The 144,179-nt window shown below is 43.0% G+C and overlaps 3 protein-coding genes across 4 annotated transcripts; 2 read left to right on the plus strand and 1 right to left on the minus strand.

Moving 5' to 3' along the window:
* The first annotated feature begins 8,078 nt into the window (after positions 1–8,078).
* Positions 8,079–73,641, plus strand: Map3k1 (mitogen-activated protein kinase kinase kinase 1). Its single transcript, XM_041663549.1, has 20 exons — positions 8,079–8,577; positions 44,380–44,530; positions 48,559–48,759; positions 51,906–52,106; positions 52,844–52,960; positions 53,332–53,480; positions 56,193–56,314; positions 56,880–56,961; positions 57,186–57,369; positions 59,313–59,564; positions 60,956–61,077; positions 61,965–62,056; positions 62,240–62,429; positions 62,694–63,945; positions 64,476–64,628; positions 65,377–65,539; positions 67,086–67,217; positions 68,561–68,703; positions 69,383–69,514; positions 71,129–73,641. Exons 1-20 carry the CDS (start codon positions 8,111–8,113, stop codon positions 71,276–71,278), a joined length of 4,455 nt encoding a protein of 1,484 aa, XP_041519483.1. The 5' UTR covers positions 8,079–8,110; the 3' UTR covers positions 71,279–73,641.
* A 23,759-nt stretch (positions 73,642–97,400) lies between these two features.
* LOC121455804 (60S ribosomal protein L35) lies at positions 97,401–97,853 on the plus strand. Its single transcript, XM_041663492.1, has one exon. It carries the CDS (start codon positions 97,428–97,430, stop codon positions 97,797–97,799), a length of 372 nt encoding a protein of 123 aa, XP_041519426.1. The 5' UTR covers positions 97,401–97,427; the 3' UTR covers positions 97,800–97,853.
* A 6,535-nt stretch (positions 97,854–104,388) lies between these two features.
* Positions 104,389–132,290, minus strand: Mier3 (MIER family member 3). 2 transcript variants are annotated; one of them, XM_041663420.1, is made up of 13 exons: positions 131,991–132,290; positions 130,528–130,552; positions 127,482–127,627; positions 121,957–122,091; positions 120,545–120,665; positions 119,653–119,738; positions 118,970–119,042; positions 116,728–116,879; positions 114,240–114,321; positions 112,215–112,309; positions 108,643–108,770; positions 108,411–108,553; positions 104,389–108,317 (listed from the first exon to the last, which is right to left on the minus strand). In XM_041663420.1, exons 3-13 carry the CDS (start codon positions 127,578–127,580, stop codon positions 107,866–107,868), a joined length of 1,566 nt encoding a protein of 521 aa, XP_041519354.1. In that variant the 5' UTR covers positions 127,581–127,627; positions 130,528–130,552; positions 131,991–132,290; the 3' UTR covers positions 104,389–107,865. The 2 variants fall into 2 exon arrangements, with proteins under 2 accessions (XP_041519354.1, XP_041519353.1); XM_041663419.1 differs by having other exon boundaries at positions 131,974–132,087.
* Between the last annotated feature and the right edge of the window lie 11,889 nt (positions 132,291–144,179).

The raw sequence follows: 144,179 nt of genomic DNA on the forward strand, positions 1-144,179 counted from the left end.
GTTCGGTCAGAGTTTTGTGTTTCAAAAAGGAGGTTTGATTCAACTTTGAATTTCGGTTAAAAACAAAACAAAACATAAAGTGTAGTATCCTGTTCCCCATTCGAAAGGGTTTTTGGTAAAGAGCCTCTTGATATAACTTTTACTTGAGACGTTTAAGGAGCCACTAGGGAATCATATCTAGACCAAGACAAGGCCTTTGAAAGGTCTTATGAATGTGCTTATGTCTATTAAGGAAACAATAGCTACCAACTTCAGAAAGGACATCAAAGCAGCTCTGAGGATAAAAGAATGTGAAAACAGACTGTCCAAGTTCAAATCTTCCGTCTTCTAGTTGCTAACTGAATATCCTTGGCTGAGTTATTAACCTTCTCTGTGTTTCACCTACGTCTGTCAAATGGATGTGATTGCAATACCTACGTTATGGGGCTATTATGTAGATTAAATGTTAATAATATGATGTGCTTACCACTGCTCTGGCAGTAAGTACTCAATAAATATTTATAATTATCTTTAGTAGTATTTATCACTTGCTCTCTAGAAACTTTTAGAATTTTCTTCCTCTATTATTTGAAATGTGTTTGTGTTATAGAGACATTTTTCCTCCCTAGGTTTCTATTCCATATGCTTACTACCTTTCGTCTTTATGAACCACAGAACCGCCTTCCGCCCAAGCCACTTTTCAAGGCTCTACTTCCTGTGGTAACTCCCCTCGTCCTCACTGAGGGGCAGGGGCTATGAGCTCCTGGCCCCAGAGGCGTCTCTCCCATCTTTATTGTGCAGAATGAATTTCACGGATATGGGTGGCATTCTCCCCCTGCCTCCTCCACCAACAGTCCCAGCGACTCCAGAAGCACAGTTTTAAGGCCTGAGTTCACCCCCCTTTATCTTCCTTAAGCTTGCCCAGGGACTCATTGGCAAAACTTTCCGCTCCTCCTCTGCCCTTCATCTGTCCTCGCCACCAGTTATCCCCAAAAGAGACCATTAGGAGGGCTGGGGAGATTGCCTGTTAAGCAAGTAGGAAGGCCTGAGTTTGATCCCAAGCACCCAAGTACAAGTCAGGCATGGCTGTAACTCCAGCACCGGGAGTGCGGGGGTGGGGGTGGAGGCAGGAGATCCTGGAGCTCACTGACCAGCTAGGCTAGTCGATCAATAACCACGAGGTGCAGTGACCCTGACTCCATGAATAAGACGGAAAGCAGTAGAGGAAGACAACTAATATCCACTTCTGGCCTATTGCACACACCTGCACACATGCTCACAGACACACGCCCACGTGTCCCGCAGATACAGGCCCCCGCGTCCACAGATGCACGCCCATGTATTCACAGAAACACGCACCTACGTGTCCACAGACGCACGCCCTCGTGTCCACAGACGCACGCCCCTGCGTGTCCACAGATGCACGCCCCTGCTTGTCCACAGATGCATAACCACATGTTCACAGAAGCATGTGCCTGCGTGTTCACAGATGCACGCCCGCGTGTCCAGATGTTCGCCCACGTGTCCACAGACACACGCCCGCGTGTCCATAGATGCGTGTCCATGTGTCCACAGACGCACGCCCTCGTGTCCACAGACGCACGCCCCACGTGTCCACAGACGCACTCTCGCGTGTCCACAGACACACGCCCGCGTGTCCATAGATGCGTGTCCATGTGTCCACAGACACACGCCCTCGTGTCCACAGACACACGCCCGCGTGTCCACAGATGCACGCCCGCGTGTCCATAGATGCGTGTCCATGTGTCCACAGACACACGCCCTCGTGTCCACAGACACACGCCCGCGTGTCCACAGATGCACGCCCAAGTGTCCACAGACTCACGCCCCACGTGTCCACAGATACATGCCCGCCCCCCACATGGATGTGAGACACACACAGAAAAGACAATTAGATTATATATAAACAAATCCTGACTTGTTTCTAAACTGAATTCACAAATTTGCAAATGAAGCAATATTACAAGGAAATTTCATATTTGTCTGGGGCTGGAGGTGGGGGCAGAGTTGAAAGGCATATCCTAAGAACTTTTAGACAGTGTTCTGTAACCACTGAAATCAGCTCCTATTTACTGAGTGAGTATCTGCTAGCTAGAAACCAGGGGAGGTAAGCGGCAGTGGAGAAGAGGAAAGGCCTCCCAGTTATGGCCAATAGCAGCTGGAAATGTGGACCTGTATGCAGTGGCCCTAAAACAAGGAGATTTTGTAAGTTGCCCCAGGCAACAAGCACCATCTCATTTTCCCTCCTCCTAGAAGAGTGCCCAGTCCCTAGCAGGTGCCCAGCAGTGCCTTCCTCAGACCCCAGGGGAACTCTCTACACTTGACCTGCTCTACAGGGTGCTGTGTGTGGTAAATTTGGAAAAGCAAATTTATTAAAGGCCACCTGGTCACTTGGTGATGTCACACGGTGGTGGTCAGCATAACCCAGCACCCTAAGCATATTCCCCCATAAACCCCAGGGAAATGTCCCTTCACATGCTTGCCTATGGCATGAAGAAACCAAGGCTCGCAGATGCTCTGCTGCCGATGCTGAAGAACATCAGCTGTAATCTATCAGGTGGGGGGGGGCACTGGTTGCAGTGTTTAGTAGGAAAATAAATGAATAAGGTATTAACTTGCCAAATCCATCTCTTAAAATAGCAAAAAAAAAAAAAATCCAACCCAAAAAAACAAAAACAAAAAACTGGTGGATTCTGCAATAACAGTATGGGACATCCTAGTCACTTGAGGATCTGAACTCTTGCTTCTCTGTAGCCCATTCAGTGAGTTCCCCAAACTAGTCACACATCAGCAATATTCACATCTGTACAGAAATGCTAAAGAATAGAGTTGGAGAGATGGCAGGGGGATGAGGGCGTGGGGGTTTCCTGCAGAAGATTTGGGCTCAATTCCCTGTACCTGCCACAAGGCTGCTTACAACCACCTATAACTCCAGTTCTCAGAGATCTACTGCCCTCTTCTGGTTTCCACAAGCATTGCACACATGTGGTGCATATACACACGTACAATCAAAACGCCCATACACATAAAATACAAATATATCTTTTAAAAGATGTTAAAGATAATTTTATAATATATATACATATATACACGTATATTTGCACAACTAGAACAAAACATGAAGTTTGTTGCTATTCTATACATTGTTAACTATGTGACTATGAATTGGTGGAATTGCAGTTATATTCTAATAAAATATTTAATAGCATTCAATTTTCAAGAAGTTTTAGTACCAGCTCATTTAAATAATTATTATTCGAATTGTTACTATGCATGAACTTCGTATTTTAAACTTATTTTTGCCTTTTAAAAATAATATAATAAAGTTAATTTAAATTAAAATTTAAAATAAGACTAATACTTCATTGAATTGTTTTAATGGATTTAACATAAGTTATGTGAAATGTAATTAGAATTTTTAAAAATAAAAGCTTCAGCATCATTACATAAAACTGGGCAGGGTGGCATGCCCGTGTAATGCCTCTAAGCACTAGGGAGGCAGAAAGAGGATTGCCACAAGTTTGAGAATATCCTGGCCTATATAGTAGTGAGTTAGAGATCAGCTATGGCTCTATAGCCTCAGAAAGCTAAACGATTTTCATCTTAAAAGTCCTAAACTTATGTATGACTCTACTCCTCTATCCGCCCTGTCAATGGAAAACCCAGGCATATGCCGCTAAATACAATCATCTCTGGTGCTTTGTCACGCCAAAGTAGTTTGCATGTAATTGGTTCGCATAATCTCACAGGGAGGGCCACTGTTAGGAGGTGTGAACTTCTTAGAGTAGGTGTGGTTTTCTTGGAGGAAGTGTGTCACTGTAGGGCGGGGCTTTGAGGTCTCATACATGCTCAAGATACTGCCTAGTGTTACCACACCACTTCCTGTTGCCTGCAAGATGTAGGACTCTCAGCAGTTCCTCCAGCCCTCCATCTGCCTGCATGCTGCCATGCTCCCTGCCATGATGATCGTGGATTAAGCCTCTGAAACTGTGAGCCACCTCAATTAAGTGTTTCCTTTATAAAAGTTGCCGTGCTCATAGTGTCTCTTCATAGCCATAGAAATGAGACACCAGTCATATCAAACCTAAAGTTGCACACACAGTTCAATTTTGTATTTATAAAAAATATTCTGTCCGGGCAGGAGCCTCAAGAATAATGCATTTACTGTTGATTCATACATTACCTCTGAAGGATGCTGGTATGCATAGATACTTGCAAAGTAAATTCTTCTAAATGGGAATCCTCTCTTCCCCATATTTTATGACAATCATCACAATTGATTTGACAGACGTTTTTCATGCCTTGCCCACATTCGTCCTTTGAAGCACTTATTAGTTCAACTTTCACCGGCAGTTTTGATTTTTCCCTTCATACTCATATTTTACCACTCTAATAATCAATTGAATAACATCTCATCAAATTTCACAAGAGCGGTTGTAATAGGCTTAGTCAGGTTCGACAACCTCACTGGGTTCTCACGGGCCCTGTATCTCACCTACTGTGAGCAGAAGTGTGCAAGGACACTTCCAGCACGGGGCATGAGTCTTTACTGCGCTATCATCTCCCTCAGCGTGCTGCGTGGCACACCACCACACCAGGGGCAGCTAGCGTGTGCACTATCGTGTGGACACTGGTTAGGAGATGTGTCCATAGATGACTTAAATCATCTGGAATCACATGGGTAGGCAATAGTGTCTGGGAAATAGAAGCACGAAGAAAACAAGATCCAGCTTCTCTTCTCTAGCAAGTATCCCAAATAAATACTTTTAGCATGACAAAATGCCAGCTTCCATCTTATTCTCAAGGTTGCATTCTTTTTTTTTTTAAATAAAATCTTATTTTAATTTGTGTCCGTGCGCACATGCGCGTGTGTATGTTGTGTGCACTGGTGCTCAAGAAAGCTAGAGAGGGTGTCCGATCTCCCAGAGCTGGAGTGATAGCGGTTGTGAACTGGGTGCTGGGAACCAAGCTCAGGGCTTCTGGGAGAACAGCAAGCACCTTATTTAGCAGGAGCCATCTTTCCGGCTGCTCATTTTTACTCTACACTATCTTCACATACGGAGCTCTGATGTGAGAGTGTTTACATACCCATGGGTCTGAAAACATGCCAGTCAGCTTGACAGCTACCCACCAATAAAAACATTTGTGGATGAAAACGTTTTATTCTGTTAAAACAATCAATGCTGCCCCCTGAGAGGTATAAAAAGTCTTGCTTGTGCAAAAGAGGTGCTGAGTAAATACAAGCGGAACTAGTCTGTGAGTACACGCAGCTTTTCATTTTCATGCCCTGATATTTACGCGCAATGAGGAAATGCCCCGTGCTTATCCTCCAGATGAACTTGGCGTGGCAACTCGAGAGTGACTTGGGCCATTCCCGGCAGCACTCTGTGGGAGCGGTGACCTGGAAAGTTTGGTGTAAAAGTTATTGAAACTGTCAGTGTACAGGAAATCACTGCGAAGTTTAAGTCCAAGTGAGACTGGAAATCGAGAGGTTGGAAACCATAGCTGGGAGAAAAGAGAGGGAAAGGGAATCAAATTAATGCAATGGAAGGCCTGCAGCAGCCTGCCATCCAACATGCTTCTGTTCAGGAACACATGAAAGGGTCCAAACAGCTCCAAAGACCAGGGTAGAGGTGGGGATAGTCTGTGTGTGTGGCGGTGGGGGGTGGGGGGGGGGACACACACTTGATCACGCTTAAGACTCATACAGTTGGGTAGGAACCTAGCCACTTAACTGCTTTCAAAGAAGACTTTTAAATTGACATATAGTAGGGGTAATACTTCCTTAGTCAATCTGGTCTCTTCACTATTTATCTCTGAAGGAAATCTGTGAGTCCCTTCGTAGATGCGTATGGCAGCCAGATAATGTCCATGAAAGACCAAAGGAAATGGGATTCAAAACACCAGGAACAGTGGAGAAAACAGCACTTCAATTTCTTCATTGAGCTACGTGGTATGTGGAGGTCAGAGAACTGTAATTAATCCATCGGGCTTCATTTGATGCCCCTTATTTTCGCACAGCTCAAGCACATTGTACAAATAAAGAGGTAGGGGCCGAAGAGATGGCTCATCAGTTAAGAGAATGGGCTGCTCTTCCAGAGGACCTGGGTTCAGTTCCCAGCATCCACAGGGCAGCTCACAACTGTCTGTAACTCCAGTTCCAGGGCACCTGACACCCTCAGACATACATACATGCAGGCAAAACACCAATGCACATGAAATAAAATAAATAAGTTATTTTTTAAAAAAATTCAGAGGTAAAAGTGACCTTTTCCTGTTGTTTTACTTTGCTACTCGGGGCAAATTTTCAAAACTGGTCCAAAGATGGATTAAAGGTGTGCGCCACCACAGCCTGGCCTCTTGTGGCTTAGCTCTGCACTCTGATCTTCAGGCAAACTTTATTTGTTATAACATAAACAAAATATCACTACACAAAGGCTAAAGGCCTGCACTGACTTTTCTCACTTACAGGTACCTAACTATGAATGTGCCAATTTAAAGTTTATTTTAGATCTCAGTAGAAACCGGGAAAGCTAATCCTTTTCAATGTAGGATTTGGTGGGTGTGGCCATCTAGGAAGACCTGGGAAATAACTACTGCTTGGTTTGGATGTTATGCTTGTCTACCATTAAAAGAGCATATAATTATAGCCTCAATGTAGACCTGGATCTTGAACAGACTAATATAAACTTTCAAAACTTGTACCTTTTAATGTAACCACTGAAAACTACAGTATACCAGATGTTATAGTACTGTCCAAAACATTGAGCATAAGCCAAAGTCAGGACCCTTTAAAAAGCCCTTTTGTGTCACCTTGCTCTGCAGCTAGCCTCACGCACTCAAGCGGGTGGGGAGACTTCATATTTTAGAGAAGTTAAAGAATTATTTTAGAGATAGCTCAGGCTTTTGTCTAAAGGCAGGAGAGCTCTCTCCTTTCTCTGCGAGAGAAACCCTTCTTACCCCTCCCCCACGCCTCATATCTTAATGCTTCACAAAATAAATCTAGAGACGTGAGTTCTGAGAGATTGCCTCTTCCAGACAAAGTAGAGAAAAACAAGGGGAGGAGAGAGAGAAAGAGAGATAGCAGCTCTACCCCGTAGAAAAGTAGTCGGAAAAAAAAATCACTATCACGTACACACTGTTTTTTGTTTGTTTTTTATCCCCAGCACCTTCTCTGGAAAGACTCTCGGGCAGTGAAAAGGCGAAGGACACCGCTTAGGAGCGGCGGGGGGTGGGGGACCCGGGAACCCGGTCTGTCACCTGACTGCCAGGAAGACGGACGTGCAGCGGGGAGCATCGAGGGTGGCGGGGGGGGGGGGGGGGGTGTGACACGACACGCTGGTGGAAGATGGCAAGATCCAGCGCTTCCTGGCACAGAGCTGGCTCCTTCCCCAGACGTGCTCTCCCGCTTTCGGTTGGAGCCTGCCTTTCCAAGACTGGGGAGTAACCCCGGGCAGAGAACCGGGTTGGTCCCTCTGCGTAGCCGGTGGGAGGGGGAAGGGTGTCCCAAACCAGCGGTTTCGGCTGTGCACAAGGTAGCACAGGAAACCTTAAGTTGTGTTATTTGTGGCACGAGGGCGGGACAAGAGGTCTGCTTTGCTAACAGAAGACTTTTCGCGTCCCTCCGGTTGAACGACGGCCTTTAGTCTGCGGCAGGCGACAGTCCTGGGCGCCACCTGCGCGTCGGGCGCGGGCCGGACCGGTGCGAGCGGGCGGGACCACCCGCTCGCTACGAAGCGCGAGCAGTGACCAACTGTGAGTCCTCCCGCTCGCGTCCGCTGCCAGCGCCACCGACTCAATCCCCATTGAAGGCCAGCACAAGGGTGGAAGAGCTCCCGCCGAGCCGCGACCCAGCCCCACACTACCTGGCCGCCGCGGGCTCGCGGCACACAGCGCCCGGCGCGGCCTCCGTGCAGCCCCTCCGCCCTCCCACCTGCGCCGCGCGCCCGCCCGCTCCGCGCTCCCGGGCCAGGCGGCGCGGCCTGCTCGCGCCCGCGCGTTCGGCCCCAGCGCGCGCCCGCCCGCCCGCCGGCCGTTCCGCCCGCCCCCCGCGCTCTCCCCGCCCCCTCCCTCCCCCGCAGGCACGAGCGAATGTAGCCCGCGAGAGAAAATGGCGGCGGCGGCGGGCGATCGCGCCTCGTCGTCGGGATTCCCGGGCGCCGCGGCGGCGAGCCCCGAGGCGGGCAGCAGCGGCGGAGCTCTCCAGGGAAGCGGCGCGTCCACGGCGGGCGCGGGGCTGCTGCGGGAGACGGGCAGCGTGGGCCGCGAGCGCGCGGACTGGCGGCGGCGGCAGCTGCGCAAAGTGCGGAGTGTGGAGCTGGACCAGCTGCCCGAGCCGCCGCTCTTCCTCACCGCCTCGCCGCCCTGCCCATCCACTTCCCCGTCGCCGGAGCCCGCGGACGCAGCGGCGGTGGCGGCGGCCGGAGCGAGCGCCTTCCAGCCCGCGGCGGGACCGCCGCCCCCCGGAGCGGCGAGTCGCTGCGCCGGCGCCCACCCTGCCGAGCTGGCTGCCGCGCGGGACAGCGGCGCCCGGAGCCCCGCGGGGACCGAGCCTCCCGCTGCAGCGGCCCCCTCCGGGTGAGCGGCGGGCCGGGGCGGGCGGGCAATGAATGAAGCGAGCACGGAGCGCGGCTTCCGGGGTTCCGCTCGTGGGGGCCTGCGTCCCCGAGCCCTGAAGGTCGGGCGGCGCCCGGGACGGGACGGGAACGTGCGGGAGAGTTTGTTATTGTTTGCGGACATGTGACAGGCGTGCGAACCGCGGAGATGCGGGGCTCCCGGGGCCGGACCGAGGGTCGTGCCGAGCCCCCACGGCGCGCGGGCAGTTTGGGACGCGGAGCGCGAAGGTGACGGCGGTGGGTCCGCGCGCGGTGACAGGAAAGAGCCCCTCAGCCCCCACGGGGACGCGCGCCCGCGGCCAGGTACCGGGCCGGGCTTGGGCGGCAGCGCCCGCGGGCGGCGGCCGGGGGATTCCGGGGACCGCGGGAGAACGCCTGTCAAATGGACGCGGTCGGTCGCTCCGGGCTGGCGGGGCGGCCGGGTCTGCGGGGTCTCGTGGCTCCCCTCACTGCGTGTCCTTGGGGATTCCTCCTGCACCTCTGAGGCTACAGCGCCTGGTGCTGGGAGTTTGAATCCGCCTTTGAAGTTCGCATTTGGCGGAGTGCTGCAGGATTCAGGACCGGATGTGTCAGCCATTCAGTTTCAAGGCGGTGGGGACTGCGCCCCGCAGCTCCGCTGCGTGGCGGGGACAGGGACCGTGCGGGGCTGCGGGCTTCGCTCGCAGGGGTCTTCCGGTGCACCAGAAGTAGGACGTGCGTAAGATAGTTTACACCAACGGCCTTTTGGCCTCGCCCTTTTTTGGCTACTGGAAATTTTTCTGTTAAGGGAAATTCTTTGAAGTATATGAAACTTCAAAAATTCTGATTCAGCTGTACGGAGGCAGAATCTTGACGAATGTGTGAAGTTGCTAGATAGGTTTTTGTGATAGTCGCCCGGTGGCCCCGTAGGATTTCTTGACATTTGCCATGAGTGGAGAGTGTTTGTGTGTCGAATCTGACAGTAGGAATCCTTGGTTTCGGTTACTTATCAAAGTAATTTGACCCTTTTTTTGTGCCCTGGATTGTTTAAAATCACGATCAGTTTATTACTCGGAGGTGGTTTCCCTCCCCAACCCCCGCCCCCACTGGTAAAAAGTGTGCTGAGCCCTGCCTGTTAAACACTTTGGCAGTGTGGGGAAGAAGGTAGGTAGTGGCCCTACTGCAGCTCTCCGTGTGCACTCTACACGTTTCTCACAGCAGATACTTTCCTTTAGGATTTCCTGTTCCTGTGAGGATTAGAAAACCAGAATAAATCTTAGGTGGCAACTGTTACTATAGATCATCTGGAGGTGAAAGAAGAAGAAAAAGCTAACTCCAACTTGGAGGAATTAATTTTCTCTGGTCTTATGAAACCTTTTTTTTTTCTATGTGATAATACAGTTTGCCACACTTAAGCATTGTAGTCAGTATAATGACCTGAGTGAAATATAAGAAGAGCTACGAAAATGTCTGTAGAGCTTTAGTGTTGCCTCTGGACACGAATCAAGACAAGGTGAAGGCAGGTAGAACTGACTTGACTGAGTAATCTGGGATTAATTTTCGCATTTTCTTTTTTCTCTCTCTCTTTGAGGAGTGGCTTGTAATTAATTGTACAGGCAGCCTTCAAAGTAAGAACTGTTAGCTAGGATGCTGGTGGTACATCTCACATGTCATATGGGAAAAGCTTCATTTGCAGTAATATTGATTCTCTATCCTTTCTAGATAATAGTGACCCCTGCCCCCGTGTTGTAATACTAGGTTGAAATTCATTTCGTTTGCTGGTATAAAGCTTACATCACAAAGAAGAGGTATTCACAATTATTGCCATGTGTTTGTATTTCCTGTTGCAATGCTTTATTGTTTTATCACTTAAAGTCTTGGGGAAATGATTGTAAAGCAATCAGATCAAATCCCAGCTGAACAGTGTTCCCCTTTTCAGGAAGGTCATGCACATGTGTTAAAGAGGAAAATTTAGTACTAATATCTCGTGGATTTATTTTCAGTGGTAGTGAAGGACTGACAACCCTTTCTTTGTGTCTAAAGACCTATTGCGTCATTTTGCTGTTTTTTTAAAAACCAGTTTCCAAATTTGAGTCTAAAAATTCAAAGTGTAGAAAATACACATTTGTAAAAGATAACTTATGGGAAATTTATTAAAATCAAAGATTGTCTGCCCCCTCTCCTTCAGAGAAGTAACTGAAATCAGTGAAAGTTTGTGCCTGTAAGTGGCGCCCAAGGGCTGGGGATTTTTTCCTTATACTAGGGAATGAGGGGCTTCTCCTTCCTATTTACTGCCTTTGAAGAAAAATTACAGCGTTACTCTCCATTGAACAGGCTGTTGTGAGTTTGGCAGATATAATTACTCCATCCTATTTTTGTAGCTTCTACCAAACTATCAATTTGCCACCCTGTGAAAGAGCAAGGTATGCTGTGCTTGTTAATGTTAGCGTTGCTTAGAACTAAAGCTATTTCATAAGCCGCCTGGTCCTCATAGGCCTCAGTTTCACTTCCTTTAGAAGCTGTTGCTAAAAATAGAACTGACCCATTGCTAGAAGGGAGGTATAAGAACACTAATAATAAACCTAAAAATAAGTCTCTTCAAACTTTGAGTGGATGATTGTCTAAAATCGTAGAGGCGGCCCCAGAAGTTAGCCTCGCATAAATTCCTTGGGTTTTGTACTCAGGAATTCTCTCCAGGTTTTGTTTCAAACCAGTGAAGGAAATTACTGTATTTTTAAAAGATTAACCTTATTAAGTAGGATTCTGGAAGAGAAATATCAGAGCGAGAGTGGTTGCCAGCTTTTGTTTTCTCTTCATATCTGATCTTGGCAAGGGTGACTGGTTAACCAGCATTCCTTACTATATGGTTTCCAATACACTATAATGACTCCATTTTGTTAGCTAGGACTCACTTCTGTAGCTCTTCAAGCATGATGTGTTGCATGTTTTGGAAATGGTCACTGAACTGTGGCCCCAAAGAGTTCAAAATGTGCAGAGAAAGGGATGTTCTGTTGCTCTCAACAAGAGTAAAAACACCAGCTGCAGTTTGCCTAGGCTGAGTCTGCTGCTCTGGTCTCCACCCTGATAGCCAGTTCCAAAGGAAGAAGGGTATGACGAGGGACAGGTAGGGGGACTGGGTTATCCGGAGGAAAAGCGAGGGGCGTTCCCCAGTGCCGAATTAGTACTGCCTTTGCATTCTGTGCTCCAGGTGCTTGCTTGGGCTGAGGGGTAGGTAATGTGTATGGAAGAAATTGGGAAAAGACAGCATGGGGAAAGCCTTAGTCCACGGAGGATGCTCCAGAGCCCCGTGTCATGGAGTGCTTTGTTTGTGTCACGTGCCATGTGTATCCTTTAGACTGCTTGTCTTCCTAAGTCCTGGCCTTTCTGTCCTTTTAGTTCAAAGTTAGAGTTGCTTAAGAATGTGAAAGAACCTTGTGTTCGAGCTCAGACGTAGAGTGTGTCCTAGCGTGATGACCAAGGCCCGGGGTTTGATTGCTGGCATGTGCAATATTAAAAATAACAAAGTCGTCTTTAAGAAACGATTTGAGAACATTATTAATCATGAAAGAAGTGAGGGCCAGAGTTAAAATAAATGACTCACCGCAAGTGGGAAGGTAGTCTGGTACTCTGCAGATTGCTGAATGTAAGGATTTTCCCTGTGGCTTAAAACCATTTGTAGATAGACAGGCATGCTTTAATGCAGTCACCTTTCTCGCCTTCTGTGTGGCAGCAGGTCATGCAGGCCACTACAGCCCTCTCAGGCATGAGGATTGCTGTTTGGGGAGGTAAAAAATTAATTGGAGATATAAAAACCCCGTGATCACTCAGCTAGCAGACGAGATAGGATTCAACCCAAGTCACCCTGCCTCTATTGCCCAATTCCTCTCATTAGTTTCTGCTGTTTCCATTTTTGTTTTCAAGTTAATTATTAAATTAATTGATGAACTTTAAAAAGGGAGTTGTTGAGTAGGAGTCATGAGAGGACTGGCATGGACTCTTCCCCTGCTTGTACAGCTATGACACATTTCTGTAACCCAGCCTTGCCTAGGACAAGTATTTTACAAGTCAGTGCTATTTATGCCTCACCCAACACTTCGGAAAAGAGAATAAATGATTAGTGTTGAATGTTTCCTAGATTCGTGAAGCATTAAATCGTAAGTGAAAGGAGACAAAGAAGCTGGATAGTGTTAGGTTTCATTCATTCAGTGTTGATGAACTTTGCAAGACAGTGGTCTGGTTGACAGGAAGGTTGCCAGTGCAGAGCCTGTGTTTCAGCTTGTGGATGGATGGTAGAGCGGCATGTTTCTTCATACTCCGTTCAGTGCGGAGAGACAGAGACAGACTAAAACCAGCACACTGGACCTCACCCACACCATTAGGTGAATATAGCCACACCTTCCTAACTCCCTGAGGCCAGTTAGTAGCTGCCCAGCCTTGCAAGTCAGTAGCTAGGAAAGGTGGGTTTGCTGGACTTGCTCCTTTCTTCCGGTTTCCTTCTCTCAGGAGAGCAGCGGTGCTGTAGGTTTGGGTGCAGCACTGGTAAATAGTCGCAGACTTGGTTCACACTCTGTGCCTGCTCTGATGGATGTCGACAAAGCTGCAAGTTCAGGCATGATCTTTTTTTTCCTGTTCAAAGAGAAAATTAAAATGAGCGTATGGGAGCAGGAAATTCAATATCTGCCAACACTGGTTTTTAAAACTCAGTCCTTATTATTAGTAAAAGCAGCTCTGGTTAGAAAACAATGCAGGGAACCGCAGAACGTGCTATAGGGCATAAGATGACCACCACCGCCTTGTCTTCCCTGCTGTCCGGTAGTGCACCCCACTTGATTCGGGTATGTTTGTGTGGAAGGCAGTTCTGTACTGCCAGTGTTTGGGTCGTTGGCTTGATACCTTGATGTTACAGACTGAGATGTTACGGAAGCTAAGCAGAAATTTTAAGTCCTAGCTAGGTACACATATAAATTCTTACTGTGGCCATTGGACCTCTTGAAGACTCAAGAGAAAGTCTCTGGAGCCACATGGGGCAGTATGCACTGTGCTGTAGTTAGTGAAAAAAATATGTTTGTCACATGTATGCCTGTCTTGTCTGTCCGGGGCATGTGTGGAGTAGGAGGGGGGGGGTAGATACTAGATGGCAGGTGGGAGCTTGGCTTCCTGGATGGCTCAAGTACCATTAACTGATATGTTATCGAATCATCTTAAGCAGGTCGTGCAGCATTCTGAACCCTAAATATCCTAGCAGGACCATGTTCTTTATCCCTTTTCCCAGAATCAGTTTCTAATGTGTTGTACCTTGCTGGTGTAGAGCAGCAGTTTGCTGGTATATAGTGAGCAGTCATCGAAAATGCCACAAATAGAATGTCAAAGCTGGGGCTATTAGCTTATTTCAATAACTTAAGTGTAAGTATAAAATAATTTAGCAGTTCTTCCTTGGAGACTTTAGGCTTAAGTCCCCAGGGTGACCTGAGCCTTCTCTCTTCTGTTTCCTTACACTGACCATTCAGAAGTCTGGAGTTTGTTTTCCTGGCCATGACCGCTCACTGCGTGCAGACTTAGGACGCAGGAATCCTCCTTGGCACCGGCCTCCCTCTCGCCTGGCAGTTTGACCCGTTGCCTCCTCCCTAGTTGAGGCATCCACCATCTCTCATAGACTGCAGATCAGACTCTTGGGCACCGTTTCCCACTCTTGCCCTGTAGTCCGCTTTCCACGACACACCTGAGTGACCATTTAAATGTAAACCTAGCCTTCGCATCCTCCCTCCAGAAAAACAATTCTGTTAAGTCCGGAACCTTTCAAACCCTTTTCATTGGAATAAAGAACAAATGAATTCCCTCAGGAGTCCCTGCCTGGCTGGTTCACTGCCTCTCAGACCCATCCTGGCTCACCCTAGTCCCTAGGCCCCCTCATTCATTTCCTTACACTCCACATACTGCCTCCTGCTGGGGGCTTGTGCTTTTCATGTTCCCTGTGTCTTCACTCTTCTCTCAGTTCTTGAGGTGGCTTCATTGTTGAAATCTTAGTCCATTGTCCCTTTCTTAGGAAAGCTTTTCACTTGCTCTGTCTGGCTTTTGTGTCTGTAGTGTCACGATTGATATTGTTGAGATTTTAAATTTGACTCCTTTGTTGAATGACTGCTAGCCCTAGAAGTCCATGTGACCTGAGTGGGCAGGACTGTGGCTGGGTAGGAATGGAGAAACCAGCAAAATGCTGGGTGCATACTAAACACTTGGCAGAACGTGAGTGAGAGCGCGCCGTGGCGTGTTCAAACAAGTGGATCCTCTGTTCCTCCCTCTGGTCAGGTGGAGTTTATGGCCTAGCCCAGAGGGGCTCAGCAGCAAAAGCATACAGGCTTACAGGCTCTTGGTAAACTGACTGGGAAGTTCCTGGACTTTAGCAGTGCCTGGAGCCTCTGTTAAGTAGGTTGGCTCAGTGTGGTCTAAAGTAGCTGTGCTACCTGGTCACGCTCAGGTAGAAGGAATTTGCTCAGTGCCTAAGATTCTTCTGTACTTACTGGGAGTTGAGGATGCACACGAAGGAATAAGTTCACCCATTTAGGTGTTGTGCCTTAATAGAACTATTTATTCTTTTACCAACTTCTCAGGGCATTGTTCAAACTTAAGATATACTTTCAGGATTTTTGTCTTTAAAAACTGTCTTCTAAGATTTATAATCTTGGTAAGTCACTTTGGGATGAGTAGAAGTTCCCATTCACATTAAAGAAAAGATTTGCTAGGCAAGCACTGTATGAGATTTCAGGCGCCGTGGAGCTGTGTAACAGGAACCAGACAGGCGGTAACTGAACCCAGCAGTCCTTACCTAGAACACGATTTAGTACTGGAGAAGGCCCTGGCAGCCACGGGGGGCGGGGGGGGGGGAAGGTGAATTTGTGAAGGCCTTTGATTTTACAAGAGTCTTGGGGCATTTGTTACTAGACTTAACAGTTATTTGGGGTGTTACAGTCTTGATGTTCCTGCCTCACAGTATTTAAAGGAGCACAGTGTGAGCATTGCAAGAAACAGGCAGGTTCCTTTATAGCAGAGGGATTGGCAGGGCCACCTGGTGTTGGTACAGTTGGCTCCACCTGGATAGACAGCATTGTTTGTTAAACCATAGCACCATTCAGCAGCGTGGTGTGGAGCATCAGCTCTTCCGACCTGTAACATGAGTGGAACCTAGGTATAAAATCATGTCCATTATAAATAAGAAGTATGGCTTCTTATCTAAAGTTGTCATCTTCCGGTCATCTCAGAGCTTGTAGCATGTATTAAGGAAATTTTCCCAGCTATTTATAGAAAGCGTTTTAATGCTTCAGATGGTAAGCCTCTTGGTTGTCTGGAGCTGCAGCTCTGTAGCCTAGATGGTGAGTAAATGAAGTGTACTTTAGAGTTGCATAAAAGTGGATGCTGCTCCTTAGAAACACCTGTGCATTCCCTGTATGGGAAAACCTCTGTGTTTTTTGGTCTGTGTCATTTTAAACCTTGCAATTACTCTGAAATAATAATAAGCATTAAGCTGCCACCAGTATATCCCGACCTTTTCCCTAGATGTCCAAGGGTCAGCATTCAGCTGCAGCTTCCCTACCTTGACCAAATTATGTAAATTACTGAAGGATTTGGGTTAATGTTAGAGCTACTTGCAAAATATTAATTGTGTATGTGTTCTGTGATAGTATAATATTCAGTTTCTACTCTTTTCCTTCCTAAAAGTATTTTAATTGGCTATTTCTGTTACTGGTCTGCAAGATTTCTATTGGTGATTTTTTATTGGACCTTAGTTTTTAGAAAGATGTGACAGGTTGGGGAGGTGGCTTAGTCGTAAACTATGCTTAGTAGGCTCAGAGGCTGTGCAGAAAAAAGTAAACAGATGGACAGACAGAAAAAGATGTGCTAATCGGTGTGTATATTCTCGTGTTATTTTTTTAGCAATTGAACCCAGAGTCTCCTACATGCTAACCAAGGGCTCTCCCACTGAGCCAGATTCTTGAAACGGGTTTTGTGTCTTATTTTGGGGTGATGGGCATTAACATAGGGTCTTATATAGTTCAGGTTAGCTTTAAACTCACAATGTAGCCTATCTGCCTTGAAATTGCTAAATCCCTCTGCTTCTGCTTTCCAAGTTCTAGGACATGTGCTTACCACACCTGGCTTAGTTTTTGTGTCTTAATCTAGTTTATTCTGAATTTTAGAAATAATGTTTTGGCTTTTTGGTTTTTTGTTTGTTTTTTTAGTATACGGCACCTCCCAGCTGTTTATATTACAGGGAGGATTCAATGGCATTTTCATCTTTCCAGATCTTGGTAATAGCCACAATTGAAAGAAGTAAGCTTTATCAATAAAATGATAAGACAGTCCTTTTGGAAGCAACAGAAGGATATACTTGTTAGCAGTTTTGGTAGCAAATGGGGTCTTCTTACTATACTGTGTAGCACTGTAGAAATTTCTCCTTGGCAGCACTGTGCTAACTTTAATAAGCATGGCTGTTTACTGAGGACTGCATAAAAGTCTCAAATAATGTCAGTAACTAGACAGTTTATTATCTTTAGACATTTATATTGTTTTGAGTTGTTCTATTAAGCTGTAGTGACTTAATATATTTAATATATAAATTAAATATACTTACAAATAAGTATATATTTAAATACTTGTGCCCTTAGGTTCATAAAATGGGTATACTAGCATAAATTACTGGTCAAAGGTAATGTGTATTTAAAAATGCAGTGATGTAGCTGCACTACCCTGTAAAGCATTGTGCCAGTTCACATTCACAGGAGGGACAGTGCATTTTTCCAGCCTTGTCAATCTGTAGATTACCACAGCCGCGTTCATCTCCCGTCCTTGTCAACCTGCGCGTGGAAGCAGGTGGCCCACTTTAGTCTGTGTCTTAGCTTCTAGTGTGAGTATCCATCTGGTAAATCGTTTCATTTCACACATGGAAGGAAATTATTCTTCTTACTGATTTCTAAGGACATTTTGAATATTAGTAATATCACCCCTGACATTTACTGCAGTTTTCTTGGTTTGTACTATGACTACAAGTTGACTGTAGTATTTTCACACTCAGAATCGTTATAGTTTTGTTTTCATATGTCAGTGCTCTCCTCCAGGGTGTCTGGAGTGGGTCAGTGTGGGGTAGGAGTTCTACGTTCCTAAATCACCAGTTGTCACAACGTCTTGTGAAAGATAAGGTGAAAGCCAGCCGTTGCCCAGAAACGGGCATTCTGCTGACTCATCCTGATGGTATTTGGTGTCTAAACGTCTTGGCTTTGGTGATGGCACTCTGCATCCAGCTGTCACCTGGGTAGCTCCCCCCCCCCCCCCCTCATGGGATGATAGTGCCCAGAAGCTGCAAGTCCTCTGTCAGTCCTGACCTTTGTTCTCCCAGCCCTCCATCCTCAAACAGGGTTGCCTTCCTGGGGGAAATGCTGCCGCCATCTCCCTAATTGCTCCTCTCCCATCAACCTCCTCCTCCTCAGTTGGCCTCCCTCTTTCCATCAGGGATGGCTGTCAACCCAGGGGCGCCCCACCACACTGTCCTCCGTCCTTAAAGACATGGGGATGCCTTGTAGATGCTCTGGCACTCAAGGTCCCTCCCATGGTCACCCTTTACTGCAGATGTTCTTTCCCACTGTGTGGAGGATTCCTGTCTGAAATGTTCATTCTGTTTCCGCAGCGAGGTATTTTGTGTGGGTTTTTTTATTCTTTTTGAAATAAAGAATTATTGGTATTCTACTAAAAATAAATGTCTATTTGTGGAAGTCAGTACTGTGCTGTAAAAACTGCTGAACTCTTTGATTTACAGCTTCTCTATATTTTAGAAAAGCACTGTTTTTAAAGCTTTGTAGTTTTCTCTTTATCACCGTATATGTGATCATGGCTTTCTGCACAACAGTATTTACAAAGAGGTGTCTGAAGCGCACATTGTTGTAAAATGAATCAAATGTTCTAACTGATCGGTGTTAAAATTTCAGACTTGCAGTGGCAGGGGAAAAATGTTGGTACCAAGCCGAGACTGCCCTTGAGACTAATCCAAGGCCATCACGGGTCAGACAAATACGCTCAAATGCTCCAAGCAGAGAGCTTGGCTGGGCATGAACACGTCTGTGGCAGGTTTGTGTCAGCTGTCAGGCCTCCACAGCCCCTCTCCAAGGACCTGGAGTGGTGTTCTTAGAGAAGTGGAAGAGTGGAGTAGTGGGTGTGCCGGGTGAATGGACTGTGTGCCTTCTGTCAGCACTCCTACGACGACGGGACACCACACCTTGGCTGTACCTGCTGGGAGCTAGATGTCAGGGTGCTGGGAGAAGCTGGGAAGTATGTGCAGGGTCCTGCAGTCCTGTAGTGTTCCGAAGACTGGGACACTTGCTTTCCTGGACCGAATGTGTGGAAAGTAGAGAGGCCCACAAATCAGTGGTCATCTATAATTAGAAACATGTCAGGTATAGTTCAGGCAGCCCTGCCTGAGTGGAATAGGGTACAGATGGGGCTCAGAGACCAAGCTGAGGACAAGGTCCCTGGCCCTGGCCAGCTGGAGAACTGGACCGAATTCTCTGCCTTATTTTTTGCTCCACTGACTGATCCTTAGGTCTCAGTGCTTAGAACAAAATAAAAAGCCTTTGTAGTTGGACAGGTAACCACAGTGCACCAGGAAGTGGGTCAGCAGGCTTAGAGGAGGAGTGGCGTGGCCAGCTGGGAGCCAGACCTGTCAGCTACCTGTTGCTGGCAGCTCCTGAGAGTGAATGCCGCCCCTTCACAATTCTCAGTCCAGAGTGAGGCTCCTGGTGTCCACTAGTGACCTTGAAGGCTTGCCCCACCTTTGCTCACTCCCTCAAGGTTACCCTTTAGCTACTCTTGTTTTAGCAAAGGCTGTTTGTGTACATAGTGATCATCTCGTTAGAAATTCATTTTCCCTTACTATTTTGAAAGATTTTTTCCAGAAAAATGGAAAACCGTAGCTTTTAGTCTCTGTGATGCAGAGTAAAATAGCTGACAGACCAGGCTTTTGAGGCTGAGGCCCGAAACCAGTACACTGTGAGTGGAGTACAGTCCCAAGACAGACCCAGGGAGGAGTGTCAGAGAGCCACGGGTTTGCAGACTGGTGGCCAGCTCAGGTGCAGCTCCTCCTCTGAACCTCCTGACCCACGTCATGGTACACTGTGGTTACTGTTGCCTATCAGTGTTCTGTAGGGTGAAGTGAAGTGTTTGGTTTACACATCCCCTACTTTTCCTTTTAAGTTCTTGTTCCTTTTTTAAATTTAATTTTGAAAGTTACTTTTTTGTGGCTAAACTTATTGAAACAGTTTTTTTTTTTGTGAATTTATAAACTCTTGCTATTTCAAACCTATATACCACCCATAAAGAGATGCTTAAATGAATATAAGGAAAAACAGTGGAAGGCTAAGCATGGTTCTCCACAGACTGAAGCAGGAGGATGTTCCAGGCTAGCCTGAGGGACATATCTTAAATTAACCCATTTCTGTTAATGTGTGTATGTGGCTTGCTGGTAAGGGTCTGGTGTCTGTCTCCTTCATGAACTACATGGCATCTCCCTGACTCCACCTACTTTCTCTCTATATCCCTTTTCAGATTTCCCGCTTGGCTTTACTCTGCTCAACCATTGGCCAAAACAGCTGCTTTACTAAGCAGTGGTGATAAAACACACAGCATACAGAGGGGAATCCCACATCAGTGCCAGATCCAGTCTACACACACACACACACACACACACACACACACACCCAGGAGGAGGCAGTGAAGCCACAGGAAAAAAATATCATATATGAAATAACATTAAGTAATGAGGAAATGCTTTTAAAGGAAGCTTGTAATTGGTGAGGAGAATATTTTTTTGCAGAGCAGAGAAAGTAGAACATATTTAGCAGGTAGTACCTGGTTAGGAAGCAGACCTGACAGTAGCTATAAATCTACTTTCTGGTAACTTCTGCTACTTTTTAGCTCAGAGTTAATTCTATAAAGGGATGTTGGCCAGGGATAGCCTCTGATGAGCAAAGCCACCCTTCAGTTTCTTGTCTTTAAAAAGGCTGGTTCATGAACACACATGATGGCATTTTTTTTTTTTTACTTAAAACTTGGTGACAGTTTCTAATTGTGAAAGTTGCTAATGATGTCTTGATTCTTTTCACATAATTTGGGCAGGAGCAGAAGTTTCTGGAAACAACTAAACTGTGACTCCTTTTATATTTCTTCTGCATCTAATAATTTTGTTTTCAAACTCTAGAAAATGATTGTACTGAACTAGGTCTGGAGTAAGACTGTTGGACTGGTCTAGACCTCCTGATGACCCCAGCTTGAGGGAGTTCACACAGACCTGGCCCGTGGCAGTTTTCACACACCACATTCGCTGGGCCTTCAGCAGTAATTATTCTTTGTCTTGGCTTGGTGAAGAATCCTCAACCCTTCCTGCTTCCAAAAAGTCTACCCCATTCCAGCAGTTGCCTGGTCCTGCAGTCAGATATCTAGGTATGTGTTTGGGGTCTTACAGTATGTTCCCAGCCTGTCATGCCCAGACAAAGCAGTGTGAAGGGTGGAGCAGTTGTTAGGAACCCTGAACCCTGAAAGCATTCGGAAGCCCTTGTGACAGACTGTGCTAGCTGTCTGTGAGCTGTCACTAGGAAATAAGGCAACTGGAAATAAAGCGCTGTCGTCTGCACAGTGCGCACTGAGCCCATCCTGCAGTCTGCAAAACGGAGAGTGGGCCTTCTCTTCACTGCAAGAGGGCATGCTAGGGGAGCCTTGACCGCAGTGCCAAAGACATGGGGGGCAAAGCCTCCCTCTGGGGTGCAGATCCACAGAGACACTTTGGGCATCAGAAAGGAAAGGTTTATGCTCAGAACGTGTTGCTTTCTCTTCTGTCCCCTTTCTGGGCCAAGTTTTGTTGATAAGGTACAAAGTCATTAGTGTCTGGAGTCAGCTAATCTCAGAATCCAGCAGTTGTACAGTGGAATGCTGTGTCTGTGTTGATGGGTCCCCAAAGGACTGAATGTCACAAATCTTAATAAATACCGGTAAGTTAGCAGAAACCTCTTTTCTAGGACTGGAGTTGTAGTTCAGTTGGTCGTGTTAGCTGGGTGTACCTGAAACCCTGGTTTGATCCCTAGTACCACATGAATCTGGGAGTAGGGGAACGTGCCTTTGACCTCAGTGCTTAGGAGGTGGAGACCTGAGGATCAGAAGTTCAGGGCCAACCTAGGGTGCCTGGAACCCCCTAGAACTGGTTTGGGGGGGTTGTCAAACCACCCTTTCACGGGGGTTGCATACCAGATATTTACATTGCTACCAATAACAGCTGCAAAATTACAGTTATGAAATAGCAACAAAGCTAATTTCATGGTTGGGTTCACCACAGCATGAGGAACTGTATAAAAGGGTCACACACAGCATTGAGAACCACTGCTCAAGAAAGGGGGCTGAGGGCCACCCTTTATTAGGAAGCTGCTCTTTGGCAAGTTGATCATTCCCTTGTGTCCCTCTCCCCTTGAGACGCCACCCACTGCCCTCGGCATCCTTATGGTGGTCTTCAGTGCTGCCATTTCACCGCCTGCCTCCACGCTACTCTCCGATGTGCTACCACAGGGTCTTTCCCCATTTTTCTCAGTGTGTTTCCCGTTGTAATCAAGCACTGTGTGATTTAGCATTTGTTATGCCGTGTAACTGGGTTTTTGTTTTGTCTTTTAATGCTTAGGATTACCTATACTAAACTCTGTCCTTGTACTTTGGGTTCCATCTGCTCCAGCTGTTTCTTTTTGTGTGTATTTAGAGCACATGAGCTAATTTTATAATGACCAGAATTTTTTTTTTCAAGTTGCAAAAATCAGCCCAAAGACAAAAGAATTGTGCTGTTGGCTGCTGATTTTTTAATGCTAATTTAGGATTGATACTTTTAATGCATTGATAATGACAATATTTGCATGGCTTTAAAAGGATTTCAGTTTGGGAATCTGCTTTAAATGTTGATTCATTCTTTTCCCGCATTCTTAGGCAGCCACATTAGTTGGAGTCTTTTTATATATAATGTTCTTTCCTTAAATAGTTAAAATTGTCTTGGAAATCTCATCACTGGCTATTCTAACTTAGCCTTCCATGGATCTTGCTGTTTATTTGGTTCACTGTGAACTTGGAGGTCAGAGCCTGTAGTCATTGCAGAATCTGGTAGCTCTCCACACAGGCTTCTGTTACCTAGGACTCCTAACTAGGGTAGGAGCTGGGGACTGGTCTTGTTGTCTCTCTAGCCCCTGTGGCTTTCACTGTCTCCAGCAACAGTAGCCTTCATTCTAGAGTCTTTCTTTTTTGGTTTTTGTTTGTTTGCCAATTCTAAACCTGTCCCTTTTTAATTGGTTTTTATTGAGCTCTACATTTTTTCTTTTTTCTCTGCTCCCCTCCCTTCCTCGCCCCTCCTGTTCTACCTCTCCCAATGTCCCCATGCTCCCAATTTACTCAGGAGATCTTGTCTTTTTCTACTTCCCATGTAGATTAGATCCATGAATGTCTCTCTTAGGGTCCTCATTGTGATCTAGGTTCTCTGGGATTGTGAATTGTGGGCTGGTTTTCTTTGCTTTATGTCTAAAAGCCCCTTATGAGTAAGTACATATGATGGTTGTCTTTCTGGGTCTGGGTTACCTCACTCTTTCTTAAAATCTGGCAACTGAGGTTGTGTAGATGCCACCACTGGTCTTGGGTAGCAGAGGCCTAGGCTGTGTTGCTGCACCTGAAACCTCCCAGCACCGAGGATTCAGATACCCTGTAACTGTCCTCATAAACAAGCCTTGCTCAGAAGGGCATTGAGCAGCTCTGGCAGCAGTATGCATGCAGCCCTGGGTAAAGAAGCAGGAATGTACATGCAGCCGTGGGCACGGACGCAGGAGTGTTGCGTGCGGCTGCGGGTACGGAAGCAGCCATTTACACTCCTTTGTAGGCTGGAACAGGAAGGTAGGATCAGTCCTGAGTCACTGAACTTCAAAACCTTCTTTCTAGGTAATTAGACCTTGAGAGAGGAGAGGAGGAATGATTCCAGAAGGTCTTGGGCCTCCTAATCTGGTTTCTGCAGTGACAACAAAAGAGAGACTCAGTCTCCAGTAAGAAGAAAGATGAGGATCAACACAAGAGGCTGTCCTCTGACTTCCCCATATTCTGACGGCACAAATGCTCCCACACCGACACACTTGCTACCCATTCACCATTCTTGTGAAACCAAACACAGATTTAGGTTTAAATGCATTCCCTGTGACAAGAGACTCGACTCCAAATGTGGTTAATTTCCTTATTAGACACACGTTGTTTTTTGGATTTTGTTTTGTTTTGCCAGCAGAATGAGAGATGTGTGGGTGTACACATTCATTAAAGTAATTGTTAGCACCTGTGCAGCACTTTACCTTGCTCTGAGAGCTTGCCCAAACTTTGGCTCTCATGGGGGAATAATTTTTGTTTCACAGATGGGAATAATTTGGGAGGTTGGGTGGGAAAGGAAAGAGTGACAGTTCCAGACCTGGACCATGATGCTGCCTGTAGCCCAGTGAACTGTGCACACTCCGGAGCCTCCTCTGCTTCCTCGGACATTTGGGAAGTCACTTCATGAGCGAGCTCTGCTGTAGCATTAGGTTCCTTATTAATGGGTCTGGAGATTGCTGGGAGAAAGCTAGTTTTACCTTCCAGCAGTGAGCATTTTAAACTCATTTTAGACCAGTATTTTTTTTTTCTTTTGGTATGTTTTGATTGTTGGTCGAGCCTCTTAACTAGTTTGACTAAAGACCAGCATCCAGTGTCAAGTTCTACCTAAATAGAGTTCGAATCATTTGTTCTCCTGTTGCTACTTCTTCCACTAGTGAAGTAAGTTAACGATCGCCTGCCTACCAAGTGTGGGGCTTTATTTTGTGTTCAGTGGACATCTTTGATAATTAAAAGAACTTAGTGGCTCTGTTCCATTTGCTGTTCCAACAAAGGAGAGGCTTTTGAATCTAACTACAGAGAGGGCCCTTAACTGTGTCTCTTACATTGCCGAGTCTTGTTTTCTTCGGTACTGATAATGTGTTTGCCACCCCGTAAATCTCATATATTGGCACTTTAACTTGGTACATGACTGGCACAGTTTGCCATGTGGGTGCCGCAATGACAGAAACTAAGCCGTCCCCAAGTCAAAGCTGGTGTTTGGGAGGTCCCTACAGTGTGATGTTCGGTTCTCTAGCCACTTTCTGATTCCTGGGAGCTAGTCTCACAACGAGCTCTTGAAGAAAATCCCCTGGGAGGTGATGTCTTCTGGGGATCCTGGGTCTGAGGACACCCGGAGACAAAGAACTTGTGTAAAGGTCATCTCCTGTCTCACTGCACTCATAGTAATTCCCCCGAATGTTACCTTTCCTAAGAACATGATTGACAAAAATACTGATTTTTTTTTTTTTGAGAAGTCAGTGGACGGTCCCTACTGACAAATGTAGCACCTTAGTGGTAGCTCCAGGTTCGTGTCCATATCTCTGAGAAGACAACAGGGAATGTTACATCTGGTTGTTTCCTAAGGCCAGTATTTCCTGAAAGAGGGGGACCTTACTGAGGAACTGGGACATTGCCAAGTGAGGAACACAGGAGAGGCAAGAAAGAGAGCTTTCTCAAAGAGCAGATGGTTAGACAGATGAGGGCCACAGAGACAGAGAGGGTGGTGGAGAGGTAGCTGCTGTACTTTAGTGTGGTACGTAAGGCAGGTGGAAGCACAGGCTAGCTCTAGGCAAGCCTGGGGAGGAGGGAGGCTGGAGAGACGAGTGTGAACCAGGTCGCTTGCAAAGACTAAGCATTTGGGGGCTGTTAGGTAGGTTTCTGTCTTAAGACAGGAAGAGACAGATTTTCACAGGTTTTTGGAGCAAAGAGTTTTTTTGGTTGTTAAGTAGTGAGTGTGTTTCTCGAGGAAGTTTAGGGGGGTCATAGGAAGCCAGTGTGCTGAAGTTTGCCATGGTAATGAAATGAAGTACATGCATAGGAGTTTCCTTGTTGTTATAGTTCGTAATGTAACAAAACCCTGGCTCAGCAGACTCATGAAGAATTGGCTATGCCAAACACTAGGACTAAAACAGCAACAAAACACAAGTCCCTGCCCTCACAACATTGCATCCTTATGGAAATGGTCCTGACTGTGCCCAGACCCATTAGCGTGATCTGGTCACATTTTTTCCTTTGGACTTTTATTAAAATGTTGTAAGTGCATTCTTTAATCCTTCAGTCCATTGTTCTGCCATCCAGATTGTCCTTTTAGATTATCTTGTACAGTCTGTACACAGTCCAGCTTGCTCAGCATGTCTGTGACTGGTAACAGTCAAGCTTTGCTATCTTAGAAGCAGAGGTGTGGCAGCATCTAGTGGGCAGTGCAAGGATTCAGAATCACGAGAAGATACAAAGTTTCAGAGTGATTGTTTAGAAAAACAATTTGAGACTTATAGAAGTACTGTCTATAGCTCACTCTCTTGCACATGGAGAGCTTTGTCAGATGGACAGTGTAATAACACAACTAATAAGATATAAATATTTAACTTGTTTTGTTTTGAGACACAGTCCTGCTAAATGCCCCAACAGCATCCTCCTGCTGGGATCACAAGACTGCCCAACCTAGTTCATTCCTACTTCTGTTTTGATTTCTTTTGTAGTGTTTGCTAGGCAAGTGTTGCTCCAGAGTGTAGTCTGTCTTACAGGATGTACTTGGAATAATGAACAAAATTGAGTTTTGTGGCTTGCTTCAATACATTTCAGTTGTATAGTTTGGTCACATACGTTTGGTTTTCAGGACAGGGTTTCTCTGTTAAACCCCTAGCTGTCCCAAGAACTTGCACTGTAGACCAGGCTATCCTCAAACTCACAGAGATCCGCCTGCCTTCTGAGTACTGGGATTAAAGGTACCTGTACATCTTGCAAATCTTGGGATAAACTTGAAAACTGTAGAAATAAAAGCACCACTGTTACAATAAAAGAAACTGGCATCTGTCCACGGAATAGTAGAGAGGACCAGGAAAAAGCTGCAGGCGCAGCCATCTGAGTTTCTTTCTTTCTTTAAGAGAAGTGTTGGCTTTTTTTCAGAATGATGTTGGGGAAAGTGTGTATCTACACGCAGAAGAATGGAACTAGATCCCTGTCTTCCATCCTGTGCAAAATCAGTCCAGAGTAAATCAGAGACCTGTGCATGGGACTTAGTTACTTTAAGATAGAAGCACAGACAAGGACTTTCTGAAAAAGTCTTCAGTGGCTCAAGACATAACAGCACGAGTTAAAAAGCTGCTGCCACTGCTGATTTACCAGCTGCTCATCTGATGGAATGAATACTCAGAATATATAAAATATCCCAGTTGATAATTGAACAAATGAATAGGCAGTTCTCAGAGGAAGTACAACATTTGACCAACAAATGAAAACAAGAAATGTTCACAATTCCTGACCAGTAGAGAAATGCAGATTAAAACTATATTGAGCCAATGGTAGTGTATGGGCGTGACCCAGCACTGGGGAGATTTTAGGTGGGAGGATTAGGAGGCTGAGGCCATCACTTACATAGTGAGTTCAAGACCAGCCTCAGCTACATAAGACGCTGTCTTAAAAACTCAAAAGGAAAAACTGCAATAAGATCCCTGTTGTCTGGAAAACGGGCAGCTGCTGATGAGGATGGTGGCAGCCCTCCTACCCTGCTGGTAGGAGTGTTAGCTGACTTAGCAACTATGGCGGTCAGTTTGGAAGGTCCTTAGAAAAACACAAGTAGAATTCCCATGTCATCTCGCTATCCTCGTGGGTAGCTGCCTAAAGAATCCTAAGTCTGAATACCTGCAGTGATACCTGCACACTGCAAGGTGTAGGACCAGCCCAGTTGTCCCTCAGCAGGCGAATAGATATAGTTAAAATGTGGTGTGAGTATACACCAGGCAGTTTTATTCGGACAAAAAGACAAAACCGTGCTGTTTGCAGGAAAATAGGCAGAACTGCAAATTATTATGTTAAACAAAATGAGCTAGACTCAGACAACTATGGCACATTTTCCCTAATATCTATATATCTATATACATAATACAATTTTATATATATAAGAACTATATGCTAAGAAGGGGCTAGTGAGATGAGGTATCAAGAGGGTAATGGTGGATGATCAAAGTATATTACACACATGTATGAAAATATCATACTGAAACTCAGCATTCATACAGTTACACACATGCGAAAAACACAGTTCAACATCTTGCTTGGTTCTTCCACTTGAGATTCCGATGCCTGTCTTCCCCTAGATCCCTTGTTCTGGCGCCCCCACCCCCAACCTCCACACACGTCCCACTCTCTGACTAGCGCAGTTCCCTTTTGCCTCCCAGGTTGCCTACCTTATAAGGCACAGCTCAGTGCTTTCACCTCCTCCCTCCTGGGCACAAAACCTTGAGATTTTCCTCAAGGCTTTGGTTTCTCACTAACCTCGGGGAAAACCAAATTAACTAAATGACATGGGCAGGTTTCAAGCAATGGGAAAGTTCTTCTCATGGAGGATGAATGATCTAAACTGACAGCAGCTTCTTTACTGACCATGACTGGGTCTTCTCCCTGCGGTGAACCCTGTCTTGTTAAACCAGGGCTAGCGTCTGAGCTCCCCTCTTCACGCAGTGCCCTCAGAGCAGTACAGATGCCTACACAGAGGCTTAGAGGAGCTCCTTTGCCATGGGGATCTCTTGGTTTGGAGGCTGCTGTTGAAAGGGCATTGCTTGCCTCCAGGTACCAGCCAGCACTGCGTGGAGACCCAGGTAGACACAGCCAGCTTGTATTTATCTCATCCTTCCCTGTGCCAACCTTCCTGCCAAGACAGGATAATAAAGTCGAGGCCCACTTCTGCCCTCAGGGATCTCGTTCACAGTCTGGTGCTAGGGACAGGAGAATGGTGCTGTGTGCTGGCTGGGGCCGGAGACAGGGCTGTGACCAGAAGGGAGCTGAGGGTGGCATCTGGGGCGGTTATCCTACGGCCTGTGAAATGTGACACTGTAGACTGTTAAAGAGACCGGGCCAGGGTTGGAGGGACTGGAGAGGTGGCTCATCAGTTCAGAGCGCTTGTTGCTCTTGCAGAGTTCCCAGGTTTGATTCGCTCCAGTCCCAGGTACTATGACTCTGACACCCTCTTCTGACCTCCTCAGGTGCTTAGTGCACTTACAGTGCACAGATGAACATGCAGCAAACACTGTTAGATAAAATGAGTAATTCTAGTAAAAGAGTTTTAAAAAAAATTAATTTTTAAAAGAGACCAGTGGACAGACCTAGGAAGAACAAAGCAAATTGTGGGGTTTTCTTATGTTCTTCCTTCCATGGTGCTAGGTAACCTCGGGTTTTATCCACTGTCAAGTGGTTTCCACATTTCAGTCTGAAAGTTTCGAGACTTATTATAACTTTAGTTGACCATCAGCCTAAATGATAGTTAATGGAGGTAGCTGTTCTTCAGAAGAGGACTGGTTTGATGTGCTTAGGAAAGAGTCTCTCTGCTTGTTTGGTGGGAACAATAGTTTCTGTCTCATCCCCCTCAGTATCTGCCTGTGTGTAAAACTAGGAAGTGGTTACGAGGGGAGATCTTGAAGCATGTAGCCAGACCCTGCCAGTGTGAAGTCGAAGCAATTTGTTCTTAGGGCTTCAGGATTCCCCTGAAGTGAGGAAGACATTATTTAGGAAGAGCGTGACTTCAGCTATATTTGTGGCAGAATATCAGCATGGACAGGGATTTGTGGGCAAGTACTTTTGCTATTAATAGTTGCCCAAATTACATTTTTAAGGAAAGAGTGCCCCCTACTGAGTACAGTGCTGTTTTTCTTAAACCCTTTCCCCTCCGTGATATATTTTTCTGGTCACCACAGTTGACTCTAGTTAGTTCATCTTGCAACAGAGGGACTACAGCAGCTGGGATCCTCCAAGGACCACCCAAATGGCACTTGGCAAATTTCAGAGCTTTGCCATCATTGTAATGCACTAACGGGGTCAGTGTTTTTCTTTGTTGTCTCCTGATGGGCACATCGGCAGCCAGAAGAGGCCTGTTGTAAAAAGTGAGTAGGGGAGAGTGAGGAACATATGGCCTAGATGGGGATCTATTAGGAGGCTGCATTCAGGGGGAGGAGCCACCGTTGCCACTGAGGTCCATCCCAGCCTACAGGTCACAAATCCACAGATCCCCCGGGGGGGTTGTTGATCATTAGTCCTTTAGCACTTGTGTGTCCTCTCGTGAGAAGTTGGGCACATGGACGCTAGCAAGCATCCAGTGTCAGAGCTCAGGCTTGTTATTTCACCATCTTGTAGTCGTCGTTCTTAGTCTGTTGGTAACACTTTTGGTGGCTTGGCTTAATCGATTACTAGGCATTTATCTTAGCTTTTTTTACTTTGCAGGACTATACAAGCATAAGGTGACTTTCCGGGGATGTGCAAACTACATGCTGAATGGATTTGTACTTGAGAGTGTGTCCATTTACGTTGTATAATTCATGAGGTGGTGTATTAAGATCATAGCTGGTATATGATCTTAATACACGGATAGGACTGAGAGATGGTCAGCAGCAGCTTCTGCAGAGGACCTGCTTAACAGCCCCCGGCCATCTGCAACTCCAGTTCTGGCCTTCACGGGCAGTGAACATGTGGTACACAGACAAGCGTGCAATACAAACACTCATACACACAAATCAGTATTTTAAAACACCACAGCTATAAGGCATTAGTGCTTAATATAAAATGTTTCTGTGTCTAAGTCCAATCTGTCATTTTTGTATCCAAAGAACCAAATGATATTATCCCCAAGAGTGGTGTGGGAAGTCCTTCTGATCGTATGGCTTTTATTGGTTAATGAATAAAGAATCTGCCTTGGCCTGTGATAGGGTAGACTAGAGCTAGGTGGGGAAAACAACTGAATGCTGGGAGAAAGAAGGCGGAATCAGGAGAAGCCACGTAGCTCCGCCAGAGACAGATGCCGGACAGAACCTTGCTGGTAAGCCACAGCCACGTGGTGATACACAGATCAATAGGTTAAATTAAGATAAAAGAGCTAGCCAATAAGAAGCTAGAGCTAATAGGCCACATAGTGATTTAATTAATACAGTTTCTGTGTGGCTGTTTCGGGACTGAGCAGGTGACAACAAACAAGTGGCCTCCTACAACATAAGAGTTTACTTTTGTTGTTTTTTGTGTTTAAGATGTATCTTGAAGAGGCGGATGCCTGAATAATGAATATTAACTGGCTGAATAGCAAATAGTCCTGAGAAAATGGTTTTAATAATATAAAATACTTGGTTATGACAATACTTAGGCCCAACACAACAGTCTTCATGTTCTTCTAGTCACCTGTTACCTTCTGAACATGACAGGAGGGTGGCGGCGGGACGGGTAATGGTTCTGTTTTGCAGCTTCATGTTTTTCAGACAATAAATATTGTGTAAAGAAATAAGAAGCAGCACAACTTAGGAAGAAGAGGCTAGGAAGACCTGGCTTTAGAGCTCCCTAGTTCTCAGTTAAGCAGAAATTTCCTAGACTACTTAATCTTTCTGACAATGTGGGCAGGCCTGGAGCCACTGAATACGGACACCTGGAGCAGCACCTGGGACTGAGGAGGTCTCCCCTGGATAGTGTGAACAATAGTAGCAGCAGTCATAGCTACAGTATCTCTGTTATCTCCATTTTACACAAGAGATTAGCAGGGAGATATGGAGTTAGCTTCCTCCTGAGTACTGTACACACAAATCCGTGCTCTTTATACAGTAGGTATTATTAGCCCCACTTTACAGTGAGGAAGTTTAGGCACAGATGTATTGACTTAAACCTCAATTGCAGAGCTAGGAAGAGCTGACCCTTGGATTGACCCCAGGCAGCCTGGCTCCAGAGCTCACATCCCTGGTCACTGAGCTGACGTCTGACCTAGTCAGCGCCATCCTAGGAACGTGATTTGTAAGATGTCATCTCTGTTGATGACGAAGCCTCCTGATTTTGGCGCATATATGAATGATGTGTATAAATTTTCTCACTGAGTCCAGCTTGCTAAGTGGTATCGCTTTGATGGGAGCTCCCTCGATTTTTCTGGATTTGGTGGCTATTGTCCCATTGGTGCCTCTAATAGCAACCTCACAGGTACTGCACCCATAAGGCATCCTTGTGTCCTCAGTGTGATTTGGTGAGAGGCTGTGGTCTGTTCTCTATGCCTCTTCTGGAGATCATTCCTTCCCCAGCTGTCACCGTCACCTCCTCCATCTGTGTTGGCCTCGCAGCCTCTTCAGGGCCTCATGTTGAATGTCCTCTGACATGATGCACATAGGTCAGTCACTGCCATTCGCTCGACTCTGTGCGGAAGACGGACACGTGCTGTGTTTTGCCAGAATCCGAGGGTCTGCTACAGTGAAAAGAGAACACTCTTGAGGCCCCTTTTAAAATCCTCGTGTTGGGGCTTGCTTGTGGCAGTAGAGAGGTCTAGAGAAAATGGTGGGTCTTAATGTTTTTGGACTTACTCCAGAACTAACTCCTTGGCTGGTGTACCTTACAAACTCAGGCTGTGCCAGGAATTGAATGGGTCAAGCTGTGGCATCTAAGGACCACTTCTTTGATGGAGGGTAGGGAGAGGTGGTATTCAGATGAGACTGTTGGCGCATGCCAAGTAGCCTTTCCCACCCTAGTATAGCTCTTGCCTTGAAGATGGGCTGAATTTTGTGACCACTCAATCCCTACATTAACATGTAAGACATTTAGTATCGGGTTCTCTGGATTTTGCTTCTTAGGAATACTGGCTCTTGGAACAGGGGGTCTCTAAGCAAACTCCAGAGCAGTCTTCTTGCAGTGTGTTCATGGAGCAGCACCTTCCTATTGGATATGTTCTGCTAAAAAGAATTTCCACACTGCGTCCCTTCTTGCCTGCCATGAACTTGGGTTTTCATGAGAGGCTCTGAGATACCCTGCACTGAATAAGTTCAAGTCTCTGTTTCCACTAGTATTTCTCTATTTCCTGTTCTGCACACATGTGTGCTATTTGGAATTTTAAAGCATTATTTCTTCAAAAGGTGCAGCTTCTCTGTAGTTTGTGCACTGTTGGGTATCATTCATCCTTCGCTAGTTCTGCCAATCCTGCTGTTGCTAATTCTCCAGACACCACCAGCTCAGTAGCTCTTTCTGCATCTTCCATAGATAAAGTAACATAGATTGATCCCTGTAGTAACGAGCGACGGGGCTGCGTCCCCAGCTCCCTGGCTGCCTGGCTAGCTTATGCCCTGAAATAATTACACGGACACTGTATTCTTTTAAACACTGCTTGGCCCATTTCTATCTAGCATCTTCTCGGCTAACTCTCGCACCTGGACTAGCCCATTTCCAATCAGGTGTGTAGCACCTTAAGGTGCGCTTACCGGGAAGATTCTAGCCTAGTTCATCCTGGATCAGAGCTTCATCGCATGTGTCTGCCTGGGAGCCGGGAGCAAGGCGTCTCTGTCTGAGGCATCTTACCTCACTTCCTCTTCCTCCCAGCATTCTGTTCTGTTTACTCCACCCACCTATGTTCTAAGCTATGAGCCCAAGCAGTTTGTTTATTACTTAACCAATAAAATCAACAGATTGATATATGACACTCCCACATCAGCATTATGACACTGCAGCATTATGGTACTTCTAGTATTTTCTGGGACGGCAGACCTGGTGGTTTGTACCATTTTGCATTTATTTTTATCCTTCTGCCTAACCCAGTGCTTACATGGGTAGGTGTGCCATTCCTTGAGTAGAGTGGTTTGCTAGCATTAGGAGCATAAAGAGGAAAGCCTTGTCAGGAAAGTATCCTTCTAATTCTGAGGATCCTAGCTAACGCGTCTTCCTATCAGCCAGAAGGAAGGACTGTAGTCCTGGCTCTCCCTCAGGGTTGCAAAGAAGTCCTCTGAGCAGAGGCTGTAAGACCGCATTGCATTCTGCGTCAGTGGGAACTCCTCTAAATTTCAGAACATTTATGTTTTTAACCACTTTTCCTAAAACAGGAGAGAGGAATCTGTAATAACAGATTGCGTCCCTCAGAACTAGCCTTGTTTAGTGAATCTCTTAGAAAGATGCTCATACGTGTGGAGAAGGTCCCAAAGAAAAATCCACACCTCCACACCACACACTTGGGATCTTCTGGATGTAAAGCAGAACAATGAAGGAGCAGTCACCAACCATCTCTGGTGATTGCTGCCTCATGTCACGTGCTCTGGGCAGTGCTCCTGGATGGAGCACTGGCAGGAGGTAGCGGGCTGCCTTGCTGAGCACTGCTCCACACAATGGTGGAGATCCAGTCTGCTTCTCTGATGAAGTGGGGGATCTCATTAGGCTTATGCACCACCATCTGGTAGACTTTCCCAACCCTGGATGTGTCGACACAAAGGGACGGAGTTCTTGAGAGGAAATAGACAGACACTTAGCCACACACTGTAAACGAGCATCCTACAGCATCCCATTCTCCCCCCCGAAGGTTTCTAAAGGCCCTAAATCAAGTATCAAGAACTCAGCCAGGAAAAATATAAACACTGGGATTTTTAGCAGTGAATATCAAAAGACTACAAGCTGTCTTGGGTGTTGGTTAGAAAGGAACAAGGGAAATGGGTCTGTGTTGATCATAAGCTCTCTTAGAAAACATGGCCACTCAGGAAATTATTCGCATTAAATCCAACAGCTTTTCCAAATTACTGAAGAGAATCATTTAGAAGTACCATTACAAAGATGACTCCTTTGATGTGTGAGAAAAGATTTAACTTATTTTTACGTAGTAAGTGTCCCAAGGACAGCCAGTAACTTTAGAGTCCCTCTGTCCATCATCGTGAGATACATTGCTTTCCTGTCTTCTGCAGTTCTCCTGCATTTCACACGATGACAAATTATGAAAAGCACTACTCATATTTCTGCCCAGTTCTCTCATTTTCCACTGTCTACATAAATATTGCAAACTGAAAGTTTACTTCCTAGCTCCTGATGGGCAGCAGGCTGCCCTGAACTTGAAGACAGACGGCTGACCGGTTTCACTTCAGTCTGGCTTGTTTCCTTTGGTGGCCACATGCACGAACCCTTACCCTGACAGCACAGGGCCCTCGCCCACTTGTTCCTCACAACTGCTCTTATTAAAAACCTCGTCTCACATTGCCTGTTGTCTAGGCTACTTGCTCCCTGACCAACTCACTTCATTGGTGACCTGCTTTGTCCTACCTCTGCATTTCTTCAAGCTTCTTTTCAGTTTCAATAATGATGGGGTGTTCCTGTCTCTCCCCCTCCCGCCCACTGCTAGTGTTTGTTTGACTTAATTTATGTGGTGTTTGATATTTGTTCAACTTGTCAGTGCACATAATTGTCCCCGTAACTTGACAAAGGACACATGATGTATTTTCATTCTTACAAATGTATTGTCATATTCATCCAGTACTATTCAGAAAAATTCTTTTCCATATGTAGGTATAGCATTTCAGTGGCGTCGCCAGTTTCATGAATTAGCTCTATACTGCATTTGAGTAACTTGAATTTGGTGGGTTTGACTAGACTCTTCAGCTACATATCTGGGATACTTGGGGTGCCGAGGAAACACCGCAACCCAGCTTTTGCAGTATCCTGCTGTTTCTTTCTTGGCCTACTAAGCAAAGAGATGATTTGGAAAATGCTTGTGTTCCATCGTTTTCTGCCTTTATCTGGTTTAAGCCATGGGAATAGAGCCCGTGGGTTTGGTGATGATTGTCCGGAACCGTGTCCTCCTGAAAGTCTAGCCTTGTTGCTTTTCTGTAAGTGTGTCAGTCGCTTTGGGGGCTACACATCTGTCTGTTCGTTTTGCAAGATTTGCTTTTGCTTCAAGACAGCTTTGTTTTTGTTTTGTTTTTTTTTTGTTTTGTTTTGTTTTTCGAGACATGGTTTCTCTGTAGCTTTGGAGCCTGTCCTGGAACTAGCTCTTGTAGACTAGGCTGGCCATGAACTCACAGAGATCCTCCTGCTTCTGCCTCCAGAGTGCTAGGATTAACCGCACAACCAGTTTTTTGAGTCATATTTGAATATTCATGTGAATATTTGTGATCAAGAATGATAACTTTTAGTCATAAAATACTCTTGAGCAGAGTACAACAGTGTGGTTTATTTTTTTAAAAAACTTAATGTAATAAACTTTTCATTCTAAATTATGTACACTTGTAGTATTCTGTATAACTGATTTTAAAGTTTATATTGGCGTCGGAATTGAATTACTGCTAATAATTTACCTAGCGATGCCTTAGAGTTTTCTCAGCATGCTCATACATTTCAAAGGCAGCAGGACACATAGCATAGCAGACCTGTGTAATTGAAATGCGGTTTCTTTTGGTTCATTGACTTGTCTTCTAGGTAGATTTTGGGCCAGCAAGATGACTCAGTGGGAGAAGGGTTTGCTAACCAGCCTGTCAGCCCCCGTTCGGTGCCTGGACCCCACAGTTGTTCTCCGATCTCTGCATATGTGAGCGTAGGCACACACGGCAAATACGTGTCAAAAAGAGTTTAGCAAGACTTGGCATGCAGTTAGCTTCATAGACTGAGTCATAGGTGACTGACAGGGATAGAGGGAGGGGGAGCCATAGAGAACTGTTCACTTTGAAAACTGGCGTGAGGGAAATGGATCAGCACGGGAAAGCCAGCCCACCTGAGCTCAGTTCCTGGCGTTCACATAAAAGGCAGATAAGGTTGTCTGACTCTAATCCCAGCAGTCGTGTAGCAAGATGGGAGGTGGGGGCAGGAGAATCAGCTAGAAGCAAGCTGTAGGTCAGTAGCCTGGAGTACAGGAAAGTACAGAAGCTAGAAAGACCTACCTTAAAACAAGGTGAAAGAACGGATTCCTGAAAAGTTGACAGATAGCTTCCATGTGCGTATCAGGGCACTCACATGCTGGCGCTGATACACACTGGCACTTAACACGTACACATGTACACACAGTAAATTTGAAAAGTAGTTTATGCCTAGTAGCTCTCTGACATTTTATAAATCCTGTTATTAAGTGTTCATGGTGGCTTTTCAAACTCATCTAGAGCAGTAATTTAGAAGTAGGGAGAACTTTTGGAACTATCTAGTTCTCTTTGAAATTGTTTACATGTCCCCACAGGCACTAATCTGTGGTAGGAGGCCCAGGTTGTGAGTGCTAGGTCCATCCCACAAACTATTTCATAGGTCTGTGTTGGTTAGAAGTGATAGTCATGGTCTCTGCTGCTATACGGTTGGTTTACTCACAGAGGACAGGAAAAACCTTCCAAGTGCCATGTCCTGGGTCAGTTATGAGCCCGTGTTTGCAGCATGTCTATGCATTGTTCGGTTAATGTTACACATAACCTTGCATTTCTGTAACATGTTTTACATTGCAAATGTCCTGTAACCACTGTTAAGATTACTTTTCATTTTAAAATCCCACTGGATGATATTTTAATAGAAACTAGTTTGTGAATCCAAGTAAATGAATTCATAGCATGTATATGATTAATTAGAATACATTATAAATGTAAATCAATTAAAATGGCATGGTGGAGCCAGCTGTGGTGGGACACGCCTGTAATCCCAGTACTGCAGACACTAAGATGGGAAGAGAAGTTTGAGACGAGCGTGGTCAGCATAGCAAAACCCTACCTCAAAACAAAAAACAGGAACAGCTGGAATGGCTCAGCTCAGCTGGTGAGTCCCCTTCCACCCAAGCCTGACAACCTGAGGAAACAGGTTGACTCCTACAAATTGTCCTCTGACCTCCACAAGTGTGACGTGTCTATGTGTGTGAAGTCACATACATGCAAAGTGGAAAAAATGTAATCAAAATGTGTAGTCACAGGGCATTATATGTTGTTAATGGTCCCACATTACAGTGTAGTCAATGAGAACATGAACTTTTTGAAGGTGAGTTTATATACGAAAGACTGAGGAAGCTTTCACATGTTAATAGAAACAACCCTGTCCCCAATGGTTACCAGTGTAGAAACTTGTTAGCCCATCGTCAGTCACACATTAAGAAACAGCAGTCGTGGCTGGGCAGTGGTTTGATGGCGAGGCTCTTGCCGTGCAAGCCCCAAAGACTAAGTAAAGCCACGCTAGTGCAGACAAGTGAAGTAGAGTGGGAATCCTGGAAGCTCGCCCTTCAACCAGGCTGCTGTGCACAGCAGTGAGACCCCTTCCAGGTCTAGGAAGGTGAGCACCCAAACTGCCTAGGCTCCCACAAAGCCAGGACAGGCAGTAGGATAAAAAACCCATTGCCATTGTTCTTGGACTTCCCACAGGGCAGGGAACCCTGATTGCTCTTTGGGCTGACAAGGGAGGGGGACTTGATTGGGGGAGGGGGAGGGAAATGGGAGGCGGTGGCGGGGAAGAGACAGAAATCTTTAATAAATAAATTAATTAATTAATTAAAAAAAGAGACCCCTTGTGAAGACCAACACCCAGGGAATGCTCTGACCCCCCTCCCCCCCGACGCCCATGGAGCTACCTGCCTATGCACACTTAAACAAAACTCAGAATAGTGGGGGGGGGGTGACTCACTCCTTCAATCCAAACACTCCTGGGGGCTGAGGCACTAAGATGTAGCTTAAGCTACAGGGTGACGCTGTACCTGGGAAGAAAGGGAAAGAGGGAGTAGTCAGAGTTTTTTTTGTCATGCCAAAGAGAATGGTCATCCAACTTGGGAGAACTTAGCTTGTTTCTCTGCAAGGCAAATAAGAATTGTTTGTTTTTTCACTCTCAAGGTGCATCGTTGCTGAGTAGCCTAGAATAAAATCTCCCGTGAATTTGCTTTGCAGTGTGAACGTTTTATGTGCCATCGCTGCCTGTGCAGACTTGATAAATGTTGCATTGGGTAAAGGTGGAAGAGCTGCCCTTCCCTGTGGTTCTTCCTGCTCCGAGAGAGAAAGCCAGCTGTGGCCAGTAACAGTCCATCTAGAGAGAACACAGCTGTCCCGATGCTGAAGGACAGGATTTTGTTTTGTTTTGTTTGCCTGTCTGCACGTGATCACGTCCAGTTTAGTAGTCACGTCTCTTTCTTGGTCACCTGGGGAAGAAAAGAGACTGAAGTCACCCATCAGCATGTTTCTTGTTTGGGGTTTTGCTTTTTAACTTAACCAGGGACTGTTTCACTGCACATAGAACTTTGCCTCCCTTCACTTTTCTCGCCCGTGCAGTGAAGGGACGGTTGAGTCCAGCTCCTGAGAACTGAGCCTAGCTCAACTGGAGCAGTCAGTGCTGTGCCCCTTGGTGAGGAGTTCTCGGCCATGGGGCTCATCGTACACTAGTATTTTCTTTCCTGGCTCCGTCCTTTGTCCTTCTCTTCCCATGGTAGCAGTATGTGTATTTGGTGTATGAATTTCTGCTGGAGTGAGGGCCTACAGGTAGCTGTGGGCGCTGTATGTCTCAAATAACCCGGGTCTTTTTTTCCAAATTTTCTCTTCTGGACACCAAGAGAATCAAGAGTCTTTTCCGTACAGTTACTCGAAGTCTACACTATTACAGGAGTGTTTTTCTGAGCCAATTAACTGTGCTAACCATAGCCAGAAAGCATTTGTTTGGACATTGTAACTTCTGTTATGCACTCTAATAATGAACAGAATTAATGCATTTCTTTAATTCTGGAAGTAAAATGGTTGCCTCAAAGACTAGAGGAGGAGGGAGAGAAATTGATGAAGCCCAAGCTGGCCAGCAGTTTTGAATCTTCCTGCTTCAGCCTCCCCCCAGGTGCTGGGATTACAGAGTTGTGCCCCAAGACTTGGCTCACAAAATCAGACTAGTGCCCTTAGCAGCTGAGCCAACTCTGTAGCACACACTTAGATTCAGCCCTTTCTGTTATTATAAAGCCGGTCAGGGATTTCGCCATGTTAGTAGTGAGGATAAAATTGCCAAGCTAAAATTAACCACTTAACTTTTTTAAATGGTAGGATTCTGCATGTCATTGAGAGTCTTCTGTGTCTTCATTGTGCAGAGCTGAAGTTTTCGTCGGGCTCTTTGGGATTTTTTTCAGGGAATAGAGTATTAGACTGTTTCATTCAAGACTAGAAATACTTTGGTTTATATTGATAGATTAATTTAGGAATGATGAAAAGCCCTCTTAATAAATAACTTTGAAATCTTGGCTTAGCTGGTTAAAGAATCTGAAAATGTTTCCCTTGCTGAGACATGCATGCGGCCCCTGGAGAGTTACAGCTTGTCACTTGGGGTAGTATTAGGGAAGCACTAATTGTCTAATAGCTGCCAAGGGACCAAGTACAACCCTGGTGCCTACTTTTATTGCTTCTCCCTCACTAGTTATGTGCTCCCCGAGTTCTGTCTTCTCCCTTATTCTGTCTCTACATCTACAGTATCGATTTGCTTTATTTAGTCTAATGCCATTCTTTATGCAGTGACACTTTCCACGTACCCCACTTTCAAACTTCCAGAGAGTGAGCCAAGGTGTACAATATCATCTAGTATAGAGTGTCTTTGAACCAAGGCACATTATTGGACCAGCTCACTATGAACTACAGGAGGGGTCAGTATACAACAGAAGGAGAGGTGACGGAGGTGACATCTGGGGGGAACCCCATCATGTCACTAAAAGGTACAGTGTATCAGGCCCAGCAGACTTGGTGTTACCCATAGGAAAATGGTGAGAATGCAGATCATCCTGGAAGGTCTCCTATAGGCAGAGACTTGATAATCACACAGAAACTATAGTAAGTACAACACTGCTTGGTCAGTGACTCGGAGTATTCCTAGCTAGCTCATACATCTTAAATTAACCCATTTCTATTAGTCTGTGTATCACATGAGGCTGTGGCTTACCAGTAAGGTTCTGGTGTCTTTCTCCTTTGCCAGCTACATGGTGTCTGCCTTCTTTCTCCCTGCATTCAGTTTAATTTTCCTGCCTGCCTATATTCTGCCCTGCCATAGGCCAAAGTAGCTTCTTTATTAACCAGTGTAAGAAAACATATTCATAACATACAGAGGGAAATCCCACATTAGTCTCCCAGTGCTTTGAGGAAGGCAAAAGTTTAGACAGATCCTCAATTATATATCATATTCCAGTGGGTATGTAGCCTGCTAGAAAGGACTAACTAGCGGCCTTAGACATGTGGGAGGAAATTTTGTACTGAAGGCATGTGAGAAAAGGAACGGGTATTGCTGGCAGGAGAGAGAGAGAGGTGTTTGTGTGTGTGAGAGAGAGTGTGTGTGTGAGAGAGACAGAGAGAGCACATACATATGCCAAGACATGTGAATTATTGACATCTTAATGCTGTAAGAACAGGGCATGCCTGGCATGTAAGGTGCTCTAGGAAGGGGCTTACTTTATGGACCTGATGAGGTTAGTAAGATGATTAGACCAGACGTTAATATAAGAATAATAAATAGTATAATAATGACCTCTACAAGAAGGGAAGGGTGGGGCTTCACTTAGTGTGCAGCAACTGTATTCTGTCAGTGTAGAAAGAGCCAAGGGTTAGAAACCTAACACCAGGCTGAAATGGGCCTTTAAAGTCCTAGGTCAAACATAACATGTCTTCTGAGGAATGCTTAGGAAAACAAGGAAGGAAGCTGCGTATACCCCACCCATCCCCCCATCTGTTAGTGTTACTCTTTAGGTTTATCCAAACCTTATTCTTGTCTTTAAGTCTTTAGGGTAGTTTTTCCCAGACATGATTTGGCTTTACTAAAATCATTTAACTTGAAAAGCCTGAAATGCACGAGCACGCTTTGAGGTAATAATAGCCATGGTACCCCACGCATGCACGTACACACCTGCCATGCTTAACCAGCCGTTAGACTTCCTGGGCTTCAAGGTTTTGGTTAAAAAGGGAGTTTGTAGTCTCCAACTGTAGTGTTCCTTGGCTGGCAAACCATTGCTGTGTACACAGGCATACATACCTGGCAGAACTGGAGCCGGGTCTGTCCATGCGTGGAAGGTGTGCTTACGGTTGTAAGCCGTGGAAGTATTTGGAGAAGGCTTATTTTCCTTCCAGCAGACTGGGTTCCATTTCAGAGAAAAAGAAACCAATGAGGTATAATTTCTTCCTGGTGTGAAAATTAGAATGATCTATGTTTTGCTGGATCTGAGACCCCAGTGTTTTGTAAATTATACTATTTTATATTCTATGAAGGAAGAAAAGTTACCTATGAAAGTACAACTTCTGGTTGCATGGGGCCATTCAAATTTATGTGATAAAGTATAAAAAAAATGCACATTTTAGGATTAATTATATAAAATTATTTTGAGAAAACTGAAACACTTTGTTTATATTTGTAGATTAATTTAGGAATGATGAAAACTCTCTTAAAAATAACATCAAAGTTCCAGACTTAATCAGAAGTGCAGAGTGATAAAAATATTAATTAATATGGAAGACATTCAATGTTAGAAGCAGTGGGACATCCCTTAGGACTGCTGAAGGTGTTACGTGGCTGTTCCTTCACTCTGTGTGTGACACTCACTCTGTACTCCCTGAGCTTGGATGCAGAGAATAGATGACTACTCCAGTAGGGTGAGACCTGCTTGTTGTAGTGGTCACTCTGAAGGAGGGCTGTGGAAGGGTGAACTGACAAGGTCTCTGAGTAGTAGAGGAAACCAGAGTGAGTGGAAGTGACCTGTGTCAGTGAGAAGTCAGGAAATAGCCTGTGCAGAAGAACCCTGAGCCAGGTGTCCTGGGTGCTGGGAGGACCCGGCAGAGGGCGAGCCTGGGGGGCACGCTCTCTGTCAGCTGTGGATTTGCCAGGGGCTCAGCCAGACTGGAGCGCCCCCTGTCCCCAGCAGTCCTTACCCTGGAACAGGCCTGTGACAGACCCTTCTTAGTTGAGAAGCTTCTTGGGGCTCCTCAGTTTGTTTCCTTCCAGGTCCTTGAAGTGTTCTTTCTTCAAGTCTTAAGGGAGCTGCCTTTAGGCAGGGAGCTGGGCAGTTCAGGGGAAATACGTTCCCGCATCCTACTTTTTCCTCTCTTTACGTCCTGTCTGCCTTTCTTGCTTCCTCTCTTCCTCTGACATCATCAAGAACATACTACATCCATCATCTACATGGAAACAGCCAGATACTGCTAAGCACCTGAACCACCGTCAAAAACAGCGTTTTCATCCGTTGGAGCAGTTTTGATAGCAGGAATGTTTGCCATGTGCCCCGACTGCCCATTTGTAAGATTCGGAGTCTTCCTAAATGCAGTTAGAGCCATTTCTGACACTGTGCTTGCTGTGTGGTTCCCAGCCCTGCACAACGTAGGTATTTCACTGCAGTCAGATGGGCATTTCCTCTCTGCTCCTGTTTGTTTTGTGTTTGGTTTGCTTTGCTGAAGCTGCTGCCGCAGAGTTATGAATAACTGGAAAATTCCTAGACAAGTTCGAAGTTGACATTTTAGGGAGTTCAAGGTCATCATTCCTGACGTTTCCACAGTACTTCCTCTTCCTTCCAGGGTAGCAAACTATTATTCTCTAACTTTACTGGCTTTCAAAAAAAAAAAAACAGTTATTGAAGTTAGTCTATAGTTTTAAAACTTGGTACTTCTCTCAGAATAGAGGTACTTAGTGTTCCGTTTGAAATCTATGCGGTGTGGATGAATATGCATATGTACATCGAGATGGATATGTTTTGAAATTAGTGATCTTCCAGAGAGTGCTGCTTCACCTGTTAGACTTTGTGAAATTAGTTCCCAAAAATTAGTTCCTAGCTTAAAGATGATCTTAATTCTGGTGACGTGTCAGAATGTTTGTGGCAGGTCATTTCCACTCTAGTTATGAATACCAAGTGCATCATCATTATGTTCTTGTTCTGGGAACATGCAGACTTGAACATTCAGGCAGTGCTAAGTTATTTTAGGATATAGTTCTAGTTAAATTCAACCTTTACTTAGTTCATTATAGAAACTAAGCATACCTCCCCGGTTCTGTGTACGTTGACACGAAAATTAGAAATTCTGGAGTAAGGGTAATAAGATACAAATAAGATGTGCTTCTTGTGTATTATAATATTGGTGTGGTGGGCAGTCTGTGTTAAAGCAGTGGTTAATATTTTGGGTTAGTTTTGGTAACTGCTGGGAAGGACCTGCACTGATATTAGTAAGCGTACAACCTCTGTGTAAAACCTTTTTTTAGAGATACTATTTTTATTTATTTATTTATTAAAAATTTCTGCCTCCTCCCTGCCACGCCTCCCATTTCCCTCCCCCTCTCCCAGTCAAGTCCCCCTCCCTCATCAGCTCGAAGAGCAATCAGGGTTCCCTGACCTGTGGGAAGTCCAAGGACCACCCCCCTCCATCCAGGTCTAGTAAGGTGAGCATCCAAACTGCCTAGGCTCCCCCAAAACCAGTACGTGCAGTAGGATCAAAAACCCATTGCCATTGTTCTTGAGTTCTCAGTAGTCCTCATTGTCCGCTATGTTCAGCAAGTCCGGGTTTATCCCATGCTTTTTCAGACCCAGGCCAGAGATACTATTTTTTTAATTTATTTAACTTATTTATTTTATGTGCATTAGTGTAAAGGTGTCAGATCCCTTGGAACTGGAGTTACAGACAGTTGTGAGCTGCCATGTGGGTGCTGGAAATTGAACCTGGGTTCTCTGGAAGAGCAGCCAGTGCTTTTAACTGCTGAGCCATCTCTCCAGCCTCCTTTTAGGGATGTTATTAAAGTTGATGGTAGCAGCTGACTTTCAACAGTATCCACATTAAGCACAGTAATGATTATGTACATTGTGTTCATACTTTACCTCAATCTTCTGTGGGTTCTACCATTGTCTTTTCAAGTACCTGTAACCAGAGTGTAAAACAACCACACTGTTCACTTGTCCTTGGAAATTATCGTTGGTTCTTTTTTTTTTTTTTATCTGACTTTCTCTTTGTCCTTGTTTCTCCCTTGATTTTAGCCGAGAGATGGAGAATAAAGAAACCCTCAAAGGATTGCACAAGATGGACGATCGCCCAGAGGAGCGAATGATCAGGGAGAAACTGAAGGCCACCTGCATGCCTGCCTGGAAGCATGAGTGGTTGGAAAGGAGAAGCCGGAGAGGCCCTGTGGTGAGCTCTGAGGGCACTGCTCTGGGAGGGAGCCTAGAGGAAGTGAGAAACTCAGCAGTCGCTTCCTATTTCCTCAGCTAAACCATAATTAAAACCCTGCTCATTAGACAACTTAAACGACTGTAAGAAAGCATTTGATGGAGCGCCTGGAGCCACACTGCCCTCTAATGTCAGCGTCTGTGCCTCAGCAATTTCATAACGTACTTCCTAAAAAATCTGTTTATTTGTGATGGTAAGAAACAGTTAGATTAAGTAAACCCAGGAGTTAAAGATAAAATTTCTGGAGTTTGTCAAAAGAATAACCAGGTTAAGAAAGACAAGGATACGGTGTGCTGTGCTGTGATTTTTTTTTTTTCTGCTAAAACATTGAGAATGTATTGTGGATGCACTTCTGCATTAATACACAGGAAGAAGAGCCTGGATTCTGTTTATAGTTTTCTTTTGAAATAGAGATAGCAGTGATAAGATTTATTACACTCCAGTCAGGACCTGATAAAACTGCCCCATAATCTTCTAGCCTTCATCTTTATCCCACTGACCTCCTTTAAGTTTAAATTAATTAGCTAAATATGAAAGTAAAAATTTAAACTTCCAAACGTTATTTTATGTGTATTAGTGTCTTGCCTGCATGTTGTATGTGTATAACATACATAACCTGGTACCCACAGAGGCCAAAAGGCCTCGGATCCCCTGGGACTGTACTTGCAGATGACTGTGAGTTGCCATGCAGATGCTGGGATTCAAAACCCAGGTGCTCTAGAACAGCAGCAGCCAGCACTGCTAACCGCTGAATCATCTCTGACCCCACCACACCAAAGTGTAAACCTAGCTGTCAGTCATATTAGTCACCTTCAGGTGCTGGACAGTTATGTGTGACTGGTGGCTGCCTTTGGTGCCGCCCACGTGCTGTTGTAGGCCTTGCAGCTAACTGGCCTCTGCTTCAGTCTCTCAACAGCCCCAGGTCTTTAGACTCCTCCATTGAACTGCTCTCTCTTGTGCAGTACCACGGGAAAACTCGAAACGTCCCTGCCTGCCTTCTCTCTTTGCCACCATTATGGCCAAGTAGGCTTCTGCACCTTTCCTTCTTGTGGGGCTTCTGGAAGGGTCCTTCATCATTTTATTCATTGCAGACGATGGGGAAATCATGGGCTTAGCTTAGAGTGTTTTACTGAAACAGCTTCTTGAGGTGGCAGTTAGGAGAGGCATATTTTGGGCTGGAGAGAGCACTGGCTGCTCTTCTGGAGGACATGGTTCAATTCCCAGCACCCACATGGCAACTCACAGCTGTCTGTAACCCCTGTTCCAGGGAACCCAGTGCCCTAGTACAGACATATCTGCAGGTGAAACACCAATGTACATGAAAGTAAGTAAGTTGTAAGAATAGGGTTATGTTTCCACTCGGCTGCTGTAGAGCGCTCCTGGGTAATGAAAGCCATCCCAAAAGAGCTTGCTCCTCTGCAGCCTCTTGGAGTGGTGTCATATGGCAAAGCCAACCAAAATAATGTTATAGCATTTAATACAAAATTTTTATCACTGTCTACTTTCCAGTAAATACTTAAATACATTGCCTATATATATGTAGGACGGGGTGCAGGGGGAGAAGAAGAGATGTGCAAAATATGAAATATAACGTGATCCTTGAGCATTATTGCCTGAATTTTATTACTCACAGATTTCAAATTATCCTTAAGAAGTTTATTGTCTACTTGGGAGGTCTAATTTTGTTTATTTTTATTTTTTATTAAATTGCCTTCAAACCTCCTCAAAACAGCAAATAAAAAATAAATAGCTCCAGATGGGAAATTAAGGCTTCTACACGGCAAGTTAAATGGTGTGTAAAATAATGCAAAAGACTTAATGAGTAGGTGCCAGATGTGTGGAGTGAGCAGAAGAGCAAGAAAGAGCTAGGAAAGATGAAAACATGTAGATTGGGGGGCCAATAAAATGGCTTAGTCAAGGGCTTGCTCCAGGTCACACTGCCAGCGTTTCATCCTCAGGGCCTACACGGAAGGAGAGAACCAACACACACAAGTTATTCTCTGATGTGCGTGCATGTGCGCCCCCCTACCATATGTACAAACAAACAAATAAATGCAGCTTTTTAGGAGATTTTAGAGGCTGGAGAAATGGCTCAGCTGTTAGGAGCACACACTGTTCTTTCGATGGAACTGAGGTGGCTCCCAACAGCCACATTCGGTGACTCACAACTGTCTGTAACTCCAGCCCCAGGGAGGTCACTGCCTCTGTCATCTTCAGGCACCTGCACTCCTATGCACATATCTCCATGATTAAAAATAATAAAAAAAATTTTTTTTACTACCAAAAATGATTAAAGAATGTAGGCAGCATTGACGGAGGTTTTATGAACAGTAGGACTTTAACCAGAACTTTAAAGATGAGTGAAATTGGACTGTGCATAGGAGGAAGTGAGGGACTGCCAGGAGGAGCAAGCTTCAGCTGTCCTGAGGATTTGGTAAGAGGCCTGTATTTAAACATGGCAATAGCAGCGCAGGCTGTGTAAATTGCATGTTTCCAATTTAAGAAATTGGTCTTTAAGCTTGAAGCATCCTTGGCTTTTTCCAGCTCCTTAATCTTTTTCCCCCCTTACTACTGGGATTTGAACTGAGGGCCTCATGCATGCTGAGCTGTGTTCCTGGCCCTTCCCTGGCCTCTTGAGCTATGCCTTAAAACTATTGTAAAATAACATTTTCAAGATAGTTTAATATCACCAAACTGTATTTGACTACTTAAATTAATACCTATTATTACTGTTTTATCGCCTACATTTTTTCAAAACAAAAGAACATTTCTTTTTTTTTAATTATTGTTTTTATTGAGCTATATATTTTTCTGCTCCCCTCCCTTCCTCTTCCCTTCTACTCTCTCCCACTGTCCATATGCTCCCAATTTACTCAGGAGATCTTGTCTTTTTCAACTTCCCATGTAGATTACATCCGTGTATGTCTCTTTGAGGGTTGTCTAGGTTCTCTGGGATTGTGAATTATAGGCTGGTTTTCTTTGCTTTATGTCTAAAAGCTACGTATGAGTGAGTACATATGATGATTGTCTTTCTGGGTCTGGGTTGCACTCAATATGGTGTTTTTTAGCTCCATCCATTTGCCTACAAATTTCAAGATGTTATTATTTTTTTCTGCTGTGTGTAAATGTACCACATTTTCCTTATCCATTCTTCGGTTGAGGGACATTTAGGTTGTTTCCAGGTTCTGGCTATGATAAACAATGCCGCTATGAACATAGTTGAGCACGTGTCCTTGTGGTACGATTGAGCATCCTTTGGGTATATACCCAAAAGTGGTATTACTGGGTCTTGAGGAAGGTTGTTTCCTAATTTTCTGAGAAATTGCTCAAAGGGGCTATACCAGTTTGCACCCCCACCAGCAATGCAGGAGTGTTCCCTTTACCCCACATCCTCTCCAGCATAAGTTGTCATCAGTGTTTTTTATCTTGGCCCTTCTTACAGGTGTAAGATGGAATCTCAGAGTTGTTTTGATTTGCATTTCTCTGACAGCTAAGGATGTTGAGCATTTTCTTAAGTGTCTTTCAGCCATTTTAGATTCCTCTGTTGAGAGTTTAGGTCTGTACTCCATATTTTTATTGGATTATTTGGTTTTTTTTTGATGACCAATTTCTTGAGTTCTTTGTATATTTTGGAGATCAGCCCTCTGTCCAAAAGAACATTTCTTGAAGTGCTAATTCTGCATTTAATTCCTAATTTGTGTTAATTCTGAATATTAAATGAGCTAAAGATTACAACAAATAGCAACTAATAGTTTTTCTAAAATTTTGTACAGTAACTTGAGTATGAATGCAAAATAATGACATTTGCATAAGTAAAAATAATCTCCCAACATTAGTGAGAATGTAATACCAAATAAAATGTGACCTATTATCTGGTATAGTTGTATTAATATCGTATAGTAACACGTTTATTTCCCACTCTGTGATGTTCAGGTGTACTTCTTTGTATGTCTTTAAGTAATCGAAACATTGAACTATTTTTGTTTCAGGTGGTAAAACCAATCCCTATTAAAGGAGATGGATCTGAAATGAGTAACCTGGCAGCTGAACCTCAAGGAGAGGGCCAAGCGAGCTCTGCTTCAGCAGCCCCCAAAGGCCGACGCAGCCCATCTCCTGGCAGCTCCCCATCAGGGCGCTCAGTGAAACCGGAATCCCCAGGAGTGAGACGAAAGCGAGTCTCCCCCGTGCCTGTGAGTTAAGATCTGAACCGTTTGTTCACTTGCTCCAACACAGAGAGGGTTGCCCAGAGCAGCAGCATTAGAGTGTGGTTGATCTGAAGGCTGGTGGGGGACTCGGGAAGTGCTTTCTGGGGTCTGTCAAGCTCAAACTAGTTCTGTACTAAAGCCAGTGTGCTGTCCCTCTCAGTAGTACACTAGTGGTTGATAAAGTTGCTGATGCTTTCACCCCAGTTAACACTAGACTACGGCACTAGAATTGGAGTTTCCCCTTTATTAGCATATATTCATTGTGCAAAACATCAGTTTTGTTGGGGTATTTTCATGCCTCCTGTCCCCCTGCATTTACTCTGTCTTAGAGAATTTTTGCTCTTCCTTGCTGTAGATTGCCCATGAAAGAAATGGGTTACTTTGTTTTAAGAAGAACTTTGTCAAGGAAATTACTTTTTGAATCTGAACCCCTTTTAGTATTCTGTGATGCGTGATAAAATGGGACCCTTGGATAAGGCTCTTCTGCCATACACTATAGTATGGTCACCATCTCAAGGAAAAGCCTTTAGACAGCTGTTGGGGTTGCAAGCTGGGCCAGTCATCCTGTTTTCATGGACCAAAACTATTAATTGAAAGAATAGCCAACAAAGTATGACTGTTCAGACATGTATTTAGCATTTTTCCTAAAGTGAACTGAATGAAACTGTCTCACCAAGAAAAATAAAGTGTTTTCACCACTGATACTTGAAGTTCCAAAGCAAAAATTAAAATTTTAGAAAATGATTTCCACTATGCTTCACTGTTTCTCAGTATTGAGACTTCTAAGACTAATGATATAAAATGTTTTTTAACATTATATAATTAAGTATATCTGTGTAATTTAGTAAACCAGTATTTTCCAAATAAATAGTATATGTTGAAACAAAAACATCCATAAGGTCCATTCATGGTATAAATATGGATTTGATATGCCAGCTGGAAGAAGCCAATACTGTTCTTTCATATTTGCATCACAACTGCTTCCATGAGGCTGGAGAGGTAGCTGAGCAGTTAGGAGCGTTTGTTGCTCTTCCTGGGGCCAGGTTCCAGCCCCAGCACCCACAAGGTGGCTCACAGCTGCATGGGACTCTGGTGTTGGGGTATCTGGTGCCCTTTTGTGGTTTTGTAGGCCTTGGACATACACAGAGCACATACATGCATGTAGGTAAACACTTGCACACATAAAATAAAAGCAAATCCAAAGAAACAATCTGCTCTTTGAGCTTTGGCTCATATTTGGGGCCGTGTGATGGCTATCCTAGAAAATAGGCATAATTTTGTGGAAAGGCTCTAAAGTCCTCCTTCCTTTGGTAGCCAACACATATCACAGCAGACCAAATGCAGCGTTTTATGTTAAATAAGACATCAAAGAGATATGCAGAAGGACAGTAGAGACAGCTAGTGGTGGAATTGCACATTAAAACATTTCCGACGTGTGAAGAGTAAGAGCCGATGTCAGTGAGTACAGCTGTGGAAGCACAGAAATCTAACAAAGCGTACCTCTCTTACTAACACTGTACCTTACTAGCTTGCACATCTGAAAGTCAGGGGCAGGAGCTTGTCCCTGCTCCTCATAGCCTCTGCTCAAACCAAGCTTGCTGCTCCCTCATGCCTTGCTTCATTCGCAAAGCTCAAACAGTTGGGGCTGTTGGCATCTACCTCCTGGTGTGGCTGCTGGATTGGAGCAGAAACTGCTGGCCTGTGAACTCTTCTTAAGTCCCCATTTGCATCTTGATTTCATGAGGCCTCAAAGCAAAGAGGACCGTGAATGCATATAAGCAGAGTCACATTCTCCCATCCCCTCCCCCAAACCACCCCACTTTTACAGCACAGTAAGGACAAGCTAGACACCATTGGCCTGAAGTTGTTTCTGTACTTGGCAATCAGGCTGAGCTTTAGAAAGCCTGTTCATTACATAACCTGGGTGTGCCCATCACACACACCCCAATATAGCAACGGCTCGTTGTGGCCGGTCCAGCAGTTGCTTCACCTTCCTTTGTGTTCAACCTGTAAAGCTGCCTGGACATTGCTAAATCAACTCTCTGAAACGCCAGGTTTTGACTGCTGCCCAATTCATGGGATCTCCCTTGCTCAAGTAAACTGCTGTTTATCTACAGCTCTGTTAGTAGCAGTCTTCATTAGCCCTAGGCAGTCGCTGGCCTATTTTGCCTGTGTGTTTGCCTTTTATGGGTAGTCTTTGCGGCAGGCATCTTTGACTTGGGTCCTGTCACAGCATGCATCAGTGCTCAGTTTTCAATTGTTTGATATTTCCGTATACCACATCCTTTTTATCTGTTTACTAAATGGACTGCATCTTCCTTTGGGCTGCTGCGAATAAGACTGGTGTGAACATTCACATCAAGTTTGTGTGTAGATACGTCCTAATTTCTCTTGAGTTCATTCCCGGATGAAAAGTTTAACATTTCCAGAAACTGTTAGACTGTTTGCCACAGCAGCTTCACACCTACACACCACCAATGGGTTCTGGACTGCTTCCTGGTTTTGCGACTGGTAATTAATTCAGTCCAGGTGTTTCCACCAATCATAATTCTTGCTGGATGTTGATGACAAGACCTCAAGTTCTGGGGGAAATGAATAGCTTGGGTGAGCATGATGTTGATGTCTGTGGCCACAGACAGTTTTGCTCGGCCTCCGGTGGGGAGTTTTAAGGAGGAAGTGTCTATGCAGTGTCACCGGTGTAGCAGGGGAGGATTCCATGGCAGTGAGTCCTACTCTAGGGAGCGCTAGCCAGAGCCTTGCGTAGAATCCAGGAGAATGCATGTTTGCTTTTACTGTTAGAAATAGCATTTCCCTGTGTGTGGTGGTCACTTAATGCCTCTCATTTTGGTTTTCATAGTATTTTAGAAGACTCAAGTTTATGGCCTAGCCTGTAAAATGACCATATGGTGCCTCTCAGGCAAAGATTTATCATCACTTCTGGGAGTGACCCCGATTTTAGAAGTTCTTCCCAAGGAATGTCAGATAACAGTGTTTTGCTCTTAATTATGTTTCATACATGAAGCTTTTTTTCTGGGAAATCTGTCACATGACTTTGGGTATGACCTGTCTTAAAATATTTATTTTTTATCAAGAAGTGCAAAATTTACCTAATAAAGAACAATGTTGTAAAGTTTCAGAGTGGCAGAATCACACCGCCCCGAAGAGCCCCATCACCAGATGGCTTCTCACCGTACAGCCCGGAAGAGACAAACCGCCGTGTGAACAAAGTGATGAGGGCCAGGCTGTACCTCCTGCAGCAGATAGGACCCAACTCTTTCCTGATTGGAGGAGACAGTCCGGACAATAAGTACCGGGTATTCATTGGGCCACAGGTAGTATTCGACACTTTTATATTTTATTAGTATGTGGTACCATTTTAAGTCTGTATACTATTGAATCATTTTGTTTCTGTGTGTGTGTGTGATTAGAAGTTGAATGCTTCATGTTCTCCACACAAGTGTTAGCTCATCCCCAGATGTTAGAAGGTTTCTTTTAGCCTTCTTGTTGGTGCTTTGTTTTGTTTTGCTCTTTTTCTGTTTTTGAAACAGGGTTTCTCTGTGTAGCCCTAACTACAAGTCTGGCCTCGAACTCAGAGGTCCGTCTGCCTCTGCCTCCCGAGTACTGGGATTAAAAGGGTGTGGACCACCACCCTGTTTTGTTTTCATTTTGTAACAGGGTCTAACTATGCCATTCAGCTTGCTTCAAATTCACTTTATAACCTAGGCTTGCTCTGAATTCACAGTGAGCTCTCTGTCTGCAAATGCCAAAAATACAGGCATGTATGTAGCTGGCTCTCAGTTTTATAAAGTGAATTTAAAATGCATCTAGACTATGGATGATGTTTTTACTACGAGAATACCTTGTACAAAATAAATTTAATCAATTGAGTAAATTCATTGAAAATAGATTAATACATGGAAATACCTACATCTTTATATGTGAGAATAATGAAGGATATTCATAGAAATTGTAATAAAATAGACTTGGGTGTGCCCAAGCAGGATAGGCATAGACATTCTGATGGACCCTCACTGATTTATTAACCCATGACTTCTCTTATGGTCCCCAGAACTGCAGCTGTGGGCGTGGAACGTTTTGTATTCACCTCTTATTTGTGATGCTCCGTGTGTTTCAACTGGAACCCTCTGACCCAATGCTATGGAGAAAAACTTTAAAAAATTTTGAGGTAATTTTTTAATATACAACTCTAGTGTAAAATTGACAGTAAACTTGTATGATACGTCTTGTAATTTTTCCAAGAGTGGCGGTCAGACATGTGAAGCTACGGAAGAATTTTCTGAGGCCTTTAAAGTTGTTTGGTGATTAATTGAGTGATAAGTGGTTTGGATTTTTTGTTTGTTTGTTTCTAAACTGTAAAAAACTTAAGTAAGCACTGGTGTGCTGTAAAAAGCATTGTCCCTAGTAAACTGTGTTCTTATGTTTGAAGCTCTTAAATCAGTTTTATGCAAAATGTATGCAAATAAAGATGAGTAACTCACCTCTTCATATCATAATTATGACATCAATATCATTGACGCTGTCTTTTTCCAATGTTAGGTTGAGAGCTTGTTCCAGAAATATCACAGTAGGCGTAGCTCAAGAATCAAAGCTCCATCACGTAACACTATCCAGAAGTTTGTTTCACGCATGTCCAATTCTCATACATTGTCATCATCTAGCACGTCTACATCTAGTTCAGAAAACAGGTCAGTACTCGGCACAAAACTGAGATCGATCTAGTGGTGCTTTTTAATTTTAGGAATAATTTTTATTCGACTTAATTGCTATACAATGGTGTACTTACTGAGTCTTGACTTGTCATGTTCATGCAAAAGTAAAGGTTATTAAAGGTTGCTTGAAGAATTTTTGCTCTCCACACTGTACATTAGAAATGACAGATTAGCATAATGTCCCGTCTTGTAAGAAAGCAGGTGGCAGGAGTGAGTTAGTGAGTGGCTGCCTTGTCAGACATCACCTTAGCCAAACACCTGATAGCACTGCTTCATTCTGTTCTTTTTCTTTTCTTTTTTTATTTTTCGAGACAGGGTTCCCTGTGAAAAGTCCTGGCTGTCCTGGAACTCGCTCTGTAGCCCAGGCTGGCCTCGAACTCACAGAGACCCACCTGCCTCCCAAGTGCTGGGATTAAAGGCATGTGCTACCACTGTCCAGCCTTCATTCTGTTCTTATGAAAACCTTATCAGGTAGATTTTATCACTGTTCTACAGATCATGCAGCTAAGGCAGTGTGAGGTAGAAGGAAACATGGCAAAGTGGCTTTGCAAAATCACTTTCAGGTACAGGATTTTTATGTCATGTAACATCAATATTCAGTCATCGATGTTTCCAGAGAATCTTTCCCTGGGAGAGGAGAAGCACATTCTCATTAAGTAGACTGGTCAGCAGCAGCAGTAGTAGCGGTAGGTCTGTAGTAGGAGGTCCAGGAACTGTTACCATGGTAGCTACGTAAAATTCACAGTGCTTCACAAACTCTGCATTGCCTAGTTGCTGGGAAGATGGAAAGATAAGCTCTGAAGGATACAAAATGCAGCCTGAAATAATAAATGTGGGTGTTGCCAAGTCTCCAGTATTATATGGAGTCTGTTATCTACTCTGTTACTTAAGTTTCTGTCTATTCTGTGACATGAGCTTTTGGTGTTACTGCGGGCAGGAGAAGGGGCATCTGTGGTTTGAGAAGCACTGGCTGGCAAGTGTCATTTCATCCCACCTGTCACTTAGAACACGGAGCTGGGGGACGCAGTGCAGTGGCCACTGGGTGGATGGAGGATTTTTAGGTTTTGATTCAGTGGATTGACTTTAGAATCCTAGAGCGTTTTGAGTTATTTGTGAAACTAAAGATCTTCTGTCTTCTTAGAAATGGATAAAGCCAAGAGAGGTAATAGCTTATGTAACCAGAATTTGGGTATCTTGATTCCTGAGTAAGGTTCCTTTCCGTTACCCTTAGTCTCTTTTAAATAAATGGAAAAGAAAAAAGAAAGGTTGCTTTTTCTTTATTGAGCTTCTGAAGCCAAACTTACTTTATGCTTTGGGTTGAAGAAAGAGAACAAATGTTTAAAGCTAGATAGCTTAAATCAGAAGACAATCAAAGACACTTTCTTAGTGTGGGCCGGAATTTGAGGTTTCCAGGTGCATTGGCATATCAGCAGTGTAGACACCAACATTTATCATATTGAAATATATATAGTGTATAAGTTTTTGTTCCATGTAGTCACATATTTTTATGGAAAAACTAAAATCAATAAAAAGAAAACACTAAACACTGGGGATCTAATATTATAAAAATTTCAAATAGTATTTCCAAAGAATAAAAAATAGACACAGGGGCTGGAGAGGTTGACCAGCAGTTAGAGCATCAGCTGCTATTCCAGAGGACCCAGGTTCAGTTCCCAGCACCCCCACGGCAGCTTACAACCGTCTATAACTCCAGTTCCAGGGGATCCGACACTTTCTTCTGGCCTCTACAGGCACAAGGCATGAACGTGGCACATATATTTACATACAAGCAAAGCACTCATACACTTGCATTAAAATTCAAAATAAAAAAATTAAAGCAAATGGAAAATGCACAAAACGGCTCCAAAAACTGAAAGTGCAAAGATGATCTAGAACCTCAGTGTATAGATAAACTGCAGAGAGACTAGCAAAGATGATCTAGAACCTCAGTGTATAGATAAACTGCAGAAAGAGAGACTGCAAAGATGATCCTAGAACCTCAGTGTATAGATAAACTGCAGAAAGAGAGACTGCAAAGATGATCCTAGAACCTCAGTGTATAGATAAAATGCAGAAAGAGAGACTGCAAAGATGATCCTAGAACCTCAGTGTATAGATAAAATGCAGAAAGAGAGACTGCAAAGATGGTCCTAGAACCTCAGTGTATAGATAAAATGCAGAAAGAGAGACTGCAAAGATGATCCTAGAACCTCAGTGTATAGATAAAATGCAGAAAGAGAGACTGCAAAGATGATCCTAGAACCTCAGTGTATAGATAAAATGCAGAAAGAGAGACTAGCAAACATGCTTAGTCAACCCACTAACATTTTGAAAAATGCTTAAGAAAAAAATACACTGGTAGAGAGGAGAAAGGTAGGAAAGGGATGAATTAGAATAGAGTATAATGACATAAGTGTGGAGGTGCCGTAGTGAAATCCACTTCCTTGTACTTTTTACATCTGTATGTATATGTATGGGTTATAGTTCCTGCATTGACTTGCATTCACAGTGAGAACAGCCTGACTCACCACAGTTGTGGATCTACTTCTAAATTACTGTGTATTGGTAGGAGAGAGAAGCGCTCTGCAGTTATCAGGTGGGGCTGTCAGACAGCGCTCTCTGGTTGATAGGTGCATAGTCCAGAGGAGTACGACTTGGTGCTCAGTGTTCTGCTTCCCTCCCTCGCAGCATAAAGGACGAAGAGGAACAAATGTGTCCTATCTGCTTGTTGGGCATGCTGGATGAGGAAAGCCTGACGGTGTGTGAAGATGGCTGCCGGAACAAACTGCACCACCACTGCATGTCAATCTGTAGGTGGCTCGTCTGTGCCCATGCTCAGCCTGGCTGCATTCTAGCTCACTGTTTTGTTCATGATTGCAGCATGGCTTGTGGGGAGACTAAGGAGAGCAGAAGAAAGGCCTGCTTAAGTTCCCTGTGAAGTTTTTAGCAAATTAGGATTTAGGATCTGTGTAGATGTAAAAGTGCAGTGTATATAGGGTGATGCAGGTGGAAATGGAAGGCGTGCAAACCTAAAATTTCCCAGCCCAAAGCTGTGAGCCGGGAAGAAGGTGGGTGACGTGGGCGGGCTTTCCATAGGGTGAATCGAAAGATTAGCCACAGAACCGAGTAGGGGAGAGTAATTGGAAGGATGGTGAGCATGGTGCTATCCTGAGTGATAAAGCAGCATTTCTGTAGGTATGAGCATCGGAATAATTGGCTCTGGTGCATTGGCCAGCTTTCAGATTGATACCCTACCAGACTGTGAGACTCCCACCATAGCAAGTCTTACACTAGCTGTTATGAATACTCAGGATTTAGAAATACTTAATGTTAAGTTTTACATTTTTGTAATGTTTTTTTCTTTATATTTTTCAGGGGCAGAAGAATGTAGAAGAAATAGAGAACCTTTAATATGTCCCCTTTGTAGATCTAAGTGGAGATCCCATGACTTCTACAGGTAAGAATTTTGAATTACTGATTGGTATATATTTAACAAAAACTTGAAATGACATTCTCTAGCCTCTCATGGTAGCATACACATGTGATCCCGGCTCTTGGGAGGCTGAGGCAGGAGGATCATGAATTCAAGGCTAGCCTGAGCTACAGTGAAGCCTTGTCTCAAAGTGCCAAGTGTGACTTCTGTTAATATTTTGCAACAAGTTTTGTAATCTTTGATTTTAGCCACGAGCTGTCGAGTCCAGTGGATTCCCCTGCCTCCCTGCGAGCTGTACCGCAGCCCGTCTCCCCACAGCAGCCTGTGGCTGGGTTGCAAAGAAGGAACCAAGAAAGCAACTTTAACCTTACTCACTATGGAACCCAGCAGATCCCTCCTGCTTACAAAGAGCTGGCTGAGCCGTGGATCCAGGTGAGCAGTTCTTCTTTGTTCAGCTCTTGTGCTTGTCCTTTCCCTCGGTTGCTTCTAATTTAGGAAAATGCTTCGCTAGTGTGACTCCTGGCTCTTGGGTTAATTCCTTTGTAGTTTTCACCTACCTAGATGTGTAAAAGGCTGTTCAAGGAAGGAAAATTCTCCTCTTTGATGCTGACTTGCCCCATGTTTAACCCCCATTTCTGACAAGTGATTCTATTTGCTGCCATTTAAACCCAGTTTCTCCTTCCTGTATGCTGCTATATAACAGGCACTTGCTGAGAGTATAAATAAGGATTTAGAATGTTCTTGGGTTTGGCGTTTTGGTTGCCTTGACCTCCTCAGAACAGTTTCTCGTCTTCAGTAAACACAGATTTTGGTTGGCCAACTTAAAAATTATTTCATTGGTTGCTGGATGCTTGCTATATTTTTAAATGTAGGGTCTATAGCCATTGCTCCCAGGAGAGGTAGTGAGATGGTAATGAAGCCAGGTCATCAGCAGTTGTAAGACATTAACTCCATCATAGAATGCGCTGCCTTTCTGCTTTGTGAGCCTTGAAACACACTCTCCATGTTAACCCCCTGCTCCTTACCAAGCTGATCAAATCCACAGAGTTTATAAACACATCTTAGTTCTTCCATCTGGTTTGTGAACATTTTTCTGCAAAGGCCCTGTCTGTCTGAGGATCTCAGAGAACTCTGAGTGGATTCTGAGCTGTTAGGTGCCATTCTGGCAAGGCTCTCATTGGCTGTGTTTTGCTTATGCCTTAGGGCGTACTGTAAGGTGGATTGAAACTGAGGCAGTGCAAGAAGGTCATGTCCTATGTGTTGAAGTAACTAGCGTTTCAAGTTGAGCAACACCGTGCTTTAGTCATGTGTCTTGCTGCTGTGACCAGATACCTGAGGAAGTAATCATAGAGCAAAGAGTTTGTTGGAATTTACAGTTCAGAGCATACAGCCGGCCATGGAGGCAAGCATGGCTACAGGACAGGTCACATTGCATCTGCAGGCCAGAAGCAAAGGGAGAGGAGTAGCTCGTCAGCTCATTTCTCCTTATTCCGACCAAGGACCTCAGCTCATGAACTGGTGCTGACCACATGTAGGGCGGATCTTCCTGTCTCAACTAACCTAATTTAGAGTCAGTGCAGCCAGGGAGTGGGTGCGCAGCCCTAATCCTAGCACTTGGGAGGCAAAGGCAGGCTGGTTTACAAAGCTAGTTCCAGAACAGCCAGGGCTACACAGAGAACCTTGTCTTGGAAAAACCAAGAGAAAGAGAGAGAAAAGAGAAAGTCCTCAGTAGACATGCCAGACATTTCTAAATACCATGGAGTTGACAGTCAAGGCGCTGGGCAGGTAGTCAAGTGTTTGCAGGGTACCCTGCGTTTGATGTCCAGCCTCCTGGAGAAAGTGTTTGCAGGGTACCCTGCGTTTGATGTCCAGCCTCCTGGAGAAAGTGTTTGCAGGGTACCCTGCGTTTGATGTCCAGCCTCCTGGAGGAAGTGTTTGCAGGGTACCCTGCGTTTGATGTGCAGCCTCCTGGAGAAAGCTGGCTGTATTGGTGTGCTTGCAGTCCCAGCTCTGGGAAGGTGAGACAGGTGGACCCGTGGGGCTCAGTGACCAGTTAGGCTAGCCTAATTGGTGAGCCTACTAGAAGACTCCATCTCAGAAAAGAAAGCCAAAGTGAACAGCTTCTGGAAACACCACCCGAGGTTGACCCCTGGCCTCCACAGTGTGCAAACATGCACATACGTATACACCCATACCCCCACATAAGAATGTGTATATATTACTAAAGTTTTTAATTGTAAAAATTTGATAATCAAAAAATTATCAAGTGTAATAAAGAATCGGGAAGTGGCCGATTTTTCTTTAATTATCAGAAACCGTTCTTAATTTACCATAGGTTCATTAATTTCTCATCACATTGTGTTTGTTCATTATAGGTCTTTGGGATGGAACTCGTCGGCTGCTTATTTTCTAGAAACTGGAATGTAAGAGAGATGGCCCTCCGGCGTCTTTCTCACGATGTTAGTGGGGCCCTGTTGTTGGCAAACGGGGAGAGCACTGGAAATTCTGGAGGAGCCGCCAGCGGGTCTTCCCAGACCAGCATCTCAGGGGATGTGGTGGAGGCGTGCTGCAGCGTCTTGTCCATAGTCTGTGCCGACCCTGTCTACAAAGTGTACGTTGCTGCTTTAGTAAGTACATTATTCCATAACCATATCTTTATGAGCTTTCTTTCTTTGGTCTTTTGTAGGTATCAAATTTAAGAAACAATAAATACTTTAACTAAATTAACTTTAGAAAATCAATTTTTTATTCCATAGTTCTAAGAAATTGCAATATCCCATTTTATCTCTATATAATTTTACTCATTTTAATCTGCTCATTTCTTATTTACTTTTATCCTGTGTAGTAATAATGTCTTGCTATTCATATATTTTCTTGAATGAGTACATTATATATAACCAAACTTCTTGATGGTGATGAAGGGGAAGGGTAGAGGATCAGGAGTTAAGTTGATCTTGAGCTATCCTGGGAGTTCAGTGCTAGCCTGGGAAATAGGAGACCCTGTCTCAGGAAACAGAAATAACCAGGCAAGACAAGAGTTAGAAAGTTTCCTTTTAGTTTTGTTGTTCGTTTGTTTTGCTGCATGAAAACATTAATGAATATTTATTTTTAATAAAAATTGTTCTTGGCTTCAGTAAACATGTGAGAAAATTCAGAAGATTTTTACAGAAAATGGTCCCATATTCTCTCAGTTTCTTTCCAGTGACTGTGACAAGAAAAACTTCAGGAAGGAAGGGTTTGTTGTGGCTCACAGTTCTGGTGACAGCCCATCATGGTAGAGAGGTCACAGTGGCAGAGACTCCTGGCCACATTGCAACCTGTCAAGAGGCTGGGAAAGACAGGCATATGCACACAGTACATGGCTCACATCTTCTCACAGTTAAGATGCTAACCACAACAGTCTTCAGTCACTGCCACGTGACCCCTGGAGCTCAAATTCACACACCCTCAAGAATCCCTGCCTAAGGGTTAGTGGAGAGGGATAGGGTGTGTGTTCCACAGCCGCCTGTGGAAATAAGAAGACACTGGCAGAAACTGGTTAGCTCCATGGGGTTCAGGGGCTCAAACTCAAGACTGTCAGGTTTGGTGACAAGTGCCATTGGTCACTGAGCCATCTCACTGGTCTAATTTCTTACCTAATCTGTTTAAACTTCAGTCTCTTGTAATTTTTTTTTCCTAACACCCTCATAGTTGGGTCTAGTGAATGTTCCTTCTGAGAAGTATAAGTGACTATGAATATAAATTGGGGTCAGAGTTCAGTGACCTCAAAAACCTTTTACAACTAGAGCACCATGTTAGTTGAGCTGGAAGTAGCCAAGGACATCTGGACTTGGAGCAGATGTTAGAAACCTTGATTCCACCTCCAGCTGAAATCATGCACCAGTGCTCTGGTTAGCACCACTGGGTTATCCATTTCTGGATAATTAGAAATAATTATCAGATTATGTCATCTTGGGACATTTTATTTGATGCATTTTGAATGTAGTTAAACTAACCTTCAGGTTTCTTTCCTCCCCAGAAAACATTGAGAGCCATGCTGGTATATACACCTTGCCACAGTCTGGCAGAAAGAATCAAACTTCAGAGACTTCTCCGGCCAGTTGTAGACACCATCCTGGTCAAGTGTGCAGATGCCAATAGGTAAGGCTTCACTTTAAAATTCCTGGCCCCACCTCATACTTAGTATTTGATACACCTGTACTAGTGAATCTTCGAATATTATTATTTTGTAATATGAGATCGAAATTAAAACATAGGGCTTAGAGCTTGTAAGGACTAGGGAAAGAAACCCCAGTGGCAGGTAAAAGCTAGGCCAGCAGACTGCGTGGGGCTGCACATGTGATGTGTTAGTCTGAAACCCAGGCGACAAGAACACTGAGTGGCCTATAGAACCATAGGAGTGAACTTGCTTCAGAGAACATGTGTCACATCCCGTCTCTGCCTCTGTGGGTCCGAAAGGAGTCCTGTTCCATTAGTTATGGAATTGTGTTGTCATTATGAGCGTTTTTAACTTTGGAAGTTTCATATCTTCCCATGGTATCTTCAAAACTGACAATGAAGAGCGGTGACCCTAAAAGTGAGCGCAGGCCACGCCTCCTTTAGATTGGTGGCCAGAAAAGCTCACCTCTGTTTGATGAGCCATGGTTGGTACTGCCTGGAGTTCCTGTCTGCACATCGCAGCACGGCTTGACTGGCCACCACTCTTCCACCTCCCGTGCTTTGCTCTGCTACTGCTCTGTTAGAGTGGTCTCCCTCTGGTTTTCTGTCCCAGTCACCAGTTAGTTGTGTGGGGAGTGTGTCCTTGAGCAGGGCAGATGATGTTTTTCAGTACGAGGATGGGTTCAGATGGCAGGTGTTGAGCAGCCCACTTTCTGGAGCTCTGTAGTTGGTTGTTTATCCCAGGTAATTGCTTGAACAATTGAAAATATAGGAAATACTGCAGAGAGATCTCATAATATTTGCTCCTCATCAGTGAGTTGTTGACCCAGTGCCAGGAATTAATAAAGGTCACTTTGGTTTCTTTGTAGCCGCACGAGTCAGCTGTCCATATCGACACTGCTGGAGCTGTGCAAGGGCCAAGCAGGAGAGTTGGCAGTTGGGAGAGAAATACTGAAAGCTGGTAATGACTTCTACTTTCATATAGCACAACTTATTGTTTTCCTGGACCTAAGATTTCGCATAGGACTGTTACAAAATATTGAAGTAATTTTATAAATTGATTCATTCACTCAACTGTTTTTAAAATAGGAGTTAATTTAATTCTATGACACTGTTTCTCCATCATTTGTTTTTACTTCTGTAGGATCCATTGGTGTTGGTGGTGTTGATTATGTCTTAAGTTGTATTCTTGGAAACCAAGCTGAATCAAACAGCTGGCAAGAACTCCTAGGCCGCCTGTGTCTTATAGACAGATTGCTGTTGGAATTTCCTGCTGAATTTTATCCTCATATCGTCAGTACTGACGTCTCTCAAGCTGAGCCTGTTGAAATCAGGTAATCAATCTTTCTTGTGGAAATCAGTACCCCTCTTCCTAGTTGCTCACATATCCCTCTAGTGGTGTATACTAATACCTTAGTCCTTGATTATAAAAACTGAAGAGTAGGCTACTTTTAGTTAAACATTCACAAATTCTTTGTACCAAAATGGTTTTTGTGTACAAGGGCATGCTATGAGTTGCCTTTTAAGAAATGTATGTATTTTTTCAGTAATTTGTACTTGTCTGCTAATTGAAGGCGTTTGCTTTGTTTGTCTTTCAGGTATAAGAAGCTGCTGTCCCTCTTGACCTTCACTTTGCAGTCCATTGATAATTCCCACTCAATGGTTGGCAAACTCTCTCGAAGGATATATTTGAGTTCTGCAAGAATGGTGACTTCAGTGCCCGCTGTGTTTTCCAAGCTGGTAATGATGCTGACTGCTTCTGGTTCCACTCACTTCACCAGAATGCGCCGGCGTTTGCTGTTGATTGCAGAGGAGGTAGAGATTGCTGAGGTCATCCAGATGGGTGTGGAAGACACTTTGGATGACCAACAGGACAGCTTCTTGCAGGCAGTGGGCCCTACCAACTATCCAGAGAACGGTTCCCTTCAGCACACGGTCCATTTAGAGAAAACTGGAAAAGGATTATGTGCTACAAGACTGAGTGTCAGTTCAGAGGACATTTCTGACAGACTGGCTGGCATTTCCGTAGGACTTCCTAGTTCAACTACAACAGAACAACCAAAGCCAATGGTTCAAACAAAAGGCAGACCCCACAGTCAGTGTTTGAACTCCTCTCCTTTATCTCATTCCCAGATGTTTCCAGCAGTATCAACCCCTTGTTCATCTGCTCCATCTGTTCCAGCTGGCTCTGTAACAGATGTTTCTAAGCATAGACCTCAGGCATTTGTTCCCTGCAAAATACCTTCTGCGTCTCCTCAAACACAGCGCAAGTTTTCTCTACAATTCCAGAGGAACTGCTCTGAAAACAGAGACTCAGATAAACTCTCTCCAGTCTTTACCCAGTCAAGACCCCCACCCTCCAGTAACATACACAGGCCAAAGCCATCTCGACCCGTCCCAGGTAGCACAAGCAAACTGGGGGATGCCTCAAAAAATAGCATGACACTTGACCTGAGCAGTGCTTCCAAAGGCGATGGCAACAACAGTGGTGACGCCGTTATCCCCAGCGACGAGACAGTATTCACCCCAGTGGAGGACAAGTGCAGACTAGATGTCAACACCGAGCTCAACTCCAGTATTGAAGACCTTCTTGAAGCATCCATGCCTTCAAGTGACACAACAGTCACTTTTAAGTCTGAAGTTGCTGTCCTCTCTCCTGAAAAGGCTGAAAATGATGATACGTACAAAGATGATGTCAATCATAATCAAAAGTGCAAAGAAAAGATGGAAGCTGAAGAAGAAGAAGCTTTAGCAATTGCCATGGCAATGTCAGCATCCCAAGATGCCCTCCCCATAGTTCCTCAGCTACAGGTGGAAAATGGAGAAGATATCATCATCATCCAGCAGGATGTGAGTATAGTCTTCAGTCTCAGTTTCCTTGGGACATGTTAAGATCTAGGAGAAATGGTGCTTTTGAGATGACTGCAAGAGTTTTCCGTATATAATTAAGTGTGTAGTAATAATTTTGAGTCATTGCAATGGCAGTACTCAGCACATTTCTGAGGTACTTCTGACCGATTCTGAAATGACTATCACTTATACCTTTGATACTATTGTTAACATTGTCCATTCAGAGATCAAATTTATAGGTGGTTGGGCAATTTCAGTAGTTAACAGACTAATTTTACAAGATTATGGTCTTTTTTTTATTAAAATTTATTTATTTCTTATGTATACAACATTCTGCCTCCATGTATGCCCGCACGCCAGAGGAGGGCGCCAGATCTCATTACAGATGGTTGTGAGCCACCATGTGATTGCTGAGAATTGAACTCAGGACCTCTGGAAGAACAGCCAGTGCTCTTAACCACTGAACCATCTCTCCAGCCCAAGATCATGCTCTTTTAAAAGTAAAATGGTTGCTTTTATTTTGTATGCAGACCCCAGAGACTCTGCCAGGGCATACCAAAGCAAAACAGCCTTATAGAGAAGACACCGAATGGCTGAAAGGGCAGCAAATAGGCCTTGGAGCATTTTCTTCTTGTTACCAAGCACAAGATGTGGGGACTGGAACGTTAATGGCTGTTAAACAGGTTGGTATCGGGAGCACAGGGTTCAGATTGCAATGAAGAATGTGCAGCTAGGACAAAGGATGAGATGCTGGTGTCTTCTTGCTCTATTGTCACCTGTGTTTGCTTTGCTCTCCGAGCTTGGGGCCGTCATGCCTCCACTTCCCTAGTGTTTGGATTACAGGATTATGCCACCACACTTGACAGTTTTGAAAAGCTTCAGGCTCAAAGTAGATGTTGCAAAAAGCAGCACACACATAAATTCTGTTATTAAAAGTTGAGGCTGATCATTGTAAGATACAGTATCAGGATGGTCAGAACAATGGTTTGTCGTTCTGCCCCTCACCGTGGCCTGTGCCAGTTGATGGTGTCTCAGTCTGTCATTTGCCTTCTACATAATACATAGAATGAGCATACAAAATGCAAAAATAATGACTTTTCATTAAACTTATTGTTTATTCCTCTGTAGTTGGCTTTTCTCATTTTTACTGTTTTTCTATAGTTGCAATCTTGGCTACAGCACCCTCCCCTTTTATCATTTTCCTAATTTTTTTTAGTTTATTAAGTTATATCCTTATTGTTTAAAAGTACCTGACTTGTGTTTCCCTGTTGATTTGTTGGTTTTATGTAAACAACCCTTCATCCATGAGGGTAAATGCCATTTGTTAAACTATATTTAAAATAGTTTGGATTTGTCTGTTTTAGATCAGGTTATTTTGAAAACAAAGAACATCAAAACTTAAAACCTTGTTAACATGTTTTATTAAAACAGGTGACTTACGTCAGAAACACGTCTTCTGAGCAGGAAGAAGTGGTGGAAGCATTAAGGGAAGAGATCAGAATGATGAGCCACCTGAACCATCCGAACATCATCAGGATGCTGGGTGCCACGTGTGAAAAGAGCAACTACAACCTCTTCATCGAGTGGATGGCGGGTATGCACAGTGGAGAGCGTGAGTGAGCACACACACTCAGCTTCCCTCTACGTACTGAATGCTTCATTTAAAAATAAATACTAGTGGGTTTCTAAAAATAAATTATTCCTAATATACAAGTATACACAAAAAGTATTTATATTTTAAATATAGTAAACCTTAAAGTCTTTCCATCTTGGTGTTTTGTTTCGTTGTACTTGGGATTGAGCCCAGAGCCTTGTACAGGCTAGGCAAGTACTTTACTGCTAAGTGATAATCTCTAACCCAGCAACCTTTCTTTTAAGAGTGATTTTGTTTGTTTTATTTTGTTTCAAACCTGGATAATATAAATTCAATATTTTTCTGAATAGTCATCAGTTTAAAAAATGTCTCTAACAGTATAAAAATAAAGTTATTGAGTAGGACATGTGCCTGCAGTCAGAGCACTCAAGAGGCTGAGGCAGGAGAGTGGTCTGTTCAAGCTCAGCCCATGCTATAATAGGTGAGAATCTGTCTCAAAAAAACTAAATGAAATAAATTAATATATAATTTGAAAACCTTCCTGCAGATAAAACAGTAGTGAGGCATAAAGTTAAACCTCATCCTCTTAAACACAGACTGAATTTACTTCTGTAATATGTATAACAGTGACTTAAGATGGGACAGCTAGCTTATTTAGGCAATTATTTAAGTTCTTGTGTGATTTAAGAGTACATTTCTAGTTCATGTTGATGTGTGCTTACTAGTGTGGATGTTTGCACTAGTGTGTGCACATGTGTGCATGTGGGTATCTGATCCAAGGTGGTGGGTGTGTTTCCTCAGTCCCTCTTCACCTTTGTTTTTCGAGACAGGCAGGGTCCCTCTGAACCTGAAGCTCATCAGATGTGCTGAGCTGGCTGACCCATACTGAGGCTACAGTCACATACCACCATGCCTGGGTTTTTAGTGTTAGTTCTGGGGATTGAACTCAGGTCTCCATACATGCATGGCAGGCACTCTAACTACTGAGCTGTCTCCCCAGGGACACGCAAGAGTTCTCCAGTCCCTTACTTCCCTGTTTTTTTTTTGTTGTTGTTGTTGTTGTTGTTTTTGGGGGGGGGGGACATACAGAACCTATAGGTTGGCTCTTACAAGTATCTAGAAGTGAGGCTCATTGAGTTTTTGGCTTGTCCCATCAGAGCTTGTGCGTGGTATTTGATGCTTGACTGCCTTCTTGCTCCTCCCCTGCTCTTTACCTTCTGCTAAATAAATGGTCAGTGTTGTTTACTTAATTCTGTAATAGTTTATACACTTAGATTGAAAAAGAAAGATTCTACATTGCCGAAATAGTTCAATCTAAAATGTATAACTTTTAGTGTTTCATGAAATCTTGACCCTGGTTTCATTAGGGTTCTGTAGAAAATGTTTCCTAATTTACAGTTTTGAGGTAATATAGGAAATCAATTTTACTTCTGATACGCTAAGAGTTTAACATTTCATATGAGCTCATAGTGTAAGCTTAAGAAACTAGAGTGCAATAAACAAGTGTAGTTCTGGTCAGGTTCACACAATTCTGCTTGTCTTTCAGGAGGGTCTGTGGCTCATCTCTTGAGTAAATACGGAGCTTTCAAGGAGTCCGTAGTCATTAACTATACTGAGCAGTTACTCCGTGGCCTTTCGTATCTCCACGAGAACCAGATCATTCACAGAGATGTCAAAGGTAAGAGCCCAGTGTTTTCTCATGACAAGAAGGCAAACGTAATCTTTAACCTTGACCTGTGATAATTTCTAACACAAGTTTTTAAGTTTGGTATTAAATAATCCTCTGACTATTAGAACTAAAAGGACCCTTAAGAGTCTTTAGTCACCAGGCAGTGGTGGTGCACTCCTTTAATCCCAGTACTTGGGAGGCAGAGACAAGCAGATCTCTAAGTTCAAGAGCAACCAGGTCTACAGAGCGAGCTCTAGGACAGCCAGGGCTACACAGAGAAACCCTGTCTCAAAAAACAAAAAAAGGTCTTCAGCCCACCTTTCTCATTACGTAGGGCAGTGTGTTCAATACAAGAAACGGGGTGTGACTTGACAAGAAGTGTAGAACCAAGGTCTCTGATCCCCTGTCTTGGCATTATGTTGTATCTCCAGGAGATCCCTGTTCTTGGTTTTTCTGAGATAATTGGTACATCATAAACTTAAAAAAAGCCATAGCCGGGTGGTGGTGGCACACACCTTAAATCCCAGAATTTGGGAGGCAGAGACAGGCAGATATCTGTGAGTTCTAGGCCAGCCTGGTCTACAGAGAAAGTTCCTAGACAGCCAGTGCGGTTTACACAGAGAAATCCTTTTAAGAGGGTGTGGAGGGTGGGGGAGAAGTAAGTCAGTCAGTCCTGTCAAATCTTGCAGTTAAGACTATATTTATTAGCTGGGCGGTGGTGGCGCATGCCTTTAATCTCAGCACTTAGGAGGCAGAGGCAGGCAGATCCCCGTGAGTTTGAGGCCAACCTGGTCTACAAGAGCTAGTGCCAGGACAGGCTCCAAAGCTACATAGAGAAACCCTGTCTCGAAAAAAAAAAAAAAATTATTAAAGGCAATTTGACTTTTTTGTTAGGACTCTCTTGAGTATTGGAGTAATGTTTAGAATATTGACTTTTAAAACTATGGTTATGAAATAAGCATATAGTTTAAATTGGCGTATGTTAGTATGTATCAACACTACTTGGTTCTAAAATGTAAATTGTACCAAAATTTGAATTCTGGATAGATTTTGCCAAAAATCATCATTTTAAGGGTTTTAATCTGTTCTTTAATGGGTCTTTAAGTGTATTCCTTTATCTTTGTGGGCCTTATGACTTTGACCTTCAGAATTTTCTCTTGAGGCTTTAGGTTAGTTACCCTAAAGAGCACTAGTGTGCCTTTAGCAGAAATGGAACAAGGAAGACACAAGCAGCTTTCCCTGAGGCTGTGACTGTACCTACATTGTTTAGTTCATTAGTGGAACTTCAGGAGGCTCTCAGCAAGTCCTTACTTGATTTTAACATGCCAGGTCATCTGCTGTTTCTGTTGAAGGTGCCAATCTGCTCATTGACAGCACAGGGCAGAGGCTGAGAATTGCAGATTTTGGAGCTGCTGCCAGGTTGGCATCAAAAGGAACCGGTGCAGGGGAGTTTCAGGGACAGTTACTGGGGACAATTGCATTCATGGCACCTGAGGTAAGAAGTGGCTTTGTGTGTAATGTAACAGTCCTGTGGGACATTGTGCTAGAGTATTTCACAGTAAGATCCAGAACAAACTTACAGATTGCAAGTCCATGACCCTAGAAGTTGGTTTTTAATAGTACCCTGTAGTTTAGTACCTTCCTTTCCGCCTTTCCGTTTTTCTTAACAAGATTACAGAAGATAAATCTTCATACATTTGCTTAAAGGCTTCTTCAACACAATTAACATGAACTTAACACAAAGCAAATTTAACACAAAATTGTGGGGTTAGTTCGTAATAGTTGTTTTATAGTAAAACAAAACTACATGTGGTAGCAATATGCAAAAGTTACCTTTCCTTCCTGAAGGGAGGTAAGCCAGAGCTGGCCTTGTCTGCCGGTGTCTTAACACAGTACGCACTTGTGAATGTGGCCTCTCCTGAGCTCATAGCTCTTCTTGCTCAGTGTAGTGATGACTTGTTCCCTTGCCCCACTGTTTAGGAGGAGGGGGCTGCTTTGGAATCCTGTGATATTTATCTCTGTGCCATGTGGATATTAAGCTTGTTAATGGGATTTCAAGTAGTTCATGTAATTGCTGTTTGTACCACTATTTGCTCTGAACTCATACATAAAGAAATAGATCTCTCTTAAGTAAATCACATAGTCACATTTCCAAATTAACTGCTTTGTTTCAGGTACTAAGAGGTCAGCAGTATGGTAGGAGCTGTGATGTATGGAGTGTTGGCTGCGCTATTATAGAAATGGCTTGTGCAAAACCACCTTGGAATGCAGAAAAACACTCCAATCATCTTGCTTTGATATTTAAGGTAATTATGAGGTGACAATTTTTTTTGTACTGAAATTGGTAGAAGTCAGATTCCCATGAATTGTCCCTACTAATCATTATTTGTTTGTTTGCTGTTAGGTGTGTGAGTATTTTGCCTGCACATATGTTTGTGTAGCTCATGCGTGTCTGCAGAGGCCAGAAAAGGGAGTCAGATTCCCTGAAATTGCAGGGACAGATGGTTGCTGGTCTCTGTCTACCAATTTAAAAATGATACCTGTTTTCTTATTTTTGTGTATGGATTATGTATATAGATGTTTGTATATAAGAGTATGTGCATGCCATGCCATGTATGGAGATAAGAGGACAGCCTAGGAGTTGGCCCTTGCTCTCCCTCTCATTTGAGGAGAGATACTTTTGTTGGCCATAGTACTGCATAGTCCAGGATTCCTGGCCTATAAACTTGTAGAAGATTCTCCTGCCCCCAGTCTTACTGTAGGGGTGCTAGACTCACAGACAAGCATTCTCATATCTGGGTTCTTTTGTTGATGTTGTTTGTTTTTGATTTGTGATTTTGGTTTTGCAAGACAAGGTTGCTCCGCTTAGCCGTGGGGCCTGTCCTGGAACTCCTGAGTGCTGGGATTAAAAGGCATGCTCCACCACCTCCCAGCTAGCATATCTGGTTTTTTACATGGGTTCTGGGGATCCCAGCTCAGACCATCAAGCTTGCATGGCAAGCATTTTTCCCACTGAGCCAGTTCCCTAGTCCTACACCCCCAGTTTTGTTTTGTTTTGGAAGGAGGGCAGTGAGACAGGGTCCCTATGTAGTCCTGGCTGGTCTGATCAACCTGAGTGCTGGGATTAAAGGTGTGCCCCACCACACCTGGCTCTACTTCCAAAATCTTCAGTGCACTTTTTTGACTTAACTGTGCTCCTTATAAGAAATTTACTCCATGTTTCATAATGTTTCAAATTTAGGGCCAGGCAGTGTACTATGGCTAGAACACTTAAAACATGAATTAAATGAGGTATTCAACAGAAATATTTGGGGATTTTTTCCCTGTGAAGGAAAAACAAGAGCAGTGAGTAATTACTCTTGGGCAGGTACAAAGGGATGTCATTTTGGTTTGGTTTTTGTCTTATGGTGTGTTAAGAAGCATATGCATCCACTCAGTGTCTCTAGATAGACACTAGGGGATCACGGGTGTGTGCATCCACTCAGTGTTTCTAGATCTCAGCCTTTTTAAGGTTTTTTTTTGATTCTGTCATTTTGCATTTTTCAGTAATGATCCATGAAGTTGCTAAGGTGAGGAAAAGGGAGAGTTTTATTGTGATTATGAGTAAGTAGGTAGGTTTACATTATTTAGATTCATTCTCTACCTGTTTATAGAATTGTCAGCTCTTGTCTGGGCTTGGTGGTGCACAACTGTGCCTGAAGAAAGATCCAGCAGCCTGTGCCCACAAGAGCCTGTGCTCAAAAGAGAAATAAAAAGTTGTTTGTACTTTTTGGTACAAAGAATCAGGATTTGTCCAACACCGAGGAAGAACACCCTGTATTACCAGATAGGTGCACACTGAGAGAGGCTATGAAAATGATGCCTGTGTTCTGTGCAGAGTTATTATGGAAAGTTCAGTGCTCTGGTTTTGTCTCCTGCAGATCGCCAGTGCGACTACTGCGCCATCCATCCCATCACATCTGTCCCCAGGTCTGCGTGATGTAGCTCTGCGTTGTTTAGAACTTCAACCTCAGGACAGACCTCCATCAAGAGAGCTACTGAAGCATCCTGTCTTCCGTACGACTTGGTAGTTAATTGTTAACTATAGTGGAGACAGGATGTGCAACAATGAAAGAATAAAAAGAACTTGTGGGCAGCCACGTTGATAATCTACTGGCCATCATGCCACTGAACAGCTAGAGATGAGGCCAGTAGCGAACCCTTACCTAAGTATGTGATTGACAAATCATGATCTGTACCTAAGCTCAATATGCAAAAGTCCACAACTTGTGCAGAAACTGTAAACCGTGCCTTTCAAAGGACTGGCTCTAGGTGAACAGGAAAGCGATGGAGTTTGCATAACTAAATAACAGAAGCATAAATTTATTTTTGGAGCACTTTTTCAGCAATATTAGCAGCTGAGGGCTCAGGATCTGTTTTCATGTGTCACTTCTTCCATTTCGTCGGGTGAGCACAGCAGGAGGTTCTGCAGTTCCGTTTGGGTTTTTTGTCACTGGCTATAAAAAAAATCAGTGTCTGCCTCTTTTAGGTCAGAGTATGCTATGAGTAGCAGTAAATACATGTGTTTTTAAAAGTTATTAACTTCTTTATCACCCATAGTTGACTTTTTTTTTTTTTACTTGTGGTTGATTGTGGTTCATTGTGCATTTTACTGTTGGCCCGTTCATTTCGTTTTTGGAAAATATGGTTCTGTATTTTCATTTCACCTTCATTTGTGTTTAATATTCAGGGAAAGGTGATCTCTTCAAACCAGAAAAAAAAAAAAGATATAAGTAGGTTTGAACTAGTTTTTAAAATCTGTGCCTATTGCAAGAGTTGTGTTTTCTTCTCATAGGCGTATAATGAAATACTGGCTTCGTGAATCAGCCTGCCCTCACCATGCGGGTTAAGTACATCCTCACTTCAGAGTCAGCACAAGGCAGGGCGAGATTACCTGAAAGTTAGCTGAACTATTTCATATTATTTTGCTTGCCTACAGGAAATTCATACCATTTAAATCTTCCTCTTTGTAACAATCCATCATTCATGCCCACTGATTATAACATAACTGCTATTTTCCTTCTGCCATGTATGATGTTTTATACTAGACCTGGCTGATAAACTCATTTACTTACCTATCAATCAGTAACATTTTTAAACAAACAATAAATTTACTTTGCATTTAGAAAATGCTCAGAAAGAAAAGTTGAATTTCATTTACACACTAATTCCTGAAATTTGCACAACTATTTAATTGTCTTAACTTCGAGTTAATTCAGATGCATGGAATCCTGAAGCAAAATGGGTAGACTTTTGCATGTCTGTCTTTTAAATCAAGTACTGATTAGCTATTAAATGTAACTTTGAAATGTTAAGTTTTAACTCTTCAGAAGCCAGTGTGAAATAGAATTGGTTATTCTCAAAGACTCAGGATAAACTAAATAAGCTATATTATATGTAGTACATTTGAAATGTACTACACAAATTGGAAGCAAAATAAGTTCCAAGATAAGTTTACAGGGATATATTGCAGATCATTTTCAAAGGCAGTTTTTATGTGAATGTGCTTCTTAGTGAAATGTTACATTCCTTTGTTTTAGAAGATTGGCAATATTTGAAGAGTTAAAAATAATTCAGAAATGTGAAGTTTGGTAATGCTAAATGTGTTGTACTTGACTTCCTTTTTTATTTTCTTTTTATTTTTACTTTTTTGACTACTTAGAATTTTCACGATTCTAATAAGATTATTTCCGAGTCTCGTGTGCAAGCTTTAAAGGACACACTCTTGCCATTTTATATACTGGAAGATCATTGGTCAGATTAGCGCTGTGTCTGACAGAGGTGTAAACTGTCTAAACTGAGGAACCTCAGCTAATCAGTATTACTGTGTAGATCAACATGCCCACCACATTTCAAACTCAAACTGTCTCCAGATGTCAAGATCACTGTGTTTGAGTTTGTTTGCAGTTCCCTCAGCTTGCTGGTAATTGTGGTATTTTGTTTTCGATGCAAATGTGATGTAATATTCTTATTTTCTTTGGATCAAAGCTGGACTGAAAATTGTACTGTGTAATTATGTTTGTGTTTTTAATGTTATTTGGTACTCGAGTTGTAAATAACGTCTACTGCTGTTTATTCCGGTTTCTACTACCTCAGGTGTCCTGTAGATTTAAATTTCTTCTGCCAAAGTTCGCTCTCACAATGACATTCTATGTGCTGTGTGACTATGATTCCTAAGACTTCCAGGGCTTAAGGGCTAACTTCTATTAGCACCTTACTGTGTAAGCAAATGCTACAGAAAACCTCTGGGTTACGAAAATTTGGCTTAAATGTATCCTTTGTTATTTTAAATATATCGAGATATTTTAATTAAAATTTTTACCCCTTTGAACCAATTTTATAGTATTTGTATCTATTTTGGTGTTTTGTCTTTATAGTAAATAAAAGTTTTTGAACAAAAGTTGACTGGTATTTTGGGTTTTTTAAATAATTTTATACTAGTAGGAAAGTTGTGAAAGCACCACAAAGGATCTCTGCCTCTCATCCTGCTCTACCCCAGTGCCTGCTCACACCTCTATAGCAGAAGCTGCACAACAGGGTCGCGGGTTGCCTTTACTGTCCTGTTTTCTTAGTCTCTTTCAGTTTCGAACCACACCTTCCTCCTTCCTTGGCCTTCGCGTTTTTATGATTATATTGGCTATCAGCTTATGGAAGACCCTCAGTCTAAGTGTGGCACTTCCTTGTTGGACTGGGGATTACAGGTGGCTGGAGTACTGTGGGCAGTGCTGTGCTTTGGACATGATGGCTAGCAGGGGCCACACCGTCCATTTGTTCCTGTGCTGCTGCGATGACCTGAGCAGCACTGTGAAGCCACTGTTTCCCCTTTTCAACCAACAGACACCTTCACATTAAGTCCTCCGTGAGGGAGACTTTGAGACCACAGAAGTGGCACTTGTCAGCTAGTTTAGCTATGTGCTCTTAGCCTACATGCTTGTAATACTACCCTAATTGATGCCAAATTGTGGCTTTTCTTTTCATTTCCTCATTTCTCAACATATGTCAACTGTATTTTGCTATTAGGGAGCAATTTCTTCCATTTACTTATTGTATATTTTCATGAATTTGCTCAAATTGTCACAAATCAGTGGCAGTGACAGCATGTCAGTTTCTGAGGGTAGCATCTCTGTTCTTGGCTAGTGTGCTAGTTGGGATTCCATATAAAAGCCAGTAAAAGGAATATATATTACGAAGAGCGTTTATTAGATCGACTTACCGATACTCTCTAGGAGGCACTGGTAAACTGCTCAGTCCAGGAGGCTGAGCGCCTCAGCAATCCCATCTGACACTGAAGGCCTGAAAGATTTCTGGGGAACTACTGGTTTTCCAACTATGTAGGAAGGCTGAAGAAGCAGGTTTGATAGCGGCAGCAGTAACAGTACCAGCAAAAGGTGAAGGCAGGCAAGAAAAGGCAGCTTTTCCTGGGACCTCCTTAAATACAGGTTGCCACTAGAAGGCACTTCTCAGATCCTTCCAGGAGCATGTCTCTTAGTTGATTTCAGAGCCAGTCAAGTTACAACCAAGATTACCTTCACAACAGGCCATCATTAGTCTGTGAATACTTAATGTTTAGGTCCATCTTGTGTATTTGTCTTGTGTAGTCCTTGGAGCAGCCCACTCTTCCCAAAGAGCGTTGATTCCTTTGATGGGCAATAGCATTTAAAAATTAAATATGCGAACATCACCCAGCCCAGCCTGTCTGGGCACTGGGTCCGAATCCTCGGGGCACCCAAGCGGGCGGGAGTCTCTTTGTTTCTATGGCCTGCCTGCACCAAGCATGGTAGGCGCTTTGTTTGCGACCTGCCCACCAGCACGGAGGCCTGATCTCTCGGCACCAGGAGACCCAGTGTTGGGGTGAGTTTCTGGCCCCACTGCGCCAGCCTGGGAAGGGGAGTTCAGAGGTTCCTTGGCCCCCTATCCTTCTTGAGCTCTCTGCAGGGCCTCCACTCCCTGCATACCTCCTCTTTCTTCCTAGCCCACCCAGCTTCCATCCAGAACCCTCCCCACTTTGCCCCACCGCCCTCTTTCTGCACATAACATCACCCAGCCCAGCCTGTCTGGGCACTGGGTCCGAATCCTCGGGGCACCCAAGCGGGCGGGAGTCTCTTTGTTTCTATGGCCTGCCTGCACCAAGCAGGGTAGGCACTTTGTTTGCCACCTGCCCATCAGCACGGAGGCCTGATCTCTCGGCGCCAGGAGACCCAGCGTTGGGGAGAGACAACGTTGGGGAGAGCCAGCATTGGGTAGGCAAGGAGACCTGATCCGGTAAAGAAGATCCATAAGGGAGCATTTGGAAGAAGAGATGGGTAGACGCCAAGGCAAGAATTCGCCCAACAAGCTGAAAAGCAACATGAAGCCACCAGAAACCAGCGACCTCACAACGGGAGGACATGAACACCTTAATCAAGAAGTAGTAGAAAAGATTGACTTCATGAAAGTGATTGACGCCCTTAAACAGCATGTAAAAAACGCCCTTATAGAAATGGATGAGAAATATAACAGAAAGTTTGAAGAATTGAATAAATCAGTGAATGATACCCTAGAAAACCAAGGAAAAACAATCAAACAGATAATGGAAACGGTGCAAGACTTGAAAACTGAAATGGAGGCAAAGAAGAAAACACAAACAGAGGGCCGGCTGGACATGGAAAATTTAAGTAAACAAACAGAGTCTACAGAAACAAGCATAACCAACAGAATACAAGAGTTAGAAGAAAGAATCTCAGATTCTGAAGATACCATAGAGAAAATAAACACTCTGATCAAAGAAAACAGCAAGTCCAACAAACTCTCATCACAAAATATTCAGGAAATATGGGACACAATAAAAAGACCAAACCTAAGAATAATAGGAGTAGAAGAAGGAGAAGAAGTGCAGCTCAATGGTCCAGAAAATATATTTAATAAAATTATAGAAGTAAACTTTCCCAACCTAAAGAAAGATATACCTATGAAGGTTCAAGAAGCATACAGAACACCGAATAGGCTGGATCAAAAAAGAACATCCCCTCGCCATATAATTATCAAAACACAAAGCATACAGAATAAGGAAAGAATATTAAGAGCTGCAAAGGAAAAAGGCCAAATTACTTATAAAGGTAAACCTATCAGACTTACACCTGACTTCTCCATGGAAACCATGAAAGCCAGAAGGTCCTGGATAGATGTACTTCAGAAACTAAGAGACCATGGATGCAAGCCCAGATTACTATACCCAGCCAAGCTTTCGTTCACTATAAATGGAGAAAATAAAATTTTCCAGGATAAAAACAAATTTAAACAATACGCAGCCACAAATCCAGCCTTACAGAAAGTAATAGAAGGAAAATCACTAACCAAGGAGTCCAACAATGACCACAATAACTCAGACATCTAGAGACCCTTCACCAACACAAATCAAAGAAGGGAAACACACAAACTCTACGACTAAAAAAATGACCGGAGTTAACAACCACTGGTCATTAATATCACTTAATGTCAATGGACTCAACTCACCTATTAAAAGGCACAGGCTAAGAGATTGGATACGAAAACAGGATCCAACATTCTGCTGTTTACAAGAAACACACCTCAACCACAAAGACAGGCACCTACTCAGAGTAAAGGGCTGGGAAAAGGCTTATCAAGCAAATGGACCTAAGAAACAAGCAGGTGTGGCCATACTAATCTCTAACAAAGTTGACTTCAAATTTAATCAGAAGAGATGGAGAGGGGCATTTTATACTCATAACAGGAACAGTTCAGCAGGATGAAGTCTCAATCCTGAACATCTATGCCCCTAATATAAAAGCACCCACGTACATAAAAGAAACATTGCTAAACTCAAGGTAGCCATCAAACCGCACACACTAATAGTAGGAGACTTCAACACTCCTCTCTCACCAATGGACAGGTCAATCAGACAGAAACCTAACAGAGAAATAAGAGAATTAATGGAGGTAATGAATCAAATGGACTTAACAGACATCTATAGAACATTCCACCCAAATAGGAAAGAATATACCTTCTTCTCTGCAGCTCATGGAACCTTCTCAAAAATCGACCACATAGTCGGTAACAAAGCAAACATCCACAGTTACAAAAAAATATTAGTAACCACCTGTGTCTTATTAGATCACCATGGATTAAAGTTAGAATTCAACAACAATGCTACCCTCAGAAAGCCTACTAATTCATGGAAACTGAACAGTCAACTACTGAACCATACCTTGATTAAGGAAGAAATTAAGAAAGAAATTAAAGTCTTCCTGGAATTCAATGAAAATAAAGAAACAACATACTTAAACTTATGGGACACTATGAAAGCAGTCCTAAGAGGAAAGTTCATAGCACTAAGTGCCCACTTAAAGAAAACAGAGAAAGCTCACATTGGAGACCGAACAGCCCAACTGAAAGCTCTAGAAAAAAAAGAAGCAGACTCACCTAGGAGGAGTAGAAGACTGGAAATAATCAAACTGAGGGCTGAAATCAACAAAATAGAAACACAGAAAATACAAAGAATCAATGAAACAAAAAGCTGGTTCCTGAAGAAAATCAACAAGATTGACAAACCCCTATCCAAACTAATCAAACGGCAGAGAGAGAATTTGCAAATTAATAAGATCAGAAATGAAAAGGGGGACATGACCACAGACACAGAGGAAATTCAGAGAATCATTAGATCTTACTACAAAAGCCTATATGCCACAAAACTGGAAAATGTAAAGGAAATGGACACTTAAGTTAAACCAGGACCAGGTGAACAATCTAAATAGACCTGTTAGTCGCGAAGAATTAGAAGAGGTTATCAAAAACCTCCCTACCAAAAAAAGCCCAGGACCAGATGGTTTCAATGCGGAATTCTACCAGAACTTCCAAGAAGACCTAATACCTATATTCCTTAATGTATTTCACAATATAGAAACAGAAGAGGCATTGCCAAATTCCTTTTATGAAGCTACAGTTACTCTGATACCAAAACCACACAAAGATTCAACCAAGAAAGAAAATTATAGACCAATCTCACTCATGAACATCGATGCAAAAATCCTCAACAAAATACTGGCAAACCGAATCCAAGAACACATTAGGAAAATTATCCATTATGATCAAGTAGGCTTCATCCCAGGGATGCAGGGCTGGTTCAACATACGAAAATCTATCAATGTAATCCAGCATATAAATAAACTGAAAGAAAAAAACCATATGATCATTTCATTAGATGCTGAAAAAGCATTTGACAAAATTCAACACCCCTTTATGATAAAAGTATTGGAGAGGTTAGGGATACAAGGGTCATACCTAAATATAATAAAAGCTATATACAGCAAGCCGACAGCTAACATTAAATTAAATGGAGAGAAACTTAAAGCCATCCCACTAAACTTAGGAACACGACAAGGCTGTCCACTCTCGCCATACCTCTTCAATATAGTACTTGAAGTTCTAGCAATAGCAATAAGACAACATAAGGGGATCAAGGGGATTCGAATTGGAAAGGAAGAAGTTAAACTTTCGTTATTTGCAGATGATATGATAGTGTACATAAGCGACCCCCAAAACTCCACCAAAGAACTTTTACAGCTGATAAACACCTTTAGTAATGTGGCAGGATACAAGATCAACTCCAAAAAATCAGTTGCCCTCTTATACACAAAGGATATGGAAGCAGAGAGGGGAATCAGAGAAGCTTCACTTTTCACGATCGCCACAAACAGCATAAAATATCTTGGGGTAACTCTAACCAAGGAAGTGAAAGATCTATTTGACAAGAACTTTAAGGCATTGAAGAAAGAAACTGAGGAGTATACCAGAAAATGGAAGGACCTCCCTTGCTCTTGGATTGGGAGGATCAACATAGTAAAAATGGCAATTCTACCAAAGGCAATTTATAGATTCAATGCAATCCCCATCAGGGTCCCATCAAAATTCTTCACAGATCTTGAGAGGACAATAATCAACTTTATATGGAAAAACAAAAAACCCAGGATAGCCAAAACAATCCTATACAGTAAAGGATTGTCTGGAGGCATTACCATCCCTGACTTCAAACTCTATTACAGAGCTACAGTGATGAAAACAGTGTGGTACTGGCATAAAAACAGAGAAGTCGACCAATGGAATCGTATAGAAGACCCGAATTTTAACCCACAAACCTATGAACACCTCATTTTTGATAAAGGAGCCAAAAGTATACAATGGAAGAAAGAAAGCATCTTTAACAAATGGTGCTGGCATAACTGGATGTCAACCTGTAGAAGAATGAAAATAGACCCATATCTATCACCATGAACAAAACTCAAGTCCAAATGGATTAAAGACCTCACTATCAGTCAGAACACATTGAACCTGATAGAAGAGAAAGTGGGAAGTACCCTACAGGAGATGGGCACAGGAGATCGCTTCCTATGTATAACCCCAACAGCACAGACTTTAAGGGCAACATTGAATAAATGGGACCTACTAAAATTGAGAAGCTTCTGTAAAGCAAAGGACACTGTCACCAAGACAAAAAGGCAACCTACTGACTGGGAGAAGATCTTCACCAACCCCGCAACAGACAAAGGTCTGATCTCCAAAATATATAGAGAACTCAGGAAACTAGACTTTAAAATGCTAATTAACCCAATTAAAAAATGGGGCACTGAACTGAACAGAGAATTCTCAGCAGAGGAAGTTCAAATGGCCAAAAGACACTTAAGGTCATGCTCAACCTCCTTAGCAATCAGGGAAATGCAAATCAAAACAACTTTGAGATATCATCTTACACCTGTCAGAATGGCTAAAATAAAAAACTCCAATGATAGCCTTTGCTGGAGAGGCTGTGGAGGAAGGGGTACCCTCATCCATTGCTGGTGGGAATGCAATCTTGTGCAACCACTTTGGAAATCGGTGTTTCGGTTTCTCAGGAAATTCGGGATCAACTTACCCCTGGACCCAGCAATACCACTCCTGGGAATATACCCAAGAGATGCCCTATCATATGACAAGAGCATTTGTTCAACTATGTTCATAGCAGTATTATTTGTAATAGCCAGAACCTGGAAACAACCTAGATGCCCTTCAATGGAAGAATGGATGAAGAAAGTGTGGAATATTTACACATTAGAATACTACGCTGCGGTAAAAAACAATGACTTCTCAAATTTTGCATGCAAATGGATGGAAATAGAAAACACTATCCTGAGTGAGGTAACCCAGACCCAAAAAGATGAATATGGGATGTACTCACTCATAATTGGTTTCTAGCCATAAACAAGGGTCACGGAGTCTACAATTGGTGATCCCAAAGAAGCTAAGTAAGAAGGTGTACCAAAGGAAAAGCATATAATTGGCTATGGGAAGTAGACAAAATTGCCGGGGAGAAAATTGAGATCTTGGGGGTGGGGTGGGATGGGGGTAAGGGGAGATGGGGAGAGAAAAGGGAGAAGGGGAGAATGGGGGGAACTTGGGGAAAAAGGAGGATTGGGATAAAGGAAGGTTGGATAGGGGAGCACGGAAGCACAATTCTTAGTTAAGGGAGCCACCTTAAGGTTGGCAAGAGACTTGAACCTAGAGTGGCTCCCAGATGCCCAAGCCGAGGTCCCCAGTTAGTTCCTTGGGCAGCTGAGGATAGGGAACCTGAAATGACCCTATCCTAGAGCAATACTGACGAATATCTTGCATATCATCATAGAACCTTCATCTGGTGATAGATGGAGACAGAGACAGAGACCCACACTGGAGCACTGGACTGAGCTCCCAAGGTCCCAATGAGGAGCAGAAGGAGGGAGAACATGAGCAAAGAAGTCGGGACCACGAGGGGAGCACCCACCCACTGAGACAGTGGAGCTGATCTATTGGGAGCTCACCAAGGTCAGCTGGACTGTGACTGAAAAAGCATGGGATAAAACTGGACTCTCTGAGCATGGCGAACAATGAGGGCTGATGAGAACCCAAGGACAATGGCATGGGGTTTTGAACCTACGTAATGTGCTGGCTTTGTGGGAGCCTAGCCAGTTTGGATGTTCACCTTCCTAGAAATGGACAGAGGCGGGAGGACCTAGGACTTACCACAGGGCAGGGAACCCTGACTGCTCTTTGGGCTGGAGAGGGAGGGGGAGAGGAGTGGGGGGGGAGGGGGAGAAGGGTGGGAGGAGGGGGCGGGAAATGGGAGGCTGGGAGGAGGAGGAAATTTGTTTTTTTTTTCCTTTTCTCAATAAAAAAAAATTAAATATGCATGTACCAAACAGCACATGGTACCCCATGAATGTGTAACATCATTAGTCATATATTAAAAAATAAATGTAAGCAGGGCATGGTGGCAAACAACATTAATCCCAGCACTCCGGTGGCAGAGGCAGGCAGATCTCCTTTGAGAACAAGGCCAGCTTGCTCTTCAATGTGAGTTCCAGGACAGCCAGAGTTACTCATAGAAACCCTGTCTCAAAGAGATAAAATAAATGTAAAAACACTCAACCCCAAAGAAAGAAGGGGGAATTAAAAGTGCTCAGGAGGCAGTGGCAGATGGATCTCCGTGTGAATTCAAGGCCAGCCTGCTCTATGGATGGAGTTCCAGGACAGCCAAGGCTACATAGAGAAACCCAGTCTCAACACCAAAGAGAGAAAGAGTAAAGAATAGGTGAGACAAACGGAAAACATGAGAAAATGTCAAACCTAAATCTACTGCCCAGTAATTATGTTAAATTTGAATAAGCATCCATGTGAAAGATAGGCCAGTGGCTACTGTGTGGCCAGCCCTTCTCACAGAATTAGAATATACAGTGTGCATACGTGCAGAATGGGGTACAGTGCATAAACCTACATGCGCATAGCTACACCCTATGTACCATGGTTTTGACCAAACAGCAGATTCAGTGAAGTTTTTCTACTTCCTAAATTTATGATTCTTTTCTCCAAGAACTGTGGCTGTAACCATTCCCAATGTACTAGCTTATTCCCCACCTCTCTCCCCTATGGAAGCAGCCTCTTGATTCTCATACCTAGGTTTCGCAGAAAGAGCCTTCCTTTTGTGGACTCCTAACCCCTATGATGTCATCACTGCTCCTGGGAGCTTTGTTTCTTACTGAACTTTTTTGTCATTGTTTTGTTTTTTAAGACAGGTTCTTACTGTGAAGCTTTGATTGTCCTGGGACACACTTCTGTCTGCCTTTGCATTCTAGGTACTAGTATTAAAGACTATACCCCCACACCCAGCTTTTCATGGTCTTAAGTAATCTGTGTATGCATGCCTTTTAACTGCCGAGATGCATCAAAATTCATGAGTTACTATGTGATGTTTCTATGTGTGTAGTTTTAAGATTTAATTTTTATTTTTATACATGTATGCTTTTCACATTCAAGGTAAACATCCCAAACATTTCTCCGTGCTGAAACCATTTTAAAACTTACTATTTTTTTTTTAAAAAAAAAAGTGTGCATAGTGTCATTATCCATACTCACACTACAGTGTACACCAGACAGTCTTATTCCTTTATTTTTGGTGACACTGGTGATAAACCTAGGCCCTTCTGTATGCTAATGTTCTACCTTTGAGCTCTATCCTTAGCCCTTTTTAGCTTTGATACAGAGTATGACTAAGTTGCCCAGGTTGGCCTTGAACTTTTGAACTACCTCATACCATCTCCTGAGTAACCAGGATCTTAGACCTGTGCCAAAAGCCTAACTTCTTTGTGGTTTCTAACTATAACTTAATGCCCATTGCTCAGCCTCTCCCATCCTTTCCCCCCAGCCCCACTACTCTCCTCAGCCTCTGGTAACCACCTTTCTACTCCCAACTTCCAGGGGATCAGCTTTTATAAATTCTGTGAGAGATCATGTGGTACTTCTCTGCCTGTGCTGGTAAATTTCACTCAGCATCATGAGCTCAGTTCCCATCTGTGCTGTCCTAGATGATGGATTTCATTGTTTTGATAGTTGAAATGCACTGCACTCTATGTCTGTGCCACACTTCTAGATGTGTTCATCAGTTGGTCAACATTTAGGTTGATTGCACTTCTTGATATTGCAGATTGTGCTTCAACAAACATGTGAGTGCACATGCTTCATTTGACATTCTGATGTTGTTCATGCTTAGAGGCATCTACACACGACACACACACACACACACACACACACACACACACACACACCCAGGAGTGGGGTTGCAGAATAATACTGTGTTGGATAAACTTTTAATTTTTTTTTGTTTTTTTTTGTTCTTGTTTTTGTTTTTTTCAAGACAGGGTTTCTCTGTGGCTTTGGAGCCTGTCCTGGAACTAGCTCTGTAGACCAGGCTGGTCTCGAACTCACAGAGATCCGCCTGCCTCTGCCTCCCTAGTGCTGGGATTAAAGGCGCGCACCACCATCGCCCGGCTAAACTTTTAATTTTTGAAGCAGTTAGGTGTAAAGACAAATGAGGCAGAAGGCACAGAGATCTGTGCCCTCACATACAAGGCTTTCTGATCCTCCCTGTCTACTATAAAATGGAAGCCACCATGTTGTAAATAATAGAGAACTTACGGAAATAGCCTTGAACTGTACCTAGCACACAGTGGATATGGTTGTATATTTGTCTGAACAAGTGACCTAATGGTTACAAAGTCAAAGACCTGTGGTACTAGAAAAGCCTAGTAAAGGTTCACAGCAAACCTGAGAATTCATGCCAACTTCATGTCTAAGGGGTGTAATGTTTGTCATGTTAGAATGATAGTTCCATGCTGCCAAAGCCCTTAAATCTTCAAAAGAAAATGGTTATCTAGATTGTATGTCAAATTTCCTGATGTCTAAACGTTGAAAATAGTCAAGTATATTGGTCTATGACTATAATCCCAACACTTAGGAACTAAGATTGGAGAATCAAGAATTCAAGGCCAGTTGGCAGTGGTGGCACATACCTTTTGTCCCAGCACTTGGGAGACAGAGGCAGACAGATTTCTGTGAGTTTTTGGGCCAGTTTGGACTACATAGTGAATTTCAGGACAGCCAGGACTATGAAGAGAGATCCTGTCTCAAAAAGAAACAAGAAACAAGAATTCAAGACCAGCCTGCCTTACCACAAATTAGATAGATGTATAGCTCATCTCTGGCTTCTTCCTATCTCACCACCCGCTTTCTTGCAGACTCATAGGTGAGCAGCTTTCCTCTGGCACCACTAGGTGTTTCTGCCCCGCCACAGGCCTTAAAGCAAGAGAGCCACCACACCATGGACCTCTGAAACTGGGAGCCAAAGGAGCTCTTTCTGTGTTAAGTTGTTTAATCACAGCCATTTTGTCACAGGAAAAAAAAACTAACACAAGAACACCAAGTCTCTGAAGATGAATGACAAGGAACACACCAATGGAGCAGAAAGAAAGGAATGAGGCCGTGCTTAACTGAGAGCCATGGGAATGTGTGGGCATGAAGATGATGTACAAGATGTAGTTAGTCAAGATGCTTGCCTAGGGGGAAGAATGAGTATAACCTGTACCCTACAATGGGCATGGATGCAGTTACCATAGCTTAAAGGGTTCTTTGCATGACCTGCTGCCTGTTCAGCTCCGCCCTCCTGACACCCAGCTTATGGGTGCACTATTTTACCAGCCATTGCTGGTTCCAGCACCAGCATGATCTCTTCAAATGCTTCTACCAGGACATCCTGCCCCTCCCAGAACCTGGGCTCACTCCTACTTTCTCTTTAACATTGCTCACTTTTACAATTCATCTTTGTTAGGAGTGTTTGCTGGCATGTATATATGTGCCCACGGAAGTCAAAAGAGGGCATCAGATCCTCTAGACTGGAGATACAGACAAGTTGGAAGCTCCCATGTGGGTGCTGGGAACTGAACCCTGGTCTCCGTAGAGCAATGAAGCTCCTTAATTCTTCTAAGAAACCACGCCTACTCAGGCTAATATGATCCTCTTCCATAACATCTTAGTACCCATCAATTTCCTTTGCTCCTTCCCCATTGTATGATGCTTGAGGATTTTTGTTTGTTTTTGTTTGTTTTCTTTTCTTTCTTTCTTTTTTTTTTTTTTTTTGAGACAGAGTTCCTCTGTGTAACAGCTCTGGATGTTCTGGAATTCACTTTGTAAACCAGTCTAGTCTCAAACTTACAGAGATCTGCCTGCCTCTGCCTTCTGAGTTCTGGAATTAAAGACAAGGCATGCATCACCACTACCTGGCCTTAGTTAGGATTTCTATTGCTGTGAAGAAACACCATGACAGTAACTCTAATAAAACATTTAACTAAGGTGACAACTTACAGTTCAGAAGTTCAGTCCATTATTATCATCATGGGGGCATGCAGGCAGACATGGTGCTGGCTACATCTTGATCAGAAGGCGACAGGAAGTATCTCTGACACTGGGCAGTATCTTGAACACAGGAAACCTTAAAGTCTGCCTCCACAGTGACACACTTCTTCCAACAAGACCATACCTACTCCAACAAAGCCACACTTCCTAATAGTACTACTCCCCATGAGGGGCCAATTACATTCAAACTACCACAGACAGTATATCTTTATTTCTATGTTCTCAGGGACTAATACGGAGGCTAAAACACTCAAGTTAGTTGACCAAGCTAGCAGGTGACTGAGCTAGCAGTAGAGAGGAGGACCACTGTATTACACCAGCATCTCAGAAGAATGTGTACAGTACTATTTTGAGAAGACAGCTATTGTTTAGGACTAAGCTACCCTGGAGAGGCCAATAACAAGGAACTACTGCAAGTCAGGGAAGCTGGGGACAACTTGACACAGACTGAGGTAGACGACAGCCATAGGGAAGCGGTCATGGAGAGGAAAAGAGCTAAACTCCGACATATCAGAAAGTTTCAGGTGGCATGAGGCTCAGCTCAGGCCATGAAGGGAATGTGATTGGTGGCCTCACCTTCAATGCCTAAGCGCTGAGCCCATCACCTGAGGACAACCGCCCCATCTGATAGACCTCGGTCAACAGGTGCATCAAGCCCTGAGAATTCTGACAATCCGATGAAGTATTTCGCCCACCCACCACCCAGCCCCTTAACCCTATCACTCACACACACATACACACACACACACACACACACACACACACACACACACACAGAGAGAGAGAGGGGGGGGGGCGAGGGTGCAGAATGAGGGAGGAACCTTTATATACTTCAAAATGACAAATTTCCAAAATTAAAAACTACTTGGGAGTCTGAATAGTCTTTGGTTTGACTAGACTTTTAAAAAGAATTTACCTTCAGTTTTAAAAACAAAAAAAAAAAGACAAAAAAAAAAAAACAAACTTATCTTGCAGCCCAGTGCCTGTTATTTTCTGTTCCCTGCACCTACTGAACATTTATCTCCACAGGTGAGGAAAAATTATGGATACCGTCAAAATTAATACAGGTTCGGTTTGAAGAAGAGAAGTCACTTGGAAAAGATAAATAACAATTCATTCACAAGGATGGCAAGCATACTGAGGGTAAGGTTTACAGATCGGTTGGGGGCAGGGCTCTTTTCTTATCTCCACAGGAAAATACTCATCTTCAAAGAATTTAAGGGACCCTGAATATTTAATTACTGATGGATGGAAAATAGTTACGACCCACTAAGTATCAACAATTAAATTCTATACATACTGTAAGTATTGATTTTTTTTATATATATTTATATGTTTTATTGAACACTTCTTTATAAATGTGTAGAGCTGGTTTTGGAGTTGGACTATGGCTTAGTCCCTCTTCAATTCCAAGCCTGTTGATAAGAGATATTTCAGAGTTTCTGTCTCAGGTCAGGAGCCATGAAATGGGACAGAATAAGAATAATTTTATACTTGATAAACTTTCTTTGCCTTTCCTCATATCTGTGTCTTTCTTTATATGTCAGTATATGTCCTTGTTGTTAATGTTTAAATTTCCCATAACAAGCAACATATTTTCCTACAGTAATCTTTGAAGTTTCCAGGATGAAGATGGGGCCCCACAACATCAACTCAATCTGGTTTTTATGACGTCATGAATTTTTTTTTAAGTGCTAATATTAGACCTGTTTTTTGGTACCAACTGCAGGAGACAATTTCGAATGATGCACATTTTTGACAACACTCTGGCCGAACCTTCTCAAAACGCTCAGAGACTAGTTATAATTTTCTTAGGTCAAAGGTTAATTTGGGAATTTTACCATCATTTGCTTTCACAGGGGCCCCTAAGAAGAACGTCGCCCCCATGTCAGCTAGAAGCAATCTAAGAGGACGATGTCCCCTCTCCCAACAGAGTTTGCCCACAGGGTTAGGGACATCTTTTAGTGGTTGGTTTAGGGTTGAGGGGATGGGGAGATATTGTACGGAATTAGGGGTATATTCAAAAAAAAAGGGGGGGATTAACTGGTTTGATGGGATGATTGGCATTTGTGACTTACTGTTTTTAGAAAATTATATTGGTACTGTTTCTTGTATATTGATATATTGAATATTGAATGTGAGTGTTCCTACCTCTATTTTTGTATAAGAGTATGCTTATATTGTATGGATACATCTATCATATCACAATGTAAATTTCTACCTTTGATACTATTTATGTAATAACATTGTTTACATTTGATATGTAATGACATTGTTTACAGGTAAAGATCATTGTCTTCATATATTGCACAGTTGTTTATTCTCTTAGTTTTCAAATTAGATAGGTATTGAGAATTATATGTTTGTCATATTTATTTTTAGGTTAATCAGGTGTTTTAGATACATAGAGATTATATTTAGTATAGATAGTATAATCTTCAGCCTCTTTGAAGAGCTGTAGAAAATGGCCTTTAATCTAACCTAGAATTCTGTGCCAACGAGACACAATTACTCCTGGCAACACCACTCTATTCCCAAGAGAACGTTGAGCACCAAAGACACTCCACTGGGAGCTTGTCTTCTTGGCAGAACTGGCCTTTGGGTTAAGAAAAGCCCATACCTCAGCTACTGACTAAGATATGAAACAGGATTGTCTTATCTTGCCAAGACAGGGTAGGATAATTCTAAGAAAATTCCTTGCATTTGATAATGGTATGTCAGTTATGTTAGGCCTTAGCCAAAGTTGGTTGACTCAACATTGCAAACGAGACTTTGGGTGATTGCCCAGGTAGTCAGTTGTCTCTGTCATTTGTTGCACATTTTGGATATCTCTCATTTGTTAAGTAATATTTATTCCCTTCTCAGATCTTTGATGGAGTTGAAGATTATTTAATTGTAGTTACTCTCTACATTATTTAGACTCCTTGAGATAGAATGTCTAGCAAAACTTTTGTTCTCAATATTGTTTGTTATATTTATCATTTGTTATTATTGTTTATAGTTATATTTGGTTTAGTTCTGTCTTATTTAGACAAAAGGGGGAGATGTAGGGTTAAGCCAGCCCCTTTGGGGGTGGGTTTGCCTCGGGCGAATGCGTTTGGATAAATCAGATGCTCGGGAGGCAGCTCGTCCCTTTTCCTGCCTCCTGTGAAACGGCTGCGCGGTAACCTCGGTTCTGTAAGTTTATTTAAACATTAAAGCTGCATATATTCTTTAATATCTGCCTTGCATTTATTTACGCCGATACACACACACACACACACACAGAGAGAGAGAGAGAGGGGGGGGGCAAGGGTGCAGAATGAGGGAGGAACCTTTATATACTTCAGAATGACAAATTTCCAAAATTAAAAATTAGAAAAAATACTTGGGAGTCTGAATAGTCTTTGGTTTGACTAGACTTTTAAAAAGAATTTACCTTCAGTTTAAAAAAAAAAAACAAACAAACAAAAATAAAACTTCTCTTACAGCCCAGTGCCTGTTATTTTCTGTCCCCTGCACCTTCTAAACAGAATTGTTTGACATAAGCCATGTCCAGAAGAGGGCAGCAGAGTAAAACTTTGATTTAAAGGGCTTCTTAGTGTGTTGACTTTGCTACGAAAAATTAAATTCTGTTATTCCCTACTCAAAACTATAGCATAAATTCCAGAGATCTCCTCAGAAATCTGAAAGACACACAAAAATCATCAATAATTCCATTTTTTTTTCCAACTAGAACCTGGATTTGGTATTTATCTCCTGCCTAGAAGGACATGCCTATTCCTCCCGTTTTCAGCCATGTGCAGAGAGGAAAGACACTGCTGCCTTCCTGCCGGGGCTCCTGCTCTCAAGACCACTTCATTGCTGGCTTCCAGTCATCTGCCCATCCATCCATTTATCCAACTGTCCACGCATGATCCTGCCAGTCATGGTTCTTTGAGCTCTGCAGATATTCCTAACAAAACTTCTCCAGAAAATACTGAATTTAAGAACATATTTTATGTGGGGTGGTGTGGCACATTCCTTTAATCCCAGCACTCGGAAGGCAGAGGCAAGTAGATCTCTGAGAGTCCAAGGCCAGCCTTGTTTACAGAGCAAGTTCCAGGACTGGCTTCATAGTACTGGGAAACCATGTCTCAAAAAAACAAAAAATACATATTATAAAGAACACATGTGGGCTGCAGAGACGGCTCAGAGGGTAAGAGCACTGGCTGCTCTTCCAGAGGTCCTGAGTTCAATTCCCAGCAACCACATGGTGGCTCACAACCATCTGTAATGAGACCTGGTGCCTTCCTTGCCAGCAGTACATTGTATGCTTAACTTAAAAAAAAAAAAAAAGAACACATGTCACAAACAAGATGGGTTTGTTTCAGGAATATAAAGATGGTTCAACATACACAATATACATACAATATAGCACATAAAATAGAATCAAAGCTAAGTATCACAAGATCATCTCCATAAATGTAGAAAAAGCCTGCCACTTAAGTTCAACATCCCTTCACAATAAAAGCCCTGAAGAAACTAGGAACAAACAGAGCATATCGCAATAACATACACAACAGACCTACAGTCAATACTACTGAAAACATGTTTTCTAAACATCTCTGCTCTTACTTAATATACTGCTTGACATGTTAGCTAGAATAATAAAGCAAGAGAAAGAAATAAAAGGACTTCAAATAGGAAAGGAAGACATCAAACTATTCCTGTTGTAGATGGTATAACCCTATGCTTAAGAAACCCTAAGGATTCCACCTGAAACTCTTGACTATAACAAACAATTTTAGTAAAGTATCAGGATATGAAATCAACATAAAAATCAGCAGCTTTCTATATAGCTCTAGGAAATCTGCAAAGAAAGACACCAGTAGGGGGAAAGATCTTATTCATGACAGCTTTCGAAAAGTAAAACACCTAGTAACAAACCTAATCAAAGAGCTGAACATCATCACAACAATACTTTAAAACTGAAGAAATATGAGCTCGCTCAGTGGTTAAAAGCACTTGCTCTTCAAGAGAACAAAGGTTCAATTCCCAGCACCTACATGATGGCTCACAGCCATCTGTAACCCCAGTTCTAGGGGATCCTATGCTGTCTTCTGACCCTCAAGTGCACCAGGCATGCATATGGTGAGAATACATACATGCAGACAAAATACTCATACCCATGAAATAAAATAAGGAAACTGAAAAAGACATTAGAAGACGAAAACACTTCTGTGCTCAAGAATTAGCCAAATTTTCATTGGCAAAAGCAGTATATAGATTCTATAACATCTCTATCAGAATATTCTATCACCTTCTATCAGAATCTGAACTCTGTGATTCACAGAAGTAGAAACTAGTCCTAAAATTCACATGCAAGCACAGCTGTGTTTAAAGAGCCAAAATGATCCTAAGCAGAAAAACAAGCCCAGAGGTGTCACAACCCCTAACCTCAACTTACATTATTAGAGCCACCGTAACAAAACCAACAAGATTTCAGGAGGGAAAAAACAACCATACCAGTAAACCAATGAAACAGAATAGAGGGCCTGGGAATAAACCCGCACAGCTACAGTACCTAATTATTGACAAAAATGAACAGTTAGCCATTGCGGTCGGAATGTAAACTGGTGCAGCCAGTCACTATGGAAATTGCTATGGGGTACTCACACACACATGCACACGGACACACACACATGCACACGGACACATGCACACACACTTAAAACAGAACTACCACATGACTACTAGTTTTGTCTCTCCTGAGTATGCACCTGAAGGATTCAAAGTACACCATGGAGATATTTGCACACTCACATTTACCATGGCACTACTCATGATAGCCATGATATGAGACCTGTTCCGATGTCCATTAACAGGTAAACAGCTAAAGAAAATCTGGTATATAGCACTATGATATTCTAGCCAGCCATAAAGAAGAATGAAAGTAAGATATTTGCAGGAAAATGGATGGAACTGAAAATCATAATTTTAAGCAAAATAATCCAGATTCAGGAAGACAAATATCACATTTTCTCTTATGTGCAAAATCTATACTTAAATATATATATAATACTATATATACTTAAATATATGTGTGAATGAATCAAACTATAAGAATGATTATGAAGAGAGAGCAGGGAACAGGAGGGAGCAACATGGGAGTTAGAAATAAAGTGTACAATACGTTTTCTCTAATGTCTGGAATCTATATTTAACAATATATGCATATATATGACATGAAAGCAGAAGATGACCGTCTTCAAGGAGGAAAGACACCAGCAAGGCAGGATAGAAGAAGAGTATGATGCTGGTAGGAGGAATACAAACACAGTTTAAGATTTATATGAATGCAAATGGCACAATGAAACCCATTTCATTGTAGGAAACTGAAAAATTAATTACAAATTTAAATATATAGTAATAGAATGTTTTGAACAATTTCACACTGAAAAATCTGAAAACCTAGACTAAATGAACAGATTTCATTAAAAAAAACTTGCCAAATGTTACACAAGAAGAAATGAAGTTTTGAATAGTCTTTTCATCTGTTGCAAAACTAAACTCAGTGTCAAAGTGAACTACAAACCCAGACAGTTCTGCTGGGAAGTTCAATACAAAAACTTAAAAAGAGCCGGGCGGTGGTGGCGCTCGCCTTTAATCCCAGCACTCGGGAGGCAGAGGCAGGTGGATCTCTGTGAGTTCGAGACCAGCCTGGTCTACAGAGCTAGTTCCAGGACAGGCTCCAAAGCTACAGAGAAACCCTGTCTCGAAAAACCAAAAAAAAAAAAAAAAAAAAAACAAACAAAAAAAAACTTAAAAAGGAAAAAAATATTGGTTAACAGCAATAGCATATATAACTAGCTGTAGGGTCTTACCAAAGAGACGCTCCTAAGTTAGTAGATTTATCTCGAACTCCTAGAGATGTGTCAGTCAAGATGCCTTGAGAAGGCATGCCTATAATTCCTACAATAACAGAAGAATGCATATAAAACAAGCAGTCCACCATCTTGGTAACTATTAGGGGAAACATTTGGTCTATCATTCACTGAAAATTAAGATGAAAGTTTTCAGAAAGTCAAAAATAAATATTCCACAAATTACAACTACCAGAGAATTTAAAAACTCACTCAGAATACTATGGATCTACAGGAACGAACAAAGGTCCATCCGTGCCCCAAAATAAAACCTGCAGAAAACATGTCACCGCTGACAACCGCTGAGTCCGGATGGTGAGGACCAGACAGAAGTAGTACAAGTAGCATACTTTTAGCTTTAGCTATCACAGTTTTATTCTAAGAAGAATGTTTCCACAAGTTCCTCACTGAACTAAAAATTGATTTTAATACTAAAGCACCAGAGATGCCTGGTGGTGGTGCCGCGCACCTTTAAGCCCCTCACTTGGAAGGCAGAGGCAGGCAAAGCTCTATGAGTTCGAGCTCAGCCTGGTCTACAGAGCAAGTTCCCAGACAGCAGAGGGCTACACAAAGAAACTCTGTCTCAAAAAACAAAAAGAGCACCAGAGCAATATACTTGATATAAGTAAAGATTCTATTAATTCTTAATTACTTTTGGTTCTCTGCAAATTTGGAGATCATAAGGACATTCTCTCCATATGCCACCAGTAAGTCTGGAAAACACATCCTGGAACTGAACCACCTTCACTAAGCAGGTCAGATAAATCTGATCCATAGCATTGCTAAAAGCAGAGTCCAGGAGGAAAGCCTCTAAATTTGTCCACAGCCATCACGGCACTGGAGTAAGATAAAAGGAGATACAGGTAGTCACTCCTGCATTTTCTTCTCTGGAATAGAGCAAATCAGCTCCAAGGCCACAGGCCGGCATTCTCACTAAATCTGAAACATTTGTTTTCAATTTCAGGTTGGGGTTCATCTTCACTCTCAGGAACAGGGAAGTCAATCCTCCACCCTAAAGAAACAGCAGCAACACATCCACATTTTAATAAACACATGTTGAATTGAAGCTGGTTCAGGAATTCTGATAGGCTGTCTGTCCTCACTGGAACTGAGCCTTGTCCAAATCTCTTGTGTGGACACCTGACCTATCGATACACTGGGTACTTCCTGTGTACACTGGGTGAGTTCTAAAAGTTCTCTCAAATGTCACCTATGGAGGGGACGGCTTCTCACTGTTTGGTCGGAAAACTGGATAAAAAGACATCCAACTCAAGATTACAGACCCATATCTCTGATATAACTTCTAAACAAAATCTTACCTAAAGAATCCAATAATATAACACAGAATAATATATCGTGATCAAATTAATCCAAGGACAGAAAGCTTAATTGTCACTTGGGTGCTGGGAGTAAGAACAGGTGGGAATGGTCAGAGAAAGTTGTAAGGGGATTTTGAAAATGATGGATATGTTTGCAATCTTGATTTTGATTAATGCATGCACAAAAGACTTAGCAAATGCTTCACTTTAAGTGTGTGCGGCTTGTCATACACCAACTATATCATTAAAAGCTCCTTTAGAAAACATTCTGCCCAGTAGTTTTGCCTTTGAGTATTTAGGAGAATGAAGTGCAAACAGCGTTTTTTGTTCTTACATTTATAGATTCACATAGCGTTTCAATGACTTTAGGGGTTAAGAACACTTTTGCAGAGGGCCAGGGTTCGGTTCCCAGCAGCCACATGGTAACTCACAACCAATTATAACTCCAGTTCCAGAGGATCTGATGTCTACTGACCAACGCAGGCACCAGATAAACACACGACGCATGTGCTTCATGCAGGCAAATCACCAATACACACGTACTAACTAAATCCGTGTTTTAAAAAACCTCTTTGAATGGACTCGCTCTTAGAAGCGCCTGACGTCTACGTTGGGCAGAAACCTGTTCGGGAAGACACCAGCTGCGCCGAGGCGGTGAGAGAGGAGGGGCTGAGCCAGACTGAGGGCCACGGGAAACACAGCTGATAGGTGCTGGCCAACACAGAAACAAGACCGGGGGAGAGAGCAGGGCTCCTAGGGCGCGTTCCTAGAGGGCAGGATGCTCTGAAGCCCGGTGAGTCTTCGCGCACAACCAAGATCGGTGTACACGTGGGAGGGAAAACGCAGAGACCGAGAGCGGGCGTCGCGGGCACCTCCAGCTTGCGAGCCCCGGGCAGCTGCGGGGACCCAGAGGGCGGAGGTGCGGAAGGCGGGACCGCGCAACCCAGCTCCTCCCTTGGCGGAGCGGGCGGGGGACTTCGACCCACCTCTCCCGAGCCCTCCTCACCACCGCCCAGGCCAGCAGCCCTGCCCGGCGGCCTGCTGCGGGGTGTGCGTCCGCGATGGCGCTGCTCCGTTCCGCGGATCGTGTTTAACCTAAGCCACAACCCGCGGTGAGAGGACGGAACGGCGAGACCTCGCGACTTCCCTCAATCCTCCGTGCTGCCAAGATTGCTAGGCCCAAGGCTGCCGGCGGGGCGAGGCGGGCGGGCCGTGGAGCCTGGGGTGGGTGGAGCCTGGGGAAGCCGAGGCTGAGGCCCGCGGGATGAAGGGGCGGAGCCTGGGGTGGGTGGAGCCTGGGGAAGCCGAGAGTGAGGCCAGTGGGACCAAGGGGCGGAGTCTGAGGTGGGAAGAGCCTGAGGAAGACAAGGCTGAGGCCAGCGGGACTAAGGAGCGGAGCCTGGGGTGGGTGGAGCCTGAGGAAGCCGAGACTGAGGCCAGCGGGACTAAGGAGCGGAGCCTGGGGTGAGTGGAACCCGGGAGGGGGCAGCCAAAGTTTTGAGGAGGGCGGAGCCAGGAGGAGCCTAAGGTGGGTGGAGCTTGGAACAATCAGAGGAGTGAGATGGGCGGGACCTAAAGTGGGTGGAGCCCAAAGTAGGCGGAGCCCGAGAGTAGCAGAGAGGTTAGGTCTGCGGGTAGCTGGCCACCCGAAGGGGGCGGGGCTTGTGTTCTTTTTCCCAGCGCGCACCGCGCTGCGGGGTCTCACGCGCGCTTTTTACCTCTCCTGTCAGCGTTTGCACGCAAGTGGAAGCTTACAAAGTGGGGATGTGACCTTTTCTCAGCCCCGTCGTCGTAGTTAGGTGCTTGACCATCCTCAGAAAAGTCAGGTTTATTCTCACCGCTCCGTAGAAGGACGTTTTGTGTTGCAAATTGCTCAGATGAGGTAAGAAGGACTGATGCACAGAAACGTGCAGAAAATACTGCAGGCCAATCCGGATGGGTCGCCTCGGGCCTGTCACTGCCTGGCGTTTCAGAGCGTGCTGCTAACCTCAGTCAGTGCACGCAGTACCCACTTAGCTCCTGAAAACCGTTTTCTGAAAAACTGAGACACCCCAGCGCTTTTCCGAAACTTCATACTCCAGAGACCTGGGTTTGGGCGCATCGTTACTGTAGAATTGAGAAGAGACAGTTGCCTCCTTTTGGTTCAGAAGCAACAGTTCAAAAAAAAAAAATTTTTTTTTTTCTGGAAGTAAAAGTGGTAATAATAGTCAAAGAAGTTACCGCTCCCTGGAGACTAGGGATGCTAAGTTGACTTAAGTTTACCTTTGAAGAGAACACACCTATGAGAAAAAAACGAGTTCATGAGGATTCTTCTTATTTGAGAACATTCAAGTAGCTGTTGAATGTTTTGAGGAAAACTGAGTTATGCTTCTGACCCTTCCATTTACAGCTAGAAACACCATAAAGTTTCTTTACAGAAACACAATAAAGTATGTTAGTGCTCAACAGCATGTTGAACAGAATAGACCTTTTCATAAATACTGACTACTTGGAAAGGGCGGTTATTGTTGAGAGTTAGGTAGCTTGGAGCTTTTCCAATTGCTTTTCCTCACGTCCTTGGAGCTTTCCCAAACAACTGTTTTTTCCTAACGTCCTCTCAGGCCGTTGAGGCCAATAGCCCAGAAAGCATCAAGAGCACCGACTTGAGTCAGTTGATAGGGAGTACATGGAAACTTTCCCCATTTCTCATATCCTTCCATACATTCCAGAGAAGTCCAAAGACAAAATTGTCCCGTGTGCACATGGACTAGGAATGTTACTGAAGGTTTCCCAGGCTCTATTTTTTTTTCACATAAAGTTTTCATTGATTCTTTGAGAATTTCGTATCATGCATCCCAATCCCGCTCATTTCCCGGTCCTTCCATGTCCACCCTACACTCTTGTAGCTTCTCCCACCCCAATAAAATTTTAAAAATAAAATGAAAACATTGTGCTCCTCTGTCTTTCCCACCTCTCCATCATATATTCTTTGTCATAGTAGCCTGGGAGCTGAGGCGAGTCACAAAGTCTACTCTTTGCCCAAACAGCTTGACTTGCAAATGTTCATTGCAATGAGCTGAAACAATGGGTCTGGTTCAAAGCCTCTGACTTCTAGTACACCATCGATAGTGGACCCTCACTGAAACTTCACTATTTTGCTGTTGCCCCTAGTCATGGAGACCCTGTGGTTACGGTTCAGCAGAACCAGTCCCTTTGCCCACTCTAGCAGGTCATAGATGGGGTAGATATTGCGGTGGGCCAACTCAAAGCCCTGGATATGGGCCTGGATGGTAGCTGGTTTGGCCATTCGGGCCTCCACCGAAAGCCATGCGAGTGCTTAGGATCAGGGTCAACATCTGAGGCCACTTCGCTGCCCCAGGGCCCTGCTGCCATCGAGACCACACAATTCTGAGTGGCCCACACTGCCACCCAAGGCCATGCTAACATCAAGGCCCAAGTTGCAGCTGAGGGCCATGTGTGGGTCCATGGCTGTACTGCCGCTGGGGTCTATGTTGAGGCAAATGTCATGCCAATGCCTGGAGTCTGAACCACCTGGGGCCATGTTGATATCCAAGGGCTGTGCTGTTGCTGGGGCCATACTAATCCAAATGGCCTACACTGCCACCTGAGGCTGTGGTGACGTCTGGGCAGGCTCTGTTTTTAAATAACTGCTGGAGAGTAGTTACGGAAGTCAGCCCCACTTCTTCCTCTTTCTCTCGGAGGTGGCCTCAGCGGTGTGCAACGCAGCCATGGCCAAGATTAAGGCTCGGGACCTGCGCGGCAAGAAGAAGGAGGAGCTGCTAAAACAACTGGACGATTTGAAAGTGGAGCTATCCCAGCTTCGCGTCGCCAAGGTGACAGGCGGCGCAGCGTCCAAGCTCTCCAAGATACGAGTTGTCCGCAAATCCATCGCCCGTGTTCTCACCGTCATTAACCAGACTCAAAAGGAAAACCTCAGGAAATTCTACAAGGGCAAGAAGTACAAGCCTCTGGACCTGCGACCCAAGAAAACTAGAGCCATGCGCCGGCGGCTCACCAAGCACGAGGAGAAGCTCAAGACAAAGAAGCAGCAGCGGAAGGAGAGGCTGTACCCGCTACGCAAGTATGCGGTCAAGGCCTAATGGAAGGGCAATAAAGTGCAAGACTGGCTAAAAAAAAAAAAAAAAAAAAACTGCTGGAAACAATCGGATCTCTTGACTGCTTCCAGAGCCTGGTGAGCCAAAATCTCAACACCTACTAGGAGTTCAGAATCACAGGGTGGAGCTGCTTAAAAACAGACGCCACCAGCAAAGTTTCTTTAAACCAGAAGACGTGCTTTGTAAGACCTTGGGCTTCAGGGCTACTTGAGCAACTCACTGATTTCTGAAGGAAGAGGTGTCTTGTCACTAAAGGACTGGCAACAAGGGGAAGTTGTGGCTATGTATTCTGGGAACAGCTCAGTACTGCCAAAAAGTCCTTCTGTGCCGATCAAGTTCAACAAAATGCCTAGCCTTGTAGTCAGAGCAAAGGTATGAATCTGAAACCAAATTTCCACACCTTTTAAAATTATAATCCCATAATTAACCTTATGAATTATGTTGTGTGTTGAAAACTATATTACAATGTTTGGTGGGATAATTGTGTTTTGAGGGCCATCTTTTTGGTCATGAGACTCTCCCAATATGAATTTTCTTCTTTCCTTCTTTGCCAATAAAAGAAAAAAAGAAGCCTGAAGTTCAGATTCATCTATTCCCATTTAAGTCTACATTAGCCATTAACAAAATGCACTTTAAAAAATACTCTCCAGTGATATCAAATCATAGTTAAATAAATATGTATGTGCATATATGTGTATAAAACTGTAAAACTGAGCCTAAAGTATGCTGTTCATCTTATCATTAAGTAAGATAATTAGATAATGTCTGCTATATGGACAGTTGGCTCTGTGCTTCATCAGCTGTTAGAGACAAGCCCTGTAAAGGGAAAAGTCCCTCAAAAGCAAACTGGGAATTAACTGTGTAAAAAGACCCATACATGTTATAATATCCCATTATTTGATACAATTAATATACACTAGTGAGTTATTTTTAAAGATGGAGGGATTAAAACAGACTCTCCTATTTTAGGTTTATAGTTAAAAATGTCCTTAGCAGAATAATTAGTTTTCCATGTTGCTTTGTCTCCTCCTTTGTTGTATAGTAGGTACAGTAGATGAGAAGTATGGGTCAATCTTTTTCCAGTCCTTTGGAAATCCATTTATTTTTAGATGCTTGTATGGCATATTCATTGATGGAAATGACAAAGTAGTATCAAAAATTGTATTCAGGTAATTAATATCCATATTCAAATTCACTTGTCAATGGTAGAGCCTCATTAATTGTAACGATTATGGCGTAACCATTCATGCTTCCGGTGAAAAACCATCTTGATGGCTGCTATGTGGCAATGTAGGTGCTTGATTGGGAGACAAAACTTTTTGGAAAGAAATTGCACTTGTAGGATTCATTGTGTACTTTTTGGATTTGAATTTAATACACAGAACCCTCTCAGCTAATGCTCTTCTCGATCTCACACTGGGAGAGACCAACTTAGCCCTTTAAGAATGAGGGACGGTACAGGGTGAGCATCAGAAACTGACAACCACTGGCTGTAGGACAGTGTGCCAACAATTGCTCAGGCAGTAAGTCAGCATGGTGGGGCTTGGACAGGAGGCTACAATGGCTAATTCTTCTTCACCACATGACTGATACAAAGGCAATTGAAAAGCAGTACTCAAGCAGCTTAACTGTTTGAGAAAAGATAGTTTGGGATCATTATTATTTTAGAATTTTTTAAATGATCCCAGAGTATTTTATCAGTGTTATAGTACAGCCTAGAGGACTCTTCACCAGTCTAGTATCCCCTTTCTGCTTATAAGTCGGGGAGTCGTTCATTTATTGCCCTGACTTTCCCACAGGTAGAGCCCCAATCCTCTGGCTAGAGGAGAAGGAGGAAGCCCGACTCCCTTCTTTAACCAAATGACTGTCTGGAACCCTTAGTTTCTGGTATTTTAAAGTAAGCTATGACATCGAGCATGGTGGTGCGTGGTGATTACTCCATCACTGAGAAAGCTGAGTCAGGAGGGGAGTTCAAGGTCAGCATGGGCTAGGTAACAAGATGCTGTCTCAAACAAACAAAGGAAAACATGTATATTTACTCCATAGGTTTATGTATAATCTGAACACATGTTCTTACTACTTTAAATGTTTATTTTACTCCATAATAGTAAGTTTGAGTATATTCCAAAAGTTTAGTAAAACCGTACTTCAAGCGTCACAGTTCAGCAGTTTCTTCTCTCAGACGGCCGTGACTTTCTCTCTTCAGGTATGTGCCTCTTCCTAGACAGAGCCACTCATGTCTTTTCACTAGGAATTTGATGGGCCTGCAGTTTTCCCTGTAGACCTGAAGCAAATCTCCCAAACATTGCCTACAGCTCCCACAAACAAAGGTCAGTTTCTTAAATCAGCGTGCCCTGTCCTCTGTGTTACACTACACTTGAAAAATAAGATTTCTAAGAAAAATCTTTATAGAATTAGGGGTAGGCTTTTCTTTTTAGTAAAGCATTGATGGGTAGGGAGGGTCAGTGGCAGAGCACTTGCATAGTAGGTTCAAGACCCTGGGATTTTTGTTGTTTTTTCTTTTCATTTTGGTTTTTCAAGACAGGGTTTCTCTGTAGTCCTGGCTGTCCTGGAACTCGCTTTATAGACCAGGCTGGCCTTGAACTCAGTGATCTACTTGCTTCTGCCTCCTGAGTGATGGGATTAAAGTCATGCACTACCACCACCCAGATTGGTAAATAATTGATTCCCAGGATTGTTAAAATCATAAGGAACTTAGGTATGTTCATAGCACTATATTTCTGTACTATAGGCTTACTAAAAATGGAGACTTATTCTGCTTATTAGGAACCATTTCTCCTTGTGGGCAGTATTTGTCAGTGTCAGCCTTGAAGCCCATATCAAGAGATTCTGTTATTATTCTCCTTTCCATAAAATCTTCAGGTCATTGTTATGTGGTTGTTTTTGAAAGAGGGCCTTACTTGGTAGCCCAGGCCCGCCTTGAGATCTTCCTGTCTTTGCCTCTGGAGCTCCCCGGCTCAGAGGGCATATCCTTTACATCATTCCACTGAGCTGCTAAAGAACTTGATGGGGGGTACACCTATTAAAATACCCTTTTAAGATGAATATTTGAAACTTGGATTGTTGGGGCTGGAGAAATGGCTGAGCAGTTAAGAGTACCTGTTACTCTTGCAGAGGATCTGGTGTGGTGCCTGTCTGTAATCCTAACACTTATAAGGTGGACTTTGAAGGTTAAGGAGTTTAACGTCACCCTCAGCTGCAGAGGAGTTCAAGAAGCCAGGGCTACATGATAACACACTCAGAAAATCCCAAATACCAACAATACTAAGTTTGCTATCTTTGGATCCTGTATGTATGTGTCTGTGTGCTTAACAATGAAGCATCTGACCGTATGCTCTCCACAGGGATGTCACGAGGATTTTGAAGGTGAATATGATAACAGTGTCTTGGGTCTAGAAAAAAGGTGTTTTTAAACATCCCAGTTAATTTTAAATGTTTGTCTTTTAAAATATGATACACAGATTAATAAATGTTAAGCTGTAATGTTTAAAATGACTAAAAATCTTTTTTTTGTAATTCCAGTTTTATAAACCATAATGATATTTTCAAAGACGTGCTTGGTGGTCTAAACTTAGAGTCGCCATTTTGAAAAGGTCCTATGATAGTCCCCCCTCCCCCCCATCCCTCCTTGGGAGAAGGAGCTGTTTCCTCATGGAAACTGAGGCCTGTGCTGCCGGTTAGGAGTCTGCATCGGTAAAATCGCACTTGTTACAAATGCACCCTGGTACCCGACCACTTCTTTTTGTGTTCAGCCCACTCCACTGTGTTCTTGTTTCACTTAGGGACATCAAGCAAGGACAACAGCCTTTCTCAAACTACGACATGCTTATCAGCTAATTCGGTGAAATAAAAATTAGGCTTTTAAAAGTAGCTATTGTGTTCATTCTAAATGCTTGGTTGTTTGTTTACTAATCACATCTGTGTGGTTCACCTACAGAACAAAAGTTTTTAGACTTAACGTGTTTGTTGATGTTAATATTTATGCCTCAATTCCAAAGTAAAAGCTACTTCCTTCATAATTTCAAATTTATAATGCAATTTCAATTTTAATTGGTTTCCATAAATTTATTAACATGACTTATCATTTCAGGTTTTCTTTTATTTTACATATCTCTATAGTAGTGGATGTTTAGCCAAACATTAGCAATTCTTTAAGGTTTTACTGTGTGTGTGTATGTGTACACTTAAGCAAATTCCTTGAGGAGGTCAGAGGAGGGTGTCAGATGTTTTGGAGCTGGGCTGATTGGCAGTTGGGTGTTACCCAGTGTGCCTGACATGGTGCTAGGAACCCAACTAGTCCCCAGAAGAGCAGCCATTGCCCTTAACTTCTGAGCTGTCTCTCCAGCCCCAGTGGTTCTTACAGTACTGCTGATGTGTACAAGTGCCTATAAAAGCTTTCCTTTTTACAGAATGAAGAAAAACGAAGCTATTGTGCTGCCATGAGTAAAATCGATGTACGTGTGTGATTTCCCAACTCATCTTGGCTACCACCCCCCCCCCCCCCACACACACACACAAAGGGAGTGATTTAAAGGGAGTGGAATATTCTCTAGTGTGGGAATACTGGTAAGGGACAAGGTTGTTTGGTAGCCAGGGACACCTGTTCCTGTCTCATGTTTCTGTGGAGCCGGCTTCCTATGGCAGGGTTCCTAACCTTTCCCCGCCCACCAGAGTTCTTCAGAGAGCAAGGCTCCCGTGGCTCACCCCCTCCAGTTCTCTGTGGACGCTGTGCAGAGCCGCCAGCCCAGGTGTTGATCAAATCACTGTACTCTGAGGTGAAGTACTACCCTGCCAGCCCAGGCGCACTCAGTCCTGAAGCTGTCTGCCCCAGAGTTCTCGCGATGGTTTCTTTGGTCCGACCAGCAGACTCAAGCTTCAACTCTCACTTCACAGCTTGGGCAGGATGACATCATTTACTAAGCCCCTCCCTCCACCTTTAGGAAAACTGTTGGGTCGGATTTTGACCACTGTGACATCTCTGTTACTTCGTTTGCCTCGTTTATTGAAATTTTGGTAGCTTTCTAATTGACTTCTCGCCGGGCGATGGTGGTGCACGCCTTTAATCCCAGCACTCGGGAGGCAGAGGCAGGCGGATCTCTGTGAGTTCGAGACCAGCCTGGTCTACAGAGCTAGTTCCAGGGCAGGCTCCAAAGTCACAGAGAAACCCTGTCTCGAAAAACCTAATTGGCTTCTCTTTCTACTCTTGCCCCTTACAGAATATGGTGTTTCGAGATCGTTTCTTCATGCGTGTGACTTAGATTGTTCCTACTGGACATAGGTCACCATCCTGGACATTTCTAAGCAGGGACCGGGGTGATAAAAAGGATGGCTAGAGACTGTTTTAGTGGGAATACTATTAAAGATCAGGCTGGGGCAAGGACGCCTGTTCCTGTTTCATATTTCTGTGGAGAGGGAGTCCTGGGTGTCTTGGAACTGTTAGGTCTGTAGACTAGGCTGACTTTGAAACTTAGAGGTAGGTCTCTCTGCCTCTGCCTCTCAAGTGCTGGGATTAAAGGTGTGTACCACCACACCCAGCTGAGGATATTTTAACTTCTTGACACATCCTTACTTAAACCCTAGAGAAGGTGAGGATTCCTTCACATGGGGGGTTGTAGCTGGAACTTCCCATCTCCTCTTACTGTTTCCCAGTGCTCACTCATGCGGCACCCCACTCCACCTCTTGACTGTGCCTTAGGGTGTCTACCTACAGACCTTTCCCCTGATCACCTAAGAGCCTGTCTCCTCTCTGACGCTTGACTAGTGAAACTTTAACCCCTTCCCCCACCTGACATTTTCTCTACAGCACTTCAGACTTGAGGTACATGTTTATGTTGCAGTCCAACTAGAATGGACACAAGGAAGTCAGGAAGTCATCTGGGCCATAAAATCCCTTTCTGCTTCCACAGGCTTCTCCTCTCCGCAAGGCCTGAAACACCCACCGTGGAGCTTACATGGTACTTAGCTGTACATAGAGTACTCATGGGGCTTCTGTGCCTATGTCCACACAGGTGTCACAGGAAGGCACTGTGGTGTTTGTGGGTGGAGGGATGTAGCTCTTTAGAGGCAAACAACGAAAGCAAAAGGGTTAATTAAGGTTTTTACTCTTTTTCTTGCTTTGTGTAAACTCTGAATATCATTCAGTTTGGATATTAACACAGGAACTGGGAATGGCGGGATTTAAGCCAAGATCTTTAGCTTGAAAGGATGAAGACTTGAGAAAAGTATGACCAGAGGCAATGGGATTATGAAAATTATAAATAAGAGTAATATCACCAATACCAGCCTGTTAAGTCTTGACAGCTCATATTTCAGTTCTCTGTCTTCCCACAATACAATTTCCTAGGACTGTTTGGAACAGATATTCCGTTAACTGCTTCCTGAACTAAGTGAGAATCCTCACTTCAGGAATTTTTATAATTACTATAAATCAAAAACTAGTAGAGAGGATTTGGGAAAATGATTTTTTTTCCTCTTAAGCTGAGTGTTTACCTATCTGGTACAGCTTAAGATTGGCTTGAATTACTTGGTAAATAGTCACACGCACCAGGAAAAACAGATTTCCAGATTTTTATTTCTGGAACTGTACACCAGGTATTAAAGTACAACAAATACAAAATAATGCTCAAAAAATCAGTGTTTATGTACAAATATTAAAATCAATGCAACAATAGCAACTTCCTCTTGAACATTGGATACTAAAACTTGTTCTGATTGTCACTAATTTATCTCATACTCACAGGGTACTTATTTCAAACTGGGACAATTGGAATCACTGGTCATCTAAGAGGAATATTAATATCTACCATATTTAACAATAAAACTAATAGTTTCCCTCCTTTTAGTGAAAAAATTAGGAACTTTTTAAAAAACATAGTAATGTCAATATTTTATAAATTATTTCAATTTCCATTCGTAGACAATGTGCTCTGAAACTCTGGGCAAACAAGCTCCTTGGTGGTCAGGTTTGTTAGTTTACATTCAAAGTTGAAATAGTTACTAGACTTTGGTTAAATTAAATAGTACTACTGCTCTATTAGGTCTGATGTTCTCAAATAGTTATGACCTTCAATTTCAAAAATTAAAAAGGAAACAATTGCACAATTCTTTGACCTAATTGTACAGACTTTAGTAATTTTTAAACAGTATTCTACATCCTTCAAGTAAATTCAGCAGTTGACCATGACAAGAGGAAAACTAAACATTTGAAAAGCTAGCATGAGCAAGGAGAAGCACAACTATCAAAAGTAAAGTATTGCTATAGTCACAGCACCAGTTACACTTCTGAATGAGTCCACGTACTCCCCAGTTCCCTGGACACAAAGGATGGGTCAGCCGACACTGCAACTGCTCACCAGGAATTTTTGGTTTGTTCATATGAAAATATTGCGGCAAATGAAAAAAACAAAGAATTTATCACAGTTTGCTATAAGAATTGTGCTTAATGCGTGATAATAAAGGCATTGATTTTTCTTCATACAACTGCAAATCAGGTTTTACTTATGCTTTCAAACTCAATTCTTTTAATAAACAGTAACAAATTCTGTTAAGATGTTTAAATGGAGACAAAAAAATAAAATCCAGCCGTTGAAAGAAAATTCAATAAATAGCTATTTTACATGGATAAAGTCATAGTGGTACAATTTATGAATGTCACATCAAGCATGCACAAAAATGGTATTATACATGGCAGGAGTAGTCAGAAAATATTGAATTATATCTAAAAAGATATGAAGAATTTACACATATATACAAAAATCTTGCAAATTATTGCCTCATTTTAACAAGGAATTAAAAGTAAACGTTACCAGCTAGGTAGCACTCTCTAAGAGGCTAAAATCAGGTTAGCATTTAAAAATCTGTTAAACTAGCTGGAATTTATTTTTCTCTCATATCATTTTCTGGATTTTGGTCAAAAATCTATTTAAATAACTAAAGTGTCCATTCAACTTGCTGATAATCATAACTCTCGATAAGAAACACTGTTTCCATCTTGTATCAAGACCCCAGCAATGCATAGATAAACTGGATATATTACTGCATCAGCTAATGAGAATGGGCATCTTCACTTAAGTGCAACTGGTACTAGCATTCAGTCATCTTTGTGTAAATTATTTATACAGACCAGCCACTGTAAACCCAGAGTGAAAATTAAAGTTATAACAATGGAAGAGTATGCCCAGTATCCTCCTACATTAAAGAAAGTACACTAAAGGGAACAAAAAAATAAGGTTCAAAGTTTAGCACAACACAGCAATAAGAAGCTAACCACTTGGATAAAAATATCAGAAAGCAACATAGAGCCCAGGCTACCCATTATTTACTGTGTGCATACAGGATTTTAGATGTATAAGTTAGAGACTGATTTAAGTTATTAATTTAACTACCCTTTGTCCTCTGTGCTAAACTAAATGTTATAGTCAATGAGCTACTGCATAAACACTTCAAAGCAATCTTCATTAAAATGCTGCAAAGAAACATAATACACATCATCCAACTCCAGGGATGCCATTGCAGTTCACAGTTTGTATAATAAATACCCTCCCCTCCAGCACTAAGACCACTACATCCTATCTAGTCAGCAGCACAACCTTGAAGCGACGTACACTTGCCAACAGCAACACAGTCAAATGGTAAGGTTTTTCCAAAGCAACACAACTAGTAATAAGATCAACATTTCTAATTAAGACGGTGCAAAAAGTAATTACTTTAACTGTGCTAGAAAAGCAAAGCTTATTATATCCTAATACTGTATTGTATAGTTGATTCACCTTAAAACTTAAAGGAGCATGTCTAATAAAGCAAAAATGGTCAAAGCTTATGACAATGGCTTCTTATTCACGTCTGGAATAAAAGTAAAATGGCATTTGAGATGCATGTGAACATCTGTCACTTCTTAAAACTTAAAAGTGGTAGCGTACCATTCGATTTCAGATAGAAACTCACAGTTTTTTTCTTGCCAACTATTCAAGCTAAACAAAACAGCTTAAATGGCATTATGCATGCCATCTACAAGTCTAATATTAACATCTGAACTGCAGTGCTCCAAACTTAAGAGGTGTTCCAAGCAGAAACCAGAGTGGAACATCCTGGGCTTTCAAGACTGCTTCTGCAAGTCAACTGCCTCAGAATACACTAAATTATCAGTGACCAGTATAATTTTTAATATTGCAATCTTAACAATGGTGGACAAAACCCCATATGAACACATCTTCAAATGTCAAATTTTTAGTCAAAAAATACAATAAAAAAAAAAAGAAAGAAAAGGAAATTACACAGAAGTCTCCCGGCAGTAAAATGACCAATTCTGTATAAGGTAGCCCTGGTCTAGAATTTTGAAACAGGATCCAAGCAAGAGTCTTCCTCATTTGCACGCAGTCCCTCGTGCTGGCTTCCAGACAGATGGTTTTGCTGCTTTGTAAACTGAAGTGCTCTAGTTGAATAACATGAGAGAAGTTTCCATTTAAAAAAAAAAAATCCTTGCATGTTTGTGCAGTTTAAAGAAACCTACCCCTGCTTTTATTAACAAAGAAAATAAAACAAACAAACAAAAAAATGCTACATTGAGCAGGGATTGGGGTTGGTACCTGTAAACATTGTTATTCCACTGCATCCATTATGGCAAAAGGAATTTACACAAAGAGAAGCCACACATCAGTTCAGAACATCTGTGCTGGTTTTGAGCTGGTGGCCTCTGTCTACAGGTTTTAAAACTGGGAGTGAGGGCAAAGGGAACAGAAAAGAAGGAGGAAGTGGAAGAGGTATTAAGGGATGAGGAAGAGAAGCAGAGCTTAAAGCTGCACCACAGAGTTCAATCTTAGTTCCCAACTCTGCTGATCATAGTTCATTTCCACATTTATGGATTGAAAAATGAAAATACTCTTGATAAATCAAGATATAGTTCTATACATACTGACATCACTGATGTCATAGTGAGAAAGTCAAACTTCCAGTGAAAGACTATGCACACCTGACAGCTCGCCTCAAGGTCACTGGTACTGCACACCCACTGTCTCTGGGCTTCTCATCCACATCACTCTGAATGAAGGGCGGCGTGCTGATGCAGAGTGTGGGCACTGATGAATCCATTGGTCTCACTGGCAGACAAACTGCCAAAGTCAGCCACAGAGACAGCCATTTTGGCACTGGTGATGTGATGTGTGTGATTTTCAAAGTCTACACCCAAATTATTTACAGAAACCTCATTCATAAAGGATTCAGGGACAGCAATGCCCATTTTCAATCTCTTTGCAGGTCTTTCCGATTCTTCGCTGCACATAGGGTTTAGCTCTGAGTGATAAAATCCAGTCTCAAATAAATTAAAACAATCACTTTCACCATTGCTGGGCAGGGTGAGTAACTCTTCCGTTACAACAGGCACATGATTGACTTGTCCACGGGGTGTGTTTCCCAATGGAGGAAAGCTATCATCCAGACAGTTCACATCTGTGGGGTTGCAGACAGTTGCTACACTGTTGGTCAAAGCTAAAAAGAAATGGAGAGTAGCTGAAGTGAGTGAGCTGATGTGTAACACAGAGAAAGGACTTTAGCACACGGCACACAAAGATCTCATTTTACCTGTCAAATCACTGGCAGTGAAGGAGCTGAGAATGTTCAGCTGCTGATCAGGAATGGGCTCAGGCCGGTTAGAAGTTAAGGCTGAAGAATTTACTGTACCACCCAGAGACTCTGTTTCATCTACAAGACGATCCATATAGTCCCTGAAACACACACCAATCACCTTCAATAATCTTGACTATGCATCAGAGCTAAAAACAGCAATCAATCAAGTCAAACCCACTAGACTTACGTAACTCCAGGGTGATGGTTATAGCGTTTCTTTCCAAATTTTGTCTGCTGAGCAAAGTAATCATAGCGTTCTGATTTCTTCCACATGTAGTAGAAGGCAACACATTCAGCAACGGTTCTAGATCTCACCTAGTGAAGAAAGGAAGACGACAGACATTACAAACTGCTACTTCCAACTCCATTTTGAGCAGACTCCCCAACAAAGAAGCTTGAGTCACAGGTCTTTCCCGTCACAATTATGAAATTCTAAATATGTCTATCAGTGACATGTCTTTACGTGTAATAAGCAAAGATTTCAAAAGCATAGGATGCTCAAAAATAAAACAAAATAGACATCCACAAGTTATTATGTGTTTACTCAATGCCACTGACTGCGCTGAGTCTGACCAACTGCCAGGACAGGCCCATCTACTGATTCCAGAGAAACATACAGCCTCACCAGACTAAAGGCTCCATGGACTAGAAGAAGAAGCTCTGACAAAGGAGCCACCAGCCTCTAGTATCTGCAGACCACTCAAGAGCATCAGTAACCAAAGGCAGGGCTTTTCTGCTCCAGTGGCTTCACAACTTTTTAAAGACAAAGAGTTGGCTCCATACCCAAACTATGGTCCTTCAAAACATCACTTCACAGCTACAAATAAGCGTATGGCTATAGGAACAAACTTTTTTATTCAACAAACACTGTCTTCCCTGACTGATCAGCGCCCCATTAAAGGCATTTCATAGTCTCTATCCTGACTCCAGAGTGAGCGGTGACCTGAAGTCATGAATAGAGGGCCAAGCTTTGGAAACCACGAAATATGGTACACCATTCAATAAACATCATTAGTTGTAATGTAAGTCTTTGCAGAGAATGCAGGCTTCTTGGAGCCACAGACTTTTCAGTCTTATTCATTAATAAAACTCTAGTGCCTAAAATAGTATATGGTAAGTGGAAGGACATAACTGTTTATGGAATAAATGGAGTAAATTTCAAAAGTCATGGTAAAAAAAGATGTTTAAATGGACAACCAATGCAGACTTCTTTGAACACGTTTAAACTATTCACACTAAAAACTTCTTCTTTAAGAAAATATTTGGTGTTTTTGTTTTGTTTTTTCTTTTAACCCTAACCCTATGTCTTTGTTGTTGTTGTTGTTGTTTTATATTTAACAAACAAAAAGCAAGAAGTTTCCAAATAGTAATGGAAGGTGTAGCTAATGCAGTGAGACAAAAAAAAGTCATACAGAATGGAAAGGAAGAAAACTGCCATGGCTCAGAAATGGCAGAAGATATGCATGGACCCCAAAGAATCAGCAGTAACAAATTGGGAGGCAGCAGGGTCTGGAATCCAGTTACATGGGAGAGTCTATAAACTGGAGCATACATTTAAGGCCTACTTAACTTCAGAGGAAATTCAAGATTAGCCTGGGCAATTTAGTGAGACCCTGTCGCAAAATAAAGACCAAAGAGGGGGCCAGGGGAGGCTACAGCTCAGTGGTAAAAGGGGTGAATGACAAATGCAGGCTCAACACTGACCATGAAAAGAGTCAAATGCTAATAAGCAGTGTCTGCTAAGTTGCGGGATACAGTATTAAGCTACGGAGATTACCCTAGGGCCAAGCACAGCAGTTCATGCCATCACCTGAGCACTGAGAAGGGTGAGGGGGAAGAGCACTGTGAGTGTGAGGCCTGCCTGGGTCACACAGTGGGCCAGGTCACCCGGACTAGCTTTAAACAAACACACAGACAAATACATAAATGTATATAAAAACAGTAATTTCCCTATGTACAAACAGTTTGCTGAATTTTGAAACTGAAAACAACACTACTTACATCAGTCTACAACAGATCTGTGAGTAAAACTATAAAACACTGAGTAAAGAAATTAAATAAATGGAGAGAAATTCTACGTTAAAGGATGGGAAAACTAACGATTAATAACGCTGCAACAACCAACAGTGTGAGCAGGGTTATCAGGGCACATGTTTTTTTTGTTGTTCTTGTTGCTGTTATTGTTGTTTTTGGATTTTTAAGATAGGATTTCTCTGTAACCCTGGCTGTCTAGGAACTCCCTCTGTAGACCAGGCTGGCCTCAAACTCAGAGATCCACCTGCCTTTGCCTCCTGAGTGCTGGGATTAAAGGCGTGCATGGGGCGCTGGTGCAGCACTCAGGAGGCAGAGGCAGAGTTCAAAGCCAGTCTGGTTCACATACAGAACTCCAGGCCAGTCAGGGATATACAGTAAACCCCTGTCTCAAAAGAGAGAGAAGAAAGCTAGTAAGACACCAGGATGTTCAAGCAGAGAAGGCAAACATTAAAAGAGCACAGAAATATAAGCACAGATATACAACCAACCGATCTTTAACCAAAGAGTAAGGCAGCTCAACGGAGGAAGAGTCTTTTATACAAACAGTGCTAGAACAAACAAAACAGAGCCCAAACAAATGCATCTAGACACAGACTTCAGTCTGTAAGAGCAGCTCTGAGTCAGACAAAAACTAAGCTAAAGGGTACAGACTTCCCACAAATGCACAGCTTCCCACTGTTTGTGTCTAGATCGGGATACCTGCTGAATGTGATACGCCTCCATCGATAGTCTATCACTGCTACCCAGAGTCCAGAGTTTCCATTAGGACTCTTGCATGACTCCTTTACAGCGTCACACTCAACAGGTTCCCTTCCTCAGGCCCTCTGTACCTACTTACCTCTCCTTCCTGCCTAGCCTCTCCAATCTACTTTATGAGCACTCTTGACTTCTAGTGTCAGACTGCTGGAATTCTTAGGATGCATGCAGCCTTTTTGGATTACTTTCTTTCGCTAAGTATTAAATATTTAAACCTTTCCCTGTGTCTTTTGTTATTTGCTAACTTTATTTATTTATTTAGTGCTAAGTGATAACCTGTTGTCTAGACTGCTACCAGTCTATATGGATTTATCTCTAAGGAGACACTGATGCCCAATTTTGGCAATATAATCAAAACTAATTAAATCTACTCTGAACATTTATATGCAAGTTTCTCCTTGAACATAAAGTTTTTAGCCCATTTACATAGATATATGAAATAGGGTTGCTAACTCTCATTTAGCAACATGTTTAGATGATCAGAGACTAGCAGTTTTCCAAAGCAGCTATACCATTCTGCATCCACACGAGCAATGAATGGGACTTCCTGGGGCTGCAGTCCCTGCCTGCACTGGACAGTGATCAGTACGGATTCTTAGTTGCTCTTATTGATCCTCAATCCCTCTCTCTGAATCAGCCTCCCTCTCTCCTACTCTCTCTCTTTCTCTCCTTCCTCCCTGTTTTTTTTTTTTTTAGCAACTCAACACTCAATAAAAATATGAGACCACATATATCAGAACAGCTTGGAAGAAAGTAAGAGTCAAGAAGAAACATGGAAGGCTTCCGGACAAACATACTGAATCCATGTTCTATCTGGCATCTATAAGAACATTCCAATCATGTTTAGAGTACTATTAGAAATGCTATTAGCAGGGAACATTAACACATTGTTCACTTTTCCCCATTTAAAAGACATAAATCATTGCTTATATCCATTGTAACTAGTAAGAAATTTCTCTACTAATTTACCTTATTTTTCTGTATAAGATGAAAATCTTTGCCATAAAGCATGAGTGCGTGTTCAAAACTTCGGCATTCTTCTTCTGTCCAGGCTGTCATTCCTTCTAAAAAAGGAAAAGGAAGAACTCAATCGGCCCCTGTGCATCACTGATCTATCCTCACTACGACTCCCTGGGAAAGACCAGAAACGCAACTCTTCTCTCACACACATTCCGAATTAGGGAATTTCAGATAATATTGCCAAAATACACACCAGTCATTTAGAATATAAAAATATTGGGCTAGAAAGAGAACTCAGCAGTTAAGAGTAGGTACTGTTCCTCTAGGGGCCTGAGTTTGATTTCCAGCATCTGCATCAAGCAGTTCACCACAGCCCACAACTCTGGTTCCAGGGGATTTGATGCCCTCTTCTGGCCTCTGTGGGAACCTCCACTCAGAGGCATATACTCACACACAGACACACACACACACATACACACACACACACACACACACACACATAATTAAAACAGTAAAAATACAGCTTAAAATGCAAAACAACAAAAAAACCAGTTTTTGGTCTCTGCACTGTGGGACAATGATTTAATGGTATTTTAAAATACACATATTTTTTCTAATTTTTAAGCACTGTGTGTGCACATATGTCAGTCATGAATGTCTCCTCAGAACCTATCTACCCTGTTTTATTAAGACATGGTCTCTCCCTAACTTGGGTTTGCTGACTGGGCAAGGCTCACTGACCAGCGAGACCCAAGGATCAAGCTGTGTTTGCTCCCAGCATAGGATCACAAGCACACACCACCACAGCTTTGCACGTGGACTCTGCAGACCCGACTCTGGCTCTTTACCAACTGAGCCCCAACCCCAACAAATACATTTTTAAGTGAACTAAAAATGACTATTGTCTTTCTGGAGTAAAACAAAAAGTTCTATTTTGGTTTATCATAAAAAGTAAGTTCTTTGATTCAAGATTACAAATAAAGAATAATCCATATTTCTTTAAAGTCAGTATGTAGGTGTTGGGGAAAGAGAATTAATCCATGCTTTCGAAATATCAAATCCCATAAATCTTCAGTCGATGCTAATGCTGCTACATTAAGACTCTAGTTGGGCAGAAAGGCCCGCGAAGGTTTCGGGCAGGGTTTGGGATTCGCGCTACTCTCCTTTATTTCTAAGTTACCTCAGTCATTGATACTGAGGCCCAGATCCACAAAGACGGCAACAGTAGCAGACAAAAATCAAAATAATATTCTGAACTCGGGAAAAAACTAGTGTGTTTCTAGAGACTGGGCGTCCTTTCAAAGAGGCATCTTCTACAAGGGATGCCAGTTCACTCTACTATCTCAAAATTAAATACACATTTCTAGCCTTCACATGCTCCATGCCATTTATAACATCACTAAGCATTGTTTTCACTCTACATTCACTAATGACAGCCACAGTACATAAATGTCTATAAATGTAATCCATGTACACAAAGATGGAAATATTAAAGGAGCGGCCATGTTCCGTAACAGGCATAAACAGACAGCAGGTGCTATAAAAACTATCTCACCATCACTAGACCTGTTTCCTTCAAAACACCCCACAGAACATGCTATACATCGTTTCTCTTTTTCTCATTATTTATCTGTGTGTTTGTATGTCCGTGTGTGTGGAAGTCAGAGGACGCCATGCGGGTCCCAGGAACTGGGCTCGGGCCATCAGCTTTAACAGCAAGCGCCTTTATCTGCCATCTCGCCAGTCCTCTTTTTCTCCCTTTTATCTTCTGACTTAAACAAAACCAAAATATTCCCAATATTTTAAAATCAAACCAGGAAATCATCCTTTTTATTTTTTAGTTACTTCGTTATATTGTTATCTGTGGGGTCTACTTTGTTCTCTAACTATTTCTACAAAAAGGTGGAGGTGGCAGGGTGGGGTATGCAAATGCGCACAGATTTTACAACAGTGCTGTGGGACTTTACATCACCTATCCTGAGCCTTAAGCGGACAGCCCTGGCCATTTCTCTTTTCAATCCAGGCATTTCTCACCTTGAGATGCTTTTCCATTAGAGCAGTATCTTTCAACTGCTTCCTTTATATTGTGGTTACACTTGAGAAGTTCATATAATGCCTAAGAGGACAAGAAGGAAAGAAAAAAAATTCAATAAAAACTGCCAATAATTCATATCTAAGAGCATTTATTAAAAATAGGTATCTTATAGGAGAATCTTGACAAGCATTACTAAAATGCTTTCAAATGTCATGACAACCTGTGTATGGTATCACACACCTTTAATCCCAGCACTTGGGAGACAAAAGGCAGATCTTAGTGAGTTTGAGGCCAGCCTGGTCTACATAATAAGTTCCAAGACAGCCATGTAGAGACCCTGTCTCAAAAAAAAAAAACAAAAACAAAAATAAAAAACAACAAAAAAACCCAAGTAAGACAGGCAGTGGTGGCGCACGCCTTTAATCCCAGCACTTGGGAGGCAGAGGCCGATGGATCTTTGTAAGTTCGAGGCCAGTGAGTTCCAGGACAGACAGGGTGGTTACACAGAGAAATCCTGTCTTGAAAAAATAATTAAAACAAACAAACAAACCAAACAACAACAACAACAAAACAAATAAACGAACAAGTCACGACATAAAAGCACGTTTGCCATTCTGCGAACTGGCTCGAGGATCTCGTGCACTGGTTCACTCGTGTCTCTATGAGTGTCATGTGCTGTACGCACAAGCGTGACTCATCCATGCACGTGTATGGAACAGATGCTCATTTCAAGTATCTTCTTGGATTGTTCTCCACGTTATTTTTTGAGACTGGGTCTCTCACTGAATGTAGAGCTTACCCATTGGCCAGACTAGCTGTCCATCAAGCCCCAAAAGGTTTGATTTCATTGCCCAGTGCTTCACCATGGTCATCTTTTCTTCTGGAGGTACCAGGGATTAGAATTCTGGTCCTGACGGTGTCCTCACTGAGCATCTACCCAGAGCAATTTGTTCATTCTTGTTCATGGATAAGTCTCATGTTTTTAACTTTCTAGGTCTTCTCAATTGGGAAGATTTTATTTTTTTTAAGGTTTACTGAAACAGGGTCTGATAAAGTGAGTTTATTTAGTTGAGGCTGGCCCTAACAGTCTTGCCTCAACTTCCCAAATGCTAAGATTACAAGCACTCACTAACATGCCTGGCCAAATTCCCCAATTTTAGATAATTTTGGTAGTTGGGAAACTTAGAGCTGTGCCTGTCCCCTGCAGTAGGCCTGTGAAAAGCACTGACTCCTTGGGGACTCCGGCCTTCTCTGTAACTGTGCCAGGTGTTGTTTATGTCAATCAATCTCCTGCTGCTAAGTGTTTGGGACTATAGTGCAGTAATGCATATAGGCGGCAGGCAGAATTCAACTCAAAGTTCAGTAAGAAAAACCTTCCCCAGCAAATCTCAGGAAAGATGAGGCTGCCAGCACGAGCAAAGTGCTGAATATATCAACATGAAACAATCACTCAGAATGCAGTTGGGGATTGTAAGTATCTGCCCTTAATACTTGCAGATAGGTGGGATCCTCACACTGCACCAAGGAACTTTTCTCTGCAACAGACAGGAATCATTACAGGAAACCATAACCAACCAAAATGCAGAGGTGTGGTACCCAGTCCCAGCCGAAACATCTTCAACACAACTCCTGCACCTAAGAAAGGCTCAGGGATCATTATGGAAGAGGGGCAGATGCTGAGAACCGAAGAACAGGGAGCTTGCTGTTTGCTGTGAAACTGTGTGTCCTAGAATGTCACAGGCTATACCTTTGAAGTCTCACCAAGGACCTAACCATGAGTTGAATAAGGAAGACACCGACAGACACGCTAAGATAGAAGGGGAAAGCTCAGATGGCCTCAGCCCTACACAAAGAACTACAGGCAACTAAGGAATGCTGAGAGCCGGAGAAATAGTCTTCCCAGGGATATGAACACACCAGTATGAAATGGTCAGCCCTGAAAACATATACACACAAGTAGTAATATACAGACTAAGCAGTTCCTACTTATGCATATAGGAGAGAGAGAGGGAGAGTACACACATGACAAGAAAAAGAGTCCATGAATTTGAGAGACAATGCAGGGTAGTGGGACAGAGGGTGGGAGGGTGCACAGAAGGGTTTGAAGGAAAGGGAAGGGGAAAATGATATATTACACTATAATATCAAAAAAGTTTTTTAATTTAAATAATCCATTCAACAGATGTTGTAAAAGGACCTGACAATTCAGGATTAATTTCTAATGAAAGAGAGACAATACCAGATATAAACAGATGAACACTGTCCTGCAATAAAAACCAAGTGCCAACATTATTCTTGCTGAGATCCTGTCTCAAAAAATAATGCAGAAAGCAATCAAGGAAGACACTACTGTCAACCGCTGGCTGCTGCCACTCACACCCTTCACCACCAATACACACAAAAAACCATGAGAAAAAAGATTGAAACTAATCAGACATTTGTAGCTACGAAGTTATCTGGAATCCAAAATAAGGGGAGGAAGCATACCTGTTCATTATCCCTGGTGTGCGTGCCTGAAGAAATTCTGTCTATGACTTTTTCATTTCCAGTTCTTAACGATGTCTCAACAAGGTACTCCTTGACTTTGTTCTCCAAAACCACGTCAGGACGCCACAGTAACTGGTCTTCATTTTCATATGCTGAGAAAGACAAATCCCATTAAACACATCACAAATGGTGAACACATCCCAAATGCACAGACTGTGCCTCCCCTCCCTGATCGAGCTTACTGCCTGGGACAGGAACTCAGCAGCAGTGTGAATGAATGCTGGGGGAGAACAGCCTTTCGCTGGTACAAAAGAAACAGAACTGTTTAGCCTGACTATCTGGGCACAGTGATCAGAGAATAAAGGTATTCTGGAAGCTGGATTCACTGATCATCAGAGGGGTTTTCACGTCTAGTTAAGTATAATGGTAAAATCCCATACTGGTATCTTGTTGTCTTGTAATAAGACAAACAACAACAACAAAACCCTGTCAAATTCTCTAACAACCTCTTTAGAATTTCCTCTTGGATCCCATAAATGACCTATGAACTTGCTAGGTTAAAATTACAAACAAAACAAAAATAAAAGCCAAAATATCAAATAATAACTTGATGCCTAAGAAAAATCTATTCTTCCTTTACAGATTGCTTTAGTCCAAAGTGAATTTTTATTTAAAGGAGGAAGCAGATTAATTAAGCCCCCTATAGAGACTTTAGAAGGGCAAACATAAGAGCAATAAAGTTTGCATCTCTTAAAATGACCCAGACACCAATGTATTATGTCACTAACCCAAGGTTTGTGTTTGATTAATGTACTCTGCCACCCTACCCAAAGCTTCACTTTACACAGAGTAATACTGAGGACCCAAGGATTTACCCCAGTAATTTCATGGTAGCAGGACCAACATGTTTATGCTGTGAACTATGTAAGATAAGCACTCTTCTTCCCAGCTAGCAGGAAGTCAAGAATGAAGATGCCCATGCAGTATTAAGACCAACAGCTCAACAGTAAGAAGACATGCAGGATCACTATATAGCACAGGCTGGATTCAAACATGTGAGCCCCCAAACGCTGGGATGGCAGGTAGACCAGCACACCTGGTCAAGTCTCAGATGTCTTTTCTGGACAGGTTTCTAGAACCAGTTTCTTTAACTGAAGTGTTTAGGCTAATTGTTGGAAACATCCAGGAGATGCTCACCTTCCCTCCTGAATTTGCAAGCTAGGAGTGTTACTTCTGCTATGCTTAGCCAGAAGACCTGAGGCTACATCCGGCCTGGACTGTGTGTGACATGTGAATGAGGGAAGGATGTGATGTGCTGAAGACCATCAGCTTTGTCTGCTTCCTCTGACACAAGCTTCTCCCATCAATCAGAGAGCAATTAAGGAAATGGGGCTGCTAGAGGCTGTCAGAGCTAAAGACCCCTGGGTAACCAGCCTTAGTCCTTGGGTTTTTAAAAGGAGAGCAATGCAATATGGAGGAAAAGAGAAAAGCTGAGTCTGGGTGGCTTCCCAGGGGTGAACCAATGCATTTGGGAAAAGACCCAGTGCCCATGGGAATGGTCCAGATCTACAGGCCTCTCAAGATCAGCTACAAAGGTATGTCTGCATTATAATCTCAACATCCTATGTTCTCCACATGCTCAGGACCAAACGCAGCTGAATCTACTACAGGTGAGGTGAGGTGCCACAGGAGAGGCATACAGAAGGGCATCAGGGCTCACTCAACTTCCTGCTCTTCCAGCGGCAGGACAAAAGCATTCCTCCTGGTTTCTTTTTCCTTCCAGAGTTCTCTTTCTACAAGATTATGTCTGTAATATTTTCATCACTTCAGGTGACAGGACTGCCCACTCTCCTGAAGCCCCACTCAGGGCCAGGGTGCTACTTTTATAAGGACATGGCTGTCAGCAGGCATTGCATATACAGACTGGGAAGCACTGTGGGCTGGGCTGGGACTCCATGTCTTGTGACTACTGCTCACTTCCTTGTCTTTCTGAAACAGGGTCTTATTACTGTGGCCCTCCCTTCAGGTTTCCCTGGAATTCAGTCTTCCTGCCACTATCACCCAAGGGTAGGATGGTAAGCAGGCCCTACCAGGCCCCACCAGGCGCAGCTTCATGACTGCTTTTGATACCCTGTGGCTGAACTCTGGAAGCTGCTCTGGTGATGATCTGTCTTTGCATCGTCTACGCTGGAACACAATCAGAGTTTAGTAAACGCAGGCAGGTAGGGTAGTTTGACCTCACCTTTCTCGTCACCACTGTACTTGCCAAGATAAGGGGGGATTTCTGCCTGATACTGTAAACCGATCATTATTTCCTACAGGAAAAGGGAGAGGTAAAAGCAATACAATTATAAAAAGCACTGAAAAGCAATCCCAAACAATATTCTTACAAATCAAAATAAACCTTATCACATAACAATAAAATTATCAAATTGCTTTAGAAATTTTTGTTAGGATTTTAATTTATTTTTAAATATGTGTGTGTGGGTGGCGATGTGTGCAGACGAGCGTTGGTGCAGGCCAGAAGACATGATGGACTTCCTGGAGTAGGAGTCGTGAACCATCCAACCTGGCCCTGGGATCTCAACTCCAGGTCAATTCTTCTGCAAGAGCAGTACTTAACTATTGAGCCACCTATCTAGCCTCATTTCAAAAATTATTATGGATTTTCACTTTATTTTTAATTATGTGTATTTATGTGTGCACATGCATGCATACATGAATGGGCACAGAAGTCCACAGAAGCCAGAAAGAGAAACAAAGTCCCTCACGCTGTAACTGCAGGCAGCTGTGAGTCACTAGACCTGGTGCTGGACCTCAACTCTAGTCCTAAGAACATTATGTGCTTCTACTTACTAAGCTATCGCGCCAGCCCTCACAAATGTTTTTAATTTTCTATTAGAATATAATGGTAACTCAACTTACCTTTCTCAAATCTTCAGGTGAGTTACCACTGTCTGTTTCAACATCTTCAACCTCTGATTCCTTATCTCCATCACACGTAGTATTTGCTTAAAGGAAAAAAAAGTGCAAAAAGTCTTTGAAGCACCTAAGAGAATGCCATTAATATAGTATAAAAACTTGGTCAGTGAGTAAGATTCACCTCATTGTCATTAAGCCTGCTTCCACAGCTGGCATCTGTCACAATGACAAGAACACTGGCAACACTAATACCTTAAAGTGTATATTTTCCTTTTAATTGGAATAATAACAACAAGCCATGGTTGAAGAGACTGGAACTAAAAGGAACAGTGTGATGGCCTGAGAAGTGAAGAGAAGCATGGGGGTCTGTTCTGACTGGACTAACCCAGGACTGCAGAGAGCTGAGGCCATCACAGCTGTCCCTGGACACAGCCATGCATGTGTACTCAGACGTATTAACTACTCGAAGAGCAGATTTCAAGATAAATGGGATTGCAGTTGAGCACTTTTTCAGTCTAAAGCCCTTCAGTATTAAACACTAAACACCAAGAACTAAGAGGAAAAAAAATGAATCCCTAAAAATGAAAATACATTTTGAGCACTGGTTAAGTTTTCAAAGCAGGGCCTTTTTAACAAATCCAAAAACACAATCGATAACATTCTGTGGTTACCAGAGCAAACATAGGAGTTCTGGGAAAGGAAACAGGCAGCCTGTAAAACTAGGTGAGTGAGGGGATGCTAACACCATGTGGTCCACTCCGTCCCAATAACAAAGGCTATAATCCCATCCAGATTACAATGACATTTTATGTATGCTATGTACTGAACACGCTATAATGTCCTGAAGCAGGTGGCACCATTGCTAATGTCCATCAGCAGAGGTTGGCACTCTTACATCGCAAAGGCCGAGGAAAGAAATCAGAAGTTTCGTGAGAAGTCACGGATGGTGTCAGATCATCTGCAGAAGACTGGGTTTCCTCATCATCACCCGACAATAGGTCTTTTGCTATTTCTTCCTGGAAGAAGAGGGAAGCATGAAAGTTAGAAAGATCACATCTTACCAGTTAATAGAGATGCCTTTCTGTTTTCATAACACACCATAACAAAGAACTAATTCATGACTTCTTAGTTCTAAAAACTTTGAAATTCTATAACTTACTTTATGAGCATAAATACTAATAATATTTAATAATTAGCTATACACTTAATACACTATTTTAAATTTTTAATGACTTATCAAATAAGAATAATATGCGATTATACACTTGAACTACTTGCCTACTTTGTGGGCATGCAAAGAACTTATCGGAAGGCGCGGAACCAATTTCCAGTGGATTTTACCAAACAATCTGCTCCAGCTTAGCACAGGAGTAGGACAGTACTAGGACAGGAGGCAGAGACAGGAATTCAAGAGCTCAGGAGTTCATGGGAAGTTTGAGCAATACGGTTAACTCAAAACACAATAAAACAACAATTATATTTTTTCAAAAAAAATTTAAAATTTAGAAATATCTCCAAACTCTACTTTCCCAATGATTTAAAAACTAACTGGTGACTGTGCTTAGAAAGAAGCAATTTTGATTTTTTCTTTTAATGTGCACATTTATCTGTTTAAGGGTGTTGGATGCCCTGGAACTGGAGCTACACAGTTGTGAACTGGCGAGTGGTTGCTGGGAATTGAACCCGGGTCCTCTGGAAGAGCAGTCAGTGCTCTTAACTGCTGAGCCATCTCTCCAGCCCACATCTGGACTTCTACTAAAGTACACTGGTATACAGCAGGCACGAAGAGTGTGACAAAATCATTCACTGGAAGAGGTTAAGAGATGTGGATTCCTGAAGCCTGACAGGCAAGGAAAACCTCTCAGGAGTCCCACGTAGAGCTACGGCTGCGTATTTCTCCTCAGCAAGGAGTGGACATCCCTATAGCAGCTTGTATAAGATAGGTCACTATGGCCTTAGCTGCTGTGACTCCCAGGACCCAGAAACAGAACTCGATGTCTAAGCCAACTTGGTGTGCACACTTCTGGGAGATTTGTTAATGAATGTTTTCATGTGTTTACAGATCAAAGTAGTTAAGGCAAAATCCATTAGATACAACATCTAAACAGAAAAATACTGGAGAAGAATGGAAAAGCTACTACTGTTCAGAAAGTGTAAGATCAAAGTCAAATGACCTTTATGCCAGCCACCAAAATAATAGTAAGTTTATATTTCAGAATTAGAAAATGCTTTAAGCAAAAGAAAATCTAACGAAAGCAGACGATGACAGTAATCCCTGAACTTAACAGTATAAAGGCCTGTACTTACTTTGTCTAGAGTCATGTCTGGTAGTTCGTCCGCAAGTTCACTTGGGGGGCTGTTGGCACTGGAATTTGTAACTGTCGGAATTGTAGATTCATAGCCGTAGAAAGCCAGGAGGTCTTCTAACGGCATATTTCCTTCCTAGTTGAGCAGAGCACAGACATAGACTCAGCAAAGCCATAATCTGAACTGTGGGTAAACTGCAATGCTCTTAAATGTATACAGCACAGCATCAACCACGGCCAAGCTCTAGGTTTTCTTTGTGTGTTGCTGTTGGAAAATACTAAACCTGGAGCTTAATTAGTGTCTTAATGAAAGCAAACGGTTCCAACAAACCAATCAACTGATCAACAGACAACTTCACGTCACTTTTAGCTTGTTTCTTTGCAGTTAAGTAACCATTCACCACTTGGTTTCTTCTCCATGTTAACTGGAGACTCTAAAGGAAACCTTGGCTGAAGCAGCACCAGCAATATTTATAATAACGTCTGAACTCCAACCATCCTTTTTATGTTCTTAGTTCCCAGTGCAAACCCCAGTCCCGTAAGTCTGCTTTGGCTGCAATACTCTATCCCATATGCTGACCCTTGAACTCTGTCCCCAGCTGATCATGTACTTCTTGAGCATACTTGCTTTAACCAGTACAATGTATAGAACACTCATGACCACATTCACAAACAACTTCCAGATAAGCCTGATAACTTACGTACTGTTATCAGGCTACATCAATTAAGAGATTTCTTCCTAAAGTATGCTTATTGGTTTAGTTTTCCAGAGCTTCAAGACAGACAACTTTGTCATAGAGTACACTGTATGGAGATGCTAATGTGGAATATGTAAACAGTGTCCATAGAGACCACAAAGTAAGTTAAGCACTGACAATGCCTACAGAGATGCTAGATATCCACCAGGGCCCACAGGGATTGTAGGCTGAAGGTCCCTGAACTCTGGTTTCACCTCCATAGATACAGAACTTAGGTATACCACTAAGCATGACCACACACAGAGCTCAGACTATGCCAGGTGGCACAAGCTAATTCATAAATATGAAGTCAGCCCAAATTGAGATGAACGGTCAGAACAGAGAGAAGATTATCCACAAGGGAAAACCAGCATGGCTATTCTTTGCATGACCTCAAGAACCCCGGAAAGGTAACCAGCACCCACTCGGTGTCTCCAGAGCATCCCCTCTGGCTCTTCTCACTGCACTGTGGCAGGTGACTGGGCTGCACCCTTTGCCAGCCACCTTATGCTGCTGCAGCAGCATTTCTCCAAGACTTCACAGGTGACAGCCCTCGGTACCGGGGTGCCTGCTGCTGTTCCTATTTCCCTGATGCTCTACCAAATCCTTTACTGACTTCTAGGTACTCTAGTGAAGGTTACTAGACAGGGGTATAGAAAATTAGAGAAAAACCCTTTCTCTGAAGGAGTTCAGTGCTACGGAGAGAAAAACAGGCTAACTGCCATACAACACAATGGCTGTGATGCCAGCTCAGAAGCTGTGCTCTGAAGCAATGCACCCAGAGAAGGGACCTGACCCCAGGAAAAACAGCATGAGGAGGGGTGTCCAGAGGACAGACAAAGGCTGCACCTCAGGGTGTGATTCACCACGAGTGAAAGTGACTGTGTGTCAGGAGGTCGCTAGCTACTGGGACGAAGCAGAGGCCTTGCCTTTTCATAGCTTAGTCTCAGACTGGGAGAACCAACAACAGACATGGAGCTGCTGACTGTGATGAGTGCAAAGAAAAGGAGCCAGAGACAAAGAGTAAGGCTGCAGTCCATTTTCATTGAGTAGCAGAGAGAAGACACAAAACAATCTCTGGCCAAGGCTCTAAGCATGGGACGGAGTCAGGCCAGTGGCAGGCATTCCCACCAAAGGAAAGGACACACCTGAAAGCTTTCTCACTAAGCTGCGTGGCTCTAGCTCAGTGGGATGAATGAAAAGTGACTCAAAAAGAGAATGGCAAGAGTAGCAAGGACAGATCAAAAGGGCTTCATGGCAAGGAAAGGAACCTGGAACGTATGCCAGAGAAATGAGAAGTCACCGGAGAATAACAGAAACAGGAGGGCCAGTGTGAGGCTCAACACAAAGGCCCCTGCAGCCAAGTCTCACTGAGTTCAGCCTGAGAAACACATGATGGAAGAAAAGAACAGACTCCTGCAAAATGGTCTCTGCAACATGTACATAGTACAAATGCACACGCATGCATACACACAGAAACATAAAACATGGTTTTGAAAAGGAGAAATATGACAGAATTTCTCCTTAAAATACTGGGAAGTTGCATGCAGAAGTTGTGGAGAGACATGAAAACTACTGAGACCCTCATGCTGGCTTTGAATACTGATGAAGTCTAAAGAGAAGTAAAGGGATGAGGTATGCGTTGAGGTGGAATCAAGGGAGTTATTAATGTGGGGATGATGGGAGCAGGGACAACTCTCAGATCTCTCCTTGAGCAAGGGGTGGCGACCTTTAGAGTGACAGAAAATCAAGGGGGAAAAGCCTTGTGTTTATTTTGTTTTATAGGAAATCTATTTAAGAATTTTACAGAGGACACAAGTTAGGTTTGAGAGAACTACAAGACATCCAAGAAGAAAAGTCAAGTTGGCCAGGAGCCTGGAGCTCAGAGAATCTGGCTGGGCTAGAGATATAAATCTGGCATTCATTAGCATCAAGATGATATTTAAAGCCTTGAGAGCTGATGAGATCACCTATAAAAAGGGCAGAGAGAAAAGAGAGGGGTCCATGCTTTATTGGAAAAACTTCAGAGACAGGAGTTTACAGGCAATGGGGTGCAGCTACAAAATCTTAAAATGGGGTTTTTATTTTAGAAATAGTGTTCCAGACCAAGGAGAATGAAAACCTGAACTAAGAAACAGAATTACTTCTGTAACATGTAAGAGATGCAAGTAGTTTTTTAAGTTATATGATAGCAGGAAGAAAGCTCTATGAGTGTAAAGAGTTCAGGAACTCTGGCCTGAGAAGTCAGCTAGTTAGCAGAGCCGCAAAAGCCGAGGCAGGGTTTAGGATAACAATAATGAGATTAAGGAAAAGTGGAGTGTACTTGAGTGAGAGCCCATGAAAGGGAGAAATGAGTGAGAAGATGTGGGGTGAGCCCATGGCAAAGGAAGATTGAGGTGCATGAGGAGGGTGGACTAGGGAAGAAGGACTCTACGAGTGAATGAAGAGGTGATACTGAGAGATCGAGGTGCTCCCTGTGGTCAAACAGCAAAGGGAAATCAAGTGAGAAAAAAGACAAATTACTTGCACGAAAGCTTTGCAATCGATACCGGTCAAAGGGGAATCCGGTTTCTGAATTATTTCATAAATGAAGTTTCTATTAGAACTTAGTGATAAAATGCTGTTATGCATTCCCTGAAAAGCTGAATTATTGAATCTCAAGGTCTCTGAGAAAGATCTGTGAGGGCTAGTCCACCTTACAAAGTTGATCCAATCGTGCTAGGGACAGCGTTTAGTAGAGCATATACTTTAGAGTCACAGTGTATGCTGACTGCTGATCATCACCTTGGGTTTATAACCCACCTAACCCTACATCTCCATTTCCTTACCATAAAAAACAAAGACACCATTATTTTAATCCGATGACCATGTTAGACATTAGGATGCACCCCACAACCTACCACACGTTCATCTACGCTATTTCTTACTCAATAGGCTATCTTACAATCAAAACGGGGAAACAACAGTTGACAGGCATCTGATAAGCCAGGCGCACTGCTGGGCAGGTGAACTCAGACTGTGTATAATGCAGATCAAGTTTAGCACCTAATATAATATCCTGGAGACCCCACAAAAAACACATATACATTCTGCATTTTTTGGAAATTTTAAACATTAAGGGAGAATCTACATATTAATAAAATAAGGACTGATAACAACCTTTTAAAAGAGTTAGATCCAAATCTAGAACTACTAAATTAAAACCCTGAAAATCAGATGAAAAATCAAAATTTATGAAGCTGTGATTAAAGCCTTACTTTGCTGTAACTAAACGAATAACAACTGAACCCCAGCCACTAAAGGAAAACTGATTTGGCATTGCTATTCTTATTTTCCATGCCATATGACCAAAAACTTGTTGCACTAAAATACATGCACAGTCAACAATCTAATTACTATAAAAATAAGTCTTTCATATAATTTTTGAAAACATTAAGACCCTATCACTAAAACTGTCAAATATACTAATGCCTAAATTGTGGCTTCAATATTTAAGATCAATATATTAAGTTGTATAAAAGTAAGTAAGTGTAAAATCTCATCTGGAAGTAGTAGGAACTCAGAGCCTCTCGGCCACTGTACAAGGAAAGAAAGATCTGCCTTCTGAACAGAGACACAGCTCTTGCGTTGTCAAAAATTTAAGATCATTATATTCTGCAAAAATGCAGAAGCATCTAAATAGAGACACTGATAAACTCCAGAGACTACAACAGTATACATTTCTTAAATGTACAAACTCAGACATGGGTATCAAAAAACAAACATGTAATTACCAGCATGTATTAAAAAGTAAAAAGCACGCTGGGTAGTGGCGCACGCCTTTAATCCCAGCACTTAGGAGGCAGAGGCAGGCGAATCTCTGTGAGTTCGAAGCCAGCCTGGTCTACAGGAGCTAGTTCCAGGACAGGCTCCAAAGCTACAGAGAAACTCTGTCTTGAAAAAAAAACAAAACAAAACTAAACTAAACAAAAAAATTATAATAATAAAAAGCACAAAGAGAGGGACTATGCATTTTTAAGTTGGAAAGTCTTTCTTATTATTGATTTGTTCTTGTTTTTCTTTTTTTGATTTAGACTGTATGTTAGCAGAAAGGAAAGACTATGGTACAGCCCTGCTTCACCAAGACTGAGGGGGCCATATGTTTGCCTTCCAAAGAAAACAGAAGCACAAGAGGGATGGAAACTCGGGCGACTAATATTATTCTCTATTATTCCTGAAGGCTTTTGTTACTGTGAGCTGATCAGAAATCTTCAAACGATGTTCATTTATATCAAGGTGACCCTATGAAAGCCTTTCACTATAGCTCTAGTGTAAGTGAAGGCTTAAAATTCAGTTCATTTGAATTTATATTGACTTTGGGCTTAAGAAGTTGTGAACTACACTCAATCTAGCCAAGTTTTTAAAAGATGACTGGAGGGTAAAGATGGAATATTAGCAATTTACATTTGAAAGTATGTAAAACTTGTTCATTTTTATAGCAGTACCCTACCAATTACAAGTTCTCCGAAGGAAAAGTATTTCTCCTATTCTACTACAGAGCTAAGCTAAAGTCAAGTTTGACCCTCAGTGTTCTGAGTAGCTGAAAATCAACTAAGAGATGAAAAATGAAATGAAAATGTCCTAACTAGGCTACTCTCAAAATGAGAAAATCAGTAATATTTTATTAAGTTAGGTTGAAAAAGAAAGATACATATTGTACTTTTATTTCAGAAAGATTTCAAAAGAATTTACAAGGCTTCTAAGTCTTTATCAAAGTTTGTGTTCTATAATGCTAAAGTAAATCCATTACCTTTTCTAAGTCTTCAATTTCAGAACTGAAGTTTTTACCCTCGTCCATCATCTCCTCTTCTTCAAGAGTTCTTTCGTCATCATAGTCATGGACCAGCATCTCAGCCGTGGGGTCAAAATCATGATCCTCTGAAGACAGAGACCCAACTGGAAGGAAACACACCGAGTCACTTCACACACTCACGAGGTTATTTACAAAAGAAAATAAAAATGTCTGTAGTTTTTCCAGTTGCTTTTGATATTTATATGTGGATTTTATTAAATGAGTTTACTATACACTTTATGGGCTGTAAAGTAAAACTCTGTGGTCTTGAAAAGCTAAGCCAGCAGAAGAACAATGTAGAATACTCACAAACACTTTACAGGCATGCAGGCCACGAAAAAGAAAACTCAGAATAGTAATGAAACGATTTCAGCAGCAGGGTCTGACAGTATTGGTCAAATTTTTTATTAGTTAAATTCATTTGCTTAAAATAGTAAGGGCTGGGCATGTAGCAAAGTGGAAGTACTCATGGCCCTGGGTTCAATCCCTAGTATGGCCAAAACATAAAAATAAACGAACAAACAAAATGGCAAACTGGCAGAAGAATTAAGTTTCCAGGAATGGGAGACTCCCCAAGAATCAGCCAGCAAACTGAAGCTAACATTTCAAACAGACTATATAATTTACAATAATTCTAAGCCTAGACAAAGACACAAAACTAAATAGAAATTTTGAAACAAATTCAACTTTCTGTGAAGCAGCTACATAACAATTTGGTTTATTAAAAGCATGGAATCATTTTTTTCACAGAGCAAGAGTATTTCAAACTCCCCAGAATTAGTCAGACAGACATTAAAATGCAAGCCCATGCTCTGGATTCCTAAGAACTTTTTAGAACTGTGTGAAGGTAACAGAAACTCCTATCTGAAGGTTTTGGAAGACATTCCACTGCAAGTAGCTACTGTCAATAAAATTTGTCTATAACACTGTATTTTTTTATAACATCAACAGATTGCAATAAATAAATAAATAAATAAAGCCCACTATCCAAAAGACAAAATTTATGGAAAGCAGCATTTTCTCCATTTGTTTTTCTCTAGTGATCAGTGAAGCTAAGAGCATGGGAAGAAAGTAATACTGAAATTCGGGGTCAGAGGTGGATCAAAGAACATTCAACACAGGTTCCTATATTTTTCAGCAAACTATTACCATTCTAAAATTTCAAACATTTAAGTTCCATAGGAGATCATTACCAAAACAGTGAACTAGGCCAAAATGTTCATGATGGAGAGGCTCCAACTATAACTCAATGTTCCTGAGACTTCTAATCATCAGCCCCCTCCTATACACACAAATAATATAAATTTCCATGAGACTTTATTTGCCAGCAGGTTTTTGTTAGTTCTTTAAAGCTTAAAAAAAGTAGTATATGCTCATTTTTGTTGAAGTAGATATGGCTTAATTTACTTTTAAAGAGAAAGGTGAATATTTACTAACTAGTTCAAAACCGGAACACCCACCATTATAAGTTTTCTTTCCTGAGAAACATCTGTGGTATGCCAAAGTGTCAGGAATAAAACAAAAGGCTCTGAGGATCTACTCCTGGCTTTGTCCTTGACTTGAGACCCAAGGCAAGGCACCAAAATGTCTGGGTCTAGCTTGAGGATTTATCTGTGCAATACACAGAACTAACAAAGATGCTCTGAATCCCTTCCTGGGCTCAAAGTCTCTCCAAATATTGGCTAATTCATTAAAAACATAGTGTAAGTGTCTGTTTAGATATCAAAGCCACATCGCCTTTTGGATTTTTATTTAAATTGTGACTTCTTAAATTCAGACAATAATGAAAAATGGAAAAACTACATCATCAACCTGATGCTGATAGTCCTTCTCTGAATTTATTACAAAAAACTGCTTGTCTCAAAATTAGAAAAAATTGTAAAAACACTTCTTTACAGACAACAATCTTAAAAATAACCACAAATTCCTTCTACCTTGTGTTGATTAATTTTACTACCTTAAAAGATAATCAAGTAAGTCTTTGAAAGTTACCTAAATACAAAAACTAAGAATGCAAAGCAAGTGGTTTGTCCCCTCCACAGCAGCAACTAAAGAAAGTCTTGGGGGAGCTGGGGATGACGGAAGTCTCTACACAGAAAAGGAAGAAAAAAGTGCATACACTCCATTACTAACTGGGTGACTCTCTGCAAAAATAATTCCAGTCGCCTCCTTGTAAAATAAAGGGATGGACAACTCCAGAGGCACCTTTTCTGCACCCTACCGGATGAGACATGGGAGCTAAGAAGGAAGGAACTGAGAAACTAAAACATTTTAGCAGATGGGGAAAGATGCCACAACCTCTCTTTCTATGTAACTACATCTCTGCAGATTCCAGGGGCTGCTTCTTTTATCGGATCCCCACAGAGGCTTCTGACTTCTGGACTAGATAAACTAAGATTATCTTGGTTCAAAATAACCACATTAACACTTTTCTGTGCAAAACTTGGAAAATGTGTGTTGCTTTTTTCCTTTTATTATTAAGGGAGCTTTACCTAACTCAATGTTCAATTTAAATACAATACAGGCATTTCTTGAGGGACAAAGTAAAGGAAAATGGAGAGTTAAATTAATAATCTAACTTGCCCCCACGTTCTAACAAATTAAAAGGACAATTTATTTTAAATAGATAAATAAAAATAAAAGCTAAACTGTTAAAATTTGTGGAAAGTTGACTTGGGATTCACTATTTCCAGCTTGGAGAAAAATAAACAGGAAAAAAGTTATGTGAGATTAAAAGACACTTAACTTAAAAAAAAATCTGTCTGCAGGTTTGTAATAAGGTTTTGGGGGTATTTTTTTTTCAACATGTACAGAGAATAAGAGCATAAGTATTTCTTCCTCAAACAACGTAATTACCAAAAAGATATCGGAACTCTTTAAGATCCAAATGATGAACAACTCTCAGGATGAATGTCTGTGTGTGCAAGATCCTTTTAGCAACAGATCTTTGAGTCCCTATTTCCCATAGGGATCCCCCCGGAAGAGGTAAGAAAATGGAACAAACCTGGGCTCGAACTTCCAAAAGAAGCCTGGGAGAGAGAGAAAAGAAAACTGTGAGGTTGAATCGCATAGCAAGGGAAGGAGGCAGTACAGGCAACAGGGCGCAGAGGGGGCGGAGCCGAGCGCTCCCAGGCAGCTGCCAAAAAGTGCAAGACGTAGCTTCGCTCCAATCGCTCCCGGCCCCTTTCGGGCCCCCTCTTGGCTGCCTCGCCTTCCTCCCCAAGTCCCCAGTGTACAAACTCGCAGACACGGAACGAAGGCTGGAGTTGAAACAGGCAACTCCAAGCCACAGTTCGGAGCTCGGCAAGTTACAAAGCCGACAAGCTGAAGGCAGAGCTAGTCGGTTCGCAGCATCAGTCCTTCATCCCGGGCATCTCGGGAGTCGTCGTGCCTCCCCCACCACCAACATATACACACAGCTCACCCTGCTCTCCGCTGGCCCCAGGGCAACTCCTCGAAATGCCACCCCTTTTTCCCTGGAAGGGTCTCACTCTCTGAGACCCAACCTGCCCTTTGGGGCGTGGATGCCCCAACTCCAGGGTTCGTCCACTGCCCCAAGCGTAGGCCTGCTAGACCAGGACACTGGTCCCCAACCCAAAGCGGGAGACCCCCCCCCCAACACACACACCTTACAGGGACCGGAGTTACGGCCCCCGGGTCTGGGACGAGCCGGTTCCTCCCCGGGTGAGCGGTCTATCTCCGGCTCGGCCCCTGCCTCCCTCGCTCTTGGCCAGCTCCGGGGGCTCCCGTCACTCCACCCCCTCCCCCAGCTCCCCGTCCCAGGGGAGATGGCCCGGCGGCTCCGCTCGCCCGGCCATCCCCGTCCGGCTCGGGGTAAAGGGGCTCTCGGGCCGCTTGGCCGGCGAGGGCGTCAAGGTGTGGGTCGGACCCTACGCCCGGGGACGCCGCACACCCTAGGTTTCGGGGCAGGGAGTCCAGCTCTGCTCCCGCTGGCCTCGGAGCCCCGGCCAGGAGGAGCGGCGGGGCGGCCGGAGAGCCTCGGGCCGGGCCAGCTCACTCCGGCGGGGCAGTGGCGCAGCCCGCTCTCGGCGCTGCAATCCGGTCGCCGACGGTGGATCGGCAGCTCTCCACCCACCCTGACCCCGGGAGAAGGCGCCGAGCGAACGGCAGCCCGCGTCAGCCTCCCGGGCCCCAGCCCCAGAGCCTCCCCCGGCCCGAGGCTCGCCGCCGCCGCCCGGCCCCATCGCCCGGCCCGGCTGGGGTCGGAGCCGCCGCGGCCTAGTCCCGAAGGGAGACCGCTCCCGCGCCCGCTCCCGCCCCCCGGCAGCCCCGCCGCGCCTTCGCCGCCGCCCCGTGCCCCCGCCGCCGCCGCGCCGCCTTCCGAGGACCCGCGGGAGGAGCCCGGGGTCTCAGGCCGGCTGCGGGGGCTTCGGGGGGCCGCCCGGCTCCCGCTCCGGCACGGCCGCCGCTGCCCGGTTTCTCCGCTCACCTCCGCCATATTGGTACCTTTAGGGCGAACGAGCAGCGCCGAGCCCAGTCCCCGGATGGGGCGCCTGAGCCAATCGCAGCCGCCGCCGCCGCTGCCGCCGCCGCCGCCGCGGCCCGCCAGGCACCCGCCCGGAGGCAGAGGTGGCTCGGCCCCTTATAGGACAGGCCGGCCCGCGACGCCCCCGGCCCGCTCGCACACTCTGGCGCTCCCGCGGCCGCCGCTCCTGCACGCGCCCGCCTCGCGCGCGCCCACGGCGCTGTGCCTCGGCCGAAGTAAAGTTGCAGTCGAACTGCGGGAGGACGGATTGGCGGGCGGGCAGGAGCGGGGATCGGCCGGTGCAGAGGAGGGCCCCGAGCCGGCGGGGGAGGGGGGGAGCGACCGGGGGCGGCGGGGGACTTGGAGGAGGAGGGCTCGACCGACTTCCCCGAAGTGAGAAGAGTCGGGGAGGCTGATGCTGGACGGCAGAGGGAGAACCGACAGGGAGCACGACGACCGACCAGGCACCTGCAGGAATGGAATGAGCATCGGCGTTCACTGGCGGGGAGTGAACTGTGGAAGTAGACATTGGCCAGACAGGCTCTGGGAGATAAGGACAATTCAGAAGAAAAGGCAGAAGAACGACACGGCAGACATGATGGGCAAGCTTGCACGACTCAAAGACGACGTTCATAAACTGTGCATTTAATTTTTAAAAAAAAAAAGACCAGTTCGATGAGTTATTAATCACAAAGAGTCTGTTAAATGAAAGAGTGTGCCAAAGACCCCGAACCGAGTTTCAAAAACTGCCTCTCACCTCCTCCGGGAAACGGGAACAAACATTTGCTTGAGATTACACAATATATGTAGTCTCGTAGGCAAGTAGATAGATGGAAGAGAGAGAAGATTTAGCAGATGTATCTGCTCCTACATAGGCTTGATTGCTACTTTCTTTGCATTGTGGGAGTTAAGTTTAGCCTTTGGCAGATCCTCATTCACAATGAGCAAAGTACGCAAAAATATACACTACTGACCGGCTAGTGGCCTGCAGAGGTAGACTGCGCGAGAAGATAGTCTGTGGGGAGTCAGTCTGGCAAACCTGGAAGATATATCTTGTCTTTAGGTGGGATGCTGGAAATAATCATGTGTATGGAAACTGAAGTCTTAGCTGCCTGGCTCCACAAGCCATGAATACACAAACAGCAGCCTATGCTAACTAGGGACTTAGCGGGGTTTGGAAAGGGTGCGGGCAAACGCCAGAGCTCTCCCCTCAGCTGCCTGCCAGGAACATGTAATATTAATGGCAAAAAAAAAAAAATGAGGTTTGTGTAGTTATATTTCATCTGTATTTTAATAAATAAATAAAGCTTGCCTAAAGTTCAGAGAGTAAAACAGCCGCACTGATCAGCCTTACAGACCAGGCAGTGGTGACACACGCCTTATATTCCTTGCCATAGAAACCTGGCAGTAGTGATGTGCTTCTTTAATTCCAGTGATGCCCGTCTTTAATCCCAGTCCTACAGAGGAATATAAGACAGGAGGAGACAGCTCTGAGACACAGTCTCATTTTGAGATTCCTGTAGGCAGGATCGCCATTTCAGGCTGAGGTAGAGGTAAGAAGGTGGCTGGCTGTTTTGCTTTTCTGACCTTCAGTCTGAACCCCAATATTTGTCCCTGGGTTTTTATTAATTGTGCTACAGGTTTGCATTATAACTTCATAATTTTAAACACTTTTAAGGTGCTAAAAATGTCATACTTCTTATGTAATTTATGTAACTTTATTTTATGTGCATTGGTATGAAAGTGTCAGATTTCCTGGAACTGGAGTTACAGATAGTTGTGAGCTGCCTTGTGGGTGCTGGGAATTGAGCCTGGGTCCTCTGAAAGAGCAGCCAGAGCTCCCAATCTCTGAACCACCTCTCCAATCTCCAACCGCTCCCCCCTCCCAGAATTTCAAACTTTTAGTTCAAACTTGCACTGCTGGTTTTTTTTTAATATTTATTTATTTATTATGTATACAATATTCTGTCTGTCTGTATGCCTGCAGGCCAGAGAGGGCACCAGACCCCATTACAGATGGTTGTGAGCCACCATGTTGTTGCTGGGAATTGAACTCAGGATCTTTGGAAGAGCAAGCCATGCTCTTAACCTCTGAGCTCTCTCTCCAGCCCCCACTGCTGGGGTTTTAACATAAGGTTTCCAGTTCCTTTACTTGGAGGAAGAGGCTCAAGACTGGACCGTGGGGAGAAGGAAGGACTACTTTAAAGACTATTGTCAAGGCACTCTTAAAAATCAAACTACAACACTGTTAAAAGTTATTTATTTATGGAGACTTTACAGAAAAAAAAAATCACTCCACAACTTCAAAACATCCTAAAGACATGGAAAATTACGCCTTCCCTACTATGGAAGATATCTCGTGACCTTCTGTTCAGTCAAATAACTTAAAAACAACTGAACTTTGAAGCCAAAGGCTTGGCACATGCTGTACTTACCATCCTCAATGAGGCGTTCAGAATTTTCAAAGTGAAAAAAAAAAAGCAACTTGAAGTGAAATGCAAGTGGCCAACTTCAGAGATGAGGCAGGGAACACGCCCTGTGGGCAGAGCTACTAAACATTGCCTCAGCAACTCTGCCACAGCCAGGTCTCCAACAGCCTCCCAGTCCTTCACACCCAAGAAATGTTCGTCCTACCAAATTTGGCAAATCCATATAATGAATGTGGCCTCGGATACTATTTGCCAATTCTGAGAATGATATGGGCTCGGAGCTCCGCACAAGTGGACTAGGGTTTCTGTAGATTCTCTTTTGCTATTTTGACAGCTTACACGCTCCACATCACAGGGGAAGCTTTGTCCATAGTCTTAATAAATTCATAAATGATAAAGTTAGATGAATTAGCAGGTTTTTTTTACTAGACAGAGTTTTATTAACCTGTTTCCAAACTTTATCCCTGGTTTCTTCAGGCTTAATTTGCCACAAAGAATGAATTGTGTATGAGCAAAAACTGAAGAGAGCGGCAGCGTCCAGGGCGCTTGGACTTGAAAATATTAGCGCTCTAGATTTTATCAGATCCACCAGCAAAAGAATTTTCAAAAGCAGTCATGACATAAAATAGCAGCTCCTGTAACTTCTGCAAATGTCGCCTCCGTTCAGTTCGCCTCCCTCCCAGGGGTCTCATCAGAATTCTCCTCCAGCTCTGGAACTTCATCACCGTCCTCTCCAGGAGCTAGTGGTGCTCTTCCATGCACAGACTGGGCAGAGCTTCAGCCAGTCTCCTTAGACAAGTCAGACTGTCTGCCCGGAGCTGATTTAGGATGCTGGGAGGCATTTCCGTTTGCCTGAACTTTATGATTGTTAAAATGGATCCCTGTTCCGTGGTGTGTAAACATGTTTACTTCTTCACTGCCAGAGACACTGCTTACCCCTCACTTCTTTAAAGAGAGCTGCAGTTTTCTTTGTTTTTTAAAATTGTCTGTGCTGCTGTCCTATGAACTATCTTCTTTCTGCAAACAGTTCTTTTCCAACCGATGCACACTTGTGCCTGCAATTTGGCGAGTTTTTCCTGATTCCTGGTCATTTCTTTCATCTTGTTTGAGTGGAAGTGGGGACTGGGGTTTGTGCTCAGGGGGGCTTAGGGCAGACCAGCTAAGATAAGGCACGCACATGCCAGGAGGCAAAATGGCGGCTCAAATTTGCGGTTTAAAGAAGCATAACTACTTTCCCACTCCCAGTCATGGAAGTTTAACCCCGCCTTCCACAACTCATTCCTTTTAGACAAAGTGCATAAACTACTATGTTGACGGACCCGTCATTCTTTTTTAATAAGACTTCCAAGAGCTGGTACAGATAAAACATCCTTTTCATCCCGTGATTTGAAGTAAGTGTCTTTGTTATTGTTATTTGTTTTCCTGTTATTCTGTCACGCGCAACAGGTGCCATTACATAGACAGGCACTATAGGATCACCATAAAAGTCTGTGTCCCCCAAACACTACAGTCAAAGCCAATGACAGATGGGGCAAGAGTGAGGAAAACTTAAAATTACAGTAAGTAACCCTATAAGTAGAATCACAATGTACAAAGTCTTCCAGCCATATTTAGAAAACAGATGTTTTAAAAAAAATAATGAGAACCAATGAAATTGACTAGACCAGGAGACTAATGTCGGGACCAGCCTCGACAAAAATACTACTTGCCAGGGTAGGGGCACGGGGATCAGAAAAATAAGTAATGAGTACGAAAATGCGAATAAAATAATAAAACAGAAACAGGATAGTACCAGGAGGGAGTTCCAGTGAATACTGAAATTGCTTGAGTTTAATTTCCAATTGCTTAAAATACTCCTGACCCCAAAAGGTAGGAGTAAGATAAAAAAGAAAACTTCATTAACATGATACAGGAAAATGATAGACCAGTTGAAGGTTGCGGGCTACATTCTAGTTAAACATTCTTTTGCTAGAACAAAATAAGTCACGCTTATATCCTAGACCAAAACATTCTGTAGGCAAACCACTCCCTGGGTGGAATCCATTGTTATCTCCTTACGGGAACTGGAACTTAGTTGGATCCTTAGACTCTTGTTTGAAGTAGAAGCATATCTACTTCTCTACACCTGAAATACAAGGTCTGGATATTAGTCACACCTGTTGACAATAATTCTAAGAGAGCAGAACTCTCTGATCTGAATATAGGTGGGACCTTAGTTTGAGGTAGAAACAATATAACAATATAACCTGGAAGGAATAGAGGTAAGTTCCAACTCTCTGACCTTTGGTCAACGTGGAAATAGGCACATATTTTGGGCTTCTACGCCTAACCCCACAGAAAAGAACGAGAACACAGATCATGAAGTGCAGCTGGAGGCTGTTCATTCATTCCCAGACACCCAGACCTGAAATAATCACACTGAAACTATATTAATTATAATACTGTTTGACCACTAGCTTAAGCGTATTTCTAGCTAGCTCTTACATCTTGAATTAACCCATTTCTATTATTCTGTGTATCACCACAAGGCTGTGGGCAAGCTCTGGGTAAAGTTCTGGCATCTGTCTTCCTTTGGCGGCTAGATGCCATCTCTCTGACTCCTCTCTCTCTCTCTCTCTCTCTCTCTCTCTATTTCTCTCTCTCTCTCTACATCTCTGTTTGGATTTCCCGCCTGGCTTTACTCTGTTAAGTCACTGGCCGAAAACAGATTCTTTATTAACCAATGGCAATAAAACATATTCACAACTTACAGAAGGGAATTCTATACCACCTCCCATTTTCTGTCTAGATAAAAAGGAAGGTTGTAACTTTAACATAGTAAAATTACATACAACAAAACAGTTATCAAGCAAGAATTATAGTTACAATATTTATATCTACTTTTATCAGAACTAAGAAAAACTATAATTATAACTATCTACTCTTTAACTCCATTAAAGACCCTAGAGGATATAATATTACCTAAGTTAACAGGAAGTGCATTGTAAGCAACTTCCAAAACTATAGAATTGACAGAGACATCTCACTGCCTGGATAGTCACCCAAAGTTCTTCTGTATCATTGGGACATCCATCTTCAGCCTACAGGTCCATAGTATCTGGCAGACTTTTCCATGAAGCAGAAAATTTCAAAGACAGTCCTGCCTATATTGGCAGTTTGTCAGTCACTTTCTTCTGTATCCTGCAGAATGTCTGGCAGACTCTTGCATGAAGCAGGGACCCTTAAGGACTGTCTAAATTCTTTAGGTAACTTTAGCAGTCATTTTTCTGCGGGTCCTGCATGTCCAATTTATATAGCATACCATCAAGCAGTTCAGGTAAGAACAGTTTCTTGCCCAAGTGGCTAACAAACTTCATAAGGAGCCTCTTTGATGCCCATCATCCTCTTGAAGTTAGAATGGTTCTACCAGGAGCAGATGTGTCCCATTGTCATGAAAAGTCCTAAGTTCTGAAACACTTTAAGTGTATGTCCATATTCTGTATATCTTTGAAAGATTTAAAGAATACCTGTCTAACTGAAATATATCTCTATATATCTTTGTATATCTAGAAAACATAACTAACATAAAATAACAAACATAATTAAGTTTGATTATTATAGATGACTATTAACCTGTATTTCTTAATCGTACATTATATTTTTAAATGAGCTGCACAAACACAATACTTTATTCAAGAGCAGAAATATACATATAACAAAATTTATCTTAAATTTTTATTAATAAATTGAGATCAATACCAATGCAAAGTATTTATTTCTATAGCATATCCTCCTTATTTTTTTATAGAAATTGACTATGACCACTAATCAATTACAATCATCACCCTTAAGATGAAAACAATCATTTATAAATAGTCATTTAGGGAATTTTGGCTTTGTTTTCTCCAAACTGCTTCCTGCTTTTTGTTGGGTAAAGTATTTTGGAGGTTTACAGAGATCTTTGGGGGGTCTTGGTTCATCAAACCACATCAGCCTGGAAGGAATCCACAGATTCTCATTCTCTGCGGAAACAAAAGCAGAACCTCTTTTCCAAACCAACATATCCTTAGACCCAAATTTTGAAGACAAGATACCTTTAAAGTATATATGTTGGTTTAGCTTAGCAGCCTGTACAATAAAATGTCTCTTGGTACTTAGCTCATTCATAGTCAAAAAAATTCAAAGAAAACACAATCCAGACTCTCTGTGTATTTTCTATCTTTATGTGGCTTATTTTTCTTACTCTATTACTTTTTCCAGAAGTTTAATATTTATTTTATTATCTTTGCTCCTTTAATCTATGACTGTCTGTACTCTTTTATATTATAACTGTCTATATTCCTCTTCTTCTCTCTCCCAAGTCTATGTGCATTTATCCAACACTGTGACCCATTCAGAGGTCTTTTTTATCTGAATCTGTTTTTATTGTATATCTGTAATAATTTTCTGACCAGGAGCACTTTTAAAATGGTAAGCAGTTTGGTTGCAGCATCCCTGGACGCTGGCTCTGCCTCTCTTAGGCTTTCAACATGGTGGAGATAGTTCATCACCAACTCTGGAACTGCTGGGTGGGAGCTGTCCTCATCACCTCAACTCTGGGTAGCACTGTGCAGCATATAAACCCTTTTATCCGAGTAAAAGCTAAATCTGCCATGCAGCTCACTTCACAGCCTAGAAATATCTCTGTGTATGGTGGTGAGAATCTGCGATGCTCTCCTGCCTGTACACGCCTAGAAGACACAATCCTGCAGCCTGCCCAGGCGCAGAGGGGTCACGGAGCCACAGGCTTGGTCTCAGCTACTTTCCTTTCAACCCTGAGTGGGTACAAAAGTACCGGACCCAAAGTGGATGGCAGGCATCAGCCCCAAATTTGGACCATTCTGTAGGCAGAGGCTGTCAATTCCTTCCTGGCCACCCAGACCAGAAATAATCACACAGAAACTGTATTAATTGTAACACTGTTTGGGAAATAGCTTAAGCCTATTTCTAGCTAGCTCTTATATCTTATATTAACCCATTTCTATTATTCTGTGTATTGCCACAAGGCTGTGTCTTACTGGATAAAGTTCCAGCATCTGTCTCCTTCGGTGGCTACATGATATCTCTCTGACTCTACCTACTCTACCTACTCTTTCCCTGTTCAGATTCCCTGCCTGGCTTTACTCTGTTAAGTCACTGATAAAAATCAGCTTCTTTATTAACCAATGGCAATAAAGCATATTCACAACATACAGAGGGGAATCTCACATTAATGAAGGACAGCCTAGAATGTAACAGTTATACCATAAAGTGTGGCAGCCAGGCAACACCAACAAAAGTAAACACAACAGGTTCTTTGACCTTTGTCATCTTTGAAAAGCTACACACTGATTCTTCACCAGCAAAATAACACTCAGCATACTTTAAATGCCTTCCTTGCCTGTGCTGGACAGTATCAGAAATATAAGGAAAAAACCCTTCCTTTGCCAGGACTCCAAAGCACTACCCAATTCTATGACCTGTTTCGTGGAGTTTCCATCTTGAAACTACACTGAAAGTGGTTTGTAATCACATTACAATAAGGCAATATCAATATTCAGTTATCTACAGGCTTCCTCTAACCCAAGGGGAAATAATGAGCTATCTGAACTTGATGCCTCCATTTAAAATACCCATCATACTCAATCAGAACCCAGGAAGGAGTGAGGGAGGCTAGTGTAGACAAAACCCAGAGAGATGCAAATGCAGGTATAGCATGTACTGCCCCTAACAGGGCAACACTATACTTCAGCAGACTTGCTCCTGACCTGTGAAAAAAGTGGAACCCGGGTTTCTGTACAAATGCACAGTTCTCAGTTTGCCAGGAGCAGCTGAGAAGCAGAATTATGTGAATTTGCTTGGATTTCTTTTAGCTTGTTTTGTTGTTTACGATTGTTGAGTAAGGAAAAAACAAAAAAGCTAGACGTGGTGGTAGACACCTGTAGTCTCAGCTACTTGGGAAGCCAAGGCAGAAAGATCACTTGAACTCATGCGTTCAAAGACCAAACAACAAGGCAAAACCCAGCCTCAAAACTAACCAAACAAATAAAGAGCACAAGTAAGTACATCACAGCGTCCCATGAGCTTCCAATTTATAAATTCTGGCCTAGAGCATTCACTGAAAATGACCTCTTGCTAGGGGTCTACCTCAGTGGCAGAGAGTTTGCCTAGCATACACAATGCCCTATGTTCTGCCCAAGGACAATCCCCAACACCAAATTAACCTCTCTGTAAGGCTTTGTATAAAATTGCAATGATAATTCAGACCGGCACCAAGTTTAAATACTTACTTTTTTTCTAATTGTATCTATGTCTGCACTATGATATTGAATTAAATAAGATTTTAAGTTTAGTACAGTTTCAAGAATTAGCCTGAATACCTTTCGTTGAGAAGAGTGGCTACTGTCCTACTGAGGTGAATTGATTATGGTAAGTTTTGCCTACTAAGGATTACTGAGAAAAAGGAAATTATTTACACGGTGAGAAAAGACTTCACACACTGATTAAACTGGTCTTCTTAGTTCCTGTGCAAGGAGAGGGCTGGCAGATCCATGGACAGGAATGTGTCTCCAAGAGTCAAGGCCGACAAACTGAGATGGATTCTTTAAGCTAACATATCCTTGTTAATGGCCGAATTCCACCTTCCACCTCAGTGATTTTACATTTATTTACATTACATCCTCAAAATATATATTCCTGTATTTATTGATTTCATTGTATGTGTGTTTTGCCTGCATGCCTTTTTGTGCATCACTTACATGGCTAGCGCTCTCCAAAAGCAGAAAGGGGAATCAGATCCCCTGTCTGGAGTTATGGATGGTTGTGAACTACAGTGCGGGAGCTGGGAACTGAACAGAGGACCCCTGCCATAGCAACAGCTGATCTTAACAGCCGAGCCATCTCTCATCTCTCCAGCCCTCAAAATAGTTTTAATAACTGTGCTTTCCCTCACAAATTCGTTATATCAGCATTTAAAATTTTTTGTGTGTGTTTTTGTGCATGCACACACATGTGCACCTGCTTGTCTGTCTGTGTACTGTGTGTTTGCAGGTGTCCATAGAGAACAAAGAGGATGCTGAATTCCTAGGAACTGGAGTCACAGGCAGTTGTCTGGCGTCCTATGTGGGTGGGTACTGGGAACTGAACCCAGGTCTCCTGCAAGAGCAACAAGTACTCTTAACTGTTGAGCCATCTCTCCAACCCTGATATTTTATTTTTGTTGCCTGTTTAAATAATCGCAAAGGATACACTCTTCCACATATTGCAATAATGACCATTAAAACTAAAGCTATTATATAACACTTCAAAATGTATGTAATAGATTCTTAAGTACCATATAAAGTTGATATTCCATCATTATTTAAAAAATAAAGCATGTGTGTATGTGTATGTGTAGGTTACGAAAGTGGAAATAGAGTCATTACAGAGGAAAACATCTTGGGTAATGGAGAGAAAGGGTAAGGGCTGCATGTGATAAGAAGAGGAGGGGCTATGAGGAGGGGCTATGAGGGGCTATGAGGAGAGTATGAGGGGGGCTATGAGGGGGGACTGTGAGGAGGGCTATGAGGGGGGCTATGAGGAGGGCTATGAGGAGGGCTATGAGGGGGCTATGAGGAGGCTATGAGGGGGAATATGAGGGGGGCTATGAGGGGCTATGAGGGGGCTATGAGGAGGACTATGAGGGGGACTATGAGGGGAGCTATGAGGGGGGCTATGAGGGGGGCTATGAGGGGGGCTATGATGGGGACTATGAGGAGGGCTATGAGGAGGAATATGATGGGAGCTATGAGGAGGGCTATGATGGGGGCTATGAGGGGGCTATGAGGGGGCTATGAGGGGGCTATGAGGGGGCTATGAGGAGGGCTATGAGGAAGGCTATGAGGGGGCTATGAGGGGGCTATGAGGGGGCTATGAGGGGGCTATGAGGGGGCTATGAGGGGGCTATGAGGAGGGCTATGATGGGGGCTATGAGGGGGACTATGAGGAGGGCTATGAGGAGGGGCTATGATGGGGGCTATGAGGGGGCTATGAGGAGGGCTATGATGGGAGCTATGAGGGGGCTATGAGGGGGGCTATGAGGGGGCTATGAGGAGGGCTATGAGGGGGCTATGAGGAGGGCTGTTTGGGAGAAGGAAGGCAACCAGGGGCAAAGGGGTCCTGGTAAACGTGGTAGGAGTGTGAATGAATGAAAATAAAGTATAATGACACATATCTTAAATATATGGCATAATAAAACCCATTTCTATGCTAACCTAAAAATTAATTTAAAAAATGCTAAAGTAAAACTGTTTCTTCTTTAACAAGAGGAAATTTTACCCAATTCTCCTTTTCTTAGAACACACATTCCCATCCTATTCTAACCAAGTACACTATGATTTATGTGTAGAAATATTTCTGTGATATATTACTTTCTTTGCAGCAAAAATATCCCTCTAAGTTGACAGTCAAGAGTAATTTCCTCCAGATTGTGTTATCAATTTAATTATTATCAATTTACCATTGATCAAAACAATATATATGTATTATTTTCATTAAATCTTATTGAACAAAAATTACATTGGAAGTCAATCTCGCAATAGAATAAATAGTGTATTTAAACATGAATTCATATTTCTGTTAATGAATGATGTTTGATGCTAGGATGCAAGCTTAACTGTATTCTTAGTCTTTTTTCAGGTATAACCTTTGAAAAAATCGTATTTAGAAAATGCATAGCTAGGAATGGGTTTTATCATTAAATCATCATTTAAAGTCTTTGAATGATTTATTTATTTTTGTTAGCCTTGTGTATACCACAGGGAAACCACAATGGATTCTCCCTTAAAACAAGCAGAAGGCAAAGGCTGACACTGGAGGTTGTCATGTGATCTTCACACACACACACACACACACACACGCACACACACGGACTGAATGCATAAAATAACACTAAAAATAATTTTAGCACTAGTTGGGCATGATTATATAATCTTAGCACTTGATAGACTGAGGCAGGAGGATTGCTAGTTAAAGGCCAGCCTAAACTACACATAGCAAGTTTCATGCTAGACTGTGCTACTTGCAAAATGTTGTCTCAAAAGGAAGGGATAGGAAGAGAGAAGAATGGGGAAGACGGAAGGGGAGAGAAAGAAAAGAAAATGAAGAAGCAGAAAGACAAATAAAAGCAAAAAGGAATTGGACCCATGCATCTCAGGGAAGCAGGCTTGTGCAGGAGAAGCAAAGGGTATTGCATCGTTAGTCACTAGAACATCTGGATAAATGAGCCGGAAGAAAGTGGTCATGATGCTGCCTTCGTGCATCCAGGGTTTGCTTTGGGTGGAAGAGGGGACCCTTCTCCAGCGCTGGGTGGCTTTCCACCGTGAGAACATCTTGCCGCCTTGGGTATAACTCTGGTGTTTAAAGAAACACTATTTTTTTTTCTTTTTGGTACCACATGGTCTATAAATTCAAGCCAATTCCTTCATCTGGTATTCAGCAAGAGAACTGCCCAATACTGAAGGAGAGGTGCCTGCACTAGGCTTTCGGGGAAGCTGCACACACACCCTCTTGTTGTTTCAATAAGGCTTTTTTTTTTTAAAGTTTAACTTCTTTTCAAAGTATTACGGTGAAATGTTTCTGTAATATCAGAAGATACGCTATTGTGGAATAGTTGTCCATTGTGTGAAGATGTATTGCTGTGATTGGTGTAATAAAAAGCTGAACAGACAAAGACCACGTAGAAGGTATAGGTGTGGTTTCTGTGCA

This window comes from Microtus oregoni, unplaced genomic scaffold (assembly GCF_018167655.1).
Source record: "Microtus oregoni isolate MIOR12 unplaced genomic scaffold, Mior012 000014F_ref0000157, whole genome shotgun sequence".
Lineage (NCBI taxonomy): Eukaryota > Metazoa > Chordata > Mammalia > Rodentia > Cricetidae > Microtus > Microtus oregoni.

What these genes read in the sequence shown, in the direction of transcription:
- LOC121455804 (XM_041663492.1), top strand. Translation starts at nt 97,428, where the DNA reads ATGGCCAAGATTAAGGCTCGGGACCTGCGCGGCAAGAAGAAGGAGGAG.
- Mier3 (XM_041663419.1), bottom strand. An exon ending in TAATGGAAAAGCATCTCAAG is followed by an intron (nt 112,310 to 114,239) that starts GTGAGAAATGCC and finishes TTCCTTTTTTAG; the next exon opens with AAGGAATGACAGCCTGGACA. An exon ending in AACCATCACCCTGGAGTTAC is followed by an intron (nt 108,554 to 108,642) that starts GTAAGTCTAGTG and finishes TGTGTGTTTCAG; the next exon opens with GGACTATATGGATCGTCTTG.
- Map3k1 (XM_041663549.1), top strand. Translation starts at nt 8,111, where the DNA reads ATGGCGGCGGCGGCGGGCGATCGCGCCTCGTCGTCGGGATTCCCGGGC. An exon ending in GGGTATTCATTGGGCCACAG is followed by an intron (nt 52,107 to 52,843) that starts GTAGTATTCGAC and finishes TATGGTCCCCAG; the next exon opens with AACTGCAGCTGTGGGCGTGG. An exon ending in GAGAGAAATACTGAAAGCTG is followed by an intron (nt 62,057 to 62,239) that starts GTAATGACTTCT and finishes TTACTTCTGTAG; the next exon opens with GATCCATTGGTGTTGGTGGT.